Raw genomic sequence first — 144,179 nt, forward strand, 5'->3', positions numbered from 1 at the left:
TCACCAGGTGACATAAGAGTGCCATACTCTTTACCATTTTTTTCTTGCTGAAATGGAAAGTAGTCTAACTCATTCTGAAAGTTGAAAACATTAGGCACATCTATATTACTAGTTTTCTCAAATGATGAACACTCCTCCACAATGACAGCTTGCAAACTAGAGAGGAAAACTTCCTCATAACATGACTGCACTTCCACTTGCTGATCACAAAAACTATCAGCATTTTGCACACATGAAAGTACATGATTTTTACTTGCCAATGGTTCATTTCCTCCTTGCAAATCTGAGAAAAACACCCCAGATTTGTCATGTCTTCTAAAAGGTAGATCCTCATAATGCATATCAAAGCCAGAATTCATATCAACATATGAACCTTCATTATCATACCTATCAACCATATATGCATTGTCATTTTGTCTATCAAACATAGGAAGAGAATCAACATCATATGTATCATTTTTTACACCCTCAAAAACATCATCAGAATCAAAACATATACTGAGTGGGTATGAAAGATTGGGCACATTTTTGAATCCACATCTCTGAAAATCAGCAGCTAAGAGTTCTGAAATTTGCTCACTACATAGTGAACCTTCTTCTTCATTTTCCTTGGCTTCATCCTCTGAGCTGTAAACATTGTCCCAATATGATAAAGGTATTGGATCTGTAGTGTTCATGTCCCTATGTGCATTTATTTCATCGTCACAACAACTTGCATCTGCATCATATCCTTTATCATGCTGCTCATAATGTGTTGCTACATGTTGCAACATAGTTTCATAACTGGGGTTGCAAACATCTTGTGGATTGAAATCAACAACAAGGTGATCTACATCATTAGCATCTAAAACCTCAATGGGTTCATGATTAGTTGAACAATCACTGTTCTCACAAATTTCTTCTCGCTCTGAATACACATCTGAACTTTCATGCTGAGAATAATCACATTCAGCATCATAGGAGGTACATCCACTCAGGGGCTCATCTCCTTCATTATTTTTAATCTTATGTATATTTTCAAATTGGTTACTTTCAATCATATCTATCCATTCTTTAATAGATTCAACACATTCTTCTCTGAAGGCAGTAGACCAATTAACTGAGTTAGGCTCATAAAGCTCGAGGAATATCTCAATTAAAACTGACTCAGGGGGTCTATTATCAATTGAAAGATCATTCAATGCAGCTAAAACTCTTTCATAGAAGAGGTATGATGATTCTCCTTTACTTCTTAGCCCTACTTTCCCTTTTAACAACCAGATAAATCTCTCTTGGATCATTTGAAGACATTTTTCAATTTCTATATTGATCTCTTTCAAATTTGACAAAGGATTCACGGATCTAGGAACTACATCTGGATCCATCACGTTTTATAATAGTTACTGAACCATTATCATGACCATGCACCTTACTGTTTTTTAAAAAATCTTTTCAAAAACCTTGCAGTCACTAATTTTCCAAATTTGCATACTACTGAAGATCATAAACACTGGATATTGCAGCAGCATAGATATGCAAATTAATCTTGAAATTCTTCTTTCCCTCTAGACTAGTGCTGTTCACTAAATGGGAAAACGACATTACACATTCTAATTTTCAGAACAAATATCTTTGCATTTGAAACCTCTGAAAATACTGGAGATTTGCAGCTATAAACTCTTGTAGATCTGGAGATTTACTTCACCTTTAGCATGGTCTTTTACATCAGAGTCGCCACCTCTTGCACAGAGGATATTTTGAACAGCAAAACCATTCAATCACAAATTTAATTCTCTTTACTCCTTCGATCTCATTGCAACAAACACTCTTCCAGGTTGTTCAATACTGGTATGAACCACAGAGTCACCACCCAACTAAGGAATTGGGAAAAATTCACATACAGCTGAAAGAACTTCTCACAACTTTCAACCATGCATTCACTGTTACTCCTTCATAAAGTATGATATGAAACACATATCATTTTGCAGATCCAAAACAAGGAGCATTTTCTTCACCATGAAACCAATTTACACTCTGTGCATACACCATGGATAGACTGGCTGGATATGAAATTGACAGGACTAGGAACACATTCAACCTCTAACCATATCAATCAAGCATTTACATCCATTTATTCCCCAGCAGAGTCGCCATTTTTGTTGTGGTGACTCGGATGGGATAATCTCAACCTTATATGAATTAAATCTTTCTTAACCAGAGGCTCTTCACAGTTCATTTACTTCCCCAGCAGAGTCACCATTTTTGTTGTGGTGACTCGGATGGGATAATCTCAACCTTATATGAATTAAATCTTTCTTAACCAGAGGCTCTTCACAGTTCATTTACTTCTCCAACAGAGTCACCATTTTTGTTGTTCACCAAAAGTGATAACCCAAGACACCTGCAAATCTATCTATGAGATAGCCGATCTCAATCAATGAAACACCTCAGGGCTTGGACAACATAACATAGGATCCTAATGATCCTCCTGCACTTCAGGTTCTGCTAGACCTAGGGGGGGACACCCTTTTGATGCATTGAATACAACAATCACAAACATAAGACTGCATCAACAATGAGCAGAGAAATCATTTCACAAGCTCAACATATTAGGAAACATTATAGACTGGCTAGATCTATACAAACAATAGGATGAAACAGAGCTTGGAAAGAATGGAACACAAACACCCCTAAACATGAAGGGAAAATAGATTTATCTTTTAAAATGTTGTTCTGAAAGACATCCCCAAACTTGTAAGATCAGTGCCTTATCCATTGGGCAACAGAGTCACACACAAAACTACAAATATGAATCATAGATGCAAGTTTGTTTTCCTTAAACAAGATATTCATGCACCAATACCTTATATTAATGCACTATTTGATTCATTCACAAATTTATCAGATCTGGAAATACATTTCATCATTTATGACTGACTATAGAATTTAAAACCTTCCTTGAAGGATACCTACAAACAGTCACACAATTTCCTTAAAATTGACAAATCTTCATCCTCCTTGAGGATTCAATTTATGATAATGAAATGCATACACAGAGACAATATCATGGGAAGTTACTCATGCCTAACACAAGCAAGACCTGCAACTAAGATCACATTTACAACAATGCATTGCAATCCTCTGTACCCTGAAACAAACCAAAAGCATTTACAAATTTGGGTCCTGACATTCAGAAAGTGGAAGCCATCAAATCTGGAGCATTTTCCAAATTTCTGGAACCCTTACAACTGAGAAGAATTCGGAATAAAAAGAGGAGAGAAGAAAATCAACTCTACAACTGAATTGCCAAGTGTCTCCTCTCTAACTGAATTTTGTTCCCATGGAAACTGCTTCTAAAATATCCCACATTTGTCAAACTTAACCTCATAATCGGATTCCTCACTCCAAGAGCTTTCCGAAAACATATAACACTTTATACTTTGGCAAAAAATTGAGCCCTGGGCGAATTAATCCTCAACATGGACCCATCATTTAAATTTTTCGAATTTCTCTATAGTTTAAACTATATCATTTAATCATTTTAAATTTGATTTTTGCCTCCATTTGTGCTCTGACGCCTTGCCACGTGGTGACCTCTGATTGGTCGATGGGGTTGACCGGACGCCACCTGGGATGACACCTCATCTTTTGCCACTTGTCGGCCACGTCACCGCCACTGGGCTGCTTGCTTGTATGCCACGTCATCGCCACTGGGTGCCACCTCACCGGGACCTGCCTGCTGGACCGCTGACTGTACCCGCCACCTGTGTGCCACATGGACGGCTCTCGTTCACTTTCGCTATTTCACGGGGTTTAAACGACGTGCATCTTCCCTTCGCGAAATAGCGTGCACTGTTGATCTCTCTCGGACTTGCTCGCTCGTTAACCCGACCTTCGTCTGCAAAATTATGCCTGTCTGCCTCGGGAAGCATGCCTGCGTGGGGTCCACTTGGTCTTCATCCAGTCAACTCCTCCATCGCCTCGGGAAGCGTGCTCGCGCATGGGCCCGCCTTGGGCGCCCATGGGCACCTTGTGTCAAAAGCCTTTAAGGCTTAGACATTATACTACTGTGCGTTTTTGCATATAAATACAAAAAACTCCCAGTGCACAGCCAATGTGGGATAATGTGTTTGCCTGAAACTATGCATTTTTTGAAACTTTTAATGGTGCCTTGCCTGGGGCTTTCATTTGTGAATGGGATTTGTTGAAAGTTTAATAGCCACGTGAAGGAGAGTGTTGGCTTCACCTGGTAATTGTATTGGAAGTTTTATATGCCATTTTCATTGCTGCCAATACATTTGGTTAAAAGTTTGAAAGCCTCCAAAACACCATGTTGCCTGCAGGAGGACTTGGCTTTGGGCCATGGAATTTACTTATACCTGCACATTGCATTTCTTTGAAAGTCTCCTTTTACTCCCCTACTCTCCACGCAAAGGACTGGCAATTGCACTAACTGGTTTCTTTTAACTTTGCCCATCAACATGTCATGCAAGGAAAAGGATGCTGGCAATCGGTTGATTTGGGAGAGACAACCACCAATTGCATTGGCTATGAAGGGAGGATGCTTCTTATGGCATTTAATTTAGAAGATTTTAAATGATTCCCCTTGGCCATCCATGCTACCTACTGTAACTTGCTGTAGTTTTCTAATTTTCTGGATGCCCCTTGTACAGTATGGCTGGGAACATTGGGATTACACCTGCCAAGTGCTTTTGCTAAAATGCTTCCATTGCTGTTGCTAACTTTGTCAACCACAATGGTAGCAAGGGGAATTATGGTTTCATACCAGCCAATAGCCTTTATTTAAACACACATTTCAATGCCCTCCAGCAATCATGTCCAACAGGGAGGAACTATTTCATTTGCAATTGCTTGCCATTGGACCAACCTCATATTGCTGATGACTTTTTGCATTTGAAGACCAATGCTACTGCTGCAACCATGTTGCATTTGCTGAGTGCCCTTACTGCTGCCAAAGGCTTCACATGGGGGAGGAGAGGCATAAAAAAACTGCCAACATTGCAATTGGTCTTAAGTTTTCCTGTGGCTGCTCCAAATGCCATACATGGGGGGAGGGATTGTCTAGGCTTTATACCAACCAATGCAATTTGGAATATTACAACAGATTGCATTTGTATTAAAAGTTTTTCTATTTGCATCTCCTCCAACGTTTTCCTCTTGTTTGCCAGGTAAAAGACAATTACGTTTAATTGGAAGTGTTTCATTGGCCTTCATTTTCTCTAAAACTTCATTTATTTGCTACTGAATTTGGTTTAAACACTCACCAATTGCATTTGGTTTTGGAGTTTCTCCTCTCTCTCACTGTTCGACTGGCGAATTTCAATCGAGCCAATATGGATACACATATATTGTCAGGAAAAAAGAACATTTCACCATTAAAATTAAAGCACAGGCATGAGCCAGGTCAGGCCCCAAAGTGGGTCCGACTAAAAAATTTTCGTTTTCATGCAACTGACCCCTGGAATACTTCACGGACCTTAGACATACCTCTAGAGACGATCGGCACCATTTTCGGATCATAAAATTGCATTTTGCAACTTTTAGGCAATTACGCCACAATTTTCGCAATTAATCGCGAAGACGTAATTTTCAAACCTGTCAAAACACCTTTCTGGAGCTCGCCATCTGATAGGCGTGTACTTTGATATACAAGGATGATATCTACCAAACGGTTTCTCAAGACGAGTCCTGAGCGAAGAGATATTAATTTCCGAAAACGGCCAACTGGCTTTGTCGACACTGCGGACCTGATGAAGTCAATGTTCTGGCAACACATGATGCTTTTCTCAAAAATATCAAACGACCTCCGTAGGCTCTCAAATTCGGAACATAGGTACCTTTAAGTACATATTAAATCTTTGAATTCTCAGTTCGATCACCCGACTGACAGGATGTAAACGGCGCGCTCACCAAAATGGTTACATTAACTGATCTAACACTAGAAGTGCGGATAACTGAATTTGATGGCAAAATGAGTCCTTTTGAAAACCGATCAAACGGATTGATAAAGGCTTGAAATTTGAAATGTAGCTCACCATTTATACCAACATTAGCCCGGAACAAACATTCTGACATGACGCTCACCAGGACATTTTTACACTTGTGCAAACATCACAAACTACAATCGGATTGAGCTTTGAAAACTGAGCAAACGGATTCATAAGGACTTGAAATTTGAAACGTAGCTCACCATTTATACTGACATCAACCTGGAAGAAACACTTTGGCATGATTCTTACTGAGGCAAGTTTTACAATTGTGCAAAACAGGGCTCCGACTAGTTGTCGAAACAGGGACTTTCCAAAACACACAAACTGCAAACGGATTCAATTTTGAAAACTGAGCAAATGGATTCGTCAAGACCTGAAATTTTGTAGGGTGACTCACATTAATGCATACAATTGAATCCATTTTGAATTTTTTCATGATGATCAACAGGGCAAAAGATGTAATCGCTCAAAGAAGGCTACTCCATAAAATCTGCATTTGTGCCTAAAATGCACTTCCAGCTCACCCCTCAAAATGGGTACCTTGTAAACTTATCCAAATTGAATTCTGAAAGTTGCACATAACTTAATAGGCCAAATGAAAGGTGTGGGACATGAATCCCAAGCCTTACCCTCTGAAAATCAACCAGCTCCATTTTACCCCTTTGCTAACTAGGCCATTCAAACTGACTTATTTGGGTGCCTTTCTGACATACACAGCAAAAATTTGTAATAGGCCTACAAACTTTGACTCAATTTTAAATCAGTCCCAACACCTTCTATCCAAGGGGGAGACGATAGGGGTGATGGTTACCATATTGATATATGAACCACCATCCAAGGTCAGATCAGATGTAGAAATCACATTTGTTGAGTGCGGAGGAAACTGGTTGGTATAGATCTACAAGTCACTATTGGCTTTATCCACAGACTTGTTTGAGTTGTGTTTCCTTGTGTCAACTTTGATATCCCCACTGTTGATGTGGTATTGTACAATGTGTCTAAGATGATAACATCTCTTAGTGTTGTTACCAAGCACATGATTGTAATGACAATATTTCAACCCATCAAGCCAGCGAGGGTAGGATCGGCTATCTAACAGAGGTTTAGGCTCAGGTAGGGTGCTCAGGTTGTCTCGCAACAACTATTGCATGATACTCAAATAAGAGTCATTCAATTTTGTGATGATTGAGAGGTAGTAATTGGAGGATTAGCCGTTATGTTATCCATGAATTTATTATTTTGAGACCTATCTGAGGATGTGCCAGAAAAGGACCCACCATAAGGGTTCGAAGAAGAGTCTCAAAATTGCATCACGGTGTGCTGATAATCAGTCAAGGAAGAGCACATGCTGGGAATTTTTTGATAATGATTCAAGGACAACTTCTCTCTCAATGCCGACTGCAAGTTGCCTATGAACATATGCTGCAAGTTGTTATCCGATAGGGCAAAGGGGTTCTCACTTGAGATCGCCTAATATTGTAAGATAAAATCTGTCATCTTCTCATTTGGTTTCTTCTTACAATGAACAAGGTCAAATATAGTGACCTTGCTACCTATGTTAGCTTGAAATCTCTTGAGAAAGAGATCCATCAGCTGGTTAAAGGTGTGGATGGAGTGGTCAGGTAGAGAATTGTACCTCCAACGCAGTCCCTTTGAGAGAACAAGCAAACAACTTAAGGAGAACAAAGTCCAAATTGTGATAGTCACTGCACATGATCATAAATGAATCAATGTGAGTGTTTGGGTCACCATCGCCACTGAACCTATCAAACTTCAATGACTCAATGGCTATTGGAAGGATGGCATTCAGGATAGTGATGTCTAAAGGGATCTTCCTATAGTATGTGGGTGCAGATGGTTGGTTGGAAGCAGAAGCTAGATAAGTGAGTTGCAACTAAAGCTAGTTCATGTTCTGCAATATAGTGTTTAGAACTGGATTCGTAGGCGGAGGAGGAGGAGGTGGAGCACCACCACCTCCCCTGTTAGACGACATACTGGCTGACGTGGTACTGACAAAGAGAACTGCAATAGTTGAATCACTAGCCATGTCTATGTAACCTAAAGGAACAAAGGAGACACTGATACTCGGGGTGGTGGAATCCACCATGCGGGCTCCCATCCCTGGGATGCTAACATCAACTTGGGACCCGAATGGATCAAAATGGGTGTCTAGAGGGGGTACCCCAGCTAGGGGCACATGATTTTTAACAATCATGGATAGGGCCCTCAGCATCTCCAAGCCTCTCCTATTTGATATCAACATGTCTCTCAATGTGTTGAAGATATTCCTGGCCTAGGGGAGGATGTTCTCTTTGTTCAGGAATCCCTCAAAATCTCTCAGATTTTTTTCTAAAGAGTTGATCTACTCAAAATCAATAGAGAAAATAGAACCATGATCGATAGAAAGAGGGGAAGATGAGGTAAAAATCCTAGGAGAGTTAGGTTGCGAGTTAGAAGGAGAAGGCCTCCATGTCAAAATATTTCAGACTGAGAGAGGTCAAGAACTCATTGGGATCGGATGACTGCTCACCCTGCATGGCACCAGGTAGAGGAGGGCTGTAGCAATTAGCATGGAAGCTCCTCTTGGATGACCTCCTGATGTTGTAAAGCTCATAAGTTGATCGACAACCAGATCATGGAATAGGAACACCTATGCAAGTCCTTGGAAAAAGATGTAGGATTGTCTTGTTTTGATGTATTTAAGATAAAAACGTGAAAGGGAAAAATATGTGTGCGATAAAAAGTAAAACAACTATGCTAAGTTTGGAAAAGGCAAAGAAATAAAGCAACTAACCTATACTAGAAAAAGAAAACACACATGAATCCCCCTTCATGTCGGGTTCACCATAATGTAATGGAGGGAATTTGTCACCTCAAGGATGATGAATCCTCAAGGAAAAATTATCCTTTTGATTACCTCTTTGAATAGGTGCAACACTAAGCTAGGGGATGACAGAATCATGCAGGGAATGTCAAATGCCCGAAAGACATCTCTAGACGGCTCTGTAGAGCCTCTGTCCATAGGACGAGCATGCGGATCAGGGACGCTAGCATGGTGCACTATCATTCTATACAAACGAAGTGCAAAGTCCAAGCAGAAAGCTTAGGACACATTGACAGAAATTGCAGATTAGCTAAACAATACTAAAATGTACTAAAAACACATATTACGAAGTGGAATGAGGAGAGTGCTAAAAGAATGAAGGAATCTCACAATTGGTCCATGCTATGAAGCCTCCCGCAAGATGGTCTCCTCTCCATGAAGCTATGCCTACACACATGCAAGAGAGAAAATGTTGGGGGTTGGTTTTTGGAGCCTGCCTAAGTCAGACCCCCATTTTGGTGTTTCCACCTCTACGAACAACCCTAGATAGCCATGAGAAAGGAAGAGGATAAAGAAGATGATAAAGAAGAATATAAAAGTAATTACAAAGATAATGTCATGCTATTTGGTAGTTGGAAAATAAGAAAGATATTGGAAATATGAGATAGACTTAGATTACTCCCTTAGTGCATGGCAAGTGTTGGCATGCTTCACAAACTTGGTAGCTCGATGGTGTTACAACAATGGTGGTAGTGTCTCCAAGAGCGTCAATCTCCAAGAGTAATTCTTCAATCTGCCAAAAGATCCCTTGGAAATGTCCCGAGATGAAAGATATAGGCCAAGAGACGAATCTAGATGTCGATGGTCGCACGGGGAGGCATTACGATTCCTTCCTGGTGCAGGTCGTAATGTCCCAACGACCACCTACTGGCTAGCAGGTTGGCGGGATGGTAGCATGCTACACAAACGTCTCTGCGCCGCGTCTGCATCCACAAACTTGTTAGGTTGGTAGAATTGATAATGCCTTAGGGTAAGTTGACATGGACTTCTTTGCTAGACAAAAGGACAAATTGGCAAACCTATCCTCCAAGCAGTGTGGGGGAGGTGCCACATGTCACAATCGCCACTAAAGGTGATGAGGGTGATATTTTTGACTCTATAGAGAGAAGCTTTAGGGTATAAGGTTATGACAGAAGATGCTTGTGATATTCAAGAGAGTCTAATTATTGGTAAGTTTTGGTAAATAGCCAGTTGCCACCAAATATTGGTTGTGAAGTCATCTAATTGATTGTCATTAATCATAGTGATTTAGTATATTCATATAGTCATGAAACATTTTTGCATTTAGGTATCCTTACCCTACCATGTTAAACTTTCAACATATTTTGGAAGAATTTTACCTTTCCAAATATTATAGTAGTTTTCTTGGCTTCTAAAGGTTTGAATCTTGGAAAGAATATCATTCATACCAACTATCACAAGTAAAGGTGTGAATATTCCAAAATAACTTACGATTCCAACAATTTCCAACTATCAAAGAGATTGATGCAACCCACATACCACTCAAATTTCTATGATTGATTCGTTTAGATGTATTTTGAGTCATTGATTTTTTTGTAGCTAACTTATTGGATCCTTGTGTTTATGAAATGGATAAGCTCATTCATTGTATAAAAGAGGAGAATTGGTTGATTTCTATCAAGCTTTTAAGTTAGGGAATTCCTAATTTCTACTTTCTTCATGGTTTCTCTCTACTCTCAATATTAGCACTCGTATGCTTTTGTAAAGCTTTGAAAAGTTGATTCTGATTGAAGGTCATTCTAGGTTGTAAATCAAACAAGATTGTAACTCATCATATTTAATGAAATATCAAACTATTACACCAAGATTTCAACGTGTTTGGACCTTTTCTTAATGTGAATCTCGGTATTCCTTTGAAGATTTACATTATTTTGTATGAATATGTGAATAATTCAAGTGAAATATAAATCATTTAGCTCTCAAATTGTATTTCAATTACTAAAAATTTATACATGTGTTACATGTGTAATTACTACAAATTTACTTTCATTAACACTTTATCTTCTCTTTCCTTAAATCTTTTTCTATCTTTTTACATATCATTTTAATGAGTCAACATCCAGTGAGTGAATTTGAAAATCTCTAGAAGAAACACGAAAATATTTAAGGTTTCTCTACAATTCATTAATATAGAAGACCTTTAAGATTTTAATGAGAACCTCAATGATTTTAGAGAATTTAAGCAAAGATAGGTTAAATCTTTGCAAATATTTGCATCTTTGTTCATATATTATATAAATTTACAAATTATTAAAATAAAAAGATAGTTTTAAAAGAGCTACTCAAATTTATTTTTTGTTCAAACAAATTTTCCAAAATAGCTATTGATCCAAATGTATAAGGACCAAATCTCATAAACTCAGTCTAATATCTCATAGATCTTGTCGATAAAGCTACACTAAGTAAAGATTACATCCATAAGTCCCTTTGTGAAATAGTAACCACGATAAACCTTGAGTGAACCTTAATGTGTCGAGATCTAATTATTGAAACCTTGAGATACTAACTCTATCATAAAATAGAGTTTTTTTTTTAAAATGATTTTTTTATAAACCAAGTGAACTCTATCGAAGCTATACTACAAAATCATTGACCTATCATTCCAAACACATTCTTCTTGCTCCTCCTATGAAATTATATAACATCAATTTTCTTATTTATTTTGTCATATACCATTATTTATCAAAGAAACCAAAGAAATGTGTATTAACTCCATCAAAATGCAGAAGTTCATCTATTTATTTTTAAAGATACATGCCTTAGTGTGAGAATACAACACAGAGATGTTGTGTCATCTTTTCCCTTACACCCTTAAAGAATAGGCATATTTATGTTCATAGAATCTCATCAATAGTGGGGATTGGATTGATGCTACATTTCTATAATGATTTCAAATTTTGATTGATGTTGCTACCATATACCATCAATTTGGTGAGATCAAGAGGGGTGAAGAGAAATTTAGTACAATATTCACTGATCAATTTCAAAAGGCATCTTCTAGATTGAGATATCCATATAATGTCAGAGAAGCCACATCTTTGCTACTGTATGATGCCACCCTCGATCCTCTCACTTCCATGTTCATAAAGAGGCGAGTACGGTATGAACTTTAAGAACGTGACGTTCTTCCAACCATCCCTTTTCTAATATGTATATTTTCTAAATAATAATATAGACATTTATTAAAAAAAAATTATAACTCAACAAAACATGAGATTTTCACAAGTTAAAAACAGGTCAGTCTTACATCACACATATCAAGCAACATATCAAGTCTAAAGAATGTTAGTCAATTCTGAATGTTTAAGGCTTTTAAGTTTAAAAGTGTATTTTTAGTGTGACCACACACTTTAAGTAACATATTAAGTCTAAAAAATATCAGTCAATTCTGATTGTTTAACACTTTTAAATTTAAAAATGTAAGCTTAGTGTATATAATTTAAGCCGTTCCCAAAAACACAAAAATTTACACATTCGATTTATGACAACAACAGTAATCCTCAGCTGCTACAACTTGTCTGAAAGATCAAGAGACTCTAATTTCAAAAGATCTGAAAGTGAGACACTGAATACATCATCTGATACGCGCCCTAAGATATGATCCTCAGACAGATCTAATTCAAATAAATCAGCGCTGCAATCACTGAATGCCTCTGTAGAAATTCCTTCTCTACTAATTGAAATTGGAGAACCAAACGCTGCACCCTCCTCCACCACTGATGACCTATACAGACTACACTCACCTGATAAATTAAATAATCAGAAAAATTGTTGATCTCTTCTGCAAACCCTGAAAAAATTAGTGTATAATTATCCTATTTCTATTCATAAACTTTTGATTGTTCTCCTATTTAAAATAAAAAACAAAAGAATTTGCTACAACATAGATAAAAGCTAATCCTATGCAAATTCACCTTGCAGTTGGCTCACAGATTCTTTCTGCCTCTCACTCTTCCCATTGCATTCATTAACAGATTTTATGTCACTGAAACTGTCTTTGGCGTTACATTTTAGCCTTGATCTAGACTTAAACATGTTCAGAAATCTTTGACTATCATTTCCTCCTTGAAATTCGTTCAAACCAATTTGTGGGTTCTTGTCTCTTTTTCTGGACAAGCACATACCCATACCTACCACCAGAACAGTGGAGAATACCTTCAATATCAGACTGTATTGCAAAGATGGATAAAAAGCATTCACACAATCAAATTCAGAAACAGCAATAGACAGCAATATGAAAGACTAGAACATGTTACCTCTATATAAAGTAATATGTTATATAGAATTTTATTCTTTTTGAGATTAATTATTTTAATAGATTTGACATTCAATTTAAGGAAATAACTTTTGGTTGTGGAAATGATGTTTGATTACAAATTTGAATATATTACCTTAAGATAGTGCATACATGAAAGAGAAACTCTACTAATGTTTATATCAATGAAAAAATATTGTAGTGATGTTCATGCGCATAGGTTGTACCTTGCTATGGAAGAATCTTCATCGTGGACAAGATTTGTATTGTTTTAACAATGTTAGGAAGAGTTAGACATATCAACATATGATGGTTAATCATGTCAATGTGGCCTTGATGGTGATAGGTGATTTATGATTGAAATATTATGCTATGTCAAATTGGATGTAAAAGATATTAACTAGAATATGCTATGGGTTGATGCAAGAACTAAAGTGGAAAGGTAAATAATGTCTAACAATTAACCCTTTGTGATAGATAAATAAATGGGATTGTCATTATGATGTTTATATCCTAGATATATTACAATTTTATGGATGCATTACTTTAATGGGCCACCTTCAAATAATATTAATATTAATATTTAAAAATGTTATGCTATTTGTAAGGAAAAGGCAACCACAAGTTCTTTTAGTAGATAAATTTATATCAAAACTTAACTACTAAACATATAGAATTTTCCACATTAGTCAACATATAGGATTTTCCACATTTAGCCTTCAAGGAGAATATTATAGAATTCTATTTGCATAATTTTTTATAATATTTAACATGTAATTTACAATTAGAAAGAAATGAGAGAGATGGTATAGAAACAACCATAAGAAGAAGAGTTGTTTAGATATACCCTAGGAAAATAATTTCCAGAAAACTAACCTCTAAAGAACTAAACAACTCAATATATTACCAAATGAACATGCTTACAATATATCCACAAGTGTCTTAATCTTATGACTTGAGACATATAGTGATAAGTATCATATGTGTACCCTAAGTAAACTTAAGAAACTAATATGAATAGGACCTCGGTGATTAAGTAGCTAGGTAAAACACCTCATTCACACCAACAAACTAAACCAAACTTACCAAAGAGTTTTTTAACATTCTATTAGACTTGTCAATCTCCTTACATTCTATATTTCTTTAGATATTGGGTTTAAATTTCTTTTCTCCTATCTCCTTTCATTAATTCCCTTTTTGTTGTACACTAAGGTTATTGTTATCCTTTCCTCATATTCTATCATTTATAACATTTGTGGGAACCTAGACTCAATGAAGCTAACATCCAAACACTATACCTAACAAATCTAATAATAAAACCAATTGTGAGCTAAATCACCATCCTAGCACAACCTAGGATCTCATGCCAACACATCTTTTCTAAGGAAAATGATCTCTTAGAGTCATAAGAACACATTTTTCTTGCATCCATTTACAAAAAAACATTGGACAAGTGTATTATAGTGTTCCCAACATTTTCTATTGCTACACTACATGAATTTAGGTTGATCTATACCCTCATTTTTTTCAGTTTTTCATCTCTAGATCTAATCTTCAATTGTTTGTTCTTTTTTTTTTTCCTTTCCAAGTCTACACTTCACACACTCTAAGCTTCTAAATGGTAAATCAGATTTTCACATTTTGTTTTGTTGTCTTTGTATGCAACTTAATTGCTCATAACTATCGTTTTGACTTCTTGATAGTTACAACAAATGCCATGGGATTCATTATGCACACAAGGGTAAAAAAGTGATCATTTTGAGTTGACTTCCCATACATATTCCCTATTGCCCCATTAATCGTTCACTTTGACCACCACAAAAATTGGACAATTGATCCAATACTGATTCACAAATGTACCAATATTCGTGCACTATTGGTATCAATAAAGTTGCACCATTGATCTAATTACTAGCCTTTTGTCCATCTATGACTACACCAATAGAAAGATATTGACCTGCTAGATAATTTTTTAGGACTTTAATTAACAAAATCTAATTAACTATAATTGAAATATAGACAATATTCAAGAACCCTCCCCTCATTATAATAAATCCAAAATAAAAAAGATAGTCACAATATAGTCAGTGCCATATTCGACTCAATCAAAGTCATGGAATACTAACAAAATATCCTTACATTGAACCAAAATTATAGGACAAGTTGTGATGTGTTGGGAGTTTCCACTCCACAAGCTCCATGGATGATGTTGCCCTCCATAACTTTTAGTGCTCGTTGGTATATGGAAAGTAATATGCCCCAAATCAACGGTGCCATTATTTACTAGCTTCAATGCTCACGACAAAAATGGTCCCCCCAAAAAATGATTTCTAGTCTCTCACGTCAACGTAACGTCCCCTCTTTATCTCATAATCCCACACCGAAGGTGGCAACCTTTCAAAAACATCCTTTCAATTGCAAAGGTGCCCCCCAAAGTAGACATGAATAATCGTTTGATGATGATGGATTGATCTGAAACGTTCAAAAATCACTTAGTGAAATTCGGAAATAAAAAACCAAGTTCATCATGAACTGTGTAATTAATGGTTGTTAAGAATAATGGTGTAAAATGATTCGTTGCAAAATTGTGGAGCACAGCGAAGAGTGCTATTATTATTGTAATGGGGACCCAATTATTTAGAACCTCGTGATCCACCGACAAAATTATATTCCCCAATACCTTACAAAAATAATAACATTGTTTCTTATGATACTTGTGAATGATCTGTGCTGTGGTGTGATAATGAAGTGCATTCTTTCGCTCAGAAAATGGAGGGCCAATGGAGATGGGCGTTGAAGAGTTGGAGGAAAGAAAGCATGAAATTGCAAGGCAACTGATAGAGAAGAAATTGAAGAAAAAGAATGGATTTGCCTGTGAGGAGGATTCATATAAAAGTAGGACAGATTTTTCTTAGCCGTTTTATGAGAAGGATGAGTGGTTTCATGGCTGGTCTCTTATGTTTTGCCCCCAAGGTAAAATTGTGTGGGAAGTAGTGTTGTGGTTTTATGCTCTGCAAGTATATTATATCCTACCAGGAGGATATGGTTGCTGCTGCTAACTTCTTGCTTCTTCTTTCCAATTAAGAAATTCTCTCTTTCTCGATGTTTTTGGCATGTCATATAGTTGTAATCATTCCTCAGAAATTATCAATGATTGCAGATGTGTGCTTTCTTCCTACAACATTTGACAGATATTATTTGTGTAGATCTCTTTCTCTTTAATGTATTAAGCTTATGTGAGTTTGTGGTGCATCAAGGATTGTCATGTTTCTTTTTTATTGCCAGGGGAAAGAAAATTTAACATTTTCTTTTTTGAAAATTGAGTATTTTATTTAAGAATTTGATTTTTTTTAAGTAAATAAAATAGTCTTAAATTGGTTGTATACATAATTTATTAAAAAAAAATCACATATATTTTTTTAAAAAGTATCAAAGGAATTTTAAATTTATAAAGTAAATAAAAATATTTTTTGTTAATTGGAAAAAGAAATTGTGAGAGAAAAGTTGAGTAGAAAATGGGTGAATCCAAGTCTGAGCTTTAGAGAAGGGATGTCAAGAAAAATAATCTAGAGATCATAGACCCATTAAATGTGGAAAACTCTTGCAGAAGCATAAAAGAGAAACCATAAAGATGGATTTGGGTTAGAGCACAAAGGATGAAAAACAAGCATAAAAATGTCGCAAACTATGTCATCAAGTAGGATGACAAGAAGGGAAGATTTTGACATTCTCCACTTAAGGATATGAAAGATCATGAAAGACACACCAATCCCTTACATATTCCCCTAAGTTGTGATTCGCCACATAATAGAAATTATTGTAACTTAATGCAAGGTAGGAATAACAAGAAAAAATAGGTATGGAGACTAGTGACCATGGGGATGATCCCAATCCAAAACCTTAGGGTGTTCCTACTTCAGTGGACTTTAACTATCATAAGAAATGAATTAGAATAAATAGGGTAGAATTTACAAAACTTGGCCTGTTGGAATCCAAGAACACTAAGAGGGGGGATGAATCAGTGTTCTCCCGGTATGATTAATTTAAACCTTATTAGCACAACAACTTAGTAACTGGTATGCATAAAAGAAAGTACCAACAAGTAATAATGCAACCACAAAGATCAACACCATAACTTAGAGATTTATACGTGCAAAACCTCAAAGATGAAAAACCACGATGGGATTGGTGACTGACAATATCTATACACTGATTAGATGAATAAATATTACATATAAGGGGCCTGCACATGCAAGAAGGCACACTGCCTAGAGTGCACTACTCATCACAAAAGGAGCCTCACTGACTACAAGAAATATTCAGACTACAATCTAGAAATAAGATTGAACTGCAAGAATAGCATCTCTTATGCTTGAGTACAGTTTCGGTTAAGCTCAATACCGGAGGTCTTTGGTGCAGGAGCGCCTAACACAAAGGTACAAAAGGAGTCTATAAGAGGATAAAAATCAATTCATAAGTATATTCAATTACATTTTCATTTGTAATGTCATTTTGAGTCAATATGAATCAATATGTAAGGCTAAAAGAGCCCATTGTAATGAGTTGTCCAAATTGTCCCAATAAGGTCTTGAATTAGTCATTTAGTAATATTTGTATAAAATAACCTTGGAGGGATAAAATTATGACAAAAATACATTATTATTCCATCCTAATATGTTTTGAAGGTTTAAAGTCATTTGAGTCAAAAGTTGTAAAATGCAACTTTTCAAAAGTTGTAAAAGGATCAAAATGGGAAGTTGTATGGTTATAAGAGGAAGTTGGGTAGTTGTAACTTCCATGTGAAGATGAAAAGGCTATAAAACATATTTAATGGTCATTCATAAGGGTAGGTAAAAGTTGGAGAAGGAATTGGAAAGCATTGGAAACATTTCGGTATCATACTTTCATTGTTTCAATCTCTTGTTTTGTGGTCTTGAAAGTTTTTCCTCTTGTTTCCAGGCCTTGTGCGGCCATGTACAACCTAGAAACAAGTGTATTTATATCATGATAGTGTAGTATAATGAATAATATTTCCATTTCTTTTGGTTTGAGTTGATTTCATGCATTTTTGAGAAAGTTATGATAGTTTTGGTGAAAACCATTTGGAACTACCCAAAACCCTGATTCACTGCGACCAGTTTTGGAAAAACCATCATAACTTTGGATTTAACAGTTGGATCTTTCTATAATTTGGAGAAAAGTTTTATAACTAGCATTTCTAGAAACGGACCAGAGCAATGGTCTAGTTGATTAACATTTTAAGAGTTATTAATGAATGTTCATGACTGCAATTTCATGACCAGAATAGAGTAAATTTCATAGTTTGGACAAATTCTTGGTTTTCATTTGCAAGAAATGAATAGATGAAGGGTTTAAATGATTTATCTTTAATGCATGATATATGGATCTAAAATCATCATGGATTGATATATATGGAGAAGATTTGATAATGGTTATTTGTTTGATGATTTTGTTGGGAAATATATGACAATGCCTCTAACATGTTGGAAGATTTGTGTTGATGATTGAACTTCACGAATGATTTGAGGTTCTTGGTTGGATTTTCATGATGCTCTGCATCAGTCTTAAACCTCTCACACAAACCCAATTTGATCACCTATGATCGACCAATCCTCTACATATGATTACAACTTTATTCACACACAAAAAATCCCATAACCATCCATGACCATCCTATGATCTACAAAGAGATCTTACATCATATTTATAGAAACCCATGACCTAAAAAATTAGGTCGGCCATCTAAAATATAACACAATAATTTCATTACATAAACTCGTAAACCAATGATAACCCAAGTCGGCCTAAGACCAACACAACATTATCCAAACAATAAATCCAACCAGTAATGCATCGGGAGCATCCACCAACACATTACATAAACTCCATAACCTAGGAGAATAACACAGAATAGCATCAGACCTAAAATAGGTCGCCATAAGCCAAATGCAACACCACCGATCAACTAGAACATGAACATGATAACCATCAACATCCCGAGAACCTTCTAGAAGTTGCACCAACACCACTTATTGAATCCATCAAAAGATCTTCAACAAAGTTATGTCAGTAAAACCCTTACTGGTAACCAGAAGGCTTACTAGAACATATGATAGCTTCCAGATCACCAAATCCTGAATCAACTGAATGTGACACACACATGAATGACTGAACCAAACCATTTCCACCAATCTGAACATACTGAAGAATACTAGAGATAGTCTCCTGATCATCATCACAATCCAACCACTCTAGCAAAACCCGGTCGACAACCAAACAAGCTAGTGTTTACATCAATGACAAACATCAATGCAACACATAATCAATTCCTCCAAATTGCCAACATGGCCTTCTTCATTGAATGGGAAAATATTTAGCCTATAATAAAATTACTAGATAGTCCTAGGTAGAGAAGCATTAGGGACCTAATCTTTGGATTAGACAATTATCAAAAGGCTTATTTATAATCTAGTATGAATCAAATGAAGAATAGAAATTTATTGCCTTAGAACCTTAAATAATGGATAGTATACGATTTAACATAAAATACTAGATTGTAAACAAAAATAGTTAAAAAAGCTATATCCCACGCACTAATGTGGATCTATACCTTGAGGGATTGTGTAGCATAGGGTATCTAGACTCATGAAGGTAAGTCTTTGTCCTTCTACTTCGCTCTATAAACTAAGTTTCAATCACTTGCATGAAAAAAATTACATCTTTGGCATGCTAGTGTCCAAGTTTCACACTTGTGTCTAGATTGGGTGCCAATGTCCAATCTAGGTGCTAGGTTCTAGGACTAACACTAATGTCCTAAAAAAGCTCTAGCATCTAGGGGATTTTGTATGAAATTCTATAGGGAGATACTTGATTTCCTATTTCTTATAGGAAAACTAATGAAACTTGTGTATTATGATTTTAGGTCCCTCCCATGATGTGCAAGCATAATAGTTGGTATGTGTGCACATTACTATATGGTTACATCAATATGTTAACAAGTGTAGAGATGGGATTCCTCAAGGATATGAATGACATGAGTATTCATGGTGTCCACAATTAGACTCGATGACAAGATACTAATGGTGTTGACAGAGTGGTGGGACTTAAATAAATCTACATTCCATCTTCTAATGGAGGAGATGACAATCACACTTGAGGATATGTACCAAATCTTATGACTTCCTATGCAAAGTAAAGTCGTAAAGATTGAGGAGCATCAAGACACAAAGTCCATTTGAGTGAACTAATTGTACTAAATCACTTGAGCTGTATTAGATGATACCATAGGATGTATATGCCAATGATTGTTGTTATAGGATGTTGATGACATATCATTGTTGTTGTAATGAAGGAAAATAGATGTTTATAAGTTTAGGCATGCAAAATGGACCTATTTCCAAAAAAATGCATTAGAGAGGGACCTCAATAGATTCAACCTCCTTTGTATGAAAAGGGTTGAATACTAGTTGGATTTCGCTCCTTATTTTGTGGGTGTTGAATTGGATACTAGAAATATAAAAATGAATGCTACATCTAGGGCTTAAGATGAAAAATTGAAATAATTTATCATAAACAGACAGTTGCAGATTTTATATGAAGATGTAACTACATGTCTAAGACAACGAAGATGGATGGAACCTATGACTGGAAACTAGGCCTATAAAATTGAGACAAAGTATCTTTGAGAAAATCTATCCCTCTAATGTTGGATGTGGACACAATTAATTGATCTAAAACTATAATGTTGCTCAAAGTCTACCCTAGATGATTCACAATAAATTCATCACACAATGTAGTGTGGAGTGAATATGTTCTTTGCATTTTGCACCTACAAAATCTAGATCTGATCATATTTGTCTACTCTGCCTAATTTCAAATTTACAACTCCTAAACCTATCACTTGCACACAAAAAAGAAGAGAAAAGATGTTGAGAATAGGGGTTTTTCTAATTTAAACCCCAAGTCTAGAATTAACCATTTAATTGAAATTGAAATTGATATGTAATGGAAATATAAAGCATTCCTTTTGAAGATAGAGGCTAGACCTGAATTGAAATGTTGGAATTGGATTATAATACCATGATAAGTTTTCATTTGAAGTCTTCATGCAAGGTTGATGTTTTCATGTAGGATGTATGATGTCTTCATAGAATTTAATCATGAGTGTCATCTTGAATGCTTGAATCATGAATAATTGACCTCACCTTCAATGCCTTGAGTATGATAGATTATTTTCTCACTTGAATTGAATGTTTTTCTTGAGAAATTGAATTGTAAACTTAGGGAGATATTTGTTTGAATGAGGAGGTGAGGCTTTCTTTTATACCCCACTACATCAAACATGTTTTAAATTTTGAGACCAGATGACATGGGAAGGGAATTCCCACTCACTTTTTATGACCATTATCGGGGCCAAAACTGGGCTCCTTTTGTTGAGAATATGGCATCCAAGCACCACTATCCTAGGACAATGGCACCTAGAGAACCTTTTTCTATCCAATCATGGCTTAAAACAAAGGTCCATAGACCAAAAGGTAGGCAAATTTTGAGAATTGAAGTTTGTGTGAGCATAATTGAACATAGTAAAAGCACGAAAGGCTAGAATACCAAAGTGGGGATGAAAATTGTATTGGGATACAATTAGCAAGGCTGCAGTTGTATTCTAATATGATCACTACCATTGTACTCATAGTAGCAATGGATGGATGAGATGTGCAACTTCAAAAGGACCTTATTCATACTATCTAAGAGATGGAAGACCACAAGACTGTGTTTTCATGGGAGTGGAGCATGATAGGACACCTATATCATGATCTAGATAGGTAAATGCATTGTGAGGTCTATAGCTTGATGACTTGCACACTTTTTCAAGTGCATGAGCCTTTGAGCATAACAAATTTACACAATCTATGAGATATCCCATAGATTTGATAGGGACATGCCTTTAGGAACTTACTACACATTGAAAATAACATGGTAGTTCAGGGATCTCTTGTACTAGTAAGTCAAGTTTGGTAGAATAAGGTCAAGAAACATCAAGTGGAGACAGTAAAAAGTATTGGCCAAGCTAGACTTGGTAGATGAGATGTATGTAGTGGGATTGACTCTTTGTCAGTCATGTAGAGAATATTATTGAGCCAATTTATCAGTGCAAGCAAAAACAACAACACAAATCTGATCACCACTTTAATCAATTTGAAACTTAACAACCATGCAAGAAAAATAACCACATAAACTAACACTTAATAAAGTATGCACAACATAACACAATGTTTTTCATGTGGAAACCCAAATGGGAAAAAACATGGTGGAATTAGTACCCACATGATCCACTAACTGCAGTATAAGGATCAGACCGGTTAAGGTCATACAACAATGATGCCCGATTAAGAGCGGACCCTATTAGGAGTCACCCGATCAAGGGATTTACAATATGAGCTCTGTTAGAAACTTTTCCCTATTAGGAGCAACCTCGCTAGAGGATTTAAACCCAAATTAATGAGCTACCCGGTTAAGGGATTTAGACTGTTGTAACTGTTAGGAAACAACAGGTAGTTGATTTGCATATAGCACCTTTGTACCTGATAAGATCTGCTTATGTTCTACAACTAACATTAATTAAACATCAATACAGAGCTTCACCTTCCACCGCACAATCAAATCTTCAATCTAGATCCTTCATCTGATACATCATCACACAATATTCATCCTTTTATAAATAGCTCTGCTAAGTCAACAAACAACCTTGGAACAATTTCCTAGGTTCAATATATCTGTTCGATCTTGCTTAAGACGCTTTACTTATGTCGGCCACAAATATAAATAAAGCATTATATCTACTAGTTTTACTGATTTAAGTGATTCCGCTCTACCAGTTAACTGTTCTTCCTGATTGACTATACAATACATTATAACTCGCTCCAAACTTAGAATCTACCAATGTGGTTCTAGAAATAAACTCCTACCATTGTCATAAACATTCACTCTAAACTGCAATACTTGACTCTTCACTGATTTCCCATACCGGTCGCTTGATATTAACATTGTACTTCTTTACCAGTTCACTGTTTAACTGCTTCTACTACCGGTTCATCTTTACCAGTTCGACTAAGTGACTTAGATGACTGACAAAACATGGTTGCCACCAATGACAACACAAAACAAGTCATCAATCAACCTATTACAAAATTGTCTAAGTGTCACATTACAAAAATTATGCCTCAAAACTCCCCCTTAGCAATTACATGTCGTATACTACTACCCTTTACAAAATTTTCATACTACTGGTCCCCCTTTGATAGCAATGACAAAGGTAAGAAAATGCATGTGAAAAATAAATACAACAGACCAAAATTTGTATTTACCGATGCAAAATGTATAAGAGTTCAATAGTTTACATATTACATTTTGAGAAAATGTCATCAAAATTACTCTTCAAAGCCTGTAAGTCATTATCCCATGTTTCCAAAAGTGTGGATGTGATCCCAATGTGTGTACAAATCTATTGTGCAAGATCTTCCATGGCATCTAGAGTGCTCATCTCCGGTGTCAACAAAATTTCCTTTGTTTTCTTATATCCTCTCTGCAAAATTTGTAACTTGGGAACAATATGTGTCTATAACTCTTGTAGAGTTGCAGTCCTCTTGACCTTTTTTGCCTCATATGTCTTTAACTTATGTTGTACACTTACCATAGAACGACCAAAAACTGTAGCTGAATCATTTAGGGAATCAAATGATTACCTCATAACCTTTATTTCCTGTTGCTTTGCCTTGATTTGCTTCTCTATGTCATCAAGAAATAATGAAAAATTACAAATTGTAGACAGTACTTTACCTCTGGTCTTTAGTGCATCTTTTATCTATTCCATATTATCACTAAGACCTACCCTATCTCTATCAATTTCTTTGATCAAAATTGCAATCCTTCTCTTCTCATATTCATTCCTAGTGTTCTTGATTGCATCTTCTTCCAAGCTCGTCATCTACTCACCTTCTATTGTGACAAGTTTCTCTAGTTTGTCAATCAGCGTAGGAAGATTGGCTATATCAATCTTTGGTAATATACTGGAAAGTATATCTATTGCACTTTGAATAGTTTGTGCTTCTTTTCTTTGTGCTTTCATAATCTTTTTCTATGCCTTAGATTGCATGGAAGATGCAATCTCCATTAGCTCAGTTGGACTTAGCATATCCATGTTGATCGATCCTTGTATGCTAATAGTGTCATCCTCCTCATCTTCATCAACAATTTTCTTAGATGAGAGTGACTGGGGTGTCACTTTTTTCTCATGTACCTCTGATTTTACCTTTTCTTCTTCCTTCTTCTTTTCTTCTTTCTCTTCAGTCTTCTCCTTTTCCTTTTCATTATCCTTTACCGATGGTGCATAGGTCTGCACATCATCTATTTGTGTGTTCACCGGTGACTGGTGTTTCAGTCTTGTCTGGTTGCTCAGTAGGTTGTACATTTTTTATTTGCTCATTCACTAGTTGATCTGTTATTTCTTCATCTTTCTTTTCTTCTTCATTACTCTCTTCACATGTAGCTGTTGTTTTACCTCTCGGTAATACATTCTCTTCATCAGGAATAATGATTGGATCTTCCTTATTGCTTGTATCAAATATAATCTCATCCGATATAATATCATAAATCTTCACATTGTTAGGGAGATCTTATCCTTTTAATCTCTCTAGTTCCTCTTCTTCTTCTTCAAGAATCTATCCCAAAACTTTCTTCAAAATATCCACAATCTCATCTTGTACCGACTGGGATTCTCCAACAAGCAGTCTTGTAAGCCTTTTCTTTGATCTGAAACATGATTTTGAATCCAAAAGAATATTTTACAACTCCTCCTTTGAGGCTTCTGGTTGTAAACTTACAAGAACAAATTCAATTATTTCCTTGTCTTATTTTATTGTTTCTTGTCATCTTTCTTCTAATTTATTATACAAAGAGTTTGGAATTATCTCTTGCAACTCAATTAGGGCTTTACTGAATTTATTCATTGACAAAACAACTACATCTTCAATTTGTCTTTGTTCATCTTCACCAAAATTATCATAAAGTTTCTTTACATCAACCATAATACCATACTTCTTAATGTGGTACAATACATTTTCAAAGAGATTAAGTTTAGTTACTGGTTTCTTAACTGATTTCATAGTAGAAGCTCCAACAACCGTAGACTTATTTCCACTGGCTCTAAGTTCTTTCTTCTCACCTTCAAATTTTGTTTCCTCCTCATCTGTAGTTCTCTTTGCTTGCTCCTTCTTCCTCTTATCGGTGGCTTCCAGTGCTTTAGGTGTAGGGGGCTTGACTTCTTTCCCTTTTCTTTTGAATTGAATACTAGAAGGTTTCTCCTTTGCAATTGCGCTTCTTGTCTGTCTATCAGTACTGGTACTGGTTGGGGCACTAGAGGATTCAATGACCTTCTTCTCTTCAAACATTTCTCTAGCCTCTACAATCGCCTCTTTAGTGAATCCTTGTGAAATAGCAAATTGTTCCACTTCTTTTCTTACCTTCTTAGCAATGACCGGTTTGGCAAACTCAGAATGAACTTCTAGTGATTTCTCCTTATAACTCCCAAACCTTGTAGCACTGGAATCTATTGTGCTAACAAATGATTAGCATAGGAGATCAGAAGATCTTCTTCAACTTCATAATCCATCGGCATCACCCATGATGTCCTAGGGTCAACTGCCTCCATTTGACAAGTGTCAGTATCTACCATGAAACAGATAGTATCCTCATACCTTTTAACAACCCGTTCTGGTATCCTCTCTCTTTTATGCATTTTCTTCTAAAAAATCTTTAAAGTATCTCCACAGGACCTTATAAAATTCATTACCAATCATCTTGATACTGTTCTTGATTTGTAACATTGTCAGTGTACCTTCTATCCATTATATATCACTGATATCGGGAAAGGAGTTCTAAAAGTAGAAGAATAAACCTATGATCAGTTGCCCAAATTTAAATTTTTCCCTTTTATCCTTCTTAATGGATTCCAGATTAAATATCAATTGGGTTCTCAGTGAAGAGGGAAAAAATGAGCAAGGCAAGATTCAATGATAATATGCAAAAAAAACACATAAAACACAAAAGGACTATTTATACCTTGCCAATCTTTACCTTCTCCTTCGGATTGAGCCTTTGATGAAGCCAACAATGTGCCCCTCCTTGAATTGATTGGATTGGCTCCCTTGTTGAATATTGATGGCTCTCCAAGATTGTGCACAAGATTATGAGATGAAATGGATGAAATATTTGGCTAAGTGATGGATAAATGGAAATTTGAGTAGAGTTTAGGTGCTATGGGTGATTTCTTAGACTCAATTGGACAACATAAACTTAGCTAATTTGGAGATGTGAAATAAGGGGATGGTGTCCTCAATTTATAGGAGAAGAGGAGAAGAAATGGAGGGCTAGGATTGATCCAAGATGAAGGGTCGGGATTGCATGTGAGCCCACACATGGCCCAAGAGGAGATGACAAGACAAGTGTGGAGGCCAAGAGATATGCCATTAAGGTCTTTCTTGTCTCCATACTCCTCAAGGTTCATTGCGAAGAATTCCCAATGTACCTAGGGAAGAGAAAGGAATAAAATATTCCTTGAGAGATGGGGATGTGGAATTAAAAATTCCTCAAAAAAGATAATCATAGGGTTTGGAGGAATAAAGAGGAATTAAAAATTCCTTGGAGGAAGAGATGTCTAGAGGAATGTGATATTTTTTAAAATCTCACATTCACCTAGGAAAGGAGAATTTAAGGAAGGTGGTTGGATGGAAGAGACAAGGAGTTGACTTTGTGGCTAATCATGAGGATTAGCCACTAGCAACTCATTAGGAGAGGGAATAGAAGAATGATTACGTGGGATTAGGGAAAATGGGATTTGTAGGAGGATTTGACTAGGAGAGAAAATGAGTGGAGGGAATTAAAAATTAGAAGAATAATGATAAGTGAGATTAGGGATGCTTCTAGAAGAATTCATTAGGTTAATGATGGATTAGGAAAAGGTGATTTGTAGGAATCACCTTGATCAATTAATTAATTAAGATTAATTAATTAAAGGGTGGATTTGGAGAGAATTAATTTTAGGGATTTTTGGAAGAATAAAGGTAGATTGATTTATTAAATAAATCAATCACTAGACTATAGTGAAAATATTAATTATATTTAATTAATATTGAGAAACTATAGGGATTGGCATAATTAATAAATTAATTATGCGAGGAAATTAAATGAATAATTAATTTAAGTGTCTACATTTTTCCCCTGTTTTACGCAGCAACAAATCTGGCGATGGGTAAAAGATAGAAGCAAAAAGATGCCCCAGCATAAAACATGGGTGGTGTATGCCCCCTCGAGAATTTTTTAGAAAATTGATGGAAAATTCTCGAAAAGAAGAAGAAAGAAGAAGGGATGACAAATGAACAAAAAAGAAAGATAGAGGGGATAGAGAAAATAGAAGAGGAGATACAAGGAGGGAGAATACGAAGGTAATGGGCCCACAAGGGGGTCCATATAAGCCACACAGGGCCCAATGAAGGGTCGTTGTTACACATAAGCACTGGAGCAACCTAGAGCCTAGAAGAAGGGAAGAAGAGATGGATCGCACTCCCACATGTGAGAACCACATTGAGAGAATCTGACAGTAAGAGAGACCCAAGGGATATGGACCACTGGTATGTACGACTATCCTCCTCTGTGGTTTTGTAGATTTAGGCTATACTTAAGGCTTAGATTAGGGTAAAAAGTCTAGCAAGATGGACGTGTTGATCGTCATTTCAGCACTCGTGCCTCTAGGGTAGCATGAGCACTCACGAGATGAAGGGAATAACTTGGGACTCTCAGGCAAGCACTCACATTTGGCACTGGCACTCGCGTTGGGGATAGTTAGGGTTAGGTTTAGGGTTGGAAAAGGATAGCGCGGCGCTCGCGCTCGCGCTAAGGAAAGTTAGGGTTAGGTGGGGGAGGGAGAAGGGGTATCACAGTATGGGTGGTCGTGCTAGGGTAGATTAGAATTAGTTCAGGGAGGGAGAAGAGTTTAGCGCGACACGTGCACTCGCGCTAGTTCAGTTAAGGGGTGTGATAGGGAGATGGAATGAGAAGTTGCTCAATAGGTCTAAATTGGTTTAATCTATCAAGTGGACCCAAAGGATATTATTTTTCTTTTGTTTTAAATTATTTTTTGCAACAACAACCTTCAACACCCACACCTCTTCTCAAAAAAGCACCCCATTGTGTGTTATGCTCCCTTGCTCAAGCTTATATTCCTCATTGTTGCTCAAATCCTCCATCATAGGTCCACACCCCAAAATTATGTCTTAACTATAAAATTTGATTTAAATTGGTCCATTGTGTGTCTTTCAACTATTTTTCTCTAGTTTGGAAGGTTCATACACCCTTGGGGCAATCGGGTTCAACTTTTAGTGAAAACAAGGCTAAAAGGGCTACTAGCCCGTGGAGGCCTAATTGGGTGAATTTTGCTTGCATAGGGAAACGATGTCCATCACCATAATGAACCTGAATTGGATGGTTTCAACAAGGTCGAATCTCAAGTATTTTTATGGTTTTGGCTCTTAAGAAGGTGGTATAATGATTGTCCACATTTTTAGGCAAGAAAAGAGGGTTTTAAGAGGGTTTTGCACATGAAACAAAGGAAGTCTCTTCTAAACCCCACATCAAGCTTATAGAATCTTGTATAAACTATACCACATCCTTTATTACACTTCTTCAACACTACCTTGCATGACATTTCATTAAACACTTGCCATACAAACAATAAAGTGACTGTTTTATGCACTGTCACTGCAATTTCACTGTTTTTACTGCACTTTGAAGGGTTAGCTCTTCTTAGAAACCTTCACCAAGGTATGAAATAACCTAAAAACACTTTATCACACTTTCCACAAGATTCCAAGGCATGAACATGTTCCTAAAGCAAGTTTGGATCCAAAAAGTCATTAAAATCCCAAAACTGGGTACTTGCAGCCAACTATAACTGAACACTTTTGCAAGGTGAAATAAAGATTGTTTGGAGCTCAAAATAAATCTAAAACTCCAAAAAAACTAGTGCAGACCTATGCCTTAAGTTTTTTCACTCAATTGAGCTTTGAGCACAAACTTGTTTGAGTCTTTGTTCACATTGCTAGCCAAATCCATCTCCAACTTGCCTAGCATGAACTCAAAAGAGCTTATTTTGCACAACCCTAGCCAAAAAATGAATTATACATGAGAAATAAAACTTGTCTAAGTCCATTCATGGGAGCCCAAACTTGGAATTAGGTAAGTTGATGCATTTTGGACGCCAAAACCCTTGATAGGGTAGTCAAAGAGCAAAAAATGAAACAATTTTACAAAACCAACTTCCAAATGCACAACCTGCAAAGAAATTACATAAAGTGCATTGAATATACACCAACATCACTATCCAAAATGTACAGTATGGAAATGATAATCCCAATACGGACTACTGTACAAAAATGAAGCTCAAAACATGAGAAAAAGTCAAAAAATTGCTGCCCTTTTGATTAATTATGATAGAAAGTACAAAAGCCAAACCTATACCAAGAAGAGGGAGGCATATAAATAGAATTTTTAGGTGGTTATCAATTCTTATACGGACATAAGGTATTTTTGTCTTCTTTTTTCAAAAAAGTGTCCAAAATGACAACTTTTGTTGCTCCAAGTGGCAATTTGAGAAACCTAACACAACCAACCTTCCAAAACCAACTAGGAATGATTAAAAACCTTTTCTAAGCATGTTTCAATGCTTTCCAAAGCATGGCTAAGCCTATAAGGCAATTTTCCACTTTTTAGCCTTATTTGGCCTAGGAGCACAAAACTGACAACCTAAACTTTAAGAAGTAAAACTTGATCTCTCAAGCACAAAATGAAATCAAACACTTACAAAATGACTAAAAACAACCTATGACAACATTCAAAACCTATTACAAGACTTACAAACACTAAAGCATGAAAATACTAAAAATGGAGAGTATAAGCAAAACTAGGTGCTCCTGCACCATACTCCCCCAAAGACAAAGAAGTCATGTGACTCTATGAGGCAGAAAAGAAAAAGGAATTCTAGACTTAGAAAACTTAGACTCATGTACCCAAGTGGTTTCTGAAAGTGGTTTATCTTTCCACTTGATGAGATGCTCCATGTACCCTTGATGGCGAGTCCTGTTGTAAACTCTTGAGTCCAACACCTTTTCAACTTGAGGAATGGATGGAGGAGGCAAAGGTAGGTTTGAAAGTGACTTGTGAACATATGAAACTCTATCATCCTCCTTAGGAAGCTAACCTTTGAATGCCACCAAATCTGAAACATTGAAATAGGAGACAAAGAAAGATCAGTACGCAAATCAATTTTATATGCATTAGGACCATACTTAGCCAATATCTTGCAAGGACCTATCCACCTCATTTGGAGCTTGCTGGGAACTCCCTTTTGCAACCTATACTTGTTCAAATGTACCATCACAAAGTTCCCAACTAAAAATTGAACATCCCTCTTTGATGCATCCACTCTAGCTTTCACTTTTTGTGAGGTTTCTTGAAGAGTCTTTCTCACTTGCTCATGAACTTCCTTCATTGATTGAGCCATGTCATCTTTTGTACCACTCTTTTTCTGCATTCTTCCAAGATCCCTTAACTCCATGAAACCCCTTGGGTGCATACCATAAACAATCTCAAAGGGACTCTTACCAGTTGACCTGTTAACACTATCATTGTATGCAAATTCTGCTTGATGGATGAGATGATCCCAACTTTGGCCATATTCCTTTGTCAAACACCTTAAGAGGTTTCCAAGAGTCCTATTGACCACCTCATTTTGGCCATTAGTCTATGGGTGATAAGCTGAACCAAAAGAAAGATTAGTACCCAATCTTTTCCACAATGTCTTCCAAAAATGGCCAAGAAACTTAACATCTCTATCAGAAACAATGCTAGAAGGTAAACCATTGATTCTAATCACTTCCTTGAAAAACAAATAGGCTATATGACTAGCATCATGTGTAGTCTTGCAAGGAATGAAGTGTGCCATTTTACTAAATCTATCCACAATCACAAAAATGCTATCAAAACTAGCTTGAGTCTTAGGTAAGCCTACTACAAAATCCATGCTAACACATTCCCAAGGCCTTGTAGGAATTGGAAGAGGATGATAAAGGCCAGCATTAGAAGTATTACCTTTTTCTTTCTAACAAACCATACATTGCTCCATATACCTTCTGAAATCTCGCTGCATTTTAGGCCAATAATAGAAATGTTGCACCAACTCCAATGTCTTGTTGAGACCAAAATGTCCACTCAAACACCCATTGTGCTTTTCTTGAATCAGATTCTCCCTCATTGAGCTTTTTGGAACACATAGCTGACCACCTTTAAACAAAAAACCACTTTGCAAAGTATAATCAGCATATTCACTATGAAAAGAATTATCAAATTCTTGGCAAACCTTATAGATGGTTGCAAAATCTTCATCATTAGGATACATTCCTTTGAAGCATTCTATGCCAATACTTTGAACCTATACTTCCTGCACTATTAGAAGCCTTCTACTCAAAGCATCTGCTACTTTATTGCATTTCCCTTTCTTGTGCTTAAGAGTAAAAGTGTATGATTGTAAGTACTCAACCCATTTAACATGCCTATGATTTAACTTGTGAATTCAAGAAACTGAAAGCCTGATTATCTGTATAAACAAAAAACTCCTTTTGAAGCAAATAATGTCTCCACTTTTTAAGTGATTGAACTAAAGAATAGAGTTCCAAATCATAGGAAGAGTACTTCTTTTTAGCATCATTCAACTTTTCTCTAAAGAAAGCTATAGGTCTATTATCCTGACTCAACATTGCACCTAATGCAATATTACTAGCATCACATTCAATAGTAAATAACTTGTCAAAACTAGGAAGTATAAGCATTGGTTGAGAAGAAACCTTGGTTTTCAAAAGTTCAAACCCCTTTATTTGCTGCATCTATCCATTGAAACTTTACCTTAGCTCCACCTTTTATAGTATCAGGCATTGGTGCACAAATTTCACTAAACCCTCTGATGAACTTCCTATAGAACTGTGCTAAACCATGAAAACTTTGAACATCACTTGTTGATTTGGGTGTAGGCCAATTAGTGATGGCTTCCACCTTGGTTTTATCCATTTTCAAATCTCCACTTGAGATCACAAAGCCAAGATAAACCAATTCATGTTTCATAAAATCACACTTTTCCAAAATGATTGTCAGTTGTTCATCATATAATCTATTCAAAATAATTTCAAGATGCTTCAAATGCTCTTCTTTAGCTTTACTGAATAATAGTATGTCATCTAAGTACACCACTACAAATTTACCAATGAAATCATGCAACACTTCATTCATGAGTCTCATGAATGTACTTGGGGCATTAGAAAGACCAAATGGCATAACTAGCCACTCATGAAAACCCTCATTTGTTTTGAAAGTTGTTTTCCATTCATCACCTTCTTTTATCCGAATCTAGTGATAACCACTCTTGAGGTCAATTTTTGTGAAATACTTGGCACCTCCCAAACAATCCATCAAATCCTCAATCCTTGGAATAGGAAATCTATACCTGATAGTGATTCTATTAATTGCTCTTGAATCTGTGCATAATCTCCACGTGCCTCCTTTCTTAGGTGCTAAGACTGCAGGTACTGCATAAGGACTTATACTTTTTCTTATCAAATTTTAATCTAGGAGTTCTTGCACTTGTCTTGCCACTTATTTGATTTGCTCAGGTGTCATCTTATAGGTTACTTTGTTTAGTAAAGAGACTCCTGGTATGAAGTCTATCTGATGGCTAATGGCTCTAGGAGGTGGTAAGGTTGCAAGTGCTCCATCCCTTATAATTTCTTTAAAGTTATAAAGTATTTGTTGCACTTCTTGTGGTATTTCAACCTTCTTCTCCTTCTTTTCTTCCTTAGGTGTCACTATGAGTGCAAATAACACTCCTTTACCCTCTTCAAGTGTGTTACTAAATTCTTTCTCATTCACTATTAAAGCATTCTGATTCTTTGAACTGTTGCCCTCTTTCTCTTCATTTATAGACTGAATTTTGTATGTAATACCATCCTTATGAAATGAGTAGGAGTTCTTTTCACCATTTTGTATGGCTTTCTTGTCAAATTGCCAAGGTCTACCAATAATTAGATGGAAAGCATCCATTGGAAGAATATCACATAAGTTCTTATCTTGATACCCCCCTATAGTGCACTCTTCCCATGTTTGTTCATTGACAAGAACATGTTGCTCCTTATTCAACCATGTGACTCTATAGGGATGTGTGTGAGGGATTCTTTCTAATTTGAGCTTCCTCACTGCTTTTTCTCAAACTATGTTATCTATGGATCCTGAATCAATGACCACCTTGCATACCTTTCCCATGATCTTGCACTTAATTCTAAACAATGACCTTCTTTGAATAGGTTCCTCCTTGATTGGCTCCTTTATCAAGACTCTTCTCATCATCAAACTCTCACCATCTTCTGATGTTAAGCTCACTTCATGAGCTTTGCTACTTGCTGCATTTTCTTCCACATAATTCACTTTTCTTTCACCTCCTTGTGATGAAGTGGGTTTCTCTGGACATCTGTAGGAAGGGTGCCCCAACTTCTAACAGTTTTAGTATTTCATGCTGGAGAAGTAGGACCCTCTTCTTGGTCTACTAGATCTACCTCTACCTGGGTTGCTAGATCCCCTTCCTCTATAGTTTCTCTTGCTATATGAATCCCCACTTTGCTCAATAAGTTTGGATTCTCCTTGGGACCTTTGATCTCCTCTTCCACCAAAACTTTCTCTATGGCCTCTACCATCTCTTCCCCTACCTCTGCCTTTGTTGCTTTGTTCTTTCTTTTTCTTATTCTTCTCTTCCACTCTGAGTGCTAATTGATAACACTTGTGAACTATTTATGGACATAACAAACTCATCTCTTCTTGTATGTTCCACTTTAATCCATTCAAATACCTTGCTACTTTTATATTCTCATCCTCTACTACCTTGGATCTCATGCATAGTTTTTGAAATTCTTCAGTGTAGCTACTGACATCTAAGTCTTTTTGGCTCAAGTTTTTTCTTTTTCTATGTAGTTGGATTTCATAGTCTTCAAGAAGATAGGTTTCTCTAATTTTGGCTACCATTGCCTTCTAGGTGGCTATTGGTTGTTTACCTTCTTTCACCCTTTCCTCTTGGATGAACTTCCACCAAGTTAAGGCTGCCCCTCTCAACCTTGATTTTTCTACTTTAACCTGTTGTGCTTTAGTTATTCCATCACATTCAAAATGGTTTTCTATGCCTTCAATCCATTCTATAAGAGCATTTGGTTCCATCTTTCGACTGAAAAGAGCCACTCCCTATAAGGTTTTAACACTCATGGCTCTAAAAGCCTTCAAGAATGGTTCTTGCTCAAGAATAGGGTCAGGTATGGGAACCTCATCTTCTATTTCCACCATTTTGCCCTTATCTCCAACCTAATCATGGACTTCTTCAGTCTTAACTTCAACTTCAACTAGTTTTGTTGCTAGCTAATCCAACCTCTCTCTGAGTGCTCTATTTTCTTTTTCTTAGTCTTTGACCATCTAGGCCAACTCAGCATTAGTCACCACGTTTTCATCTAAGGATTTTATTGATCCTAAGTCAATTTGTTTTCTCTTTTCATTTGAATCTTACTCAGGCTCTGATACCACTATGATAGGGAGATTGAATGAGAAGTTGCTCAATAGGTCTAAATTGGTTTAATCTATCAAGTGGAACCAAAGGATATTCTTTTTATTTTGTTTTCAATTAGTGTTTACAAGAACAATCTTCAACACCCACACCTCTTCTCAAACAAGCACCCCATTGTGTGTCATGCTCCCTTGCTCAAGCTTATATTCCTCACTGTTGCTCAAATCCTCCATCATAGGTCCACACCCCAAAATTATGTCTTAACTATCAAATTTGATTTAAATTGGTCCATTGTGTGTCTTTCAACTATTTTTCACTAGTTTGGAAGGTTCATACACCCTTGGGGCAATCGGGTTCAACTTTTAGTGAAAACAGGGGTAAAAGGGCTACTAGCCTGTGGAGGCCTAATTGGGTGAATTTTGCTTTCATAGGGAAACGATGTCCATCACCATCATGAAACCTAACTTGGATGGTGTCAACAAGGTCCAAGCTCAAGGATTTTTATGGTTTTGGCTCCTAAGAAGGTGGTTTAATGACTGTGCAAATTTTTAGGCAAGAAAAGAGGGTTTTAAGAGGGTTTTGCACATGAAACAAAGGAAGTCTCTTCTAAACCCCACACCAAGCTTCTAAACTCTTGTAGAACCTCCGCCACAACTTTTAGAACACTTCTTCAACACTACCCTACATGACATTTCATCAAACACTTGCCATACAAACAATAAAGTGACTGTTTTATGCACTATTTTTCCTGCACTTTGAAGGGTTAGAACTGTTAGGATTCCCACAGATACTGAGAGGGGGGGGGGGGGCGAATTAGTATCTAACCAGTGATTTGAATTTCTTAACTTAAAACATGTAGAACATATTATAATATTATATCGGTATGCAAGAAATAGTGCAATAAACAGAATTAAAAGCATCCACATGAAAAGCACACCATGACACAAGGATTTAACAAGGAAACCCGGTGTGGGAAAAACCTCTGTGGGATTTGTGACCCACAATATCCACTTACTGGCCAATAAGAGAATATTACTTACAAGAGGGGCCTGCACATGTAGGAAGGCCAACTATCTAGAGCTCACTGCTCAATGGGAAGTCTCACTGACTTACAATGTGGATTATACAAATCCAATATCTTGTACTGCTTTACAATAGCAACTATAATGCCAGATCCAGTACCGGTTTCTTCTTTATTCTTTACATAAAACCTTTACCCTATATTTCGCATAATAGGTCTGCCTAATATCTTCTTCTTTTTTGCTTCCTTTCTTACAAAATGTCTACAATGATCTCTCTTATATATAAGAGTCATTTTACAACTTGCCAAGTCGGCTTACAAAGTTTTTACAATAATAAACAAATATAATATATCAAAAATCTTGTCGGCCTTTGTGCCGGTATGCTTCCTTTCTGAGTGTTGGTGTAGAGTGCGATTTGTTGATGCCGGTGAACTAACTTGCCTATGTAATGCCTTGCCGGTGCCATAGGATTGTAAGGTTGCCATCAATGACAAAACCTTCAATCACCTACAATATCTCATTGGAGTGTGCATATGCCAACAATCTCCCCCTTTGGCATTGATGGCAACACTCATGAGAAAATTTAAAAGTGTTTCCAAAACTTTAATCCAAAATTTTTTCCAAAAATATGTTACCAAAAAATATAAGAACTCCCCTTGAGTAAATAAGTCTTTTGCAGGTTATTTTCTCATACTACTACTCCCCCTTTGGCATCAATGACAAAGGTTGTGAAGGTGTCATCTCAACCTTGTAACTGGGTAGTTACAATTTGAAATAGATCTGCCAAAATCAAGTTTATACTCTCTATAAACTTCTTACCACCTCTTATTGTTGTCTCTATTCTTTTAACTATACCGGTGAGGTGCTGCATATGCTCTACCGGTGTTTTCTGTCCCTATATCAGTGCCTCAGATATTTCCTTCCACAATGATGCTAGATAGTCCAATCTAGACTCAGTTTTAGTCTTAGATGCTTTGCCTTATTCACTATTCTCTCCTTTTCTCTTTTTAATTTAAGTAACTCTTCCTCAAAATTTGTTATCCTTTGCTCAAAAACTGATAATGTATCAGGTGAGTTAACAAAATTATTAGCAAGTTTATTGATTTCATCTTGTACCTTGCTTACTTTCTTATCTATGTCTACTATCAAAAATTTTGTCTTACAGGTGTCTTTATATAGAGTTTTGTATTCCTTTAACAAGTTACATAGTTCTGGTAGAAGTGTGTCAAAATCCCTAGTACACTTATTTATCTGATCTTCAAAGAATTTCTGTTTTTCAGTTTCTACCTTGTCCTTCAAAGTCTCTTCCTTTATTTTCTCAATAGTCACTGTGTTCTCAGTGATGTATTTACACAAAGTATCAAGTTGTTCTAAAGAATCTTTATTGTCTATGTTACAGTTAGGAGCAATTACCTTCAAAATTGGGATTGTGTCATCTATAGCTTTATAAGCATGTGAGCTACAATTTGTTATCCTTTTGATTGAATCCAAAAGTACTTCAGTTACATTTGTTGATTTGTGGCCTGCTGAGGAGGAACCAACATTCTGAATTCCGCCGGTGGAGGAAGTAACCAAGCTTGTTGTGACCTCTGGTAGGTCTGTTTGTGTTTGCATTTCCTTAAGAAATGGTTTGTGTACTTCTCCTATTGTCTGTTGTACTGTTTCCTCATGACTTTGTTCGTGTACCTGTTCCGGAGCTTGTTCTTGTTGTTGTTGCTTTCTTGTTTCTCTGTTTGTTGCACTGTCTCAGTCTGAGTTTCTACCTATTGCTCTTTGTCATTTGCTGGTTTCTCTTGTGTGTTATCAGTTTGCTCAGCTACCGGTGGCTCACTAGCCATGTCTATCTTACCAGTTGTATCTTTATCTACCACAATGTTGATCTTTTGTGTATCAACATCTACTGTGTATAAGACTTCATGATTAGGATTGACATCCTCTACATCCATACTTTCAACTGCCAGTTGATCTTCTGTAGTAATTGTTGTTACCGGTGATGTAAAAGGAGGTGGGGGTAAGTGGTCTTTTACTTTGATACTCGAAGGTCCACCAACATTTCCTTTTCCTTTGTCTCTCTCCTTCTGATATACCTTTATTGGTTTGGGGTTCCTGTATTCTTCATGTTTTTCTTTCTCAACAAGAAATATGTCCCATGCATTTTTTGTTTCTTCAGTTATCTCATTAACTCTTCCAACCATTAAAGCAATATGCTGGTGTGCAGTAGAGAATACTGACCGGTTTGCTTCAGCAATTAAGTCATCTATCTCCTTAGGTGAGTTTACTAGATAAACAACTAGTAACTTTTCAATTTTGATTTTCTTATCAAGCTCTATAACAACTTGTCTTCTTGCTTCCAGTATTTTGAACAGTTCATCTAGTACTTCATCTACAACTTCCATAAAAAATTTCTTATAAATGTCCATATGCAATATAACACTGTTTTCTACTTGTTCTTTTTCATCTGCAGTCAGAGTGTCATACAATTTCTCTATATTCTTCAGTTTCCCTTCCTCTGTAATTTCATTCAATAGTATGTCAAGAGGGGCCAAATTTTGTTTTGTTCTCTTCTTCTTCTTGGGTGTCAGTTTCTTCTTTGGTGTAGTCTTTTTAACCGGAGATCTCACTACTTGTTGTTTCTATCTTGTCCTCCTAGGTGAGGGTGTGGTTGCCCATGAGGGATCTCTTTTCCTTACAACTCTTTTGAAAGTTGTAGGCATGTCACTCTCCGAAGAAGTACCTACCGATGATAGGTGAGTCTCGGGCTATAGAGTTCCTAACTCATCCTCAGTGATACCGGTTTTCTTTAATACATCTTCTTTAATAGCCTTTGCCTGTTTAGAATCTCTTCTCACAACCGCCTCAACCTTTTTCACTCTCTTCTTAGATTGTATTTGTTTTTCTATACTCTCAACACTACCAAATACTTCTTCCTTTGGTTCATTTGGAGCTTCCAGAAGTGCTTTATCATAAGTCTCAATTATATGATCATCTGTCTCATAGCCCATCTCCATTACCCAAATTGTTCTTGGGATGATTGCTTCCATTTAGATTTCATCCTTTTTTATTACAAAACATATATCATCTTTGTACTTGTCAACAATCTTCTGTGATAATCTGATTCTCTTCTTCATTTTGGCCTTAAGTGTTTGAAAGTATTCATGGATATTCTTTTCCTTGTCTTCACCCATGTTGTTGAATAGTTCAGTCAACTGTTTTCCTACCGGTATATCAAATCCAAGTACTTTATAGCCTATACTGGGAACCTATTTGGTTATGTGTAGCATTAAGCATACAAGTAGATTGCCAAATCTAAAAGTTCCTTTCTTATCTTTCTTTATCTTGCCTAAGTTGTCAATTAACTCATCTTTTAGCCATTCACATATATCAATTTTCACATTGTCTGTAATCATGTCATAAGCACTCTTAATGCATAAACTTGAAACTGAGTTGAGTCTATTTGCATGAGTAGCTTTATACCCTAAAATCATGCTAACAAATCTCACATTTATATCTATTACATCATTTACCCTCAAGGACCTTCTATCGGATGTTGCACCAGTTAGTTTAGTTACTAGGTCATTTGAGACCTTCTTAGTCTTGTCTAGTCTTTTATCGGTGGATGGTAACCCTATGAAAACTTTCATACCTTCCTTGGTGATTTTGTGAATTGCATCTAACCAGAAAAATTCACCATGTACCCTACTTAAGACTATCGTAATCACATCCTTTGGAAATTCAGGAATACAAAGGATTTCAGTAAATCCTAGGGTTTCAATGATTTTATGTTCCGGTTTCACATTTCTGGAATTATCACATATGACAGATTTATACATAGTTTTGATCTCTTCATCTCCCAATTCCTCTATGTTATAGTGAATGTAAATTCTAGGGTCTTCAGCAAAAACAACTCCTTTTGGTATTTGAGAGAAAGCACCTATATTGTCATCTTTCTTTGGTACTTTGGGAACTAGCTGAAATATGGGCCTAGGATGTTTTATAACCTCAACTACAGTAGGGTTTTCTATATATTCAAGTGCAGAGGTGGATGCCATGATGATAAATACCTTTTTCTATCTTGGATGGATTGATTGCTTGAAGTGCTTCGCTTCTTTGCTTGAAATTCCTTAGCTCTGCAAATTTTGCGCTCTACAAATGTTTGAAATCATGGTGTAATGAAATGGAGCCAAAACCACAAATTTATAGTGTTTATTTGCCATCTACCACATTTAATGCATGTCAATTAAGTATTCACTTAACATTGTGTGCCGATAATGAAGTAATTTCCAACTTCTCATCTCTAACCGAGGGAATAATAGCACATGTGTCATTAGATTGCCAAACCCTGAAGGAAACTTTCTTCAATTTAATGAAGAACTTCCTGTCAGTGGAGCACTACTTTGTCCTACCAGTGAAGCATCACTCTGTCCTGCCGGTGAAGCATTAATTGGTTCTATCAGTGGAGGAGTATTCCCAACATTTAGATCATCTTTTCTAATCCATTGTTTTGAGAATTCTTTCTTAACCTCTTCAACTTTTTCTTTACCTTTCAAGATAGAACTTTTGTTGTCTGTCGGTGATCCTTTACTTCTATAGAATTTTGCAATATGCCCAATCTTGTTACATGCATAATAAGTCACATTATTCTTCTGAGTAGCTTTCCCATAACCTATGTCGATTTGTGTCCTGCATTGATTAGATAAATGTCCAGATCTTCCACAAACATAACATCTCACATTCATTCTGCAATTTTCAGAGTTGTGACCAACTTTGTTGCATTTTGAACATTGACCGGTGGGTGTGTTGATATTCTGATAATTTATAGATCTACATTCATTTTCTCTATGACCATACTTCTTACAATTAAAGCATTTTCCATTGAATTTATAAGCATTAGGTTGCCTTACCGGTTTGCTGTGATCCTGTGTGTTTACAGTACCAGAGCTTTCACCAACTTCAAAGCCAATTCCAGAAGTGTCACCTTTAGGTTTTTGATTCTTCAGCAAGTTACCAAGTTCCTCTGAGCTTTTCTTGAATTTTTCTTTATGTTGATATGCAGTTTCTAGTTCTCTTTCTAAGACTTCTTTCTGCCTCATCAGTTCATTGGAGTCATTCTGAGTGTGCATCAGATCTGTCTTCAATAAATTATTTTCATAGCTAAGTCTTGTGTTCTCATTTGCTGCATCACTTAGTCTTCTGGTCAATTCTTCTTCATTCTTCTTCCTATCTTCAATTTCTTTACAAAATCTCAGAGTCATATCCTGCATCTCATTCTTTGTTGTCATGTTTTCTAGTTTCAGCTTGTTTATCATATCATTAAGTGATTCCTTTTCATCATTCTCATTTTGCATCTTTTCACAAAGTTCTCTTCTCTTATTTCTTGCAATAGTAAGATTCTCTTGAAGTGCTTGAATGATATCCTGAGCTGCTTTTAGATCATCTTCTAGTTTGATATTTTTCAATTTTTTTGTATCATAGTCTGAGAGAGCTGCTTCAAGTTGCTTCATCAGATTTTCCATCTTTATCGGTGTCAAGATCTTTCTCAAGCTATTAGGCTTTTGAAAATAGAGGACCACACTCTGATACCAATTGTTAGGATTCCCACAAATACTGAGAGGGGGGGTGAATCACTATCTAACCGGTGATTTGAATTTCTTAACTTAAAACATGTAGAACATATAATAACAGTATACCAGTATGCAAGAAATAATGCAATAAATAGAATTAAAAGCATCCACATGAAAAGCACACCATGACACAAGGATTTAACAAGGAAACCTGGTGTGGGAAAAACCTCGGTGGGATTTGTGACCCACAATATCCACTTACTGGCCAATAAGAGAATACTACTTACAAGAGGGGCCTGCACATGCAGGAAGGCCAACTGCCTAGAGCTCACTGCTCAATGGGAAGTCTCACTGACTTACAATGTGGATTATAAAAATCCAATATCTTGTACTGCTTTATAATAGCATCTATAATGCCAAATCCATTACCACTTTCTACTCTGTTCTTTACATAAAACCTTTACCCTATATTTCACATAATAGGTCTGCCTAATATATTCTTCTTTTTCGCTTCCTTGCTTACAAAATGTCTACAATGATCTCTCTTATATATAAGAGTCATTTTACAACTTGCCAAGTCGGCTTACAAAGTTTGTACAATAATAAACAAAATATAATATATCAAAAATCATGTCGGCCTCTGTGTTGGTATGCTTCCTTTCTCTGTGTCGGTGCCAGTGGTCTGAGTGCCAATGTAGAGTGTGATCTGTTGATGCCGGTGAACCAACTTTCTGGTGTAATGCCTTGCTGGTGTAATGCCTTGCCAGTGCCATAGGATTGTAAGGTTGCCATCAATGACAAAACCTTCAATCACCTACAATGTCTCATTGGAGTGTGCATATGCCAACAAGAACTTCTTATAAACCTTCACAAAGGTATATAATAACCTAAAAACACTTTATCAACACCTTCCACAAGGTTCCATGGAATGAACATGTTCATAAAGTAAGTTTGGATCCAAAAAGTCATTAAAATCCCAAAACTGGGTACTTGTTGCCAGCTATAACTCAACACTTTTGCAAGGTGAAATAAAGATTGTTTGGAGCTCCAAATACATATAAAAATCCAAGGAAACTATTGCAAACCTTTGCCTTAAGTTTTTTCACTCAATTGACCTTTGAGCACAAACTTGTTTGAGTCTTTGTTCACATTGCTAGCCAAATCCATCTCCAACTTGCTTAGCATGAACTCAAAAGCACTTCTTTTACACAACCCTGGCCAAAACATGAATTATTTACATTGTAAATGAGAAAACAACTTGTCTAAGTCCATCCATGGGAGCCCAAACTTGGAATTAGACAAGTTGATGCATTTTGGAGGCCAAAACCCTTGACAGGGCAGTCAAAGAGCAAAAAATGAAACAATTTTACAAAACCAACTTCCAAATGCACAACCTACAAAGAAATTACATAAATTGCATTGAATATACACCAAGATCACTATCCAAATGGTATAGTATGGAAATTATAAGTCCAATACGGACTGTTGTACAAAATGAAGCTCAAAACATGAGAAAAAAGTTAGAAAATTGCTGCCCTTTTTATTAATTATGATAGAAAGTACAAAAGCCAACCCTATACCAAGAAGAGGGGGGCATATAAATAGAATTTTTAGGTGGTTATCAAGAAGTGTATGGACATAAGGCATTTTTGTCTTCTTTTTACAAAAAAGTGTCCAAAATGACAACTTTTTCAAGCAAAATGACAACTTTTGTTGCTCCAAGTGGCAATTTGAGCAACCTAACACAACCAACCTTCAAAAACCACCTAGGAATGATTAAAAACCCTTTCTAAACATGTTTCAATGCTTTCCAAAGCTTTGATAAACCTATAAAGCAATTTTCCACTTTTTAGGCTTATTTGGCCTAGGAACACAAAACCAAGAACTCAAACTTTAAGTAGCAAAACTTGATCTCTCAAGCACAAAATGAGATGAAAAACTTATGAAATAACTAAAAATAACCTATGAAAATATTCAAAACCTATTACAAGACTTACAAACACTAAAGCATGAAAATACTAAAAATGGAGAGTATAAGCAAAACTAGGTGCTCCTGCTCCAGGGTGCCATGTGGAGGTCTGTTGGTGCATGTGCCTATAGAATTGTGCGAGTGCCATGGGTTTGGCACAAGCATTGAGTAAATAAGCACGTGTGCTAGGGAAGATAGGGATGGGAAAATAGGTTTAGAATTTTTTCTTGGGGTAAGGTATAGGTGCATCAGAGGATAGTATAGGGCTTAAGGATATGAGATGATGAATTGGATTGTTGCATGCAGGCAGATTTGAGACCATTTGTGTTGAGGGAGCACTGGTCAGAGACTATTGCACTATATCAATGGTTTCTCTTAGATGAGTTGGAGATCCTAGCCATTGTGGGGTTGTATTTTGTCAGTAGGTGGCTGAGGATTTGAGCCCACATTGTGATGATGACCGCCTTAGTGGAGAGATGGGATAGTAGGTATAAGACCTTCCACCTACCTACCGACGAGGCAATGGTGACTATACTAGATGTATGGAGGATCTTGAAGATCCCCATTCATGGCATCATCCTAGAGTACCGATTAGATGCGATATATTTTTACCTTCTAGAGGTTTGTGAGTATGAGGCACTGCCGATGTTGGATGGAAGAAGGATGCATTTAGGCATGGCGATGGGTATCCAATACATTCCTCATCTGGTACTTGTGATTTATGGATTTATGAGTGGATGGATTATACCTGATTTTGGAGGACATGGGTTTCTTGTTGGATGGAGCAAATGCGTTTATTACATGATTCATGATTGTGCATAGTATGCTTGGGGAGCCGTGATGTTGGCTTAGTTGTACCATGATATGCATCTTGTGGTGTATAGGGAGTATGCCAACTTATCTACAAGAGTTACACTTCTTCATGTCTGGGATTGGGAGCATATTGTAGTTACATGGCCACTCAGTGTATAGGATAGGCGGCCTCAATGGCCATATATAGACAGGCACATGGGCCAGTTACATTACACATGGATAGGATCGATATGGTTTTGGAACCACATTTTTTATGAGCTTTTGCAATTCACAAGGCGACCATTTTTGGACAATGAGATATGGAGGGCGGACTAGCAGCTGCATTAGGCTGAAGTGGAGATGTGGCTATTTGGTAGGTCCGTATATATTATGGAGTATTATTCCCCTTATAGAGTAGTGAGATAGTTCAGCCTGGTTTAGGACGGAGTGGGAGAAATACCATTGTATCCTCTGACGACACAAGAGGAGAGGTTTTGGGGCTCGACACTGAGTCCATTGGAGGGCAGGACCAGTTTCCAGATGATACCATATTTGGTTTCGGATGAGCGGCTCAGGGCGAGAGAGGATCCAGAGAGCATTGGAGGATACAAGAGCTGGTAGGAGGGACATTTTCTAGTGTGGCTTACCATCCCTGGAGTTTTGGAGTATGATAAGCTGCAGTTGGTAGTAGATGAGGTAGTCGGCGGAGAGGATGATGCACTTGGTGACAGGGTTGTGGTGGGATCAGGGAGGGGTGCTGGCAGATAGTAGGGGAGGGTTAGGGTGGTATGGAGGAGAGAGTCTGAGGTAGGATAGGGACAAGCAGGATCACCACCAATAGGGGAGGCAACTAAGAGAGAGGATGGTGGGGTAGAGGAGTTCGTACCTATGGACATTCCAGAGGCATAGGTACAAGGTGCAGGGTCAGAGGCTAGGGGAGGAGTGTCACAAGCTGATTTTGATAGACTCCAAGAGGAGAGAGAGGCCACTCGGGCAAGACTACACTCGCTTTAGGATGAGATATAGATAAAGAGAACTGGGAGGCAGAGCCTGGAGGCAGAGGTGGAGGGGTTGCGGTAGGAGATATCAAACTTGACAAAGAGCCTCCATACATCGAGGATGGAGGTAGATGATCTGAGGAGGGATAGGGAGGAGTCTGAGTGGATGTTAGAGGAGGCACGGTTAGAGACCGCTATTGGCACCTTATAGGACGTTCTCCGCTGACAGGTTGATGAGCTAGAGGAGCTATAGGGTCAAGTACAGAGGGTAGAGGCAGATGCTACATGCCTTCAGGGGGAGAGGGATGTGGCATGTCAGATGTTGATCCCCACAGGGCTTGGGCAAATATATTCTAATATGATGCAGTAGAGAGAGAGGGAGGAGAGGGAAGGTCGGGAGGCGGCCTACTATAGGGGCTTATACCTCAAAGTGGTACCCGCAGAGCAGCGAGCAGCCTCATACACTGAGAGTGTGCAATCTCACAGGACACATAGCTAGCGGCCCACACAGAGCCTGCAGATGGGTGGATCGATGGGTTTTAGGCCACCTAGAGCAGGGGGAGGAGGTGATGAGGAGGGGTCTAGGGAGACAGGTGGAGAGAGCTAGCTCCATTTTGGCTTATGTATTATATTTTGACCCTTCAGAGTGATTATTGTATTATGATAGACATATTCATTTTTTTGAGCTTATATATATATGATTTTTGGCAGTGGTGATACATGTATCTTATTATGATGGACTCTATTTATTATTTTATGATGTGATGCATGGATGATGATTATGGATGTATTGTGCTGACCTATTTGTGATGCTAGATGGATTCTTATATATCTATGCTTATAATTCATTACTGACATGTTCATGGATGTAGGATGCATGCATGTGCATGTGTGTATGATATGCTGTGGATGCATGAAGAGTGATTATGTGAGTGCACATGTTTTTGAGATGTTTTGATGTTTATACATGTTGTATATGAGGATGTTTAATGTATAATTGATATGATGATGTGAGAAAATGAATATGCAATGTAATAATAGATGTGAATGAAAATGATTAATGATGAATTAGTCTAAGTGAGTAATGAATGCAATCTAAATGAGGAATGAATGAGAAATGTAATGCCACCTAAATGCAATCTAAGTGGTTAATGCTTGTGAAAATTATAATGTAAGTGAATAGTGTAATGAAAATGAATGGATAATGTAGCCTAAATGAATAGATAATGCAATCTAGATGAATAATAAAATGAATGATGCCACCTAAGTGGATAATGAAATGAAAGGATAATGCAATGAGTGATGCATTGTAAATGCAGAATATTTTTGTGAATATGCTGACAATAGTAAAATGATCTTAGATAGAAATAGAAGAATAGGCGAGGGGGGGAAAATTGAAGACTCCACGGGGTTATTAAATGGATAAACTTAGGAATTTATGGAATGATGGGGAGAGTTGTGCACAAAAGATGTGGAGAGCCAACCTAATTTAATATTGCCCTAGGTAACCCACACCACTGATTATAGGAACTAGGATGCTATGAGAAACCCATGCATGGATTGACTCACAATCAAGCGAGAATTCCTTACACACAGCTATGTAAGTGTTGAAGAACACTAGTACAATGTTGTGGGTATGTGCAAGGAAACCCTCAAACACACTAATACCTCTTGTACATGAGAAGGTAAGTGTTGATAAACACCAGTACCAAGTCACTAGTTCATACAAGAGAGATCCAAAACATGCCATGCCATGAAAATATGCCCCAGTATGCATTTATTATGAACATACCCAGATATGGAAGATCTGGGCAGTCATAGATAGATGCGGTCATAGGACAAAAGATGCAAGTCAAAATAAAAATCTAAGAAATCAAACAAGTCACCCATGCATGACCAACTAATGTCTCTTGCCAAGAGTAGGATTAGGATGAAGGATTAAACTACCAGGCGAGGGAAGGATTCATCCCTAGGGCAAAGGATAGGGTGGGTGGATTTGGACTAGGCAATTGACTAGATGACCCTGAAGAGTAACTTATGGACTCAAAACTAACCTCAAGACTTGATGAAGCTCACATAGAGGCACAAGCTCAGGAAATGAGAGACAAAATCTCAGTTTGATGGGACAATCTTTATTCATGATTTAGGCGAAGACTCATCATCACTCATCGTGGTGGGCGAATTGGATAGTGAGGATGATGGATATGAGGTGATGGAGTAGTGACCTGATAGATGATGGATCTAGATTATTTACCTCAATGCTTGCATGTAGGTTTTCACCATGGTACTTGCCCATAGCGCCACAAAGTGGTTTTCACTAATGGACAAATTGATTTTTCTTTACTTCTCTCTTCTTCTTTTTTTTGAGTTTTTGATTTTTTGATTTTTGTGTTACAAGGTGCCTATTTACCAGGCTTTCACTAGAGTAACTATCTTTTTTCAGGATCTTTTTGTCATTTTTTTGTATTTTTCATGATTTTTTTTTATTTTTTGACAATTGATGACCTTCTCAGGACTAGGCATATAATCTCTTTAGGTGCATGATGTTCATTGGATCATCCAAAGGATCTCCTTCAGGATTAGCCAACTGATATGCCCCTGATCCATACTTTGATGTGATCACATATGGTCCAAGCCAGTTAGGCTCAAACTTGCCTTTCCTCTCTCTTTCTTGAAGGTTTTTTTGATTTTCCATGAGGACAAGATCACCAATTTCAAATTCTTGGGTTCTGACCTTCTTGTGGTAACTCAAGTGTAGGAGATTATGATATACCCAGAGATGGTTTAAGGCCTTGAGGCACCTTTCATCCAACAGTTCTAGCTCTTGTAGTCTGGCAACCCTGTATTCCTCATCTGGGAGGATATCCTACAACGACACCCTTAAGGAAGGGATATTGATCTCAAGAGGGAGGATGGCTTCAGAGCCAAAGATAAGGGAGTATGGGGTGGCACCTATGGGTGTGCGGATGGACGTGTGGTAAGCCCACAGAGCAGGGTGGAGTTGGAGGTGCCAATCATGACTAGCTTCATTGAATGTCTTTTTGAGGATTTTTATTAAGATTTTGTTAGAAGCCTCAACTTGACCATTACCTTGTGGGTAATAAGGGGTGGAGAAGCGGTGTTGGATATCAAATTTCTAGCAGAGCTCTTTAATATCCTGATTTTTTAATGGTTTGTCATTATCTGTAATGATACCTTTGCGGATTTCATATCGACAGATCAAGTAGTTCAGAATGAATTTGGAGATCTACTTACTAGTGATGAAGGTAAGAGGGATAGCCTCCACCCACTTGGTGAAATATTCGGTGGTGGTGATAATGAATTTATGACCGTTGGAGGATGTAGGGTGGATTTTACCAATGAGATCGAGCCCCCATTGTGAGAAGAGCCAGGGTGTAATGAATGGCTGCAATTCTTGTGATGGTGCATGGATCTTGTTGCCATGTTTCTAGAAAGGGATACATTTCTTCACATAATTATATGCATCTACTTCCATTGTAGGCCAGTAGTATCTTGTTCTCAAGAGATTTTTAGCCAAAGTGAGCCCACTTGAGTGTGCCCCACAGATGCCTTTGTGCACTTCACATAGTGCCCATTCAGCCTCTTGTTTGTCTAAACACCTTATGAGGGAACCATCTAAATGCCTTCTGAACAAGGTGTCTCCAAGGATAGTGTAACGAGCACATCGATGGATGAAGGTTTGTTGTCATGTTTTGGTGAGGTGTGGGGGAATGGTGTTGTCTCTTAGGAAAGAAAAGGTATCTTGATACCAGTGCGATTCGGGACCAATGAGTACACACACCATTTCAGATTCTAGTAAATCGTATGCCAATATGAATAATTGCTTGACCAAGAACTCACACTTCTGACTATGTGTCGACATCTGAAGGAGGGAGCCAATGGTGGCCATTGATGAGTTGAGACATTGTCATATTTTTATCCTTAGAACTCTTGAGTTTTTGTCGTATTTTGATTTACATAGTAGTAATGATGTTTCAGAAGTTTACTATATGTATTTCAGATGTTAGTCTGAACCTATTAAAAACATGTTTTACCTTTACCAGTTTATTCCTGCAGCCATGCCAGTTTATTCCTGTAGCCGTGTCATTTATTCTTGTTGCCATGCAGATTATTTAGGGCAATATCATATATGAAATTAATAGATGTCCTGATTAAATAAAATATGTATGTATGTATTGGTAAACAGATTTGTCCTTCTTAAATACCTTTTAAAAATAAATCCCAAATGTCCAAATTGAAAGACAAAACAAGAACCAATAGTTGAGTCACTTGCAATGGTGAGTGCAAGTGCTCTCTGAATTTTGATATGAAGGTACAAATCCCTTCGTTGGATAAATATATATATTTTCTGAATATGCTTTTAACCAGAAAGCAATAAAGGAAGACTAACATCTACCCATAACCATGAAAGTAGATGCGAATAACAGATTTATAATGCAGTGAATGAAGATAAGTAAAACATAGTTTAATTATCCACACCCATGAATATGGCCTTTCCAACAGATCAAAATTCTCTGGATGTTGATCGAGTCTCTCTCATGCCTCAAAGGACAAGGGGGATCAAAATACCCAGACAAAGAGTTAACAGTAGATTTCTTTCCAAATACAAATTATTTCTGAAATCCAAGTTTCAGAATTAAATGCATACACAACTTTTAGTGCAACAGAAAAGGCAATGAAAGGTAATCACAAGAGAAACAAAGTTCATTGTAATCAAAAGAAAATATTGACAAATCCACAGATCAACAAAATCTTCTTTATTGTATCAATGCCAAAAATGTGAGCTCACAGACTCAATTTTTTCTGAAAAATAAAACTGTGCAGTCCAAAAAACAATGTTGCCTCTTCCTTTTTTTACAGTAGAAAGATAAAGAAAAGAAAATAAGAACCTTCTCTCCTTTCTTTCATTACATATATATAACTGAGAATTTCAGTTATCAATAACTGATTCTTGAAAAGATTATTAATTAATCTTTTCTTTTATCTTCTATCTTTTTCTGACAACTCTTTTTAATTTTGCTTCAAATCTTTTATCCTCCATTCATTTCTGAAAAATATTTGAAGAGAATTTAATTTAAACACATCTAATTATGTGTTTACAGGTGGTCATTTCTTTATATCTCCATTTCAAAGCCATGTCTCCACCGTGAGCTTCTCATAATAATAGTTTTCTCAGAAATTTGTATATACTCATACTCAGAGATCAATAACTTTCGAACACAATAATATTTGTCCAATCGCTTTGGTGAGGATTTATAAAACTAGGTTCAATTAAAAGTTATGCCCTCTGCACTAAGACTGATTTTTCTATCTCAAAAAATCTGTGGTTACAAGTTGCATTGAAAACTATAAACAATTACATGCCAAAACTTGCACATGGATCATGACTTTGAGCTACCATTTGAAGGAATGAGCTATATTTTATGACAAAGCTCTCTTTATAATAGAGGAGGATTGTAACTCTTTAAATTTTTTGTAATACTGTGAGCTGTTGAAACAATTATTTGAAATTATTATCAACTGGTATCAACATATAAATTAATAATTAAATTCATATTTCAAAAAGCCGAATCTTCCTTTGTAACATGAAAGTTGGAATTTGTATGTGTTAGTGTGGCTATCTCAAAAGTCATCTAAACACTTTTACTCTCAGCTCAATGATCATTTTTTTAAAAACATTCACATTCTGAACTTGTGAACTTTGAACTTTAAACCTTGAACCTTGAACCTTGAACCTGCGAGGTTCAACCAAATGGTTCAAAAACACAAACTGCACCCATAGTATAATACATTGATTTTTATTTTTTCCCATTTTCCTATGCGTTGAACCTTGAACCTGAACCAAAAAGGTTCAATGGTTCAAGTTCAATGACCAAAAATTACAAAGCCCAAAATTTGAACTGTGAACTTTTTGAACTTGTGCGCTTGAACCTGCAGGCTTGAACCAAAAAGGTTCAAGGTTCAAGTTCAATGACAATTGTTCTTTTTGGCTGCCTTAGAAAAACCTACATAACTTTTTACTCAAAGCTCTGTTTCTCATGGAATTTTAACTGTAGAATAATTAAGCTGAGTAGAGCATAACCCAGAAATCATTTTTGCATAAGAGACAAAAGACTTGAGATTTAATTGTTTGGGTATATGGGTAAGCCAAAAATAAAACAATTAAAATCTCTCAGCTGACATGGAGTTTGCCCATAAAAACTTCAGCATTAAAATATTAGCAATATCCAATTTTTAGTTGATTATGAGACTTTAGGCACGAGCAAAAATATAGGGGTAATAATATGTTTTTGTATGTTATTTCTTTTTGAAATGCAGGGAATAAATGATGCTGCGGTGGAAGCTATCATATCACCCCGGTTGCAGGAAGAGATACTCAAAGAAGATGACTAAAAGATCGAACAGCAGAAACACTGAGTAGCATAAGGAACAGTATAAGAGGAGCAATAAAGCAATACTGCTAATGTCTAACTTAGGTGGATATTGAAGTTGTAAATGCTGCCACAGTATGTTATGACTTTGGTTCGGTTTAGATCCACATTTCCTATAGCATAACTCTAGCTATCTCCTTTCTCGATCAGTTATCTGCCTCTTCTTTTCGACATGATTTGTGTTGTCTGCAGTAGATGATTTGTTTTTAATAATAATATCTTTATCTTCTCAAAGCTTAGATAGAAAGAGGAGAGAAAAAAAAGCAGAGCAGAAGATTTTTCATAAGTGTTTTTTAGTTTCTTTTCATACTAAATCATGTAATGACTTCCAAAGAACGATGAATAAAAATATGTTATTTTGAGTATTTAGAGTTGTTTTTGGGAAGCCTGGAATCACTCACCCAAGGGGGCCCACTTGGTGAGTGTTCTTGTGCAATTGTTAAGATTAGTTTTCTTTTCCTAGCTGTAGTAAACATTCTTGCATTGACTATTCCTGCAGCCACTGGAAACAAATCCACTATTTGTTCCTGCAGCTAAAACAAAATAGAGTAATTCCTATTTATCAGCATTGAACTTAGCCAGTATTGTTTTATGAATTTATGCAGAAGTTTTTCCTTTAGCTTTTTGTTAGTTTCAATTCTTTCTCATATTTTCCGCATAATGTTAGTTGTTGCAGTAATGCAGAATAGCTGTTTCAGGAACTTAGTGCATATATAGTGTAGACCCATTTCAAGTATTACATCCCTGGGTTGACAATCAAATGAACACTGGCTATGGAAATAGTGACTTTACCAAGTGAATGTCCAAACTTCGGATTGAGACTTCAACTAGAGTTATAATTCTTATTGTTGGGTTGAACATTTTTGGCATCGTTGTCGGGGATGGTGTCAAACTAAGAACCTGTGATGGTTATTGTTTTTTAAGTTTTCAGTTAATTATTTTTTTGGCATTCCTTATTGTTCAAAAATTTCATGAATTTGCATGCATAGGCGAAGAAAAGATGTTCTAGATAGATTTCTGCCCAGTCATCCCAATCATGCAGGAAGTAATTCTTCAGGTATAAATCCTTTTGCTGAACTTTATCAAACCCTAGAAAATTTGAACCACCCTGAATGTGAATTCCCAGAAGGTAGTCTTCACTTCCTCTTTGGACCCCCAGATGAATAATTTCATATAATCACTCCCCCCACAAGTCCAATGCAAAGAAACCTACCTCTTGGTGGAAATAATCCACCACCACCTTTGGACCCAACATTTGAGTTCCTCATATCTGATTAGCATGATAATGCTAATCTCAAGAAAATTCCAGCTTCTTCCCTTCGTAAATTCTATGGATTGATGATAGAGGATCCAAACACATTTCTGTTTGAATTTGATGTTCTTTGTAGGAGTTTTGATTATACTATAGATGCCCATAGGCTCAAAATATTTCCTACCACTTTGAAGGAATCATCTCTAAGATGGTTAATGAGCTTGGGTAGTAGCACAATCAATACATGGGATGAGATGAATCGATTGTTTCTTAAAAAATATAAAGAGTATTGTAGAGGAACTTATCTATTAGGATTCCCAAAGATACTGATAGGGGGGGTGAATCAGTATCTAACCAATATATAAATTTACTTGAATTAAAACATGAAAAGCATATTAATACTGTGTACTAGTAAACTAGAAATAATGCTGTAACTAAGAACAATAACAAAAACATGAGAAGCACACCATAACACAGTGTTTTAACAAGGAAACCCAGTGTGGAAAAAACCTCGGTGGGATTTGTGACCCACAATATTCACTTACTGGACAATAAGGGAATATTACTCTTACAATAGGGGCCTGCACATGCAGGAAGCCCAAGTGCCTAGAGCTCACTGCTCAATTGCAAAAGAAGACACACTGACTTACAAAAATGGATTATACTAATCCAATGTCTTGTACTGCTTCAGATCAGCATCTACTATACCAAATTTAGTATTGATTTAAGCTTTGCTACAACATAAACCCTTAACTAATATTTTGCATATTAGGTGTTCTTATTTCACATCCTATTTCACACCTTTCCTATTACAAAATGATCTCATACATATATGAGTCATATTACAACTCATCATGTCGGCTTACAATGATTTTATAATTAATTACAAAATACATTTTAAACAAAATTGAAGTTGGCCAAGGTGTCGGTATCCTTCCTTTCACTGTCGGTGTCAGTGTCAATATCTTTCTCTTGCCGGGGTCATATGATTGCAAGGTTTCCATCAATGAAAAAACCTTCAATAACCTACAATTTCTCATTGGAGTGTGCATTTTCCAACAATCTCCTCCTCTGGTATTGATGACAACACTCATGAGAAAAATCAAAAATGTCCAAAATGATATCCAAAAATAGTCTGCCAAAATTGTCTTACCAAAACTCTGTGCCAAAAAAAGTATGCTCCCCCTAAGCAGATGATGTCCTTTCTTCTGACCATTTTTCTCATCCCACTACTCCCCCTTTGACATCAATGACAAAGGTTGTCATTCGGTGTCAGTGGAGTCCTACCTGGATTCTTGTAACCGGTGGGTTACAATTTGAAAAATATCTATCAAAATTAAATTTATATCGTTACTAAATTTATATCTGTCTTCTATTGCCTCTTGTGTTCTCAACACTATACCAGTGAGTATGTGCATTTTCTCTTCCGGTGTCTTTAGTCCGGGAACCAGAGCCTCATATATTTCTTTTCTAAAAGAAATAAGGTATTCTAGTCTTGGACTAAGTCTGCATTTCAAGTCCTTTTCTTTATCCTTTATTCCCTGTTTGTCATTTTCTACCTTCTTGATTTTCTCTTATTTCTCTGCAATCTTCTTCTCTAACTCCAAAAATGAATCTGATGCACCTATCAGATTGTCAACAATATTGTTTATCTTATCTTGTGCTTTGCTGATCTCCTTGTCAAGATCCTCTGTCAAAATATTTGTTTTACAGGTGTCCCTGTAAAGTTTCTTGGAGTCAAGAATTATTTCTCCAAGTTCCGGTAATAGAGTATCCATTTTCTCCTTGTTCTTATTTACAATATCCTCAAAGAATTTCTCTTTTTCCTTTATCATCCTTTCCTTAAATGTATCCTCATTTATTTGATCAATAGTCAATAAGTTACCGGTGATGAACTTAGACAATGCGTCTAGTTGTCCTAAAGAATCCTTATTATCAACTGTGCACTTTGGTGCAATCAATTTAAGAATTGGAATTGTATCATCAATAGCCTTATAGGCTTGTGCATTGCATTCTGTGATCTTCTTTATTGAATCTAACAAGACCTCTGTTACATTTGTAGGTTTGAATTCTTCCATAGATGTGCTAGATGTTTGTCCAACAGTCTTTATAATAGCCATGCTACCGGTTGTGGTAATTACTTTACTTGATTCGACCTCTGGTAGGTCAGTCTGTGTTTGCATTTCTGCAAACAAAGGTTTTTGCTTTTCAGTTTGGGCCGGTGGCACTGTGTCTATCTGAACCCATGCTTCAACCCGTACCTATTTTTGTTTCTCTATCTATGTCTCAGAGGGTTTCTTTGAACTTTTAGCTGCCGATTTCTCAGATGTAATCTCAGTTTGTACCTCTGAACTCTCTTTTGTCGGTTCTTCAGATGGTTTTTCTGCTGTGTCTACTGGTTTCTATGTGGTATCCTCTGTTGGTTGCTCTGTCTATGTAGGTTTTTCTATGTTCATCTCAACCTCTGCAGTCGGTGACTCAGTAGTCACATTTTTCACCTTATCCTCAGTGGTTTCTCTGTCAACCACAACATTAACTTCCTGTGTGTCTACATTTACCATATACAAAATTTCAGAATTAGGATTTGAATCCTCTATCAGAGTTTCCATACTCTCTATGTCCGGTTGTCTATTAGTATTGTCTACCGGTGGAGTATCTGAAATAGGTGGGGGCACATTGTTAGTTATTTTCAGGCTTGGTGGTCCACCTAGCATACCTTTCCCCTTATCTCTATCCTCTTGATATACTTTGATAGTTTTTGGCCTACGTAATTCTTCCTTTTTTTCTTTTTCCACAAAGAATATATCCCATGCATCTTCTGTTTCCTCAGATACTTCATTTACTCTACCAACCATTAGCGCTACATGCCAGTGAGCAATGGAGAATACTATCCGGTTTGCTTCACTGATTAATTTGTCTATTTCATCAGGTGAGTTAACTAGATGCACTACAAGTAATTTTTCAATCTTAATTTTCTTATCCACCTCAACAATGGCTAATCTTCTAGCTTCAAGTCTCCTATATAGATCATTTGGAATTTCATCAACAATTTGCATAAAAAATTTCTTGTATATATCTAAGTGTAGAATTACACTGTTCTCTATGCTTTCCTTATCATCAACTGATAGTGTATTGTATATTTTGTTTATGTTCTTTAGCTTACCATCCTCCGTAATTTCGCTAAGAAGTTTGTGTAAAGGAGCAATAGTCTGTTTCACCTTCTTCTTCTTAGGAGTCATTTTCTTTGCTAGAGGCCTTACTGCCTGTTGTTTTTGCCTGGTCCTTTTTGGTGTAGGAGAGGGTATCGGTGAGGGTTTTCTTTTCCTTTCAACCCTTTTAAATGCTGTCGGTATATCACTCTCAGAAGAAGTTCCAACCGATGAAAGATGAGTTTCAGGTTGAGGTGCTTCCAAGTCACTTTCACTTATACCAGTTTGTCTCAAAACATCTTCCTTGATTGCCTTAGCCTATCGGGTTCCTTTTCTTACAGTTGCTTTGACTTTCTTAACCCTTTTCCTAGATTGAATAGTACTTTCTATTGTTTCAGCACTACCAAACACTTTCTCTTATGGTTCCCTTGGAGCTTCAAGGAGGGATTTTGCATAAGTTTCTATGATGTTGTCATCTATTTCATAGCCCATTTTAGTTACCCAAATAGTTCTAGGGATAACTGCCTCCACCCAGATTTCATCTTTCTTGATCACAAAACAGATTTCTTTCTGATACTTATCCACAATAGCTTGTGACAATCTTACTCTAGTTTTCATTCGAGCCTTCAATGCTTGAAAATAATCATTTAGGTTTTTCTCCCCGTTCTCTCCCATATTTCATAGTAAATCTAACAATTGTTTTCCTACTGAGATGTCAAAGCCAAACTCTCTAGCACTAATACCGAGTACTTGTTTGGTTATGTACAACATCAAACAAACATGTAAGTTTCCAAATCTGAATTTTCCTTTCTTATCTCCTTTAATCTTTCCCAAATTGTTTATCAGCTCATCTTTAAGCCATTCACATATATCTATTCTTGCATTATCACTGACCATATCATAGGCACTTTTGATACATAGGCTAGAAACTAAATTTAACCTATTTGCATGTGTAGCCTTATAACCTAAGATCATACTGATAAATCTGACATTAATGTCTTTTACATCGTTTACCCTTAAAGACCTTTTATCAAATTTTGCACCAGTTAGGTTTGTCACCATGTCATTTGAGACCTTCTTTGTTTTGTCAGGTCCATTACTAGTGGAAGGTAACCCTGTTACTGCTTTTATAGCTTCTTTTGTGATTTTATGAATTGAGTCCAACCAGAAAAATTCACCATGTACTCTACTTAACACAATCCTTATGATATCCTTGGGAAAATCCGGGATACTAAGAATTTAAGTAAAACCTAGGGTTTCCACTATTTTGTGTTCTAGCTTGACATTTCCAGATTTATCACAAATCACAGACTTATACATATTCTTAATCTCATCATCACCTAATTCCTCAATATGATAATGTATATACATCCTGGGGTCTTCAGCATATACTACTCCCTTAGGAATTTTAGAAAATGCACCTATGTTATCATCTTTCTTTGCAATTTCGGGAACCAGTTTGAAAACAGATCTAGGGCACTTAATAACCTCAACAACAGTAGGGTTTGCAATAAATTCAGGAGTGGATGAAGATGCCATAGCTATAAATACCTCAATCTGCCTTAGGGGTGAATGATTTGATGGATTGCTTCACTTCTTCGCTTAGAATGCCTTTGCTTAGGAATTTTCGCACTCTTGAAGATTTGAATGCTCGGTGAATGAAAAAGGAGCCAAAACATTTGCTTTATAATGTTATTTTCTCCAACTACCATATTTAATGCTCACCGATTAAGTCACAACTTAACTCATTTGCCGGTATAGAAGTAATTTCAACTTCTTAACATCAACTGAGGGAATAAAGAAAGTTTTCATTTTGTTGCTAAACCCCCAAAGGATTTTTCTTCAATTGGATGAAGAGTCTCCTGCTGGTGGAGTCTTACTTTGTTCTACTGGTGGTGGAGTATTCCCATCAACATTCAGATCTGACTTTTTGATCCATTATTTTGAGAATTCTTGCTTTACCTCTTCAACCTATTCTTTACCTTTCAAACTAGGACCTTTATTTGCTGGTGATGCCTTACTTCTACAAAATTTTGCAATATGTCCAATTTTTTTACAGGCATAACAAGTCACATTGTTCTTCTGAATAACTTTCCCATATCCTATGCCGGTATGTGTTCTGCATTGATTAGATAAGTGTCCAAATCTTCCACAAATATAACATCTTACATTTATTCTGCAATTCTCTGAATTATGACCAACTTTGTTGCATTTAGAATATTGACCGCTAGGTGTATTAGTATTTTGATAATTTCTAGATCTACATTGATTTTCTCTATGACCATACTTGTTACAGTTAAAGCATTTGTCATTAAATTTGTAAGCAGTAGGTTGTCTTAATAGTTTTCTATGATCATGATTGTTTGTAGTACTGGAGCTTTCACCAACTTCAAAGCCAAGGCCATTTGTATCACCATTAGGTTTCTGATTCTTTAGCATGTCACCAAGTTCTTCTGAGCTTTTCTTGAATTTCTCCTTGTGCTGATTTGCAGTAGTCAGTTCATTCTCCAAGATTCCTTTCTGTCTCATGAGTTCATATTTGTCATTTTGTGTGTGCATAAGATTTGTCTTCAACATATCATTTTCATGACTGAGTCTTGTGTTTTCATTTCCAGCATCATTTAGTCTTCTAACCAAGTCTTCTTCATTCTTCTTTCTATCTTCAATTTCTTTACAAAATCTCATAGTCATATCCTACATCTCATTCTTTGTTGTATTGATTTCTTGTCTTAGCTTGTTTACCAAATCATTAAGAGTTTCCTTTTCATTTTCCTTATTCTGCATCTTTTCACAAAGTTCTCTCCTCTTGTTTCTTGCAATAGTAAAATTCTCTTGAAGTGCTTGAATAATATCCTGAGCAGCTTTCAGATCATCCTCAAGTTTGATATTCTTCACTTTTTCTGCATTATAGTCTGTAAGAGTTGTTTCCAATTGCTTTCTCAAGTTTTCCATCTCTACCAGTGACAAGATCTTCCTCAAGTTGTTAGGCTTCTGAAAATAGAGGACCAAGCTTTGATACCAATTGTTAGGATTCCCAAAGATACTAAGAGGGGGGGCCTGAATTAGTATGTAACCAGTATATAAATTTACTTGACTTAAAACTTGAAAAGCATATTAAAATCATGTATCAGTAAACTAGAAATAATGCAGTAACTAAGAACAATAAAAAAAGCATGAGAAGCACACCATAACACAATGTTTTAATTAGGAAACCCGATGTGGGAAAAACCTTGGTGGGATTTGTGACCCACAATATTCGTTTACTGGCCAATAAGGGAATATAACTCTTACAATAGGGGCCTGCACATGCAGGAAGGCCAAGTGCCTAGAGCTCATTGCTCAATTACAAAAGAAGTCACACTGACTTACAAATTTGGATTATACTAATCCAATGTCTTGTACTGCTTTAGATCAGCATTTGCTATACCATATTCAGTACCAGTTTAAGCTCTGCTACAACATAAACCCTTAACCAATATTTCTCATATTAGTTCTACTTATTTTGCATCCTATTTCACACCTTTCCTATTACAAAATGTTCTCATACATATATGAGTCATATTACAACTTGCCATGTCAGCTTAAAATGATTTTACAATTAATTATAAAATACATTTTAAACAAAATTGAAGCTGGCCAAGGTGTCGATATCCTTCCTTTCACTGTCGGTATTTTGTATGCCGGTGTAGAGTCTATCAGTGTCGATATCTTTGTCTTGTCAGGGTCATATGATTGCAAGGTTGCCATCAATGGAAAAACCTTCAATCACCTACAATTTCTCATTGGAGTGTGCATTTTCCAACATGATCTTCATGGGGATGATATCTTTAGAATGACACAGAAAGAAGATGAAATCCTTGAAGATTATTTGGAGAGGTTTTTGTTTAGTGTCAAGAAGTTCAAGCACAATACTCTAAATGAAGATTCCCTCAAGTTGATATTTTTGAGGGGAATCAGTGATGAATGCACTGATTCTTTAGATCTTATGGGAGGAGGTGACATTACACAATTCACTTGGATTGAAATAGGACAAATTTGTAAGTATTCCAGATCCTCTTCAAAAAGAATAGGCGTTTCAAGCCAGGAGCACCTTCATCAGCAGCTGGTATTGAAGTTTCTCGAATGGAACTTAGTAATTTGTTAAAATAGTTTAAGGAGGATATTATAAACAATATGGCTACTCAATTGGATACACTCTCAGCTAAGAAGAAACATGAAGAAGTTGATGCATTTCTTGCAGAATTTTGTCCTCATTATAGACAGTGAAAAAAGGACTACAGATGTAAAATGGTTGCAAATGTTGAGGTTCCTAACTTTAAGCCAATACAGGGTGAGGATGAGAAAGTTTTCTATGTCACTCAAAGAAGGCCAAATTTCCAAAGACAAGGTATGCCTCCAGATCCAATTTCTTTTTCTAGTTATAGTGGAAATTTTTATGTACCAAATAATCAATCGCAATCACCATATGCTCAAAATTTTGGTAATTATCAAAACTAGTATGGTTCTCAAGGCCAAGGACAACATTTTTCTAATCAAATGTCACAGTGGCAATAGCCACAAGGAAATTGGTATCCACCTCAGGGCCAAGGGAGTCAGTTTCAAGGGAATTGGAAACCTACTCCTCAGTGGAGGGGGAGTCATCCATTGACTACTCAGTCTACTGGTTATCAACAGTCTATCCAGTAGCCACATCAACCTGCAATAATGCCTCCCCTTGCAGCCACTATTGTCCTACCTAAACCAATGCAGTTGCCCACTCAGCCAATGCCAAATCCTAATATTAAATCTCAGCAACAACAACAAGCTTATTCAGCTAATCTTAATCAATACCCAACCTATTCTTTATCTATAAGTGATATTCACCTTCGATCTGGGACAACTCTACCTAATCCAACTCCTCCAGTTATTACTGATGTACAAGAAGAGAAAGAAATTTCTAATCCATCAAACACAATGCCTCAGAAGAAAATATTACCACCATTTCCCCAGAGATTGCAAGAAAAGGAAGTTCTCATAGAGCAAGAGCAAGGTTTTGATATTATAGATCAATTGAAACATGTCTCTGTTTAAATTCCATTGTTGCAAGCAATAAAAGATGTTCCCATATACAGTAAGAAACTTAGAGAAGCATGTCTTAAAAACCTTGGCAGGAAGAAGAAGGATCCACAAACAGTGCATGTTATGGGTCAACTGGTAGATATTATGTTAGACAAAGTTTCAATTCCAAAATATTCTGATCCAGGTAGTCCTGTTGTAAGTATAGTCATTAATGGTAGCTAGATAAGGAATGTGGTAATTGATTTAGGGGCAGCCATTAATGTGATGACAAGAGAAGTAATGAAACAACTTGAAATCAATAGTCTAAGGCTTACACCCATGGTTCTACAGCTTGTTGATAACTCTACAGTGAGACCAAATGGTATGATTGAAGATGTGGTGGTTATTTTGGATTCTTGGGAATACCCTGTAGACTTTATGATTTTGTTTCCAAAGGCAACACTAGGAGGATATCCAGTGATTTTGGGAAGACCTTGGCTTGCCACGACTGATGCATATATTGGATGTAGATCAGGAGATGTGACTATTTCATATGGAAACTCCACAAAAACATTAGCTTTGTATTCTCCTGCACAGGCCCAGTTTGATCAACAAGTAGTCATTTGGCTTGCTTTGGGAGAAGAATTTGAGGGAGTTGACTCTATTATTCACCTTATGATGATTAACCAAGGTCCATTCATGCAATTACATGATGAAGATTCAATTCTTTATAAAATTATGATAAATCAGTTGATCCAAGAACAACAATTTTAGGAGTTGGTACCAAATGTTGTAAATTCAAACTTTCCTGTAGCCACTGATATTTTGCATACTCTGTTGCCACAGGAAGTCTGTACTTCTCATTTTTTTGATGTATCCTAGATTGATCTTACTATTAAAATAGAAGTTGATTTGAATAAATGTTTGAATATCAATAGTGATCTTTCATATACTCAAAATGAGGCACTTATGGACTTTCTTAAATATCATAAAAATGCCTTTACATGGGATTACAAGGATATACATGGAATAGATCCAGCATTTTGCATCCACCGAATCTACATAAAAGAGGAAAGTTACCCACTCAGACAACCACAAAGAAGAATTAATCTTGCCTTAAAAGAGATAGTAAAAGAAGAATTGCAAAAGTTGTTAAAGGCTGGATTTATTTATCCTATATTTGATAGCCAATGGGTATCACCTTTGGTGATAGTCCATAAGAAAGGAGGAAAATGGAGGGTATGTGTTGGTTATAGAGCTTTGAATTTAGCAACAAGAAAAGATCATTTTCTATTACCATTTGTGGATCAAGTATTGGACTCTTTGGGTGTGAAAAGATTTTTTTCATTTCTTGATGGATTCAATGGTTACAATCAGATTCAGATAGCCCCAGAGGACCAAGAAAAGACAACATTTACTTATCCTTGGGACACATATGCATATTATGTTCTTCCTTTTGGATTGTGTAATACACCAACCACTTTTCAAAGAGCGGTAATCAGCATCTTTTCAGACATTTCTCAGGATATTATGGAAATCTATATGGATGACTTTACAACTTATGGCTATGAATTTGAACAAGCATTAGGGAACCTAAAAAATGTTTTACAATGATGTGAGGACTATATTTTGTCATTAAACAGTGAGAAATGCTTCATCATGATGCAAGGGGGAATAGTCCTTGGTCATCATATTTCTATAGAAGGAATACAAGTTGACCCATCAAAGATTGAAGTCATTCAGCATATCAATGTACCGGTGAAGCAAAAAGATGTGAGAATTTTCCTTGGTCATGCTGGATACTATAGAATATTTATTAAAGATTTCAATAAAATTGCAAGTCTCTTATATTCACTACTTACCAAGGATATGGAATTTAAATGGACCTCTTCATGCAATGAAGCTTTCTTGAAGCTTAAGCATGCTTTGACCCAAGCACCAGTTCTTAAAGGTTGGAATTTGTCTTTACCATTTCAAATTCATACAGATGCATCTGATTATACCATAGGAGTAGCATTGGGACAAAAGATTGATATCTTGGAAAGTGCAATATATTATATAAGCAAGAACTTACAGGGGCCTGAGTTGAATTACACAATCACTGAAAAGGAAATGTTAGTTGTTATATATGAACTCAACAAATTCAAGCACTATATCATAGGATATACCATATTTGTGCATACTAATCATACTCCAATCAGATATCTCATGAATAAGCCTTCAATTACCAGTAGACTAGCTCGCTGGTTAGTGTTGATGCAGGAATTTGATATTACAGTTGTAGATAAACTAGGGAAGTCCAATGTGGTTGCAGATTATCTTTCAAGACTTGAGTTATGGGAAGATTCTATAGCAATAGATGATTCTTTTATGAATGAACATCTATTCCTTATACAAGCCCACACTCCTTGGTATGCTAATATTGCCAACTACTTAGCTCTTGCTAAAATGCCACTTCATTTCTCTCCTAAAGAAAGAAGGTTGTTGGTAGAAAAAAGATTTAACTTCTCATGGATTGTTGACTATTTGTTTTATATTGGGCCTGACCAAGTCATGAGAAGATTTGTAAGAGAAGATGAAACATATGATATCCTACATGCCTATCATGATGAGCCATGTGAAGGACATTATGTTTCTAAAAGAACAACACTCAAAATTATAAATATAGGATATTATTGGCCCACATTATATAAGGATGCAACACAGTATACAAGAAAATGTGACAGATGTCAGTGCATGGGGAGACCTACTAAATTTGATGAGATGCAATTATATCCACAAATATTAGTTGCATCATTTGATAAGCGAGGATTAGATTTTGTTGGCCCAATTGATCCTCCTTCTAATGGAAAATCCTACATTTTGGTATGTACAAATTATGTAACAAAATGGGTGGAAGCTTATGCCATGTCTCATGCAAGAGATAATAAGGTAGTTGAGTTTCTTTATGAGGAGATATTTACAAGATATGGAGTACCAAGGGAAATTGTATCAGACCAAGGCCCACAATTTACTTCAACATTAATTGTAGCCTTGGTCAATGAATACAATATAAGACACATAAAATATACTCCATATCATCCACAAGCTAATGGACAGGTAGAGGTTACAAATAGAGAGCTTGAGGCTATTCTTACCAAAACAATATTTGTTCATAAAAAAGACTGGTCTCATAGGCTTTCAGAAGCAATTTGGGCATACAGAACAACTTGGAAAACACCAATTGGCTTTACACCTTTTGAGATGGTTTATGGCAAAGAAGAAATGATGCCTATTGAATTTGACAATAGTGTTAGGATTCCCAAATATACTGAGAGGGTGGGGGGGGTGAATCATTATCTAACCTGTAAATGGATTTTTTGAGCTTATTACGTAAATTGTATTCCAAAACATTGTACCGGTAAACCAAAATTAATGCAGTAAATAAGAACAATAAGCACAACATAGAAAGCACACCATAACACAATATTTTTAGCAAGGAAACCTGGTGTGGGAAAAACCTCAGTGGGATTTGTGACCCAAAATATTCACTCACTGGCCAATGAATGAATATTACCTACAATAGGGGCCTGCACATGCAGGAAGGCCAACTGCCTAAAGCTCACTACTTAATTAAAAAAGGGAAGTCTCACTGAATTACAAAATGGATTATGCAAATCCAATATAATGTATTGCTTCGATTCAGCATCTGCTATGCCAGGTTCAGTATGGGTTTAAGCTCACAAAATAACCATAAACCTTACTCCAAAATCTGCCTTAATATTCACATGTTCGCATCTACCCATTCTTACTTACTTACACATATGATCTATAAGATCTCATACTTATATATGAGTCCTATTACAATTCACCTTGTCAGCTTACAAAAAGATATTACAATTAAATACATTATGCAATAAACAAAATCCTGTCAGCCAGGGTGCCGATAATTATCTTTGCCGCTGCCAATAAACTTTCTGTTGATGTAGAGTCTGTCGGTGCCATAAGATTGCAAGGTTTCCATCAATGACAATACCTTCAATCACCTACAATTTCTCATTGGAGCATGCACTTGCCAACAATCTCCCCCTTTGGCATTGATGGCAACACTCATGAGAAAAAGTGAACATTGTATCCAAAATGTGTTGTCCAAAAATCTTACCAAAAATGTCTTACCAAAACTGTGTGTTCCAAAACTGTGTGCTCCCCCTGAGCAGATGATCCCTTCTATTATCATTTTTCTCATCTCCACTACTCCCCCTTTGACATCAATGACAAAGGCTGTCAAGAATGTCAACTAAGTGTAGTTCTTAGTTGGATCCTTGTAACCGATGGGTTACAATCTAATATAAATCTGCTAGTGCAAAATTTAGGCCTCTATTACTGTCCAACTGCCTTAATAATCTGCAATCTGTCAGTGTGAGTAACCTCTTTTCTTATGTTGACCTCTGGTAGGTTAGTTTGAGTCTGCATCTCGACTAGCAAAGGCTTGGGTTTCTCAGCTATTGCCAGTGGCACTATCTCTATTTGAACCTTTTTCTCTTCATGTTTCTTCGAATGTACCTCTATCGGTTTCCCTGAGCTTTCCACTGCCAGTTTCTCTAATTGTGTCTCAGTGTTATCTACTAGTTTCTCTGTATGTACCTTTGAATTGTCTACTGTCGATATCTCAATAGATTTTGCTGTGTTATCAGTAGCCGGTTGCTCTAACTCAGTAGGCTTTTCTATGTGTACATCAGTGGTATCTGTCTTTCCAGTATCTAGGGGATCAGTTGATTGTTCAGTTTGTGTTTTAATCCCAATCTCAACATTTCCAACTGTATCCTCACCATGTGTCTCTATAGCAATATCCTCAGCCGATGGCTAAGTTGCCACATCTTTCTTCTCAGTGGTTTCCTTATCAACCATAATGTTTACTTCTTGTGTGTCAATATTCATAGTATATAACACCTTTGAATTAGGATTGGTGTCTTCATGTGTTGTCTCCATACTCTCAACATTATCTACTACCGATGGTGTATCAACAGTCTCAACTAGTGGAGTATCAGAAGGAGGTGGGGGCAAGTTATCTATTACTTTTATGCTCGGAGGACCACCTACCTTGCCTTTACCTTTATCCTTATCCTTTTGATAGACTCTTAAATTCTTTGTTCGTTTAAGTTCTTCTTGCTTTTCCTTTTCCATAAAGAAGATATCCCATTTGTCCGCTCTCTCTTCAGTGATCTCATTCACTCTGCCAGCCATTAAAGCTACATGTCGATGACCAGTGGAAAATACAGTACTGTTTGCCTCACTTATTAGTTCATCAATTTCTTCTACTGACTTCACTGAGTGAACTACAAGTAGTTTTTCTACCTTAATCTTTTTATCCAGTTCCACAATTGCTAATCTTGTTTCATCTAATCTTCTGTACAAGTCACTTGGTAGATCATCAACAACTTCTATCAAGAATTTCTTGTAAATGTCTAAGTGTAAAATAACACTATTTTCTATACTTTCCTTTTCTTTATTTGTGAAAGTGTTATACAATTTGCTAACTTTTGACAAGTTTCCATCTTCAGCTATTTCATTCAAAAGATTGTCTAAGGGAGGAATAACTTGTTTTTCCTTCTTCTTCCTTGGTGTTATTTTCTTTGTCAGGGGCCTTACTACCTATTGTTTTTGTCTTGTTCTCTTGGGTGTAGGAGTGGGTACCGGTGAAGGTTTCCTTTTTCTTTCTACTCTCTGAAACTCTATCGGTATTTCACTGTCAGAGGAGGTACTAACCGGTGAAAGATGTACTTCTGGTTGTAACCCTTCCAAGTCACTTTCCTTGATACCAATATTTTTCAACAAGACTTCCTTAATTTCTTTTACCTATTTAGTTACTTTTCTAATTGTTTGTTCTCTTCTCTTCCTTTGTTTCATGGTTTGTACTTTGCTTTCAACAGTTTCAGCATTTCCAAATACTTCTTCTTCTGGTTCTCTAGGGGCTTCAAGGAGGGCTTTAGCATATGTTTCTATTATGTTTTCATCTGCCTCATAACCCATTTCAGTTACCCAAATTATTCTTGGAACCACTCCCTCCATCCAGATTTTATCCTTCTTTATAACAAAACATATCTCCTTATGGTATTTGTCAACTATGGTTTGAGATAGTCTTGCCCTAGTCTTCATTCTAGCCTTTAATGCCTGAAAGTGTTCAATTATGTTCTTTCCCCTATCATCTCCCATGTTGTTAAAGATATCCAGAAGTTGTTTGCCTACCGGTATGTCAAAGCCAACTTCTTTTCTACCTATACCAGGAACTTCCTTAGTGATGTATAGAAATAGACATACAAGTAAGTTACCAAATCTAAATGTGCCTTTCTTGTCACCCTTAATTTTCTTCAAATTGTTAATTAGTTCATCCTTTAGCCATTCACATATGTCAATCTTTGTGTTACTATTTACCATGTCATAAGCACTTTTGATACATAAACTAGAAACAAAGTTTAATCTGTTAGCATATGTAGTCTTATATCCTAGAATCATGCTAATGAATCTTACATTAATATCTTTCACATCATTTACTCTCAAGGATCTGCAATCATGTGTTGCACTGGTTAGGGTCATCACTGTGTTGTTAAAGACCTTCTTTCCTTTTTTTGGTCTGTTACCAGTGGAAGGTAAGCCAGCCACTACCCTAACTGCTTCTTTTGTAATCTTATGGATGGAATCTAGCCAAAATAACTCCCCATGAACTCTACTCAATATAATCCTATAAATTCCTTGGGAAAATCAGGAATGCTAAGTATCTCCACAAAACCTAGGGTTTCAATTATCTTGTGTTCCAGTTTCACATTACCATTTTCATCACAAATTACAGTCCTATACATGTCTGTTATCTCATCAGCACCAAGTTCTTCAATATGACAATGTATGTAAATCCTAGGGTCTTCAGCATAAGCAACTCCTTTGGGTATTTTAGAAAATGCTCCTAGGGTATCATCCTGCTTCGCAACTTCAGGTATTATCTTAAATATGGGCCTAGGGAATTTAACCACTTCAATTACAATAGGGTTTGCAATGAATTCGGGTGCAAAGGAGGAAGCCATTGTATAAATACCTTAATCTGCCTTTAGGTTTGAATGCTTGAATGATTTGCTTCACTTCGTTGTGGATGCCTTCACTCAGGTTTTTCGTGCTCTTAAGAAATTTGAATGCTCAGTGAGTGGAAAAGAGTGAAAAACACTTGCTTTATAATGTCATTTCCTTCAACTACCACAATAAATGCTTGCCAATTAAGTGAAAACTTAACTCATCTACCAGTAAATAAGCATTTCATCTTCTTACCATCAATCGAGGGTAAACTAGCATGATTTTCAATTTGTTTCTATACCCCCAAGGGATTTATTTTCAGTTAGATTAAGAATCTCCTGTCGGTGGAGTGATACTTTGTTCTACTAGTGAAGGAATAGCTTCATTAACATTTTGATCTAACTTTCTAATCCATTATTTTGAAAATTCTTTCTTTACCTCATCAACCTTCTCTTTACCTTTCAAACTAGGTCCTTTGTTATTTGTCGGTGATGCCTTACTTCTACAAAATTTTGCAATATGTCCAATCTTGTTACAAGCATAACAAGTCACATTATTTTTATGAATAGCTTTTCCATATCCTATGCCGGTATGTGTTCTGCATTGATTAGATAAGTGTCCAAATCTTCCACAAACATAACATCTTACATTCATTATGCAGTTTTCTGAATTATGACCAATTTTGTTGCATTTAGAACATTGATTGGTGGGTGCATTGGTGTTCTGATAGTTTCTAGATCTACACTAATTTTCTCTATGACCATACTTGTTACAGTTAAAGCATTTCCCATTAAATTTGTAGGCATTAGGTTGTCTTACCAGTTTACTGTGATCATGATCAGTTGTAGTACCAGAGCTTTCACCAACTTCAAAGCCAAGTCCATTAGTATCTCCATTAGGTTTCTGATTTTTCAACATGCCATCAAGTTTTTCTAAACTTTTCTTGAATTTATTCTTATGTTGATTTGCAGTAGCCAGCTCATTTTCCAAGAAATCTTTCTGTCTCATGAGTTCAATTTTATCATGTTCCAAGTGAATCAAATCTGTCTTCAACATATCATTTGCATGACCGAGTCTTAGATTTTCATTTCCAACATCATTGATTCTCCTAGCCAAGTCATCTTCATTCTTCTTTCTGTCTTCAATGTTTTTTACAAAACCTCATAGTCATATCTTTCATCTCATTCCTCAAGATCATGTTTCCTTGCTTCATCTTGCTTACAAGATCATTAAGAGTTTCTTTTTCATCATCATCATCATCATTCTATATCTTCTCATGAAGTTCACTTCTTTTGTTTCTATGAATAGTGAGATTTTCTTGAAGTCCTTGAATGATTTCTTATGCACCCTTCAGATCATCTTCAAGTTTCATATTCTTCAACTTTTCTACATCATAATCTTAAAGAGTTGTTTCCAATTGCTTTCTCAAGTTTTCCATCTGTACCGGTGTCAAAATCTTCCTCAAGCTATTAGGCTTTTGAAAGTAGAGGACCAGGATCTGATACCAATTGTTAGAATTCCCAAAGATACTGAGAGGGGGGTGAATCCGTCTCTAACTGGTAAATGGATTTATGAACTTATTAAGTAAATTGCATTCCAAAACAGTGTATCGGTAAACCAAAATTAATGCAGTAAATAAGAACAATAAGCACAACATAGAAAGCACACCATAACACAATATTTTTGGTGAGGAAACTCGGTGTGGGAAAAACCTCAGTGGGATTTGTGACCCACAATATTCACTCACTTGCCAATAAATGAATATTACTTACAATAGGGGCCTACACATGCAGGAAGGCCGACTGCCTAAAGCTCACTGCTTAATTACAAAAAGGGAAGTCTCACTGACTTACAAAATGGATTATGCAAATCTAATATAATGTATTGCTTCGATTTGGCTTCTTCTATGCCAGCTTCAGTACCTGTTTAAGCTCACAAAATGACCATAAACCTTACTCCAAAATATGCCTTAATATTCACTTGTTCGCATCTGCCTATTCTCACTTACTTACACAAATGATCTATAAGATCTCATACTTATATATGAGTCCTATTACAATTCATCTTGTCAGCTTACAAAAAGATATTACAATTAAATACATTATACAATAAACAAAATCCTATCGACCAGGGTGCCAATAATTATCTGCCGCTGTCGGTAAACTATCTACCGGTGTATAGTCTGTCGGTGCCGGTGCCTGCTAGTTCCATAGGATTGTAAGGTTGCCATCAATGACAATAACTTCAATCACCTACAATTTCTCATTGGAGTGTGCATTTTCCAACACATAAAACTCTGAGGACAACTTTGCAATTAAATATGACACTTTCTGAAGCACAAAAAGAATGCATTCAACAATTGAATGCTTTGGATGAAATGAGAAAATGGTTGTCCAGAAGACAGAACTAATACAAAATCAAAGAGAAAAGTGGCACGATAAATATATCAAAGAGAAGAAGTTCAAAGCTGGTGACTTGGCACTATTGTATGACTCCAGATATAAAGATAGAATGGGAAAGATACAAACCAAATGGTTAGGTCCATATGAGATTGAGGAAGTTTTTAGTAATGGAGTTGTTCATTTGACCACAATTGACCTAGTTCGGTTTAAGCTTTTGGTGAATGGTCACCGATTGTGTCTTTATCATAAGTCGACCAGTAAAGAAGAGTTCCTACAACAATTTGCTAAGAAGGATCAAACACAGGTTCCTGCAGCAACTGATCAAGTTCCTGCACCCACTGATCCAATTCCTTCAACAATTGATCAAAGTAACAGAGGTAAGGTTCCTGCAGCCTTTGCAGTGAACATGCTTGCTGCTTCATAATTCTTCTCACGTCATTTCGTAAAAATATTTCCATGTCTTATGGAAATATTCTTCTTCATAAATAAAATTTCCATCCACGTCATCCCATCTCGTTTTCTTATCTGTCATTTCATTTCATTTCACCTTCTTTTCATACGACTGTAGGTATGTACATATTGTATTTTATTTTAATTATGCATTTATGATTTCATTATGATTATTGCCTAAATCTACGTACACTCCCCTAAATCTTGTAAGCTTGTGTGGACACGTGCTAAGTTAAGTGGGGGGAGGGGGGTGTTTTATTGTTCGGTTTCCAAAATTGGTAATTATTCATCCTTTTCGGTAACTTGAATTTATTGTTTGCCATCATTGTTTTTAACAGGATATTATTTCACACAAGGCAGTAATAAACTCTGCCGCCAAATTTGGAGATATGTATGGAATTTTCAATTTTCAGTCTATTGGATATTTTGGTTCTCCGTTTCTCAGCTGCAGAGTGTGCTATACTAACAGAGTAAGGAATGGGTGGAAATCCAATCCACCATGAACCAACAGTCCATGATGCATTGCTCCAGGATGCTCTTTGTGAGCATCATTTTAGGAAGCATGGATGGATTGTTTACGTTCTGAAAATCAGGGATTATAATGAAGAAATTTCCGTAGAGTTTATGCATTCATTCAACGAAGGAGAGGTTGTTGTTAAAGGATTAAGGGTCATTTCTATGGAGCAGTGGATAGCTGAAGTTACAAGGTTGCCACAAGAAGGAGAGTTGTTTCTAGAATCAAAAGACACTAGAAGCATGAGAGCAAAGTTTACACTTCCCATAGATGGACCTCTAATGGTGGACAAGTAAGGAACCAAGAGGGTTTCACTACCAGCAGAGTGGCCCTAGGTGGCTTTATATTTAATGAAATACATTACTTACAAAGAGAGGTATTCAAATCTACATTCACCATATTTTAAATTACTTAGTCATCTATGACATGGACAGAGAGTGAATGTCCCTAATTTTCTATACCACCTGATTTCCATAAGTGCCAAAGAAATGTGAAAAAATGGAAATCGTTCTATCAGCCATCATGGTTTGATTAAATTGCTTGTAGAATGTTCTCTTAGAGATGTTCAATAGATGGAATGGGGGGTATTTGAAGACATATTGTAGTTTAGGGTTGAAAATGCTCCTGTTGTAGATAATCCAACAGTTGAAGAAGAAATTATGGAAGAACCCTCTTCTCCTGTAGTGTTTGCAAAGAACGAATTGCTCGTCACTGAAGGAGTTGTGCTTATTAGTAAAGAAGAGATGGTTGAGGAAAATGTGGAGAAATCCTCCACTTCTGTTTAAAAAGAATCACCATCTTCTAAAAGAAAAGGGAAGGAAAAGGAAATAATTGATGCAGATGAAGAACCTATGGTTCAGCTACTTGCAACTCAAGTTTCTCCTTCAGCCAAGAGGTGTAGGTCAAAAAGAAAAACTCCTGCAGCAAAGCCACTGGTAGAAACCATTCCTGCAACCACTCCAAATGTTTATGTGAGAATAACTCGGAGTAGGACCCAGAAGACTCGTCCAGCTGGTGTTCCGGTAGAGGTTACTTTAGTGGAAACATCAAAAGAAGGGGGACCTACAAATGTTGAAATCCAGAAGGAAGATGATATAGATAGACTATCAAATCTTGCATATGTGGGAGAGAAACTTGAGGAGCCTGTTGAAGAAATTCCACAGCCTAAGGTAACACCTATTAGATCTCCATCATCCCTAAGAAGTTTATCCATTGTGTTAACATTTTATAGACAATGGGAAATAGAGAGGGCTAGGTTGCAAGGGGTTATTGGCAAACAACAAAAAGAAATTCAAAAGAGGGATAACAAAATTGAATAATTAGAGGCTAAAATTGATACAATCACTAGTTATGGTCCCCAAATTGATGCAATATAGAGCACCACCAAGGGTTTATGCTATGCATTTAAGGGAGTGGTATTTGAATTTCAAATTGAACCGCATTATGAGGGACCTTAGTCCCTCTTTAGAAACCCCTTAGGAATTTTATGATGCTTACCTGACTTCTCCAACAGCTATGAAAAACTTATTATGTGAATTTTATTTACATAACTATGTTGTAGCTTCAGATAGTGAGTGGAATCCTTTGCTATATATTGGTGATATCCATATAAAAGCTTTAATATCATGGATTCAAAATGAGATCAGCATGGGGGCACAAGCCAGAGCTTACAAGGATTTTGAATTTGATAGTCCACTACCATTGAGGAAGGAAGCAAAAGAGCCAAGAGTTCTTTATTATGAATGGCAGAAATTACTGGTAAGAAATGATGTTAGGAATCTAGTGCTTCCTATGAGGGAAGAAATATACCAGGCATATGAGCATTTAGTTCAGACTGATAGTGCAGCTACAATGGATTGTTTAACTCAGAGCTGGAGTAACTTGCTAGAAGAATTGAAGTAGGGAGAGCCTCATTCACTGCCAAATTTCCAGGAAGCTATGCAAAGAGCCCCCAAATATATACAATGGGGCAGAGAGAAGGCCAATAACTAGTTACCATTGATCTTTCAACCTCCTATTCTTATGTGGCCACTATTGGGATGTAAGACTACAAATAAGACCTATGAAGCAGTTGCAAAAGAAGCCAGATGGTCCAGGTTGGAAAAGATGAAAGGATTTTAGTGGAATTTAGCTTCAGGAGGAACAGGTCAAGGAACCATTGGTGACCTAAGAGTTAGTGCACAAATCATAAATTTTCCTCTTGCTGGAGGATCAGCCAAATCTTAAAGTTGGGGAGCATGATGAGTTGAGACATTGTCATATTTTTATCCTTAGAACTCTTGAGTTTTTGTCGTATTTTGATTTACATAGTAGTAATGATGTTTCAAAAGTTTACTATATGTATTTCAGATGTTAGTCTAAACCTATTAAAAGCATGTTTTAACTTTACCAGTTTATTCCTGCAGCCATGCCAGTTTATTCCTACAACCATGTCATTTATTCTTCTTGCCATGAAGATTGTTTAGGGAAATATCATATGTGAAATTAATAGATGTACTGATTAAATAAAATACGTATGTATGTTCTTGTATGTTATTTCTTTTTGAAATGCAAGGAATAAATGATGTAGTAGTGGAAGCTATCCTATCACGCCAGTTGCATGAAGAGATACTCAAAGAAGATGATTGAAAGATCAAATAGTATAAACACTATGTAGCATAAGGAATGACATAAGAGGAGCAGTCAAGCAATACTACCAATATCTAACTTAGGTGGACATCTAAGTTGTAAATACTGCCACATTATGTTATGACTGTGGTTTAGTTTAGATATGCATTTCCTGTAGCATAACTCCAACTATCTCCTTTCTCGATCAATTATCTGCCTCTTCTTTTCGACATTATTTGTGTTGTCTGTAGTAGATGATTTGTTCTTAATAATAATCTCTTTATCTTCTCAGAAGTTAGATAGAAAGAGAAGAGAAAAATAAGCAGAGCAGAAGATTTTTTATAAGTGTTTTTGAGTTTCTTTTCATACTGAATCATGTAATGACTTCCAAAGAACAATGAATAAAAATATGTTATTCTGAGTATTTAGAGTTGTTTTTGGGAAGCCTGGAATCACTCACCCAAGGGGGCCCACTTGGTGAGTGTTCCTGTGCAGTTGTTAAGATTAGTTTTCTTTTCCTAGCTATAGTAAATATTCTTGCATTGACTATTCCTTCAGCCACTAGAAATAGATCCACTATATGTTCCTACAGCCAAAACAAAACAGAGTAATTCATGTTTATCAGCATTCAAGTTAGCGAGTATTATTTTATGAATTTATGTAGAAGTTTTTCCTGTAGCCTTTTGTTAGTTTCAATTCTTGCTTATCTTTTCTACATAATGTTAGTTACTGCAGTAATGCAGAATAGCTATTGCAGGAACTTAGTGCATATATAGTGCAGACCCATTTCAAGTATTACATCCCTGGGTTGACAATCAAATGAACACTAGCTATGGAAATAGTGACTTTACCAAGTGAATGTCCAAACTTCGGGTTGAGACTTCAACTAGAGTTATTATTCTTATTGTTGGGTTGAACAACCATTGCATCTACAACTCTATTGTTTGTTCATGGAATTTGATCAAACTTGATTGTTGTGAAATGCTGCTTAATATCTTCAACCATACTACGATAGGGAAGAAGCTTGTCATCTTTTGTTTGATATTTGTCATTGACTTGTCTAATGACAAGTTGGGAACACCATAAACATGTAATTCCAATATTTTCCATTGGATAGCCAAGCGTAGTCTAGTAATTAGTGCCTCATATTCTGCGATGTTGTTGGTACATGCAAAGGCTATCTTGTATGATTTTGGGATGAAATCTCCTTGAGGTGTGATCAATAGTATTCTTGCCCCTGATCCATTTTGGGTGAAAGAACCATCAAAGTACAACTGCCATGTGGATGATGTGGTGACAATCATTATGAATTCATCTGGCAATTCTGTAAGGATTGGATGGTCACCTAGAAGTGGAGCGTCAACTAGTTGGTATGCGATTAGCTGTCCTTTGATTGATTTTTTGTCCACATATTCAATGTCAAACTTTCTTAACAACATGACCCATTTAGTAGTTCTGCTAGTGAGGGCAGCTTTTGAAAAGAGATATTTGAGAGGGTCAATCTTAGCAATTAGTTTTGTTTTGTTGTTGATCATGTAGTGTCAGAGTTTTTATGTACTAAAGACTAGTGCTAAGCATGCTCTTTCAATGGGGGTATAATTAAGCTCATACCCTACAAGTGTTTGACTAGTGTAGTATATAGCATGCTCCTTTCCCATATCATCTATCTATGCCAATAATTCCCCCAATGCCACTATAGTAGCAGATATGTACAAAAGAAGAGGCTTTCCAGGAGTAAGAGGCATAAGAACTGGAGGTGATGCTAGATATTCTTTGAGTTTTTCAAAATCATTTTGACATAGGCATTCCCATTTGAATTTTGTGTCCTTGCGGAATAGGTGTGCAAATGGATGGCATTTATTTGCAAGCTGCGAGATGAAGTGCCTGACAGATTGGAGTTTCCCTTGGAGGCTACGCAACTATCTAAGGGTCTTTGGGGGAGGCATTTCCATGATAGCTTTCACCTTTACAGGATCAACCTCGATGACTCTACAGGAAACTATGAAACTTAGCAGTTTTCCCAATGTGACACCAAAGACACCCTTCTTAGGATTGAGGCGTAGTTTGTATTTTTCCAATCTTTCAAAGATTTGCCTTAAGATAGGGATGTGCTCATGCCTTGTCTTTGATTTTCCTAGAAGATTGTCCACATAGTCCTCCATGATTCTGTGCAAGAGGTCATGAAAAATTGTTGTCATTGCACACTAATATGTAGCTCCAACATTTTTGAGACCAAAAGGCATGACCCAGTAACAAAAAGTCCCCCATGGTATTGTGAATGCAGTTTTGTGTTGATCTTCCTCTGCAATCCTGATCTGATTGTATCCATAAAAAATTTTCATAAGTGATAGCATCTCATGTCCCACTATGAGGTCTACAATCATGTGTATGTTGAGGAGTGGGAAATCATCCTTAGGGAAAGCCTTGTTTAGATCTTGAAAATCAGTACAGATGCGGATGCCCCCGGCGGGTTTGCCGATAGGTACAATGTTGGATACTCATTCAGAATAGTCTATTCGTTTGATGAATTCTGCATCCAACATCTTTTGAAGTTCTTCTTTAACCAAGAGTACAATATGTGGATGCATCTTGCATAACTTCTTCTTTACTGGTTTTGCATCTAGTCGGACATCAAGATTGTGAAGTACCCAGTCAGGATCTAGGCCTGGCATGTCAGCATATGACTAGGAGAAATTGACCTTTTCTTCTGTGAGGAAATTGATGAAGTCCTATCTCTCTTTATACATTAGGGACTTGGCGATGAGCATATTCTTTGGAGTGTCTTCAGTTCCCATATTGATAGTATTTGTCTCCTCTATCAATAAAGTTGACCTGTCTTGTTGAGGAGGAACAATGGTAGGGAGGTCAAGTCCTACATCCTTAAGTACTTTCCATCAAGGTTTTCACTTTTGGACATGCCCTGTATTTTTACTTTTTCCTCATCCAAAGGTGCCTTAGAGAGGTTTTCACCTACGAAATCATGGTTTTTATTTTTATTATCTTTTTTGCAACTAACGGCACTAACCTAACTACCAAACTATCCTTTTTCATGCAGTTGAATCCAATGCACTCTCTTGCAGTCTTCCAAATTGTGCATAATTAGGAGAGTCATGAGAGCATTGTCATCGGCACAAACGTCTAAAATGGGTTTGTCTTGTTGGCCCCGATCTATAAGTTTGGGATGGACAAAATGTAGCTCATGTAGAATGGGAGGGGTTATGGGAGTGATGGTGTTGATGTGGGTGTCAAAGAAGATGTCATCTTCATATTCTAAAGGCATTTCATGGAACTCCTCTTCATCAGATTCTTCAACATCCAAAGAAGGACTTGAAGGGGCACTAGTGATAGTGATCTTAGGCACTGGAGTATACCCCAAGCCCCTGTTATACTTGTATGAGATAGGATTTATTGGTTCTTTTATTCCTTTCACTTTTGGTCCCAGGCCGTGTCCTTTGTAACCTATCTTTTCTACTAAAGCTGATGTTTTTGGATACATTTTCTTAGGTTTTTTTGCTGGGTCTTCATCTTCTTCCTGATACAACCATGAAGAGACATTTGTGTCAAGGCTCTCTTCATCAAGTGGACCCTATTGCTGAAAGGTGGTATCTTTGCATTGTATAATAGGTTTTTGATCTTTTTTTATTTCTTTTGGTTTTCTGAATGACTTGGGAGACACAGGGAGATTGCATATTAAAAAAACATCCTCGATTTTGTATTCTCCACAACCATTATCTTGGATCTTGATTTTGGGCTCTTCTTGGGATGAGGCAGAGGCAACATTTGATGTGTCAGATGGAGGAGTTGGAGAGGGTCTATTTAATGGGAAATGATATGGATGCTTCCCCTCCAAGATCTTTCAATATTGAAAGAGTTGTGGATCACCTTTGATAGTGATCTATCTTCTATTGAAGGGGAATTTGATGCATTGATGATAAGTGGAAGGGACAACCTAAAGGGAATGAACCCACGATCATCCAAGGAGGATGTAATAAGGGAGATCAAGATCCAGGACTTGACAAGGGGTCTCAATTGTAATAGGGCCCACTTGAAGAGGCAAGGTGATCATGCCTTTAGAAACTCTTTCTACATCATCATATGCTTTTATTGTGATTCTTCCTGATGTATCTACCAGGTCCTCAGAAAGCCCCAATTGTTTTATTAACTTATATGTACACAAATTGAGTTTGGATCCACCATCTATCAAGATACATTTAACCTTGTGCTTCTGGATAAGGGCTTCTACGTGCAAAGGTTTATTATGGTCTTCATCTACAGGAGCATCATTGGAAGTTAATACAAGGTGTTGTTGGGCGGTGAGGTTTCCAATGAGAGCTTGCAATTGGGCTGCATTGATATTATTGAGAATGTGAGACTCAAGGAGGGCTTGTTCCAAAATATCCTTGTGGAAAGGGAAAGTCTTGAGAAGTTCTAGGATGGAGATCTATGTGGGGGTCTTTCCAAGATGGTCAAGGAGGTCATATTAGCGGGTGGAAGACATGGGGGGAGGGTTTGGTGGGAGAGGGTCTCCTTAGACAGATACTCTCCCACGACGAGTAGTTACATTATAGTCATTCCAAGAAAAGGGAGGTGTGGCACCTTGAATGACTATCTTGGAGGGATTTGGTCAACTTTCTGGCTGGGATGGAGCAGGACCACCTTGGATAGTGATTCTGGGTCTATTTTGGGTCTACTAAGGAGTTAGAACCTTTTATGTGGTTGGTATAATCATAGTTCACAATGTTAGATGATGAGTCTTTACCTTTATCATGTTTTGGGAAGGGTTTCTAGTACATTTTGAGTTTGTCATTGTTGTTACCAGGTTTTGAAGTTGCTATCTCAATATTACCTCTATCAATGAGATCTTGTATGCATATTTTAAGCTTCACTTTCATGTATCATGCCCATTGATACGATGATACTCACAATATTAATTCTTATTATACCACCTAGGTTTGGGTTGATTGGAGTTGAACGAGCGAGATATCGGGAAAACCACTACATCTTCTTGGACAAGATTTTGAAACACAACTTCAATGGGCTCAGCAAGAGGAGTAAAGTCTCTTGGAGTCTTATTATTGGATTGGGGTGGTCGCCCCTAGAATAAGACATTGTTAGCAGGTTTTTGAGATTTATTTTGATTATTTTGATTGTTGAATTGGCGATTGGTGGTGGTGGGCTTTGGAGGAGCGGTCACAGTCTCGACCCGTTTGGAATCAGTCACACCATCATTGACTACTTTATTTTTTTTGGACCAACATTTTGGTTTATCATTGTTGTAAGAGGAAGAATTTTGACTTGATTGTTGGTAATTTTTTAAGGTTCCTTCCTCTAACAAGACACATTCAAGAGCTAGGCCCTTCTCAGTCAATTTTTGGAAAGATTTGATACATTGAGATGTCAGGGTTCTTGATAGTTTGGGCACCAGATTCTTTTGAAATAGTTTGATTTGATGTTGTTCTGGCATGTCCCACTGGAATTTCTTGATAAGATGTTGCCATCTTTGCAAGAAGTTAGTGAAAGTCTCTCCAAGCCTTTGTTTTGTGTTACAAAGGTCCATCATGGAAACATCATTAACAATGTTGTAGGCATAATGGGCCACAAAATTTTCTGCTAAGTCTGGGAAGGAAGTGATATAACCTCAAGGTAAGGACAAGAACCATTCAAGAGCATCTCCTATGAGACTCTTATGGAAGAGCCTTCAAAGGTATAAGTCACTATAAGAGACTTCTTGACATAAGATTTAAAACTCATGAACATGGTCTCGGGGGTCCCCGTTGCCCTCATACTTCATGAACTTAGGCATCTCAAACCCTAGTGGGTATGGTGCAATTGATATAGATGGGTCATAAGGACAAGGACAAAATTCCTCAAATGAGTAAGGTTTTTTTTTGTTAGTCCATTCATGTTTTTAATAATGTTTTTCATGTCCTAGATTTCTTTAATGAGGTCTTGTTATGGATTTTGGACATGATGAATTGTGTTTGCCCCTAGAATTGGATGAGTCATGGAAGGTGTACCACCACCAGTAATGTATTGATATGATGAGGAAGCGGGGATGTGAGATGTGATTACCAATATCATGGGGACTTGAGTGACGGTTGGTTGTGACCTGCAGATTATTGTGATAGGAGGAAGGGAAGCTTGAATGAACTTAGCAACATTTTTTAGAGGAATGGAGGATTGTGGAATAGAAACATATGGTCGGGTAGAAGAAGATGGCATAGAAGCATGTTGGAGAATAGATGAGGTCGGATTTTATATTTTCATATATGCTAGAAAGGAAGAAAGCAGAATGGAGACCACGAGGATAGATTTTGCAAGAGCTATTGATTGGGGTTGAATGATGGGTGGGGCCACAATTGATTGAGGTTGAAGAATGGGTGTGATGATATGTGTAGGAGCAAGGTCTCCTTGTGGTTGTTTATCAAGAATGGATCTATCAAAATCGAGGGGAAGGTGAACTCCATTTTCAAGAAGAGTCTTTAGAAGAGCACTAGGATTATGTTGGATAAATTTCTCCAACATTTCTTGATTATAAGAGTATTCTAAAAATGTTCGTAGTTCCGAAGAGAGTTCATCTTGATCAACCATATTAGGGTCCTCTTGTGGTTGAGTTTGGATGCTGGGTTGCACACTTTGTGTAAGATCTTGTGTAGAGTCTTGATATAGGACACTAATGTCTAGCATGCCATATTGTTGTTCAGCCATCTTTTTCTTTTGAGATCGAGTTGTGACCATACAAGAATAGCCTTAGAAAGATTGATTAGAGGAAGCAGAAATTTGATGAAAAGACTTGGCAAGGATCTTGGATTTTGGGATTTAATTTGGATTTGATTAAATTGGATTTGATTGATTGGTAAAGTCCTTGGATTAGGACATGGATTTGATTAAGATTGCACCTTAGTCCTTGAATGAGGATTTTAGGTTGGGGATGTTGATGAAACCACAAGCAAGGTAATGACCAAGTTGGGTAAAATTTAGAGCTTAGGATAATGACCAAAGTCTTTGTTCTACTAAGGATTGACTAATGATCCTAAGCAAAGTAAAGACGTGAGATAAGAATCTTGATCAACTCAAAGGATGGGGAAAACATACTTGGAGAGGATTATTCTTCAAGCACAAAGCCAAATGATTGATTGATTAGAGATGAGGTCTAAATAAAACTTCACAAGGCATAAAACCTTAACGTGAGGTTAATTGGATTAAAGGATTATTTGATTGAGGACGTTGGATTTGAGGATTAATTTGATGATTGAGGATTGATTCGAATAAAGATGATTGATTTGTGATCGATTGATGTACTAAGTCCTTAGGAAAGATTGAGGATGATTGATCAAAGAGAGGTGATAGTGATGATTAGAAGAAATTTTGATGACTAGGCTATTCTTGGCATGAACATGACTCAATAGATGATTAGTTTAGATGGCAAGCTGATGCAGAGCCCTGGTACCGGTATAGGATAGGTTCCCCTAATCCAAGAGCACACCAAGGACCCTAGAAATCACAAACACTACAAGGGGTTAATAAATATCAGTTTGACAAGTCCCACACCTCTTCCTTCCAAACAAAACTTCCTCACAAGGTTTTTTTCATTCAGCATCTCATGAGGTCTTCTAGAGGCTCCTAAGGACCCTATGGTCAACAATGGTTTGGTCTCTCCTCAAATGCAACAATGGCTATTTAAGGTTTTATTTGAATTTCCCTAGGTTAGGGAGACCTCCTTCATTCATTAAACTCAGGTTCCCTCTACCGCTTTGGGTAACTGCATCAAACCCTCGCCTAAAACTAGTCCTAACCTACAAAAGGCCTTCAAAATCCTAAAATACATTGGCCATACTTTCATCCCCTCCAAATTCATGAACCATCAATGAAGGATCAGCAAGGTAAGGCCATTTCTTTGCAAAGCCCTTGGCAAAACTATCAAATCTAGAACACTTCCAGAGATTTGTTGGTTTCTCCCTTGTCTTGGAAAATTAGGACCTCATAATTGATGCATCTGAAAGGTGATTGGCCTCTCTAACACATCCTAGTGGTTTCCTAATCCAAAAAATGTCCGTACAGTACCATACACCGTGTAGAGCAACAAAATTGTAGGAAATTCTCAGAATTATATTGCTTCAATGATGCCAAATGTTTACAAAATCATCCTCACCCCTCACTAATGACTGGGAATGACATTTTATACCTTCCTCAATGGTTATCAACCACCTTTTTAACTGAGATGACCATTGGAAATAAGTTGCTATTTGCAACCAAAAGTTGTCATTAAAAATTGTCAACAAAGTTGTCAAGTTTAAGCAACTTTTGACACATGTTAAATCCGCCTACCTAGAGATGTTTCAACATGTCATAAACCTTCCTAAGACATCTCTGACACATAAACACCTAGAAAATACTCAATCAAATACCCCTAGGCCCATATGCTCATGGTGGCTTATCAATTTGCAAAATCTATGTCATTTGGTGACAAGGTGGGGTTTATTACAAAAATCAAACAAACAAGACTACACTATTACATAGATGGAAAGGTCACATTCCCATGTGTGACCTTTAGCCTTTATTTCTCTTATCATCTTAGTCATGAGGTGCTCTTGCACCATAGTCCCAGGGTGAATGAATCTCAAGTCCACTTGAGATGAGGTCATGTAATGTAGTGCCATGCTTCTTGATCTAATCTTCATCGAACCAAATGGCTTTAGAGTTTGGTTTTCCTTTTCATTTGACCAAGTACTATTTGTACTCATTGTTCCTAGTCTTATTTACAATCTTGGTGTCTAACACTTTTTCAATCTTAGGTGGCTCATGTTTGGGAATGTCTATATTTGCTACATCATCTAGGACCTGCTATGAGTTACTTGCATTAGAGTCACCTTTAAAAGGAGTTAGATCACAAACATTAAAAATAGGAGAAATGCCAAGGCTAGATGGTAATTGAATTTCATAAGCATTGGTTCCAAACTTCTTCAATATTTGACATGGTCCTACTTTCCTCTGCATGAGCTTAGTGTGTTTGCCCTTGGGTAACCTTTCCTTCTTCAAATTTGCCCAAACCAAATCTCCAACTTGAAACTATTAGGATTCGCAAAGATACTGAGAGGGGGGGGGGCGTGAATCAGTATCTGACCAGTATAATTATTTTCTTAACTTATAACATGAAAAGCATATCAAAATTGTGTACCGATAAACCAAAAATAATGTAGTAAATAAGAATAGCAACCACAAAATAAGAGACACACCATAACACAATATTTTAACGAGGAAACCCGATGTGGGAAAAACCTCGGTGGGATTTGTGACCCACAATATTCGCTTACTGGCCAATAAGAGAATATTACTATTTACAATAGGGGCCTGCACATGCAGGAAGGCCAAGTGCCTAGAGCTCACTACTCAAATATAAAAAGAAGTCACACTGACTTACAAAATGGATTATACTAATCCAATGTCTTGTACTACTTCAGATTAGCATCTACTATGCTAGATTCAGTACCGGTTTAAGCTCTGCTACATACATAAACCCTTATCCAATATCTGCCTTACAATTCGCATATTAGGTCTACATTAATACTTCCATCTCTCTATTACCTAAATGATCTACAATGATCTCATACATATATGAGTCATATTACAATCCACCAAGTTAGCTTACAAAATATTTTACAATTAAATACAAAATACATTTAAACAAAATTCCTGTCGACCATGGTGTCGATGATCAATCCTTTTGGTGTTGGTGATCTATATGTCGGTGTTGAGTCTGTCGGTGCTAGTGCCTATGTCTACCTTCTAGTATCACATGATTTTAAGGTTGCCATCAATGACAATACCTTCAATCACCTACAATTTCTCATTGGAGTGTGCATTTGCCAACAATCTCCCCCTTTGGCATTGATGGCAACACTGGTGAGAAAAATAAAAAAGTGTCCAAAAATGATGTCCAAAAAGAATTTCTTACCAAAACTGTGTTATCAAAAATCCATGCTCCCCTTGAGCTAATGATATCCTATTCTGATCATTTTTCTCATCTCACTACTCCCCCTTTGACATCAATGGAAAAGGTTGTCATTCGCTGTCAGTGGACTGTGTTTCCTACCTGGATCCTTGTATCCTGTGGGTTACAATCTAAAAGAGTTCTGCTAATACCAAATTTAGACTCTTAGTGAAATTTTCACTATCTTTCAGTGTAGCCTCTGTCCTTTGAATAGTACCGATGAGGTGATGCATTTTTTCCTCCGGTGTCTTTAGTCCTTGAACAAGTGCCTCAGATATCTCTTTACTGAAAGAGATGAGGTAGTCCAATTTGGGGTTGAGTTTGCATTTAAGGTCTTTTGCCTTCCCTTTTATTTTGTCTTTCTCATTTTCAAATTTCTAAAGTTTTTCTTCAAGACTATGTATCTTCTGCTCTATAACTGATAATGGTTCAGATGAACCGATGAGGTTATCAGCTATATTGTTAATCTCCTTTTGTACCTTACTTATTTCCTTGTCTATATCTGTTGTCAGAACATTTGTCTTGCATGTATCTCTATAGAGTTCCTTAAACTTCATTATTGTTTTGTTTAGTTCCTGTAAAAGGGTGTCAATGTGTCCCATGCACTTCTTTATCATTTCCTCAAAGAATTTCTCTTTCTCTTTATTCATTTTCTCCTTAAATGTGTACTCATTTATTTGATCAACTATCAAAATGTTGTCGGTGATGTATTTAGACAATGTGTCTAGTTGACCTAAAGAATCTTTATTATCCACAATGCACTTGGGTGCTATCAATTTAAGAATGGGGATTGTATCATCAATAGCCTTATAGGCTTGTGCATTACACTCTGTGATTTTCTTTATTGAGTCCAATAAGACCTCTGTTACATTTGTAGGCCAGAATTCTGCTATAGAAGTACCAGATGTCTATCCAACTATTTTTATAATTTCCATGCTACCAGTTGTAGTAATAACCTTGCTTTCCTCTTTCTTAGGAGGATCTGTTTGGGTATGCATTTTTATTAGCAAAGGTTTTGGTTTTTCAGTTTTTGCCGGTGGCATTGTCTCAGTTTGAACTTGTACATCAACTTGTTTCTGTTTCAGTACCTCAGATGGTTTCTCTAAGCTCTCAACTATCGGTTTCTCAGATGTAGTCTCTGAATGTACTTCTAGTTTTTGTGTATTTTCCTCTGCACGAATCATTCTCTATTTCTCTGATTGTTTCTCAGTAGAGTCCTTTGTCGGTTTCTCTGTCTTTGTGCTAACATTAATTTCCACATCTGTAGTCGGTGCCTCAGTAGCCACATCTTTCTTCTTATCCTCGGTGGTTTCTTTATCTACCACAATATTCATCTCTTGTGTATCTGTAGTACCCCTACTAGTTTGAACTCATTAGACTCATATTTTATTATTGGTTGTTTTTCAGTGGATACATTACCATGATATGCCATTCAGATTTTTATGACATTATGCTTTATCTGGAGATGAGATGTATATTTTATTTTCAATATTTTAGTACTTGTGATTTATGGCATTTTATGGATTATTGCTATGTACTGACATTTTACTTTATCTATGCAATGTGAAATTATATGTTCTGTGTTTGTGAGTGTATTGGATGCAAGGAGATGATTTCCCTTCACTCATTTCAGCGAGACAGGGAACATCGCGATTCTCCTTCATCGGTGTGTATGCCGTGTTTTCTATATTTTATATATATGCATGTGTGGTTCGGTGATGCAGGATATTGCAGGTACAAGTATCGGGTAGGTACGGGGTATCATCTCCACTTGGCTTCACAGGTCTGAGCATGCCTTATATTTTCCGATGGAAGTGGAGGAGATAGTAGTTGACCTTATTTTACTCAGTTACACTCATATGAGTGTCGTCAGTTGGTCGTCTTGTCAGTTAGTTCGGTCTTCGTATTTTGTCATTTTATCTTTTATGGGTAATTGCTTGAGATTTGTTTAATTTGAGTTGCAAGCTACATGGTATTTGAAATATATTTTTATTTAAATAAATTAGATTAATTATATTTATTGTTTCCTTGAATTTTAAATAAATAAATGATTAAATAAATAAAAGAATAAATAAATGAATAAAAGGATTAATTAGAATTAAAATATTGTTTTAATTCTTTATTTAGAAAATTAATTAATGTGCATGAGAAAAGAAAAGAAAGAATAATGTTTTTTAATTATTGCATGTGATAAATTTATAAAATAAAATAAAAATTACTATTATTTTAAATTTAGGTTTTTTTGTGAAAAAGCTATTGAACCTAGAATTTTAGTTTAAATAGGGGTTAGGTTTTTATTATAGTTACACAGGAACAGGTCAAGAATTTTAGGTGAAGAAATTTATTGGAAGTTTATTGAAAGGATTAGGGCTCTTCTACAAAATTCTTCCAGGAAAGCTATACCAGGTTGGATGATTTCTTAGTTGTGTATTTTATTAAAAATATTTCTATTTTTCTCTGCTTGATGTGTGTGAAAAATAATTGTCAAATCCAAAACCCTCTTCTGGTGAATTCAAGTTTTGTTTTGAAATCCATGCCTGATGTGTATTTCTAATTTATGGGAAGTATGTAATTTTTGAGAAAATTAAGAGAAATTATTATAGAAATTTTTTCAAATTTTAGGATGCATGAAAATTTGCAAGATTTGTGAGAAAGGGTATTTACCTGAGAAATGGTTTTAATTACCTTAAAAAAAAGAAATTTAATTACACATTAAATTTATTTGGGTTAATTAAATTTTAAAAAATATATATATGTATGAAGAATAAAAAATAAATAAATAAATAAAAAATATATATAAATAAAAAATAAAAAATAAAAAAATAATGATAAAGGGTAGGGCATACTACCTATGGTAGCATCCGCTTAGGCTACCTTGATAAGGGCCTTTACAAATTTTAAAAGTGATTTTAATTTGTTTTAAATTAATTTCTAAACCCTGTGCATACTGTGGTATGACTGTCTCGGGTTTCATACCCAAGGGTTGGATAAATTAAATTTATTATGTGTTATATTATATATGTATATAAATAAATATATGTATATTCATATATGTGTTTATATATATATATATATATATATATATATATATATACATATATATATATATATATATATATATATATATATATACATATATATATATATATATATGTTTTCTTTTGGTAGTTATTATAATACTTTAAATATTATTTAATTACAGTTTGGAATGTTAATTTCTATGAATATGTTGAAAATACATTAGGAGAATTATTTTTATTTTAAATCTTTTTGGACAAATGACAAGGTGGATGTTTTTGGTATTAAATAGTTGTAAATTCTTGTTATCTGGAAATTCGTAAATTGCATGTTATTTATGTTTTGGTTGTTTTTAAGGAAAGATTGCCTGTAATAGGATCTTGCGTATATTGTGTTCTTAGTCAAGCTTTATTTCATTGCAATTTTGGTTAGATTGTCATTGTGTCCTATGTTATTATTTCTCCTAGACTAGGTGTTGTTGTATAACCTATTTGATATGAGCCATTGTGTGTTTTTGTCCAAATGGTCAATCTTGGGTTGGTATTTGTGTATCCTTCACCTGTGCTTGTTAGGATTGTTTATGGTTGTCTATTTTGCCATAGAGTTCTCGTAGAGAGAAATATTTCCTGTTAGTGTCCTAGGAGAGAGAGTGGATGACAAGATAACCCATAGGAAGTTAGTTAAAAATTGATAACTTAATAATTGATTAGGGGGTGGGTAGATTAAATATTAATTAAGATAAATGTACCTCGTGCATAGGTGAGTGCTTATACAGGGCTCATAATGTTACAAGAAGGCTTGGAATGGCAAACTTACCACCTTGTCTTCACAAAAGGATTGGTAGGGTCCGCATGAGACTTAGTTGGAACCGGAGGCTTGGGAGAGGTTACCAGGAGAAACCCAAGGATGGGGGCTGGGACCTATGGAGGTTGTACCATGGTAACCATCAAGATATGTAATGACACTCTCTTCTTAGAGTCACTAGTGTTTTGTGAGTTAAGTCAAATGGATGTTTGTGGAGTCTTGTAGTCCTTTCGTACTTGTCTTACTTTGCTTGCTTGAGGGTTTTCTACTATCTCCTAGCATGATGGGGTGGGTCCATTTCGGGATCACATGGTCGGGTGGTAGTGCCACTTCCCATTAGATGTTCTGGATTGTATCTTTAGGTGAGGAAAGGCTTCGCTGGTGTTTCTTGGTTCGTGGTTTATGTACCAGCTCTTGTTTGAGATCATTGTTCAATTGAGACCTTGTGGTCATTGTATCAGACTCTTATGTAATCTTGATATGGTATCTTTGTAATTAGTGGTATTATTGGAAGCCATGTATTTATGGATATTGTAATATTATTATGTTAGTGAAATGAATGTTATTGTTTTGATCTTATGTTTAAATGGTTTATGGAAATTGGATGCATTGGAATACTTTTATTTCTTTATTATGAAATTTGGATGTAAGTGTAGTTTTAAACTTAAGTATTCAATTTATCTAATTAAATGGATTAAGTATGGTGTTAATATAATCTACAAAATTAATCTTCATTGGTTATTCTTAGGAAAACATATGAAAGACTTCCATTGTGTTGTTAAACATGCAATGGTTTTAGTTAGTGCACTTAGTCTTTAACAAAAAAAAAATTATTTCACCCTTTAGTTGCCTAGTTGTGTTGGTTTCCTTTAGGGTTCCTGGTGGGGAATTAAAGTATCTATATTCATGGTATACAAAACTTCAGACTCTAGATTTGTATCCTCTAGAGGAGTCTCCATACTCTTTGTATCCGGTTGTGCGTCAACTGTTTCTACCAGTGGAGTATCAGAAAGAGGTGGGGGTGAGTTTCAGTTATTTTTAGGTTTGGAGGTCCACCTTCCTTGCCTTTCCCCTTATCCCTGTCCTTTTGATATACTCTGATAGTCTTGGGTCTTTTGAGTTCTTCATGTTTCTCCTTTTCAACAAAGAATATGTCCCATTGGTCCATAGTCTCTTCTGAAATTTCATTCATTCTTCCTGCCATCAGTGCTACATGTCGATGACCAGTTGAAAATACTGTCCGGTTGGCCTCACTGATTAATTGATCAATCTCTTCAGGTGAGTTCACTGGGTGAATTGCAAGTAATTTTTAAATTTTTATTTTCTTATCCAGTTCAACAATAGATACCCTTCTAGCTTGAAGTCTTCTGTAAAGATCAGTGGGTATTTCATCAACAATTTCCATAAAAAATTCTTATAAATATCCAAGTGTAAAATTACACTATTTTCTATGGTCTCTCTGTCAGCAATGGAAAGTGTATTGTATAGTTTGCTAATGTTCTTCAACTTTCCATCCTCTGTTATTTCACTAGGGAGCTTATCTAGTGGAGCAATGTCTTGTTTTACCTTTTTCTTCTTTTTCTTTACCTTTCAAACTAGGACCTTTGTTATTTGCCGGTGAAGTCTTGCTTCTACAAAATTTTGCAATATGTCCAATTTTGTTACAAGCATAATAAGTCACATTGTTTTTCCTTAATATCTTTCCCATATCCTATGCCAGTTTGTGTTTTGCATTGATTAGATAGATGTCCAAATCTTCCACAAACATAACATCTTACATTCATTCTGTGATTTTCTGAATTATGACCAACTTTGTTGCATTTAGAACATTGACCGATGGGTGTATTAGTGTTCTGATAATTTCTTGATCTACACTAATTTTCTCTATGACCATACTTATTACAGCTAAAGCATTTTCCATTGAATGTGTAAGCATTAGGTTGTCTTACCGGTTTACTATGATCATGATTGTTTGTAGTACCGGAGATTTCACCAACTTCAAATCCAAGGCCATTTGCATCACCATTTGGTTTCTGATTCTTTAGCATGTCATCAAGTTCTTCTGAAATTTTCTTGAATTTTTCCTTGTGTTGATTTGCAGCAGCCAGTACACTCTCCAAGATTCTTTTTTGTCTCATGAGTTCAGTTCTGTCATTTTGTGTATGCATCAAATCTGTCTTTAACATATCATTTTCATGACCGAGTCTTGTGTTTTCATTTCCAACATCATTTAGTCTTCTATCCAAATCATCTTAATTCTTCTTTCTATCTTCAATTTCTTTACAAAATCTCATAGTCATATCTTGCATCTCATTCTTCATTGTATTGTTCTCTTGTCTCAGTTTGTTTACCAGATCACTAAGAATTTCTTTTTCATCTTCATCATTCTGCATCTTTTCACAAATTTTTCTTCTTTTATTCCTTGCTATTGTGAAATTTTCTTGAAGTCCTCGAATGATATCCTGTGTCGTCTTTAGATCATCCTCAAGTTTGATATTCTTTACTTTTTCTGCATCATAGTCTGAAAGAGCTTTCCAATTGCTTTCTCAAATTTTCCATCTCTACTGGTGTCAAGATCTTCCTCAAGTTGTTAGGCTTTTGAAAATAGAGGACCAAGCTCTGATACCAATTGTTAGGATTCCCAAAGATACTGAGAGTGGGGGTGAATCAATATCTGACCGATATAATAATTTTCTCAACTTATAACATGAAAAGCATATCAAAATTGTGTATTGGTAAACCAAAAATAATGTAGTAAATAAGAATAGAAACCACAACATAAGAGATACACCATAACACAATATTTTAATGAGGAAACCCGATGCGGGAAAAACCTCGATGGGATTTGTGACCCACAATATTCTCTTACTGGCCAATAAGAGAATATTACTATTTACAATAGGGGCCTGCACATGTAGGAAGGCCAAGTGCCTAGAGCTCACTGCTCAAATACAGAAAGAAGTCACACTGACTTACAAAATGGATTATACTAATCCAATGTCTTGTATTGCTTTAGATCAACATCTACTATGCTAGATTCAGTACCGGTTTAAGCTCTGCTACATATATAAACCCTTATCCAATATCTTCCTTACAATTCGCATATTAGGTCTGCATTAATCCTTCCATCTCTCTATTACCTAAATGATCTGCAATGATCTAATACATATATGAGTCATATTACAATCCTCCAAGTCGGCTTACAAAATATTTTACAATTAAATCCAAAATATATTTAAACAAAATTCCTGTCAGCCATGGTGCCCGTGATCAATCTTTTTGGTGTCGATGATCTGTATGTCGATGCCAGTGCCTATGTCTGTCTACCAGTATCACATGATTGTAAGGTTGCCAACAATGACAATACCTTCAATAACCTACAATTTCTCATTGGAGTGTGCATTTGCCAACAGAAACTATACCTCTCTCCTTTTCTGTTCTGCATGTTCTTTGTATTTTTCTGAAGATTTTTTAAGTTGTATTTTGACCTTCTCATGTACTTCCTTTATAGCTTCAACAAACCTCTCACCATCCATACTTATGGGATCCATATGGGGTAGTTTTCTCAACTCCAATACCCCTCTTGGATGTAACCCATACACAATTTGAAATGGTGACTTCTCTATGCTTCTATTTACAATGTCATTGTAGGAAAACTCAGCCTAAGGTAATATTGAATCCCACTTTTCGCCATGATGCCTTGTAAGACATCTCAAAAAATCCCCTAATGACCGGTTTACTACTTATGTCTACCCATCCATTTGTGGATGATAGGCTAATGAGAAGGACATATTGGTGCCAAGTTTCCTCCATAGAGTTCTGCAAAAATGGCCAACAAATTTGACATCCCTGTTAGACACTATATTGAATGGAAGTCCATGAATCCTTGCTACTTCTCTTACAAACAAATCTACTATATAAGATGCATCACTAGTGGACTTACATGGAAAGAAATGTGCCATTTTGCTAAACCTATCCACTATCATAAATACATTGTCAAACCTCTTTTGGGTCCTAGGTAAACCCATTACAAATTCCATTGATACACTTTCCCAAGGTCTTGAGGGAATGGGTAAGGGTTGATAGAGACCAGCATTGGTGCTTCTTCCTTTTTCCTTTTGGCAAATGGTGCATGCATCTACAAATTTTCTTACATCGACCTGCAATTTGGGCCAAAAGTAGTGCCTTATTACCAATTCAAGTGTCTTGTCCAAACCAAAATGACCTGCCATAGCTCCACTATGCTTTTCCTTTATGATATTAGTTCTCATTGAGCACTTTGGTATGCACAATTTCCCACCTTTGAAAAGAAGTCCATCTTGGATCAGAAAATTAGAAAACTCCACATGATACCTTTCACCAAATTTAGTACATGCCTTGTAAATCTCCTTAAAGTCCTCATCTGTAGCATACATATCTTTCATTGCATCAATCCCAATGATTTCTAATTGGATTTCAGATATGGTTAGTACTCTCCTACTTAGTGCATCAACCACTTTGTTGGCTACTCCTTTCTTGTGTTTTATGGAAAAGGTATAGGCTTGTAGGGATTCTACCCACTTCATATGCCTATGGTTTAGCTTTTCTTGGCTATCAATGAAACTCAACGCTTGGTTGTCAATATAGACCATAAATTCCTTTGGTAGCAAATAGTGCCTCTATTTTTTCAAAACTTGAACTAGTGCATACATTTCTAGGTCATAAGAAGAATATTTTCTCTTTGCCTCATTGAGCTTTTCACTAAAGAATGCTATAGGTCTGTCTTCTTGGCTTATGACTACTCCTATGGCCACATGACTAGCATCACATTCAATCTGAAACACTTTATTAAAATCAAGTAAAGCAAGTACCGGTTGTTAAGATACCTTTTTCTTGAGAGTTTCAAATGCCCAATCTTCCTCCTTTGTCCAAGAGAACCTGCACTTTTGACCACCTTTTATGGTTTCCAACATTGGAGCACATATCTCACTGAAACCTCTTATGAACTTTCTATAAAATGTCGCTAATCCATGGAAACTTCTAACTTCACCAATAGTCTTAGAAGTAGGCCAAGACAGATTTGCATTTACCTTATCCTGATCCATCTTCAAGTGACCTTCGGAGATCATAAATCCAAGGCAGATAAGTTATTCCTATGTGAAAAAACATTTCTCCATATTGATCATCAATTCCTCTTCACTCAAATTTTTCAAAACTATGTCTATTTACCTCAAGTGTTCTTCCTTTGTCTTGCTAAATACTAGGATGTCATCCAAATACACTATTACAAACTTCCCTGTAAATTCTTTCAAAACTTCATTCATGAGTCTCATGAATGTACTTGGGGCATTAGACAAACCAAATGGCATAACATTCCACTCATACAACCCTTCATTTGTTTTGAAGGTTGTTTTCCACTCATCACCACGCCTAATTCTAATTTGGTGGTATCCACTCTTTAAATCAATTTTAGAAAAATATTTGGCACCCCTCAAACAATCAAGAAAATCCTCTATCATAGGTATTGGAAATCTATACCTTATGGTGATCTTGTTGAGAGCTCTTGAGTCAATACAAAGCTTCCATGTTCCATCCTTTTTGGGTGCCAAAACTACAGGGACTAGACATGGGCTAAGACTCTTTCCAATTAGGTCAGAATCTAGCAACTCTTGAATCTACCTTTCCATCTCATTTTGTTGTGGTGTGAGTTTGTATGCAGCCTTGTTAGCCAATGTAACACCTAGGATCAAGTCAATACAGTGACTAATCTCTCTCATTGGTGGCAAACTCCTTGGCACTCCATCTACGATTATTCCTTGGTATTTGCCAATGACCTCCTTCATTTTTGGACTAAGAGCCTTGTCCTTTCCTTCTGCTCTGTCATCTATAGTAGACTTCTCCTTTGAGGTTGGTATTGGAGGAAATGCAAAGCATATTCCTTCTTCCATATTTATCTCCTTGAGGAATGGTTTTCCCTCCATCATCATTATTTTGGGCTCAATTTCTTTTTGCTCTTCATTGTTTTCAATCAGGGGTAGTAGCTCTATGACCTTGCCATTCTTTGTGATGGAGTAGGTATTCCTAAATCCACCATGGTGTGCTTTGAGGTCATACTGTCATGGTCTTCCAAAAAAAAGGTGGCAAGCATCCATGTTAACAACATCAAACAAAATCTTATCTTTATATGCACCTATCTAGAATTCTACCCATGACTGCTCCTCTACAAGTGGTTTTTGTCCCTCTATGAGCCCATACACCTTATAGGGGTATGGATGGGGTATCCTCCTCAATTTCAATTTCTCTACCATTTCTATTGACACAAAATTCTCAGTAGACCTTGAGTCAACCAGAATTTTACATACCAGTCCTCCTGATTGACAAGTGGTGCGGAAGATAGACTTCCTCTAAGGTGACTCCATAGGTGTTGGTACCTTCAACAGGGTTCTCCTCAATATTAGGGCCTCTCCTATCTCTGGAAAACCATATGAATCTGGTTTACTCCCACCTTGGAAATCTGATTCTTGGGTTAGATTGGCTCTCCTTTCTCCTTGGGAACTAGACCCCACCTTCTTCAAGAATCTGTTGGTAATGTGTCCCTCCTAGTTGCAGTTAAAATTTTTTATTGGTCCTGCTCCTCTTCCTGATGATCTACCTCTGAAACTAGGCCTCCTACATCTGAAGTTGCCTTTTTGTTGCTGTCATTCCTTGAGTATTCTTGACTTCTCTCTCCTTGAAACTCAAAATTTGCTCCTCTTCCTCTAAAGTTTCTCATTCCTCTTACTTTCTTACCCCTTCCTCTACTGCTCTGCTCTTGTCTTCTTTTGATCTTCTCTTCTACCTTTAATGCTAATTGATAGCATCTATGAACAGTGTCAGGGTACAAGGGGTTCAACTCTTCTTTTATGTTTCACCTTGGGTCATTTAGATACCTTGCTGCTCTTTCACTTTCACCTTCAACCTTCTTAGACTTTATACTCAATTTCTGAAATTCTTCAGTATAGGCACACACATCCATCTCTTTCTCTCTGAGATTATGCCTTCTCTTGTGTAATTGGACTTCATAGTCCTCAGCTACATACACTCCCTTGATCTCTACAATCATCTTCTTCCAAGAGGTGATCATTCTTGTTTCCTCTTTCACTCTTTCTCCTTGCATAAAATTCCACCATGTTAGGGCTGCTCCCTGCATTTTTCACTTCGCAATCTTCATCTTTTGGTTGTCAGCAATGTCTTCACATTCAAAGAAGTTGTTTAAGGACTCTATCCAGTCCATCACTCCATCAACATCCATCTTTCCACTAAAAATAGGAAGGTTTAATTTCTGGTCCATGGTTCTCCTCTCCACAGACTTCAAGGCATTGACAAGGAACCTATTCTCTGCAGGAACTTCCTCTTCTTCCTACCCTTGTGGGTTCTCCTCTTCTTCTCCCACTTCCTCCAAGCCATCAGGTCCTCCTCTCTCTAGTCTTCCTTCCAAGTTCTCAATCAACCTTCTAAGCCGATCATTCTCTTCTCTGTTCTCTTGCACCATCTTGGCAAGTTCCACATTTGTCACCTTTGGAGGCATTCTTCTAGCCTCACCCTCTGATTCTTCTGCTGACATGTACTATTCTTCTTCACAAAAGGATTCCTCCTATGCTCTGATACCAATCTAATGCAGAGCCCTAGTACTGATATAGGATAGGTTACCCTAATCCAAGAGTACACCAAGGACCCTATAAATCAAAAACACTACGAGGGGTTAAGAAATATTAGTTTGACAAGTCCCACACCTCTTCCTTCCAAACAAAACTTCCTCACAAGGTTTTTTCATTGAGCATCTCATGAGGTTTTCTAGAGGATCCTAAGGACCCTATGGTCAACAATGGTTTGGTCCCTCCTCAAATGCAAAAATGGCTATTTAAGGTTTTATTTGAAGTTCCCTAGGTTAGGGGGACCTCCTTCATTCATTAAACGTAGGTTCTCTCTATCGGTTTGGGTAACTGTTGCAACAAGGCCTGCTAATCCTAGTAGCTCTGCCATACTGGTTTTCTACACTTAACTCCTTATTTCTCCAAAATACCCAGAAAAAAATGCCAAATTTGGATACCCTTTTGAAAGTTACAAAACATATCCCAAGGGTTCTTACCAGTTGGGAACACAAGAATCCAAACCCTATCTTGGTTAGGAGGCCAAATAGCCCAAATAGGTCTATTTTACAAAGGAGTGAGTAGATACAAACCTTAACTCACCAAACCAACTCATGGATCACTCTTAGGGCATGGAAAATATACCAATTCCTATCTTAGGCCATGATCATACCTCTAACCCTTGATGTGAGACCTATTTGCTTACACTTGCACGGTGGCCACATGGAGTTACCCACCTTAATGCATCAAACCCTCACCTCCAACTGGTCCTAACCTAAAAAAGGCCTTAAAAATCCTAAAATACATTGGCCATACTTGCATCCCCTCCAAATCCCTGAACCACCAATGAAGGATCAACAAGGTAAGGCCATTTCTTTGCAAAACCCTAGGCAAAACTATCAAATCTAGAACACTTCCAGAAAGTTATCAGTTTCTCCCTTGTCTTGGTGAATTAGGACCTTATACTTGATGCATCTGAAAGGTGATTTTCCACTCTAACACAACCTAGTGGTTTCCTAATCCCAAATTGTCTTTACAGTACCATACACCGTGTAGAGAAACAAAATTGCAGGAAATTCTCAGAATTATATTACTTCAATGATGCCAAATGTTTACAAAATCATCCTCTCCCCTCAATGATAATTGGGAATGAAATTTTATACCTTCCTCAATAGTTATCAACCACCTTTTGAACTAAGGTAACTGTTGGAAAGAAGTTTCTATTTGCAACCAAAAGTTGTCATTAAAAATTGTCAACAAAGTTGTCAAGTTTAAGCAACTTTTGACACATGTTAAATCCGCCTACCTAGAGATGTTTCAACATGTCTTAAACCTTCCTAAGAGATCTCCAACACATAAACACCTAGAAAATACTCAACCAAATACCCCTAGGCCCATATGCCCATGGTGGCTTATCAATTTGCCAAATCCATGTCAATTGGGTGACAAGGTGGGGTTTATTACAAAAATCAAACAAACAAGGCTACCCTATTAGATAGATGCAAAGGTCACATTCCCATGTGTGACCTTTAGCCTTTATTTCTCTTATCATCTTAGTCATGAGGTTCTCCTAGACCACAACTTGTATGAATGGATGCAACCACCATGATTCTGATGATAGTTGGTATTAAAAGACAAACCCGAACCTTGATGGAGGGTACAGACTCTTAATTCATCACTAGCATCAAACTCATTGCTATCCCCATGGATGTAATTGTAGTAATGGTGTAAAAAGGTCCTCTTCTTAAAAAAGAGTTTGCGATTGGTGTACCAAAACTTTTGACGTTTAATGAGTTGTGCTTGCATGAGCTTTTTCTTCTTGATTGGTTGGTGGATTGACTTCTTGGGATGCTTATACAACTTGGGCTTGTGAAACATGAGGGGGACAAAGTTCTGACATATTTTAAAGACTTGAGTTTATTATGACTTCGACTTGATTGATGTTGGTTCAAAAAAATTTTGTGACTAGGACATGACCTTGAATATGATATGGACTAGACTTGAATTTCATGATAATGACTAGGATGTTGATTAATTCTATGCTTGGCAAGAAGACAAAGAAAACACATTGGAAATTAATTCAAATAAGCACATCAAGCATATGAAGCTATCCTAGGAAATTGGCTGAGGAGGAAAACCTTTGCTTGTTGACTTAGGTACACACCCAATAGCTAATCAGAATACGACCGCTGGGTCTCATGCAATGGATTCGAATGTCTTATTAGCCGACTCCAAATGCTAATGGGGGCACGATATCACAAGTCTCTTGGGGGAGTTAATATCTCCCTTGCACAAAGATTATCCACCTTTCATAGCTGAACCATGTGGTCTCTAATCCTAGAGTTCTTAATAAGGATTTTTGTTCGAAGAATACTCCTTGTAGTTGCCCAAGTGCCATTGAGGCCTATAGCCCTACAAAGTACCAAAAAAGATGTAGCCACGCAAGCATGATTGAGACCTAAAGGCCCTACAAAATGCCCAATATGAGAATGAACTCTCAAATATCTCCGTCCTCTAAAAATTTTGTCTCAAGAGGCCTATTTATTATAGTGAGTCAGAATGCCCTAGTTCGGCCATACTCACTTGGGTCATTCCCCTCTCACCAATGCCTAAGAAAATTAGGAGGGTAGGCCCGCTAAAAGAAAGAACACAATCAAACTAGAAAAGTTAGAGGGTCTAGATTTTTAATTGTCTAGATAGACAAGAGCATACTCTTGTTGGTATTATGAATGTGTTGCATTAGTTTTGTCATTGATGTCAAAACTTATCCTTCTGGAGATCTATGGTTATGTTGAACCGACACATTGTGTTCACCGGCATGTTCAGTGACTTATGCATAGTCACCAATATATTATTCACCGACACTGATGATGACTTGTTATCATCTGGAGATCACTTGATTATGTCGGAGACATGGTTTGGATACTTGGTTTTGGTGTTATGGTTATTGGTCTAATCGGGTTGACATATTTTTTGTTACCAGCAAATTGGTCTAGGTTATGGACCGGTATGCATTATCTATTCCAGATCAGCATGACACATTATGGGGATGATTTATTGATTGGATATTGTTGTAAATGTATTGAGCCGACATGATGCATCACATCTTGATTCATTTATAATTGATTTAATTGTAATATTATTAGTAAGATGACCTACACATTTGGTCTTAGGTTTTGTGTATATGAAAGGTCTCATTTGTAAGATGAGATATGGTATGAGCAAACAAGAAAAAGGTTATAGTATTGTAACATGGTATGTGTGAATATTGAAGATCATATGAGCAGAACATAGAGAAGGTTCAAGGAAGGTATGAAGGTGTTTGTCAAAGCTTAACCGGTACTGAATCTAGCATTGAAGATGCTATTTTAAGTAGTACATTATCATTGGATTTAACCATCCAATTGTAGTCAGTGTGACACCTATTTTGTGATTGAGAAGTGAGCTCTAGGTGGTTGGCCTTTCTGCATGTGCAGACCCCATTTGTATACACATACTATCTGCAGTAGTATCATCTGATTGTGGGTAAGGTTTCCCAACGTAGTTTTTTCCTTTACCGGGTTTCCATGTACAAATCTCTATGTTATGTGTTGTGGATGTTTCTCTTTTTGTTTCATACATTAAGTTTCATCGATATTGATATTAACTGTTAATCTATTAACCAACATTAAGTTTGGCTTACCGGTATTAAGTATCAAGTTTGATTAAGTTATAATTGGGTTGAAATTCATTGACAACTGATTCACCCCCCCCCCCCCCCTCAGTTGTCTTCCAGGTCCTCTTTTTGCAAAAGCCTAACAGCTTGAGGAGATCCTATGGCATCTAACATTTTGAGGAAGGACAGTCCGAAACTTGATGGAACTAATTATGATATATGGAAGATCAGAATGGAGACACATCTGAATTGCATTGGAAGAGACATATGGGAAGTTACAAAGAATGGCTATGTTGGTCCTACTTAGAATCAACCTAATCCACCAACCTTGGGTAAAGATCAAGAGAATGATTGTAAAGAAAGGGAAGCACTTTTCAGTGCATTATCATACCAATCTACTACTAAAGCTATTTGGGATAAATTGGAAACACTGAATGAAGGACATACCATTGTCAAAATTGCAAAACTGGAATGCTTATGAGTCGGGTATAAAAATCTAAAAATGGAAGAAGATGAAAGAATTTATGCTATTATGGAAAGAGTTAATGAAATTTTTCTAGGTATACAATGTTGTGGAGGATCCTTAAGTGAAGATGAGATTGTTTCTAAAGTTTTAAGAGATTTGCCACCGGCATACAAAATGAAAGTAATTGCTATTAATGAGTTAAGAACAATGCCTAATACATCAGTATCTAGAGACACTTTGGTTGGAAAATTTTTAGCATTTGAGCTTGAGGAATTTGGTCATGTTGCTAAAATTAAGACATATTTAGATTTCAGAGCATCATCATCTGCAGCATCTTCATCATCATCTGAGAAATCTGATTGGAAAGCACTTTATGCAAAAGAACTTGAAGATATCAGGAAGGAAAATGAAGAACTTGAAGCACTATTTTCAAGGAAAATTCCTAAAGGTCCAGTTGGAAGTAAGTATGAAGGTAAACTATCATTTAAATTTTTTAATTGCAATAAATTTTGTCATATGGCATCTAGATGTCCTGATAGACATGCAAGATTGAGAGAGGAAGCTAGAAGAACATATAAGCCTAACCCTAAATATCAGAGATACAGATTTAAGAAGAACAAAGATAAATCATGTTACTATGCTGATGACGGAGTTATTGATGATTCTAATGAAGAACCAGAAGATAATGGATGGGCTTTTGTAGTAATAAAATAAGATCAACTGACACCTACTATTCCACCAGTAGAGAAGGCCCTAACAACTAACATTGAGGAAAAAGATGAATGGATCATTGATTCTAGATGTTCACATCATATGACTGGTGATAAAAGTAAATTCTTATCTTTTTTAGGAATATAATGGAGGTCTAGTAAGATTCGGCGATGATAAAGCTTGTTTGATCAAAGGAAAAGGCATTATATCTTTGGATGGTAAGAAAAACACTGACAATGTTTATTATGTTGAAGGTTTCAAGCATAATCTTTTGAGTGTTGGTCAATTAGTTGAAAAGGGATTTTAGTTACAATTCAAGAATGGTAAATGCAAAATCATGAACAAAATTGGCTTGGAGATTGCAACCGGTAATTAGACTAGAGGTAATATATTTCATTTGAATAACAATGATAAGACATGCTTGGTTGCACATATTGATGAAAGTTGGTTATGGCATAAGAGACTCTATCATGTGAATTTTGATTACATTGTAAAGATCAGTTCAACTAAGGCAGTAAGGGATTTACCTAAGATTGTGAAACCTCATAATCTGGTATGTAAGGAATGTCAAATGGGAAAGCAAGTTAGAACAACTTTTAAGAGTATTTCTAAGAAATCCAATAATGTTCTTGATTTAATTCATACTGACTTGTGTGGTCCGGCAAGAATAAGAAGTCTATAGGGAGATAGATATTTTATGCTAATTATTGATGATTATTCTAGAATGTGTTGGGTTACTTTTCTCAGGGAGAAATCAGAAGCTTTTGGAAAATTCAAGTTATAGAAGGCAATGGTAGAGAATGAAACCAGTAAGAAAATCAAATGTTTGACATCTGATCAAGGAGGAGAATTTACATCTAAGGAATTTAATACATTCTGTGAAGTAAATGGAATCAAAAGACAACTATTAGCACCTTAGACACCTCAATAGAATGGAGTTGTGGAAAGGAAGAACAAAACTATTCTAGAAGTAGCTAGAAGCATGAAAAGGAAGCAAATCTACTTCATGTGTATTGGAGAGAAGCAGTGAATACAGTGGTTTACTCTTTCAACAAAGTTCACATCAAAGGTTAAACTGGTAAGACCCCTCATGAACTATGGTTTGGTAATACTCCTACTCTTAAATACTTTAGAATATTTGGAAGCAAATGTTATATTAGGAGAGATGAGTATGTTGGTAAATTTGATCCTCGAAGGAATATTCTTGGTTATTCATCTAAGAGCAAGGCATATAGATGTTTTAATAAAAGATTGCATAAGATCATTGAAAGTGCAAATGTGAAGATAGATGAACAATTTAGAGGAAATTCAAGGTCTGTAGATTTTGAACAGATAGTTGAGATGATCATAAATGAACCAATACAAAGTGCATCGTTACAGAATGTGGATCCAGTCACACCGGCATCATCAAAGAATTCCACAGTGACTGAAGTGTTAGGATTCCCAAAGATACTGATTGGGGGGGGGGGGGTGAATGAGTATCTTGTCGGTTAACAAATTTTTTGACCTTATTAAATAAATTGCATTCCAAAACAGTGTACCAGTAAACAAGAAATAATGCAGTAAATATGAACAATAAGAACAACATAGAAAGCACACCATAACACAAGATTTTTAACAAGGAAACCCGATGTGGGAAAAACATCGATGGGATTTGTGACCCACAATATTCACTCATTGGCCAATGAATGGATAATACTTACAATAGGGGTTTGCACATGCAAGAAGGCCAACTGCCTAAATCTCAATGCTTAGTTACAAAAGGAAGTCTCACTGATTTACAAAATGGATTATGCAAATCCAATATAATGTACTGCTTTAGTTCAACATCTACTATGCCAAGTTCAATACCGATTTAAGCTCATACTGTTAGGTCCTGGAGACAACTGAGGGGGGGGGGTGAATCAGTTGTCAAATAAATTGAAACCAAAAACTTATTAACCAGCTTAATACTTAATACTGGTAAACCAGTTAAGTATGTCGGTAGACAATGTTAACAGTTAATTGCTATACTGGTAAGGATTAATGCATGAAACATAAACATAAAGTCATCCACAACACATGACACCAATATTTGTAAGTGGAAACCCTGTAAGGGGAAAACCACAGTGGGAAACCTTACCCACAATCAGATGATACTACTACAGATAGTAAGTGTACATAAATGGGGTTTGCACATGGAGAAAGGCCAACAGCCTAGAGCTCACTACTCAATCACAAAATGGGAGTCACACTGACTACAGTTGGATGGTTAAATCCAATAAGAATGTACTGCACAAAATAGCATCTTCATATGCTTGATTCAGTACTAGTGTAATGCTGATATGCTTCTACAAAAACCTAACCTCACCTTCAAATGATGTCTTCGTGTATATCCCTGCTTGATCTCACATATACCTTCACTTAATTCTTTTTCGCATTCCACACTTGATCTTACAAATAAGATCTTACATTTATACCATACCCTAAGACCAATTTTAGTAGGTCGGCTCTACAAGATATTAGAATAAAAAACATTTTACATACAATACAATATCTGATGCAATAATCGATTGAACATGTCATCTTAATGCATTTACAACAATAATAATTCATCTCCATAGTGTGCCATGCTGATTAGAAAAGATAAACCTACCGGTGTAACCCTAGATAACCTGGACTTATTCGTCGGTAAAAGAAAATATGCAAATATGAATATACCAATGATTATTTCTTCAAAATAAAGTGTCGACATGATGTCTTCGACATTACCTAGTGTCTTCCATATCATTCTAGGTACTGGTGAACAATATATCCTGCCAGTGAACCATATACCAGTAACTATTGCATAGTTTACTGCTTGCCGGTGAATGTTGTTGGATCTCCAAAGTAGGTGTATTAGTAGGTGTTGACATCAATGACAAAACCATACCAAAATACCAACAATCTCCCCCTTTGGTATTGATGGCAACACAAGATGGAAAAACCATCAAAGTGCCAAAACAGAAATGCCAAATATAAAAACCAACAATCTCCATTTCTCCCCCTGGGAGTGACAATACCAATCTCTCATACCAATTTCTCCTTTAATGTGGTTTTCAAAATCTCTCCCCCTTTGACATCAAATGCCAAAGTCACAAAAAGTCAAAATCATATAAAATACCAACTAGTTCAATATACCAACTACTCCCCCTGAGAAGTAGCTTCCTCATCAAATACCGGAATAAAAGATTTGTTCATTTAATTCTGTCAGTTGATGACAATCATCAACTGTCTAAGTCTCTACCGGTGGTGGTATGACTCCAAGCTGATCTCTAAGATACTCAAAAGTCTCCTTAGGCAAAGGTTTTGTGAAAATATCTGCAAGCTGTTCTTTAGTATTCACATAAACTAGTTTTATCTCCTTTTCTTCAACTTTTTCCCTTAGAAAATTCAGTTTGATAGAAACATGTTTTGTTTTAGAATGTAATACCAGATTCTTAGATATATCAATTGCTACAGTGTTATCACAATATATAGTAATAGGTTCTTTGCATTTTACCTTTATGTCTTTCAACATTTTCTTAAGCCATAATACCTGTGTACAATTTGTTGTTGCTGCGACATATTCTGATTCTGCTGTTGATAAAGATATACAACTCTATTTCTTACCCAACCAAGAAACTAATCTCTTTCCAGGAAAGAATGCTCCTCCAGTGGTACTTTTTCTATCATCTACATCTCCTGCCCAATTTGCATCTGTGTATGCACATAGATCAAATTTTTCTTCTTTAGGATACCATAATCCAAGATTTGATGTGCCTTGTAAGTACCAGAAAATCCTTTTTACTGCTGATTCATGATTTTCCCTAGGATTACTTTGAAATCTAGAAACAATACATAATACATTCATAATATTAGGCCTGGTTTGTGTCAAATATAGTAAACCTCCTATCATAGATTTGTATCTAGTTGGATTAACAGGTGTAGATTCATCTCTTTGAGATAATTTGTCATGTGTAGTCATAGGTGTGCTTACTGGTTTAGAGTTCTTTATCCCAAATTTCTTTAGTAATTCTTTCAAGTACTTGGATTGACTCAAAAATATACCTTTATCAGTCTGAGAAATCTACAAACCTAAAAATAATATTTTTTCTCCAATCATAGACATTTCAAATTCTTGTTGCATTTCAATAGAAAATTCCTTACATAATCCATCTTCTCCTCCAAAGATTATATCATCAAAAATACTTCAATAATCAAGATGTCATCATTAGTTATTTTGTAATATAAATTGCTATCTGCATTTCCTTTAGTAAAACCAATCTTCAAAAGATACTTATCCAACCTTGCATACCAAGCTCTTGGGGCTTGTTTCAATCCATACAGAGCTTTTATTAACTTGCAAACCATATCATTGTCATCTGTCAAAGAAAACCCATCAGGTTGTTCAAATTATACTTCTTCTTCAAGATCTCCATTCAAAAATGCACATTTAATATCCATTTGATAAACTTTGTAGTCCTTGTGAGCTGCAAAAGCCAAAAATAACCTAACTGCCTCAATTCTGGCTACCGGTGCAAAGGTTTCATTGTAATCAACTCCTTCTTTCTGAGAATATCCCTTACACACTAGTCTTGCTTTATTCCTGACAACCTTACCATCTTCATTAAGTTTGTTTCTAAATACCCATTTAGTTCCAATTACATTTTTATCTTTAGGCCGAGGAACTAATGTCCAAGTATTATTCTTCTCAATTTGTCCTAATTCTTCTTCCATAGCTTTAATCCAAAATTTATCTTCACATGCCTCATTAATAGATGATGGTTCAATTTGAGAAATAAGACATACCTCTTCATTTGCCAATTTTCCTCTTGTCATAACTCCTTTAAATTTGTTTCCAATTATCTGATCTTCAGAATGATTCAGTCTTACATACCGATGTGTCTTAGTTTGCTATTGTTCTTCAATTACTGTAGAATCTTTTGATGATACTGGGGTAACTGGATCTTCATTCTATATCAGTGGATTTAGTATAGGTTCATTTGTTACAATTTCTGTTGCCAGTTCAGAGTCTATATACCTTGAAGTTCCTCTGAATTGTTCATAAATCTTTACATTTGTACTCTCAACAATTTTCTGCAATCTCTTGTTAGAACATCTATAGGCCTTGCTCTTAGATGAATAACCAAGAAATATTCCTTCATCACTTCTAGGATCAAATTTGCCAATATACTCATCTCTTCTAATATAACATTTACTTCCAAAAATTCTAAAATACTTAAGAGTAGGAGTATTACCGAACCATAGTTCATGAGGGGTCTTATCAGTTTCACCTTTGATGTGAACTTTGTTGAATGTATAGATAGCAGTGCTAACTGCTTCTCTTCAATACACATGTGGTAGATTTGCTTCTAATAACATACTTCTAGCTGCATCCAAGATAGTTCTATTTTTCCTTTCAACAACTCCATTCTGTTGTGGTGTCTGAGGTGTTGATAACTGTCTTTTGATTCCATTCACTTCACAGAATGTATTAAAGTCCTTAGATGTGAATTCTCCTGCTTGATCTAATCTTAAACATTTGTTTTTCTTACCGGTTTCATTTTCAGCCATTGCTTTGAATAGTTTGAACTTACCAAGTGCTTCTGATTTTTCTCTAAGAAAAGTAACATAACACATTCTAGAATAATCATCAATAATTAGCATGAAACATCTATCACCTTGTAAGCTTCTAGTTCTAGCTGGACCACATAAATCAGTTTGAATTAAGTCAAGAGCATTATTGGATTTTTCTAGAATACTTTTGAAACTGGCTCTAACTTGTTTTCCAAATTGACATTCCTTACATATTGTATTGTGAGGTTTCACAATTTTAGGTAAATCTCTAACTGCCTTAGAAGTATTGATTTTTACCATGCAATCAAAATTTACATGACATAGTCTCTTATGCCATAACCAACTTTCATCTATATGTGCAATTAAGCATGCCTTTTCACTATTATTTAAATGAAAGATATTGCCTCTAGTCTGATTACCAGTTGCAATTTCCAAACCAGTTTTATTCATGATTTTGCATTTTCCATTTTTAAATTGTAGCTGAAATCCCTTCTCAACTAATTGACCAACACTTAAAAGATTATGTTTTAATCCTTCAACATAGTAGACATTGTCAGTGTTATGTTTACCATCAAGAGATATTGAACCCTTACCTTTGATTGAATAAGCTTTGTCATCTCCAAATCTTACTAAACCTCCATTGTATTCTTGAAAGTTCAAGAATTTACCTTTGTCTCTAGTCATATGATGTGAGCATCCTGAGTCAATAATCCATTCATCCTTTGTTTCAAGTTTAGCTGCTAGGGCTTGTTCTACCGGTTGAGTAGTAGGTGTCAATTGATCTTCTGTTATAGCAACAAAAACCCATCCATTGTTTGTTGGATCCTCATCAAAATCATCAGTCACACCTTCATCAACAATGTAACAAGATTTATCTTTGTTCTTTTTAAATCTGTATCTCTGATATTCAGGATTAGGCTTGTATTTTCTTCTAGCTTCTTCTCTTAGTCTAGCATGTCTATCAGGGCATCTTGAAGCCATATGACCAATCTTATTGTAGTTAAAACATTTAAAGGGTGCTTTACCTTCATACTTACTTCCAATTGGACCTTTTGACATTTTTCTTGCAAATAGTGCTTCAAGCTCTTCAAGCTCTTCATTCTCCCTTCTGGATTCTTCAAGTTCTCTTGCATAAAAGGCTCTCCAGTCTAATTTGTCAAATGATGGAGTAGATGATGTTGATGCTTTAAAGGCCAAATCAGTCTTTATAGTAACAGGACCAAATTCCTCAATTTCATAGGCTGAAAGTTTTCCAATCAATGTATCCCTAGTTACTGATGTATTAGGCATTGTTCTCAACTCATTTATAGCAGTAACCTTCATTTTATATGTCGGTGGCAAACCTCTTAATATTTTTGAAACAATTTCATCCTCACTCAGAGTTCCTCCACAACATTTAATACCCAAAACAATTTCATTTACTCTTTCCATAAAAGCAGAAATCCTTTCATCTTCTTCCATTTTTAGATGTTCATACCTGACTTGGAAGCTTTCAAGCTTTACAATTTTGACTATGGAATCTCCTTCATTTAGTGTTTCCAAATGATCCCAAATAGCTTTGGCAATAGACCTGTCTAATAATATCATGATTTGTTGATCTGATAATGCACTCAACAGTGCTTCTCTTGCTTTACAATCATTCTCTTCATCTTTCGCTAAAGTAGTTGGAGAAATCTGACCAGCTACAACATCAGTATAACCATTCTTTGTAACTTCCTAGATTTCTTTACTAATGCAATTTAGATGTGTCTCCATTCTGATCTTCCATATCCCATAGTTGGTTCCATCAAGTTTAGGATTATCCTTCCTGAAGTAATTAGTAGACATTGGATCTCCTCAAGTTTTTAAACTTCTGCAAAAGAGGACTAAGCTCTGATACCAATTGTTAGGTCCCAGAGACAACTGAGGGGGGGGGGGGGGGGGGTGAATCAGTTGTCAAATAAATTCAAACCAAAAACTTATTAACCAACTTAATGCTTAATACCGATAAACCAATTAAGTATGCCGGTAGACAGTGTTAATAGTAAATTGCTATACTGGTAAGGATTAATGCATGAAACATAAACATAAAGTCATCCACAACACATGACACCAATATTTGTATGTGGAAACCCTGTAAGGAGAAAAACCATGGTGGGAAACCTTACCCACAATCAGATGATACTACTATAGATAGTAAGTGTATATAAATGGGGTCTACACATGCAGAAAGGCCAATAGCCTAGAGCTCACTGCTCAATCACAAAATGGGAGTCACACTGACTACAGTTGGATGGTTAAATCCAATAAGAATATACTACACAAAATAGCATCTTCATATGCTTGATTCAGTACCGGTGTAATGCTGATATGCTTCTACAAAAACCTAACTTCACCTTCAAATGATGTCTTCGTGTATATCCCTGCTTGATCTCACATATACCTTCACTTAATTCTTTTTCGCATTCCACACTTGATCTTACAAATAAGATCTTACATTTATACCATACCCTAAGACCAATTTTAGTAGGTCGGCTCTACAAGATATTACAATAAAAAACATTTTACATACAATACAATATCCAATGCAATAACCGATTGAACATGTCGACTTAATGCATTTACAACAATAATAAATAATCTCCATAGCATGCCATGCTGATCTGGAAAAGATAAACCTACCAGTGTAACCCTAGATAACCTGGACCTATTTGCCGGTAAAAGAAAATATGCAAATATGAATATACCAATGATTATTTCTTCAAAATAAAGTGTCGACATGATGTCTTCGACATTACCAAGTGTCTTCCATATCATTCCAGGTATCGGTGAACAATATATCTTGCCGGTGAACCATATACCAGTAACTGTTGCACAATTTACTGCTTGCCGGTGAGTGTTGCTGGATCTCCAAAGTAGGTGTATTAGTAGGTGTTGACATCAATGACAAAACCATACCAAAATACCAATACATACAATAACCATAAACCTTACTCCAAATTCCACCTTAATATTCGCATATTACTTCTGCAATAATATTCCCATGTCTGCATCTTAAATGATCTACAAGATCTCATACTTATATATGAGTCTTATCACAATATGCCTTGTCGGCTTACAAAAAGATATTACAATTAAATACAAAATATAATAATCCAAATCCTGTCGGTCAGGGTGTCGGTAATCATCTTTGCCGCTACCAGTAAACTATCTACTGGTGTAGAGTTTGTCAGTGTTGGAGCCATAGGATTGCAAGGTTGCCATCAATGACAATACCTTCAATCACCTACAATTTCTCATTGGAGTGTCCAATGCCAACATGAAGAACAACAACAAGTGAATAAACCCAGGCATGTAAGACTGAATCACTCAAAAAATTAGATAATTGGAAATAAGTATCAAGGTGTTATGACAAGAGGAATACTAGCAAATGAAGAGGTATGTTTAATTTCTCAAATTGAACCAGCATCTGTTATTGAAACATGTGAAGGTAAATTTTGGATAAAAGCTATGGAAGATGAATTGGAACAAATTGAAAAGAACAATACATGGACATTGGTTCCCCGACCTAAAGACAAAAATGTAATTGGAACTAAATGGGTATTTAGAAATAAACTTAATGAAGATGGTAAAGTAATCAAGAATAAAGCAAGATTAGTGTGTAAATGATATTCATAGAAAGAGGGAATTGATTATAATGAAACCTTTGCACTGGTAACTAGAATCGAGGCAGTCAAATTATTTCTTGCATTTGTTATTTGTGCATTGTTGCTTGGAAGCAGATTGATTTCATGGTTGAGCAAGAAGTAGAGTTGTACATCATTATCAATAGCAGAATCAGAATATGTTGCATCAACAACTAATTGTATGCAGGTATTATGGATTAATTAAATGTTGAAGGGCATAAAGGTAAAATGCAAAGAACCTATAATCATTTATTGTGATAATTCAACAACACTTGATATATCAAAGAATCCGGTATTTCACTCTAAGACTAAACATGTTTCAATCAAATACAAAGTTCTAAAAGAGAATGTTGAACCAAAAGAAGTAAGATTGGTTTATGTGAATACTAAAGAGAAGATTGTAGATACCTTTACAAAGCCTTTGCCTAAGGAAACCTTTGAATATCTCAAAGAGCAACTTTGGGTAATACCCTCACCATCAGAGACTTAGATGATTGAATATTGGCATCAAACTGGCAGAACCTAACAGAGAAATTCTTTTTTCGGCTTTGATGGAGGAGAGATACTTCTCAGGGGGAGTAGTTGGTATCATTTGGTTGTATGTTTTGGTATTTTTATTGCTTTGGCATTTGATGTCAAAGGGGGAGAGATATCTATGGAAAAAAATTATTCCTAGGGAGAGAGTTCTATGAAAAACTTTGTATTTGGAAAGATATTATTCATTGGGGGAGAGATATTTACTCTCTGTAATTTTGGTTTTAATTTTTGGTAATTGATCTCTTCTGGAGATTGTTGGTTTTTGGTTTTTAGCATTTTTGCTTTGGCACTTAGATATTTTTCCATCTAGTGTTGCCATCAATGCCAAAGGGGGAGACTATTGGTATTATGGATGTGTTGAATTAGTTTTGTCATTGATGTCAACACGTATCCTTCTAGAGATCTATGGTTATGTTGAACTAGCACATTGTGTTCACCGGCATGTTCAGTGACTTATGCACAGTCACTGGTATATTGTTCACCAATAGGTTATATTTTTCACCAGCACTGATGATGACTTGTTATCATCTAGAGATCACTTGATTATGTCAAAGACATGGTTTGGATACTTGGTTTTGGTGTTATAGTTATTGGTCTAATTGGGTTGACATATTTGATGTTACTGGTAAATTGGTCTAGGTTATGAACTGATATGTGTTATCTATTCCAGATCAACACGACACATTATGGAGATGATTTATTGATTGGATATTGTTGTAAATGCATTGAGATGACATGATGCATTGCATCTTGATTCATTCGTAATTGATTTACTTGTAATATTCTTAGTGAGCCGACCTACACATTTGGTCTTAGGTTTTGTATATAAGTAAGGTCTCATTTGTGAGATGAGATATGGTATGAGAAGACAAGAAAAAGGTTATGGTATTGTAATATGGTATGTGTGAATATTGAGGATCCTATGAGCAGACCATAGAGAAGGTTCAAGGAAGGTATGAAGGTATTTGTTAGAGCTCAACAGGTACTGAATCCTGCATTGAAGATGTTATTTTGAGCAGTACATTATCATTGGATTTAACCATCCAATTATAGTCAGTGTGACTCCTATTTTGTGATTGAGCAGTGAGCTCTAGGCAGTTGGCCTTTCTGCATGTGCATACGCCATTTGTATACACATACTATCTGCAGTAGTATCATCTAATTGTGGGTAAGGTTTCCCACCGTGGTTTTTCCCTTTACCGGGTTTTCACATACAAATCTTTGTGTTATGTGTTGTGGATGTTGTTTCTCTTTTTGTTCCATGCATTAAGTTTCACCGGTATTGATATTAACTGTTAATCTGTTAACCGACATTAAGTTTGGTTTACCAGTATTAAGTATCAAGTTTGATTAAGTTATAATTGGGTTGAAATTCATTGACAATTGATTCACTGCCCCCCCGAGTTGTCTTCCGGGTCTGAACAATTCTCCTACCTCTATGCTTTTCTCAAACAAGATCAAACACTTTTTAATCCTTTTTACCCCCTAATTAAAACTAAGTGCCTAGAAAATTAAACAAGCACAAAGTTTGGTTGGATTTCCTTAGGCAACCTATAGAAAATATGATTAGTAGTTTTTTTTTAAGCCTTGGACAATCGAGTAAATCTACAAAACTCACAAAATTATGATTAGTGAAGGCAAATTTACAGAAACAACGCTCGCACTATTCTGCAGACACCCGCATTAAAGCACCTGTGCAGGCGTTGAAACACCTCCATACGCACTAAAGGGGGCATAAAATTAAAAACAATAGGAACCATACGAAAAAATTAAAAATAAAATAATATACATGCGATTGCGCTGATGTAAAGTTGGAGGCGCTAAAATGTGAGCATGCTCGTTGAAATAGGTTAGCAAAAAAAAACAAAAGACAAAAACCCAGAAATTTGAAATTTTGAAAATGAGTGCCAAACCACTAAAGTGCCCATGCTATTCGCTAGGCGCTCACACTAAACTGGAAATTTAAAATAAAAAGATTGTAAAATTACACTAACTAAATTTTTTTTTTTCTTAATTTTTTTCCTTTTTTTAGTGTTTTTTGCTACTAATTAAGTAATAAAATGGAAAATACTCCAAAAACATTAAACTGAAAGCAAGTATGAAAATTTTGTTGTCGGACGCGCTGTTTCAATGGCGGTCGCGTTGTTCTGGGATCCTGCACAAAAGGCAAGTTAAAATTTTAAATTTTGAACACTTGTGCTAAAACTCATGTCGCTCACGCTGAACCCATAGCGCTCGTGTTGATTTGCAGCCGCTCACGCTGTTCCAAAAGCTGTGATCAAAGAGCTCACAAAAACTCCAAAAAATGTTAAATTTTAGGGACGTGGGTCCCACCAGGCATGCCAGAATGAAGATGATAAAAATGAGCAAGGCAAGATTCAATCATAATATGCAAATAAAACACATTAAAACACATAAAACACAAAAGGACTATTTATACCTTGCCAATCTTTATCTTCTTCTTTGGATTGAGACTTTGATGAAGCCAAGGATTCACCCCTCCTTGACTTGATTGGATTGGCTCCCTTGTTGAAAGTGGATGGCTCTCCAAGATTGTGCACAAGATGATGAGATGGAATGGATAAGAGATTTGGCTAAGTGATGGATAAATGGAAATTTGAGTAGAGTTTGGGTGTTATGGGTGTTTTCTTAGATTCAATTAGACAACATAAAATTAACTAACTTGGAGATGTGAAATAAGGGGATGGAGTCATCAATTTATAGGAGAAGAGGAGAAGAAATGGAGGGCTAGGATTGATCCAAGATGAAGGGTTAAGATTGCATTTGAGCCTACACATGGCCCAAGAGGAGATGACAAGACAAGTGTGGAGACCAAGAGATACACCATAAAGGCCTTTCTTGTCTCCATACTCCTCAAACTTCATTGGGAATACTTCCCAATGTACCAAGGGAAGAGAAAGGAATAAAATATTCCTTGAGAGATGGGGATGTGGAATTAAAAATTCCTCAAAAAGGATAATCATAGGGATTGGAGGAATAAAGAGGAATTAGAAATTCCTTGGAGGAAGAGATGTTTAGAAGAATGTGAGATTTTTGAAAAATTCACATTCACCTAGGAAAGGAGCATTTAAGGAAGGTGGTTGGATGGAAGAGACAAGGAGTTGACTTTGTGGCTAATCATGAGGATTAGTCACTAGAAACTAATTAGGAGAAGGATTAGAAGAATGATTAGGTGGGATTAGGGCAAATAGGATGTGTAGGAGGATTTGACTAGGAGAGAGAATGAGCGGAGGGAATTAAAAATTAGAAGAATAATGATAAGTGAGATTAGGGATGCTTCTAGAAAAATTTATTAGGCTAATGATGTATTAGGAAAAGGTGATTTGTAGGAATCACTTGGATCAATTAATTAATTGAGATTAATTAATTAAAGGGTGGATTTGGAGAGAATTAATTTTAGGGATTTTTGGAAGAATAAAGGTAGATTGATTTATTAAATAAATCAATCACTAGACTATAGTGACAATATTAATTATATTTAATTAATATTGAGAAACCATAGGGATTGGCATAATTAGTAAATTAATTATGCGAAGAAATTAAATGAATAATTAGTTTAAGTGTCTACACTCAGGGCTTCAGAAAGATCATGGTCTGCATTATCTTTTATCATCTGGTAAGCTATGTGAATTACAACTGCGGGAATGCTATTTGTTCTACTGGAATGATAAACCATGTATCTGATCACCATAGATGCATATTTAACTTCAGGGTCCTCAATTTCATTTATTGTCATTGCTTGGCCATCCCATTTAGACTTTGTCACTTTAGTTACATCATCCTTCGGGATTAGCCTAAGCACAAGAACTTCACCAATGGCAGACAATCTAGTGACGACATGAATTTCTTCCTTTGATATCTTATGCGGTCAATCAAGCCATATAAACTAGTCATGTATCCCGCTCAAGACATACCGAATATGATCTTCTTTGAATTCATCAAGAAAGTTCAGCACATGGTGAAATCCCTTGTCAACAACCCTCTAGTATTGATCTTTTAATACACCTTGTTTATCACATAATGTTTAGAATTCATTATAGATTGAAATGGTACCTAAATCTTCCAACTTACAGTGAATGTAGGACCGAACATCTTGCACATGCAACACTCCATATGACACGCTAGATAGGGCTCCGACAGGATTGGTTTCAATCAACTTATGTGGATGCCTCTTGAATTATGGGCATGGCCTTTCAGTAACTTCTACAAAATGTGGTGTATCCATTGTAAGATATCAAACACATATTCAAATTCTAGATAAATACCTTTCATCACCTCCGCAGCTAGGGTTTATGTGCTTTCTGGTCTGAATGCACTTCACCAATTCACTTCTCCACAAATCTCTTCAATTCACTATCAATCTTTGCCAATGCAGTAAACACAAGCTCTTTCTCTATTTTTATCGCTCTCCAATATGTAAGGTAACAAATAAGACTGAAAAACTTCCTTTTATTTACCTTTTACAAGCTGCATTAAATGATATACTTGGTTGATCTTACCCTAATCACCATTCAACCCTAATACTCACTACCAGTTCTCATATCACATCAAACCTACTAGTTTGATCATAAAATCACTTCTCAACATCACAATGCATCAAAGTATGCAGATTTAACTTACCGGACATCATATAGGGGGTTCAAAAATGGATTTGACAGTAAGTTCCCCCTAAGGTTTATAACAATTAGTTTACCGGTGAAGGATTCTCCACATGAGGTGAAGAATGAGTCTCTTCCGATGACTTCTCATCACTCTTCTTTCTCTAGATTTTATTCATTTCATTCCTGGTCTCCTCAACATCAACTTTCTTCTTACCTTTCAGATCAACAAATTGAATTACCGGTTGATTCATCCTTGCTCTGTAAAACCTAGCAATGTGTCCTGGTTGATGACAATGATAACATGCCATACTAGATGTTCTCTAAGGTCCATCATTGCCTCTACTAGTCCTTCTTTTGTAGTTCTTATCCACATGACCATAGTTAAGATAGATTGTGCAAATCGTATTCATCCTTCTCTCCGTCTCATAGGGACTAGACCGACTAGCATGAGGTCTCTGCAAAGTAGGGTTTCTTCGGTCATTATAGGATCTTTTCCGGTTACCTCCAGATCTCTAATTCATGTAACATCTCTAAATATTTTCTCCAAACCTACACTCAATAGCTCTATTCCCGTACTTGTTGCAAGTGTAACAATAACCATTAAAAGTTCTAGGCTTGTAAGCCTTATAAGCATTAGGTCTAAAACCATCAAAAGAACTAGATCTTCTTCTACAAACATTAGCACTATGTCCTAACTTATGACAATTAAAACATATAGGTTTGTAGACTTTCTTACCAGTGTTCACCTTTGTCTTAGGTGCAAATTTTTCTTCATGCAGAATGTTCTTTGTATCGGAAGAATCACCTTTCTGAAAGGTTGTGTATCCTAAGCCTTGTGTCTCTCCTTTCTGCCTCTGAGACTGGATCTTCTCATCTAGTATAGTAGATCTCTTGTTAAATTTGAACAGTAACTCATTAGCATCAACCAGCTCTTTTGTAAGATCTTGATTCTTCTTCATCAGCCTTTCTCTAAGGGACATTGCCATGTCTAGATCAGCCTTTACTTCTTTTTTCTCTTGAAGATATGCAGTCAGGGTTCCAACCTCTTGATTTAGCTTAAAGATCTCATTCTCTTTTTCTCTAATCTTGTCTTCAACAGTTCTTCTAGCTTCCAACTCTTGACTCATCCTAATAGTTAGGGCTTCAATTTCTCTCCTTAGATTTGACTTATCATCATTTAACTTTTCTGCCTCATTAACCAATGCATCCATGTTTGCTTCCTCAGATGAACTACTTTCACTAAGTTCATACAATTGTTTAGCTAGCTTTCTCCTCTTTGCCAGAGATGCTTTGTACTTAACCCTCGATTCACCTAGGGCTTCTTTAGATTCTACAAGCCAGTTAGAAAACTCTCTATAACTAATTCCTTCCCCCATGATAGCCTTAGGGATCCTTCCCAAGAAGTTAAGCCTTAGGGGAATTAGGCTCCGATACCAATTGATAAACTTATAAGTGATAACTCAATGATGAACGAATAGTACCAAACTGGTACTGAGAGGGGGGGGTGAATCAGTATAGACAAAAACACATTCCTAAAACCGGTTTGTCAGCAGACACTGCGCTTTGGCAAACAAACAGTAACACCGGTCTTAAACTAAGTACAACCGGCAAAACCTAGAATAACTAAGACAAGCATAAACCAGTTGACACTTATCTTTTCATACAATCTAATACTTCATTTCCATTTCTCCCTAGTGCATGAGTAGGTAATCTATCATCAAAATATATAAACAGCTAGATCAACATGATTTACCTTCAGCCACAAATCACTTAAACCATCACATGAATAACACCACACATGACACACAGATTTTTCACGTGGAAACCCAACTCAGAAAAACCACGGTGGGGATGAATACCCACAAGCTATTTTTGAACTCTTTAGAAGTCTTCTCTGTTAGGAGCCTTGTCCATTAAAGACTGATACAATAGGTTCTGTTAGGAACTGATCCTGTTAGGGATCACCTGGTTAAGGGATGGCTAGAATACCCGGTTAAGGGTTAAACCCTGTTAAAGGTTACCTTGTTAGAGGATTTCAAGAACTCAATGGTTTTGAGTCACCCTACCAAAGGATTTACAGTAAGTCAGTTAAAGCTACCCTATTAAGGGATTTCCCAACTGTTGAAGTGGTTAGAGATCAACAGGTATTACAATGATCTGGTAACAACACTCAATGCCAATGCAGATCCGCTTTAGCTCCTCTTCACCTTCTGTACTTACACTCTATAGGTATCACTTCTCTCCTCTGGTCTGGCAAGAATCACGTATCTCTTCACTTGGATACACACACACAACTTTTTCCAACAACCTCAGAAAGAAACAAAACATCGACCTAATAGGAAATAGATAGGTCGGTAGCATAAACCCTAAACCCTAAACCTGTTAGGTTAATAAATTCAAACGGTTCAATCCTGACCGTTGAGAACATTGCATTAAATGAAAGTCTTGAACCGATCTCAAGACGTTCTCCATCATTCGTTTTCCACCACTTTCATGGTGGCTGATAAACCATCACGCATTTTCACCATTTACAGACTTCGCACATTCTTGAGGTAGATAGGAACAATCTCCTTCATGCAAGATCCTTCACGCGCACAAGGCTAATGTGGCAACATGATTTGTTCTTCGTTACAATGCTAACTCATCACACAAAGTCACCGATTAAGTCACACAGGCTTGAAGCACTTCAACTGAAAACCCTGAAGTTGAGACTACAAACTGGTAGTCATACAAAGCTTCCATGTACCAGTTCCCATATTAGCATGCCAGTTCACCTTGAACAAACACACCACTTCACTTTGGCATATATACCGGTTCACAATGTTATACCGGTTCTCACATATATCGGTTCTTGGTAACATATTGGTTCTCTCTTCTTCAACATATTGACATCAATGACAACATACAATGTCATCATGTCCTCATACCGGTTCACATAATGCCAACAATAAGGCACTAAGAGGGGGGTGAAGCAGTGCAAGCAAAAACAACAACACAAATCTGATCACCACTTTAATCAATTTGAAACTTAACAAGCATGTAAAAAAATAACCACATAAGATAACACCCAATAAAGTATGTACCACATAACACAATGTTTTTCACGTGGAAACCCAAATGGGAAAAACCAAGGTGGGAATTAGTACTGCAGTCTAAGGATCAAACCGATTAAGGTCATACAACAATGATACCCGGTTAAGAGCAAGCCCTATTAGGAGTCACTCGATCAAGGGATTTACAATATGAGCTCTTTTAGGAGCTTTTCCCTATTAGGAGAAACCTCGCTAGAGGATTTAAACCTAAATTAATGAGCTACCCGGTTAAGGGATTCACACATTCAGGCCTGTTAGGACCTACCCCATAAAGGGATTTAGACTACTACAACTGTTAGGAAACAACAGGTAGTTGATCTGCATATAGCACCTCTATGCCTAATAAGATCCGCTTCTATTCTACTACTAACACTAACAAAACATCAATACAAAGCTTCACCTTCCACCGCACAATCGAAACTTCAATCTAGATCCTTCATCTAATACTTCATCACACAATATTCATCCTTTTATAAACAGCTCTGCTAAGTCAGCAAACAACCTTGGAACAATTTCCTAGGTTCAATGTATTTGTTCAATCTTTCTTAACACACTTTACTTATATCGTCCACAAACAAAAATAAAGCATTATATCTATTGGTTTACCGATTTAAGTGACTATGCTCTACCGGTTAACTGTTCTTCCTGATTGACTATATAATACATCATAAATTGCTTCAAAATTTGAATCTATTGATGCGGTTTTAGACATAGACCCCTACCATTGTCATAAACATTCACGCTAAACTGTAACACTTGACTCTTCATTGGTTTTCCATACCGATCGCTTGATCATAACATTGTACTTCTTTACTGGTTCATTGTTTAACTACTTCTACTACCGGTTAAGCTTTACAAGTTGGACTAAGTGACTTAGATGATTGACAAAACATGGTTGCCATCAATGACAACATAAAACAAGTCATCAATCAACCTATTACATCAAAAATGTCATCATCAAGCCAACATGCTTATCCTATGAACATTGCATCACCTATTGAAGGTATAGTCGAATACATTCAAGTGTTTCAATTTTAGTTTTAGCCTTGCCCTCAAAAGGAAAGCTTTTCCAATTCAATTCAAGTTAAATTTATGTTTCAATTAGCATTAATTCCAAACCCGAGGTTTGACCTAAGGAAACCTTTCTTTCCTCTTGTGTCCAACTACAGGTACCTGACAAAGTTGAAAGACCTCGTATAACATCAAGAGCCTAGTATAGACCTAAACCCATAATTTGGACTTGGTTTTCAAATACCAAGGCATTGGATGACCCCTATCCGAGGACCAAGGCATTGGGGTGCCCTGGTCCTCTACATTTTCTAGAAGTTCTCAAGAGTGGATTTTAGACAGCTTCAAGTTGTACATCCTCTAATAGCAGCTCAACCTCAGAAGACCAAGGCGTTATGGCACCTTGGTCCTACCAAATCAACATCAAATTTTAGTCATAGGTGCATAGTCAAATTTTCTACTCAGTTATGTGTCTATTACAACATTTCTCATTATATGTCAATCATTTACAACAACTTAAGTGTTTACTTTCTTCATACCTGTTGTCACCAAGATTGCATAGTCTATGATGCTTAAGCTTAAAGCTCAACATTCTTGTGAAATATGGGATGATTTTCAGGCCTATGGGGTGCCTATGATGGAAATCAACCTCCAGAGTGAGCTGGTTCTCTTTGATGAATCTCTTGCAAACTAACCTCTGATGGGAAAAAGGGATACAAAGAATGCTTTTAATTGGACCCTATCCTAAGAGGTGTGTAATACCCAAAATCATTCCTTATCCAATTCAACGCAACAAGTGGCACCTTCCTTCATGTTATCGGAGGTCAGTTATTACCACTTTTGTTCTCTTGTCCACTTGAATCACCTTGTCAGCTTCAAACAAGCAATTCACCAACTCCACCAACCTATCACATTTAGGGACTAGAGCGCAGCGTGGAGACCTCCATGCAACGCACTAACATCCTATGAATCTAACTGTTCATAGGTGGTTGTTTGAGTGTTATGACTACATTTGGAAGGAGTCGTAATGCCTCTGCATGCACCCACAAACATCTGGTTTCTTTCCAGAGCCTTTATCTATCACATTTCAAGTCATTTTGGGTGATTCTTTTAGAAAATTCATTATCTTTTGTAGGTTGAAGCTCTTGGCAATCTCTGGGATAGCATTCACAAATTCTTTTACCAATATCAACACTATTGCAGCTTCCCGAATAGCTCATGCCATCATCTCAGTGAGCATTGTGAAAAGGGAGTTTTACTTACTTGCCTTCTCTTTCATTTACAAATCTTTATCCATTATCTTGCATTATTTCCAATTTCTCTTTATCAAAACGAGGGTCTGACTTAGGCAGACTCCAAAACTGAAGTAGTCACCTATTAGGAGGGACCTCAAAGAAATCAATTCAGACGTGTCAACAAGAGTAAACACAATAGAAAAAAAAGATATGATGGAGGCAATTTAGAAAAAATTATTTTATTTCATGAAAATTGATTACATCCAACTGGTAACAACTGGGTTACAACATAACCAACTCACAAGCCTGCTAGAACATGCTCAAAGTACATAATAGGTCACAATCAAGACCTTTAATCTTAAGATCTATCTTCTATGCTCAGTCTAGCTACTTGATTCTTTGATTGTTACATTCTAATTCCCAATTACAATTATATATATGATCCAAGGGGATCCAATTGGCCCAAAAAGGGATCAAAACCCAAAGAACAAGACCTAACATGTAAAATCTACAAGGTCAGCCTCCGCCAAGAGATTCCTCTAGAAAATCCAAAGGATGAAGTGTAGATCATAGGAAAAGGTTGGCCACATGCCAAGGAACATCAGAATCAATGCCCAAGGCTCCAAAATCTTCAGAAGGGGTTCTGGTAGATCACCAAAATAGGTCCAGGCAACTGGTAAGAAGAAACTATCAACCGGTAACAGGAAACTATCAAGGAAACCGATAGTGATAACTTGTCAGAAAATAATCCAAATGCGATGTGGTCTGAAAATAAGAAAGATGATCAAGTCTTCAAGTAGAATCCAACTCCACAAGATCCGGTGAGCCAAAACTAGGACACACAAAAAAAAAAAGTTGAAACTAAAAATAGAAAGAAAAACAGATTGAAAAATGTTTTTAGTTGATGCAAGATTGCTATGAACCGGGGATGCTCTTGCATCAGACATCCAGGGTTATTGAAAAAGTGAGCCACTCACTTTGTTTGGGTCAGAGGAAAACCCAGGCGGTCTACCTCTTCCTAATAAATCCAAGATGAATCTTCAATTGGTTTGTCCTTCCACTTCACAAGATACTCCTTATACTGACTGCTCTAGGTACTATGCCCAATCCTACTATCCAAAATTTCTTCAATCTAACCTGGTTCCTTCTAGGGCAATTGTTTCTCCAAGTATGTAATACAGTCCTCATTGAATTCTAGTTCATGATATTCATGAAGATCTACAATGTTAAACATAGGTGAAATACTCAGACTTTCTGGTAACTCCACTTCATATGCATTTCCAAAACTGAACATCCTCAAAATCTTGCAAGGTCCAAACTTTTTCATCTACAATTTGTTATAAGTTCCAACTGGGAATCTCTCTGTTCTCAGATATACCATCACTTCATCACCAACTTCAAATTCCTTATGTATCCTCTTTTCATCTTCCTTCTCCTTATACTTGGTCTTCATGTCTTTGAAATGCTACTTAACCTGAATATGCAAGGTTGTCATGTGATCTACAAAATATTTTGCTTCTAAACTTCTCCGGTCTTCACTACTAATATCCCTTAATTCTAATATATCTCTAGGATGCACTTTGGTAACAATCTCAAAAGGTGTTCTTCTGGTACTCTTGTTTACTGAATTGTTGTAGGCAAACTCTCCTTGTGCAAGGATCAAATCTCAACTTCTAGTCTTATCTCCAACTAAACATCTCAACAAATTTCCCAAGCTTCAGTTAACTACTTTGGTCTGTCCATTAATCTATGGGTGAAAAGTAGAACGAAACTTCAAATCTGTCTTCATCTTTTTCCGAAGTGTTCTCCAAAAATAGCCAACAAACTTAGTATCTCTATCTGAAACTATGCTCTTAGGTAATCCATGCAATCTCATTACTTCCTTGAAAAATAGGTCTGCTACATGTAATGCATCTGATGTTTTCTTACAAGGTATGAAATGAGCCATCTTCGAGAATATGTCCACTATCACAAATATAGAATCATTCCCTCTCAGTGTTTTAGGAAATCCAAGTACAAAATCCATTCTTATATCCTCCCAAGGTCTTACCGGTATTGTCAAAGGTTTATACAATCCCACATTATGATTACTACCCTTTGCAACTTGACAAAATCTACAACTTTACACACATTTCTTAACATCATTATAAATCTAGGGCCAAAAGTACTTCTCACTCATCGATGCTACTATTTTGTCAATACCAAAATGTCCATCTAATCCTCCATTGTGTTTCTCCTTTATCAGATTCTCCCTCATAGAACTCTTAGGTATGCACAACTAAACTCCTCTGAATAACATCCCATTCTGAATGAATTAATCCAACCACTTGCTTCTATCTACCATATCTGGTTCTCTACATGCTTTCCAAGGTTCTGCAAAATTTGGGTTATCATCATACAAGGTTTTCAATTCTTCAAATCCTAATACTGTCATTCTCATCTCTATCAACAAAGTCCTTCTCATAGTCAATGCATCAATAACTTTGTTAGATTTTCCACTTCTATGCTTCAACACAAAGGTATAACTCTGCAAAAACTCTACCCATCTCATATGTTTCTGATTCAACTTACTCTGATTGTTCAAATACTACAAAGCTTGATGATCTGTATACAACACAAACTCCTTAAGAAACAGGTAATGTCTCCACTTCTTCAAGGCATGAACTATGGCATAAAACTCTAGATCATACATTGAATATCTCCTCTGGGAATCATTCAATTTCTCACTGAAATAAGCTATTTCTCTCCCTTCCTGACTCAAGACTCCTCCTATTAATCTTCCACTTGCATAACAATCCACTTGAAATACTTTATTGAAATCTGGTAAAGCTAACATAGGCTGCTCAATCACTTTCTACTTCAACAATTCAAAAAATATTTTTGCTCTGGTGGTCCACTTGAATTCCTTCCAATCTCCCCTCATGGTCTCAATCATAGGGTTACAAACAGAACTGAAATTTCTGATGAACTTCTATTAAAAACTATCCAATCCATGAAATGATCTTACCTCTCCAATGCTTTCTGGTATAGGCCACTCAACAATTGCTTTTACTTTCTTAGGGTCCATCTTCAAACCATCCTTGGATATCAGAAATCCCAAATAGACTAGCTCATCCTTCATGAAAGTACACTTTTTAATATTGATCAACAACTTTTGTTCTCTCAACCTCTGCAAAACTTGTCTCAAATGCAACAAATGCTCCTCTTTTGTCTTACTGAAAATCAAAATGTCATCTAAATATACAATAACAAACTTACCCAAGAATTTATTCAATACCTCATTCATCAACCTCATGAAAGTACTTGGTGCATTAGTTAACCCAAAAGGCATCACCAACCATTCATACAGTCCTTCATTTGTCTCAATGTTGTCTTCCACTCATCTCCTTCTCTAATCCTAATCTAATGATATCCACTCTTCAAATCTATCTTTGTAAAGTGTTTTTCTCCACTCATACAGTCCATTATGTCATCCATCCTAGGCAAGGGAAATTGGTATTTTACTATGATCTTGTTTATTGCTCTGGAATCAGTACACATTCTCCACTCTCCATTCTTCTTAGGTGCTACTACTGTTGGTACTGCACAAGGGCTCAGACTTTCCCTAATCAAACCTTTCTTCAACAAATCCTGCACTTGTCTATTGAGTTCTTCATTCTTTGTCAGTGTCATCTGGTGTGCAGCTTTTTTAGGCAAACTAGCTTCGAAAAACAAGTCCATGCAATGACTAGTACTTCTCATAGGTGGCAATCCATTAGGTACATTATCTGAAATAATGTCTTCATACTCTGTCAGCAAATCTTTTATCTCTTCTGGTTCTTCCTCTGCATGCTCTGGATTCTCAGTCTTCTTAGGAATTAAGGAAAAACACACATTCTCATGTCTCAATCCATCCAGGAATTTCCTTCCATCTACCAAAAAAATTATAGAATTCATATGGACTTAATTCTTCAAATGTTCCTCCAAGGCCAACAAGGTTTTCTTCATCCCATTGGCCAAATAGTGTATGCATTCTTCCTCCCATAATGTACTTCTTGTCTATGAAACTACCAAGGTCTACCTAGCAAAAGCTAACACATATCCATAGGCATAATATCACACAAGTCTTCATTATGATAATTCCAATTTTCAATTTCACCAAACATTGCTCACTTACTAACAACTTATGTTCATCCTGAATCCATGCTATTTGATAAGATTTAGGGTGTTTCAATCTCTCCAAATTCAACTTATTCACCATCTCTTTTGAAACAACTTTACAACTATATGAACTACCACTATCAATAACAACTTTACAACACTTACCAGATACCTTACATTTGGTCTTTCTCTTTTTGTATGAGACAAAGCTCTCCTCATCATCAATAGTTCTCCATCTTCTGGTTTATTGTCTAATCCAGTGGGGTTTTCTTCCACCACTGCTTCTTTTTTAGTATTATCTATCTTATTACACTCAAAAGCATGATGTCCTTCTCCTCCACACTTATGGAAAGTTCCTCTAAATGTTCTCTTGTCTTGTTTTCCAAAATTCTCATTCCAGTAGCCATCTGGTTCTCTCCTCCGATAGAAATTTCTAACATCCTTCTGGTATGAATTACCTTCTTTTTTCATTTCCTTGTCATTGTTCTAATCTATACAGGTTCCTCTACCTCCAGTAAACCTTCCACCTCTGCCTCTTTGCCTCTACTCATGTCTTTTGTTTAACTTCTCTTTTACTTTTAGGGCATATTGGTAAGCCTCTTCAACACTCTCTAATTTGATCAAACTAAGTTCATATTGTATTGACATCTACAATCTATTCAAATATCTTGTAACTTGTTCAAGTTCATCATCAACATGTCTAAATCTGATATTCAACTTGTAAAATGCTTCAGTGTATTCCTTCACACTATATTCCTTCTATCTCAAATTTTGAAACTTCTAGAACAGATTCACTTGATAATTAGCTGGCATAAATTTTGATTTCAACTTAGCAATCATCCGATCCTATGTCTTGATCTTCTCTTTACCTCTTCTCTATCTATCAACTTGCAAATTCTCCCACCAAAGAGATGCATGACCTTTCAACTAAGTACAGACATATTTCAACTTCCTTTCTTCTACAGTGTTTTCAAAATCAAAGTATTTCTCCATCTTCGAGATCCAATCCATCAATTCATCTAAATCCAACTTCCCATCATATTTTGATGGGGTAAAATAAGGTTTAGTATTCAACCTACTCAAAACCCTCAAAAACCTTTCCTCTCCAGATCAATCATCGATGGGTTTACTTGCTCTCCTGGGGCTTCTTCTCCTTCATCTTCACTTACATCAACAATATGTCGGCCTCTTCTTTGGGCTATCTCCACGACATGATTTGTCACTTTTTTTCTTGTACTTATACTTGTTTTGATATCCACGGTTAGGCTTAAAAGATCTTCTAACTCTTTCTTCAAATCTTGAATTCCTTTCAGGACATGTAGATACAAAATGACCAATCTTATTACATGCAAAACATTTAAAAGGTGCTTTTCCTTCATACTTACTTCCTATCGGTCCTTTAGGTACTCTTGTAGAAAATAGTGCTTCAATTTGCTCAAAATCATCATCTTCTCTTTTCATATCTTCCAATTCTTTTGCATATAAAGCATTCCAATCTTTCTTACGAGTTGTAGATGTAGATGCATAAAAAAAAGGTTCAATGTTCACAACTCTAGAAGGTCCAAATTCTTCAAGCTCAAAAGAAGATAGTTTCTCAGCCAAAGTATCTATGTTGATAGATGTATTAGCCATTTGGTGGAATTGATTATGTGTTGCATTGATGTTTTGTCATTGATGCCAACACTAGTTGTTTGGATACTTTACCGAAACCCTTCTGGTCCTAGTAGGTTGAGTGGTTTTTGGTTGATTTGGATCCAAAATGATCCAGTAGGCTCTGGTATAGTTTGGTTATGGAATTGGCTTAATCATGAGACTCATGCTCATATTCAGTAAGTTGGTTTTGGTCTGGTGATCGGATGCTATCCTTTTTTCTTAGAAGCTTGGCTTCTGGTTCTGACGAGGGTTTCACCGGCATTGCTTTTGATGGAGATCTTTGATGAATTGCATAAGTGGTGTTGGTACAACTTCTAGTGGAGTTTAAGGATGTCGTTGGTTATCATGTTAGAGACTTGGCAGATGGAGATCATTGTTGTAGCATGTGGACCTATAATAGGTCCCGGTTGATCTAGGTTATGGATCATATTTAATTAAACGTGTGGATTGGACCTCTCGATACGTTTCCGGGATGTCTTATGTGTTGGACATTATTTGTTTGGTCTAAGGCTGATATGGTTTGTAATTATGTAATTGGTTTATTGTCTGGTGACCGACCTGATTGTTTATGGTCGAAGGTTTGTATATATAGATGTAAGATCTTATTATAGATCATCATGGTTATGAAAAAGGAATGTAATGTGCGAATAATGTAATATCATTCAAGCGGAGGATTTGGTTGATCATTGAAGATTGAATTGGGTTTATGTAAGAGGATTTAGTCCTCTGGTATTGAGCTTAACCGGAACTGTATTTGGGCATAGGAGATGCTATCTTTTACAGTTCAACACTTCTTCAAATTGTAGTCTAGATTTCTATGTAGTTAGTCAGGCTCCTTTTGTGATGAGCAGTGCACACTAGGATGTTGGCCTTCCTGTAAGTGCAGGCCCCTCAATTGTAATTCACATACTTAGTCTAGAAGTATTATGTGACTATGGGTAGGCTTCCCACTATGGTTTTTCCCTTTACCGGGTTTTCCATGTATAAATCTTGGTGTCATGTGGATGGTATTTATTCTATGATTATTGTTTATGCTTAATTGGTTTAACTACTATTCTGCTATTAATGTTTTGGGTTCCAGTATTAAAGTTTTAATTGCTAATGGTTCTGGTAATCTATGACAACTAATTCACCCCCCCTCTTAGTTGTCTTTCGATTATTTGAACTGTCTAACATATATAATGGTAATTGTGAATTAGAATGTAACAATCGAAGAATCAAGTAGCTAGACTGAGAATAGAAGATAGATATTAAGATTAAAGGTCTCGGTTGTGACCTATTATATACTTTGAGCATGTTCTAGAATGCCCATGAGTCCGTTATGTTGTAACCTGATTATTACTGGTCGAATGTAATCAATTTTCATGAAATAAAACAATCTAATTTGTATTGCCTCCATCATATCTTTGTGTTTCCATTATGTTTACTCTTTCTGACCAGTCTAGATAGATCTATTTGAGGTCCCTCCTAATTAGTGACTGCTTCAAGTGGTATCAAAGTGAGTTTCATTCCAAAGGTTGTGTGTCCTGAGATTTTTGTTATAGGGTGGTGGATTGTGGATCCGACCTGCAGCTACAGAGGACCAATGTGAATGATGGTGCGAAGAGGAGCTAGGAATGGTAGAGCGTGTGGGAATGCAGACCCTACTATGATGAAGATGTTGCTAGGTATAGAAGGGATGAGGAAGGCATTATGGATTCTGATGATGAACCGGTGGAAGACTCTGCTAGTGGTTCTGACAATGGGGAGGAATGGGTGTTCCTGGCTATCAAGGAAGATGTTCTAGCACTGGAAGAGAATGTACCAGAAGAGAAGGCACTTTCTACTAAAATTGAAGACAAGGATGAATGGGCAATTGATAGTGGTTGTTCACATCATATGACTGGAAATAAAGGGAATTTTCTATCTTTGCAAGAATTTGATGGTCGTCTAGTTAGATTTGGAGATGACAAAGCATGCATGATCAAAAGAAAAGGAACTATATCATTGGATGGTAAGAACAATACTGACAATGTTTATTATGTTGAAGTTTTAAGGCATAATCTTTTGAGTGTAGGACAATTAGTGGATAAGGTATTTCAATTACACTTCAAGGATGGAAAATGCAAAATCATTAACAAATCTAGTTTGGAGATTGCAACCGGTGCATAGACAAAAGGTAATTTATTTCATTTGAACTCCGGTGAGAAGACATGTTTGATTACATAGATTGATGAGAGTTGGCTATGGTATAAAAGGCTATGTCATGTGAATTTTTATTGCATTGTAAAGATCAGTTCAACTAAGGCAGTTAAAGATATACCTAAGATTATGAAGCCCTATAATCTGATATGTAAAAAATGACAAATGGGTAAATAGGTTAGAACCTCTTTTAGGAGTATACAAGATAAATCTAATGATGTTCTTGATCTTATTCATACTGATTTGTGTGGCCCTGCTAGAGTTAAAAGTTTTCAAGGTGATAGATATTTCATGTTAATCATTGATGATTATTCTAGAATGACGTGGCTTACTTTTCTTAAATAAAAATCTGAGGCATTTGAAAAGTTAAAAATCTTTAAGGTTAAAGTGGAAACTAAGATAGGATTGAAGATTAAATGTTTGAGGTCAGATCATGGTGGAGAATTCACATCCGATGAGTTTAATAACTTTTGTGAGAAGCATGGTATAAGAAGACAATTTTCTACTTCCCAGACACCTCAATAGAATGGAGTTGTGGAAAGGAAGAACAAAACTATCTTGGATGTTGCTAGAACAATGATGATGGAAGTTAGTATACCTCATATCTACTGGAGAGAAATAGTGAGCACAGTGGTTTACACATTCAACAGAGTGTATATCAAAGGAGAAACCGGTAAGACATCTTATGAATTATGGTTTGGCAATACACCTATAGATAAGTATTTCAGAATATTTGGTAGTAAATGTTATATCAAGAGAGATGATATCACTGGAAAATTTGATCCTAGATGTGATGAAGGCATATTTCTTGGTTATTCTAATGAAAGCAAAGCATATAGATGTTATAACAAGAGATTGCAGAGAATTATGGAGAGTGCTAATGTCAAAGTAGATGATCTAAACAGAAGTCAAGTCAGAGTTTATGAGAAGGAACTGGCAGTGGAAATGATTATATCTGAAATGGTAGCACCTTTACTAGAATAGAGTGTTGAACCAGTTACTCCGATAGTATCAAAAAATTCTATAGTGACTGAAGATCAAGGAAGAGGAACAAAGAGTCAGAGGACTCCTAGGTATGTGAGATTGAATCATTCAGAAGATCAGATCCTTGGAGATAAGAATAATGGAGTAATGAGAAGAAGAAAACTGGAAACTAATGAGGTATGTTTAATTTCACAAGTTGAACCGGTATCAGTAGTTGAGGCATGTAAAGATGAATATTGGTTGAAAGCTATGGAAGAAGAATTAGATCAAACTGAGAAAAATAACACATGGACTTTGGTTCCCCGACCTAAAAATAAAAAATTTATTGGAACTAAATGGGTTTTAAGAAATAAATTGAATTAGGATGGTCAATTTATAAGGAATAAGGCTAGATTGATTTGTAAACGACATTCTCAAAAGAAAGGAATTGATTATGGAGAGACTTTTGCACCTGTAGCTAGGATTGAAGGTGTAAGATTATATCTTGCCTATGCTGCTTATAAAAACTACAAGGTTTATCAGATGGATGTTAAATGTGCATTTTTGAATGGGGATCTTGATGAGGAAGTTTATATTGAGCAACCTGATGGTTTTTCACTATCAGATGATACAAATATGGTTTGCAGGTTAAGGAAAGTTTTATATGGATTAAAATAGGCACCTAGAGCTTGGTATGCAAGGTTGGATAAATATCTTTTGAAGCTTGGTTTTACTAAGGGTAGTGCTGACAGTAATTTATATTATAAGATCACTAATGGTATTATACTGATTATTGAAGTATTTGTTGATGACATTATTTTTGGAGGTGAAGATATGTTATGCATGGAATTTTCTAAGAATATGGAGAAAGAATTTGAGATGTCTATGATTGGAAAGATGAAATTTTTCTTAGGTTTGCAAATTACTCAGACTGACAAGGGTATTTTTATTTGTCAAACTAAGTATGCCAAGGAATTGTTGAAGAAATTTGTTATGGGAGATTCTAAACCGGTAAGTACTCCTATGGTTACAAGTGACAAATTGATAAGAAAAGATATTTCTACACCGATAAATCCTACACGATACAAATATATGATTGGAGGTCTTCTTTATTTGACTCAGACTAGGCCTAACATAATGAATGGTGTTTGTATTGTTTAAAGATTTTAGAGTGATCCTAGAGAAAATCATGAGAGTGCAGTGAAAAGGATTTTTAGATACTTGCAAGGTACATCAGAATATGGTTTGTGGTACCTTAAGGATGATAACTTTACTTTATGTATATATACAGATGTTGATTGGGATGGAGATGTTGATGACTGGAAAAGTACTTCCGATGGAGATTTATTTCTTGGAAAGAAGTTAGTTTCATGGATCAACAAGAAATAGTCATGTACTTCTTTATCTACTGCTGAAGCTAAGTATTTTGTTGCTGCTACTAACTATACACAAGTTTTATGGATGAAGCAAATGTTCAAGGATATAAAGGTGGATTGCAATGCACCGGTAGTTATTCACTGTGATAACTCTTCTGCTATTGATATATCAAAAAATCTAGTATTTCATTCTAAGACAAAGCACATTTCTATCAAGTACAAATTTTTGAAGGAAAAGGTGGAAGCAAATGAAGCTATATTGGTTTATGTGAACACTAAAGAGTAGATTGTAGGTATTTTCACTAAACCTTTGACCAAGGAATCGTTTGAGTACCTGAGAGATAGATTGGGAGTAGTGATAACTTTAAGAAACCCCCCTTCAAAAAATTGTATTAAATCTTGGTGAATCTTTCCTTTTTAGAAAAAAAATAAAAATTTATTGGCAAATTTGTTTATATCAATTTTTTTTGGTAAAAAAAAATGGCGAATCTTGGAAAATAATCATTGTATGCATTAATTACTATTACATTTCCTTTCATTTAAAAATAATCTTTTATAAAAAAGTAAAGGCATGAAGGTTGCAATCATTAATGAGTTTAAGGGTTAGACTATACTTTATTACCATTAACTTAAAATATTCTAATAGCCCTCTTTCTACTTTGTGAGATAAAATTTACAAACGATTTGTGATACTCATGGGGCCAAAAATTGCTTTTAGATCATTGGTTTTCAGTGAAGTCAACAATTCAAAAACAATTTCAAACCCCACAAGCATTACAACGTGTAGGTACATTTTACCTCATGGAATACAATGAAGGCCATTAGATTATATTTTAAATCAATGGTGGAAACAAAAGATTGTTGATATAACCCTAAAGTAACTAATAATTATGATATATTATTGGTGAATTAATTTGGATTTCTACAATAAATTTTAAAATGTTGGCGAATCTGATCCAATCATGTATCAAATATTGTGGTGAATCTTTAAGTTAAAAAAATTAATAAAATAAATTCTCTGGCGATTTAAATAACATTAAAATAAAAATTTGTAAAAATGTGGCGATTTGAGTCACCTTATAAGTTGAAATTATTAGCCAAATTTGATTCCCAAATTTTAAAAAATAGCCAATTGGCGAATATTATCCACTAAAGTTTTCATTGATTGGGAGTTTCTGCCCCTCCAGTAGAGACTTGATTGATGCAGTTTGGCATCAATCTGACATGCATTATCAGAGATACTATTTATTTTGGCACTGATGTGGGGATGCTACTGCTCAGGGGGAGTAGTCAAATTTGTGATTTAGTGGTTTATGTCTTTTCTTTGATATTTTTGTCAGATTTTTGGCATTGATGTCAAAGGGGGAGTGATATTGATGTGAAAAAGAAAAGGAAAGGGGGAGAGATATTGATAAGAAAAGGAGAGAGATATTGATAGGGGGAGAGATATATATAATCCATATATTTACAAAAATATTATTCATAGGGGGAGTTTGGTCTTTGTTTCAGAATTTCATTGTTATATTTTTGAGTGGGAGATTGTTGGTTGTCTTCCATTGGGGGAGACTTGTTTGGAATTTCTTGGTACTTATATGTTTTTCACATCTAGTGTTGTCATCAATGACAAAAAATCAATTCAACACATAATAATTCCACCAAATGGCCAACAATATATACGATCCAAGGGGATTCCGTTGGCCCTAAAAGGGATCAAAACCCGAAGAACAAGACCTAAAGTGTAAAATCAACAAGGTCAGCCTCTGCCAAGAGATTCCTTCAAAAAATCCAAAGGATGAAGTGTAGGTCATGGGAAAAGGTTGGCCACATGCCAAGGAACATCAAAATCAATTCTTAATGGTCTGCAAGCTTTAGAAGGGGTTACGGTAGATCACCAAAATAGGTCTAGGCAACTGGTAACAAAAAACTATCAACCAATAATAAGAAACTGTCAAGGAAACTGATAGCGATAAATTGCCAGAAAATGATCCAAATGCGATGTAGTCTAGAAATAAGAAAGATGATCAAGTCTTCAACTAGAGTTTGACTCCACAAGATCCGGTGAGCCAAAACCAGAACACATAGAAAGAAAAGTTGAAACTGCAAACAGAAAGAAAAATAGAAAGAAAAATGTTTTTGGTTGATGCAAGATTGCTATGACCTGGGGATGCTTCTCAATCAAAAACACAACCCCCAACATTTTCATTCTCACTTGTGTGTATATTTTTGTTTGTGGATAAAGTGATACTTCATAGGAGGCTTCAATCATGAGTCAATTGTGAGACTTTCTCATCTCATTCACTTTGCTTTGCTTTAGCTATTTTGTATTCTATGTCTGTTAATTTACTTTTGTTGCTTTCTTTACCTTTATTATATTTCAGTCACATTTGGAGATTTCTCTATGGTTTTTGTACTTCATTCGTACAAGATGGTAGCACACCGCGCTAGGGTCCCAGATCTGCACTCTCGTCTCGGGGACAGAGGCTCAATAGAGTCATACAAAATTCCTCCTTGCAATTTTTTAGTTTAGTTTGACCACTTTCATCCCATGGCTCATCTTAGCGCTAGTTAGACTGAGGTATTGGAGGGTGAATTTTCTCTCTAGGAATCATCATCCTTGAGGTAGCAAATTCCCTTCATTACAAGGTTATACACCAAAATTTCTATCTGAGACTTACAACCTTCTTATCTCACAAAACCTTCAACAAATAGTCTTGAAGCTATGACAACTCAACTAAACAATAAGATGCATAAGTATTTCCTAGAAAGGGCTAAATCCAAAGCTTTCTTAAAGGAAAACAATGTGTTTTCATAGCTACAAGCTACTAAAATTAGCTAGCACAACCTAAGACCTGCATCTATCATGTATCTTCCTACACCTACCATATTTGAATGAGACATATTTAAAGGATTAAGCATAAACCACAATATAACATTAAATCATTCATCCATGATATGAAAGATGAAGTATTGAGAAGGAAAATTGCTACTATTTTATTGAAAAATAAAGGAATGTTGCTATTATAAAACTCATAAATGAGCTACAATGCTTCATTCCCTGTTGAATGCAAAGGCTAGAGAGAAAGGAACTAACTCGGAAAGATAAACAAGAATGCCTTATTGAAAAAAGGGCCTTGAAATGAACTGAATGATGTGGTTGATCTTGAACTCCAAGTTTGATCCTTGAATTGAGATTCAAATGGCTACTTCCACCTCAGTTTATGCTCCATCTTGCATGAATTTAGCTCCTTTGGTCAAAATTGATGAAGAATGATGCAAAAAGGGGCTTCAAATGAGTGATATTTGAGAGTAAATTGTCTAAAAAGTATCCCCAACTGGTAAAGTACCCATGTGTGATCTTCAACCATGCTTAAACTACTTCTTGCACCTACAAAGTTTCCTTAATTTTAGGTATTGAACTAAAAGAACTGATAAGACTTATAATCAACTTGTTTGCATTGATTTTATAGGCTTTTGTTGAACATGAAGTCCAAGTCAACTTCATTAGATGTAAAGAAAGGTTAAGAAATTCGAACAACCTCTCATCCCTACTATTCTGCCAAGGGTTTATTTACTGTTGTATCTGCTACTGTATTCATCTTTTCTCAATATTGGCATTATAATAGTCTTCTCATTTTCTGTCACATATTGACTGTGGTGTCTATTGTGATATTGGTTGTGTCAGTGCATGTGTGGAACCTTTCATAGACTATAGGATCTTAATAATGAAACCTGTTATCACTATTTAAAATTGGATATTCTTGTTCCATAATTGGCTAGAAGTCTGCAAAAAATGTGTCTAGTATGGCCTTGTTACCTCTGAATTTCTTAGGTTAGAAGAGGGTTTAAGGTTTTTGAGTTTTAACCCTTCCTATGTTTGCAAAAAACCCTTATGTTCTATTTCTGAGTTAGTTTTACCACTTAAAGAAGGGTCGGTCTATCGTGAAAAGTGTCCCCCCATTAGTTATTTCCCTAGGCGGTCCCTTAAATATTTTAAATCTGTGTGCCCTTACCTTTATCCTATTTTAATGTTTGTCGGGGCCCTTAATTATTGTGCAACTCATTGTTAATCCCATGGTTGTCATTGTTTCGTTAAGCAGAGATGCCGACAAGTTAAGTTTCGTGAAGTAGCGAAAAGGCTTGGCGGGCCCAACCAAATGGATTGACCATCAGATAAAAGGACTGCATCTTGTTTTAAATCTAATGGCTCACATTGATTCGCTAGCCCAAGATTCATGTGAAATAAGCTCTGCAAAATAGCGAAAGACTTGGCAGGTCCCAGAGGTGAGCAGCTTCTTTGGTTAAAGGATGATCGGTTTAGAAGATAAATGGCTCGTGTTGATTCGTGGCCAAAAGATGCACGTGTTCTACCTTTCGCGAAGTAGTGAAAAGGTGGTGGGCCCAGGTGAGGTGGTCATAGAAAGGGTTATCGATGAGTAAGTTCATGAGATCCAACAGATATCGCTGCTTCACGAAGATAAGTAACCTGAGTTTTAGTGATCGCGAAATGGCGAAAGACAGGTGGCAGGTCCGATGGCACTTAGCTAGCAGTCCAGTGGTAGGTCCATGTGGCAATGATGGAGCAGTGACATGGTGCTTGAGGTGGTGGATTTCGATGAAAGTGCCTGTTCAATGAGACCTATAGACCACTCGTAAAAGAAGAAATTCCACCGAAAGATTGAGACCAGACTGTTGAGGTGGCGGACACGAAGGCGTGACATGGTAGGACAGATTGTTTGTTCTGTGGAGTGTAAGGGTGACCTATCAAGTGCGCGTGGCTCTGAAGGGTACAATGAGGGCCCGCCTTGGATCAACCAGCAGTTAAGTGGAGAATAGTGAAGTAAAACACGTGGTGGTTTCATAATGGAACCTGATGGAACTTCCTAAGTAAATGGCCGAGCACCATGTGGTGTTTGTTAACTGGTGATGAGATAAAGCAAGTGATCTCTGAGATAAAGGGCCCACTTGAAGGGTCTAAAGTATGTTAAAAGGTGTTCATCTCATGGTTCATCCAACAGTTGTCGTTGTTTCATGGCCCAAAGATGCCTGCAGCTTAGTCTCTATGAAATAGTGAAAACTACTAGCCGTCAAGGTAATGCGCAGTTAGTTAGTAAGATTGACGGTCATTGTTGGAGATAAAGGCCGGGTAGGTAGATCATGATCTAATGGCCGGCGTTTCTTCATGAAGGAAAATTGTACAAGGTTTAAGGCCCGCAAAATAGCGAAAAGTAGGTGGGTCCTGTCACTAACACAGAAAGACCCGATGGAGTAAAAGTAGCGCAAGTTCCCATGATCCAACGGTTGTCATTATTTCACGAAAGAAAGGTGTGGAGGGTTTAAGGCCCATGAAATAGCGAAACAATGAAACAGAGGAAATACTGAGAGAATTTATGATCTGTTGGAGCCCATTTTTGAATTCGATTTATGAATTCAATTCTGAGGTGATGGCCGAAGCATGCGGGATTAATTTCTAAAATTCAATGTCAACTTGTCGTATTAGAGTCTGCATCAACTTGAATGTTGGCATCATTTCAACGAGTCTGTTGTAGAGCAATTGGTGCAAAGCGATTTTCTTCAAGCGAATATCCAGTTTTTTGTGCTTTTTCTTGCTAATTCTGGTTTGAAATCAATGATTGTTGTGTGAATTGTTTCATTAAAGGTCTATGCAAATCTCAATTGATATATTTGCATTATCAAGATGGCACCAAGAAGAGAGTTGACAGGAAAAGTGAATTACCAGGTTTGGAACATTTGTGATGATTTTTTGGAATAGTTAACTATGTCAACCAATGCTGGGGCTAAGGAGAAAGAATTAGTATCAAAGAACCATCGTCTTAGAATTAGGGATGGCTTATATGATAAAGGTAATTGGTTAAGGGATCCAGAAATAGGGATGTAACTCTAGTGTAAAAGAGGGATCACAAGAATTTTGTAAAGAAACTCTGGCAAAATATACTTAGCCTTTTTCTGGTTTTAAGGAGATTTCTCTGAGTTATGTAATATTTTTCAGGAATGAATATGAATATACAGATCAAAGTTTTAGGCCTAAAATTCCTTTTTCTTCTGGTGTGCATTCTTTAGTTTGCTGGTTTCATTTGGATAATCTAGGGTTGTTTGAATGAACATGGATTGTAACGAAATCTTGTAAATGTTATTTCTGGCTTTTCTCTTCAGGAGAGGGATTAAATGTGCATGAAATACTTCTATCAGCAAGTCTATTATTTGTAGCTATGAATCTGATGAATTGTTTTAGTTGAATGGGAGAGGATCTATATATATGTTAGGCATGTAAGGGATTCATAAAAGCCAAAATGATGAGATGTATATGTGTGTTTCATTTTGAGAATTCTTGTCTGATTTAGGTGACTTTGTAGCCCAAATAAGGCATTGGTATCAGATTGTAGGATCTCTTTCTATCTGTTCTTGAAGATCAATACTGAAAATGAACGCAAGTTTTTTTTTTCTTTAGAGTTTCAGTTTTATTGAGGTGATGAAGTCCACAAGTTTTTTAGCACTGGTTTACTGTCGATCTCAGTTTTAAAGGTGAAGGTATTCACAGGAGGTATACCCACCTGAACTTTGGATAAGTTCAAAGTGTAGAAGGTTCTCAAAACCTTGTTATATGTTACTCTAAGGTTCCTTTTTCCTTGATCTCTTCGTATGCAGACAGAGTTATTCATTTTCTTACAGGGGATTAGAGGGAAATCAAAATTTGAGACTAACAAAACCCTAGGTCTCTTCTCTTCATTATGACTGTATTTAACTACCAAGATATGGCATCAAGATGTTAAGCTTGTGATTTGGCAGTCATGATGATACTATTGACTGCATGTCTACATCATGGACTCTTATTTTCATGTAAATATCTCCTTGGGATGCCATCATAATAGACTAAATCTCTTCTTAAAAATATACTTATGATCTTCAAAATCCCTTGGTATTCTTTACACTATTATGTTATTATCCTTAACTATCATACAAAGTATATTGCCCTACCTCTTTGCATTTGATGAAGGTTAATGAATGTTGCTATGGCTTTTACTGCTCTAAGCCCTTTCTCTGCACTACTCTTAAGTGCCTTTATGACCATATTCTAGGATCATTCAATGCACTTTGTCCTATCATGTGACTACTCTAATGTTTATTCACTATCTAATCATTGTCTTCTATGATGCCTTCATTGTCTTTGATCAATTATATGGCTATCTTTTCAATGTATGGTTGTGATCCTATGTTGAACTCTTGTATCTTGACTGTGTATATCCTTCTTTCATCATACTAGAACTGAAACCATTGTTGTCTTGACTACAATAGGTCAATAGGTTTGATTAGAAATCTCTAAGACATCATTGGTACTCCTTCATATAGCTGATCTCTATCATCTTTAATGGGATTGTGTTTTTTCTGAAACTTGTAGATCTACAACCCTGTGATCTATGGTTTTAAATCTTGAAAGTACAATTCATCCTTTTGCTATTTCAGTAAATCCAAGACTTGACACTATGATTGTATCATTGCCATTTTTATCATGATTTTTTACCTTGATATTTACACTAACTTGTTTCTAATGCTTGATGATGCTCATTGTGGCTTCACGGTTGCTTTTGATACATTGTCCTTTATACACAACCTTTTTGACTGTCCCTTTACCAGTGAATTTAAATCATTGTATTGTGTGCCAATAACTACCATTTCTTCTTGATCTCCTAACAACATTCTTTAGGGTTTATCTTGGTATCATTCTCGTATGATTGTGATGGTCCATGGATACAATTTTTGATATCATTGTATATTGTTAGCACTATTTTCTAAGTCTAGATACTGTATTATATATCTTTGTGTTCACTGTCATTTCTGAGCATGGTTGCTTTGAATCTTAGCTCAGATCTTAGAGGTCTCAAGTTTATGTTTTTTTTTGTCTTTTGCCTAAAACTGAGATAATGACCTTTCTTTATCATTGTGACTTTGATTGAGAAAATAATGTCCATGTGCTATGTCTTTCATTGTGTACTTTTGTCTCCTTCATGATGATGATTTCTTCTCTAAAAGATTTGATGGTTGTAGAATGCTTATGCTAGGTTCTCTGTCCATAACTCCATGAACTCTTAGTTCTAATTGATGAACATGTTGCAATGTTGGCTTACTATACTAGTCTCACATAAATTGAATTATATTTTTCCTTGGAATTTTCATGAAATCTTCACCGCTTCATATCTACCTTTAAGATATGATTATCTTTTATTGCATTCAGAGGTCCTATTGCAATTTCTTGTGATTAAAGCAAGTTGTATATGGCTTTATTTCTTAAAATAGTCACTATGTCTAAACCCAGATCTGCACTTTGATCATTGACTCTATCATTATCAACTAGTATTGCTTGACATTATTCTCAACTAAATCTAATTAAGACAATGATGCCTTAATAATCCTCTGTCTTGGCATCAAAACCCTAGAGGTATTGTTTAGAGGAAATCTCACAAATATACATTTTAATGACAAGAAACCCTTACACTATTCAGAAGTCTCAAAACTTGTGCTTAGACTATTCTTTGATGCCTTGACTATCATTTTCATGTTTTGGACAACCTGTATCACTATGGAAAGTTTTTTCTTTAATAATACAATCATGTCTATACCCTGCTATCCATTGGTGTGGAAAAAAAGTCTACGACTACTATTCAACTACTTTTGTGCTCATGCCTTTCCATACACCTATATTTACTTGTCTTTGTATCCCCTTTGTGACGTTTAGGCTACTATATTATGAATCTTTGTGCTATTTCCTTTTTCTCTATCTTTTGGCATTTTGCAATATGCTTGGCTAGGGTCATGGGCACAGATTTAGAAATGAGATTCAGCATGTGCATAATTTCAACAATCTTGTCTTGATGCACTAGATTATTCTTTGATTCGTTTACGTCCAAGACATCATACTTTTGACATTGAATCGAAAAAATATTTAACAACATTCAAGCAATGAGCATGCCAATACAAGACATTTTCTCTTTCTTTTACAGAGTAGAGTTCTAAAACCCTACCTCTTATCATGTTTCTTGACTAAAAGTTGTAACTTGTTATTTCATTCCAATTTGATGCTTTTAAACTTCTCTTCATGTGTAAGGATTTTTTTGCATGATTCATGTAGCATGTAGATTGATTGTTGATGAACCAAAAGGGATTTTCATGTGGCCTTACAATAGGTTACTCAATTTCCATGATGAACACATAAGCATAAAATCAGATTTCAAAGTGAAATTGCATAAGAAAGCCCTAAATCACATGGAGACGCTCAGACTTGAAACTTTCATTTCCCTGCATAGATAAGACTTGCTCTCTTTTGACTAAATATTACGTGGGAAGTGTTTTTCTATGTGTTTCTTTCCATTGAAGTACCTCTTTTAGAGTTATTAAATAAAGAATTTTTTTAATTAACATCTTTGGCAAATAGAAAAAAAGGAGTTTAAACTGAATTTTCTCCATGATTTGAAACATTAGCACCCCCCTTTTTTTAGGCTATTTAACCTATTTTAATTAGAAGGTGAAAAATAGGCAACAATACCTTATCCACAGTTTTGCATCACTTCAACACATCTTCATAGTTCATTCACTTTCCATAACATGGAAGGAATTGAAACCCTAGAAATGTCATTTGACTCTCTTTCACAAGAGTTAGTCAAGTACATGTTATACACACACACACATACATACATACATATATGTATATATATCTATACATATATACATACATACATACATACATACATATGATAACTCAATGATGAGCAAATAGTACCAAACTAGTACTGAGAGAGGGGGGGTGAATTAGTACAGACAAAAAATATAGTCCTAAACTGGTTTGACAGTAGACACTCCAAATGACTGGCAAACAATGATGCCGGTTTGAAATAGAATGCAACTGGTAAAGCTAAGAACATCTGAGACAAGCATTAACCGATTACTCACTTAGCTTTCTACTCAACTCAAGACTATACTACCATTTCACCCTTATGCATAAACAAGTAATCTATCATCAGATCATAATAATAGCTAGTTCAACATGTTTTATTGACAGGCATAAAACACAGAACCATCATATGCTTGACAGACAATAGCAAAGCGTCACAAGATAAAAGCATCACACATGACACACATATTTTTCATGTGGAAACCCAATTGGGAAAAACCATGATGGGGATGAATACCCACAAGTTGTTTTTGAACTCTTTAGAAGTCCACTCTGTTAGAAGCCTTGTCCTGTTAGAGACATTACAATAGGTTCTGCTAGGAACCAATCCTGTTAGACATCACCCGGTTAAGGGTTAAACCCTGTTAAAGGTTACCTTGTTAGAGGATTTCAAAAATTCAATAGCTAAAGGATTCCGAACTTAGTAGCTTTGAATTACCTTGTTAAAGGATTTTCAGCAAGCCGGTTAAGGCTACCCCGTTAAGGGATTTTCCAACTATTGAGGTGGTTAGAGATCAACATGTATTACAATGATCTGGTAATAGCACTCAATACCAATGTAGATCCACTTAAGCTCCTCTTCACCTTCTGCACTTACACTCTACAGGTATCACTTCTCTCCTTTTGGTCTGGCAAGAATCGCGCATCCCTTCTCTTGGATACACACACACAACTTTTGCCAACAACCTCAGAAAGAGACACAACATCAACCTTATAGGAAAACAGATAGGTCGGTAGCATAAACCCTAAACCTGTTCGATTAAGGAATTCAAACAGTTCAATCTTGACCATTGAGCACACTGCATTAAATGCAGAAGATCTTGATCCAAAATCAAGACATTCTCCATCATCCATTTCCATCAATTTTATGGTGGCTAATAACCCATCACACATTATCACTGTTTTACAGAGTTCGCATGTTCCCGAGGTAGATAGGAACAATCTAGCTCATGCAAGATCCTTCACGCACACAAGCTTACATGGCAACACGATCTGTTCTTCTTTACAATGCTAAGTCACCACACAATGTCACCAGTTGAGCCACATAGGCTTGAAGCACATCAACCAAAAACCCTAAAGTTGAGACTACCAACTGGTAGTCATACAATACTTCCATATGCCAGTTCCCATAACTATATGCAAGTTCATCATGAACAAGCACACTGCTTCACTTTGGCACAAATGTCGGTTCACAGTGTTATACTGGTTCTCACATATGTCATTTCAAACCTCTTCAACATATTGACATCAATGACAACATACAATTTCATTATGTCCACATACCGGTTCACATAATTCCAACAATCTCCCCCTTTGGCATTGATGGAAATATACAAAGATATCTCTCCACTTCACATCTTCTCCCCCAATGTTTGCAGATATCTTCTCCGCTTCACATCTTCTCCCCCTTTGACAACAATGCCAAAGTGGAGGCACAAGTTTCCCTATTCCATTATGCTGCTCCCCCTGAGGAGTAGCATCCTTCACACATCAATCTTGAAGAAAGATTTGACTGTGCAATACATGACTGATGTGGAGCATATACCTTTAGTTCACCTCTGGAAGGGGCAGTACCCCTAATTCACCTCTTAAGTATATGAATGTAGTTTTTGGGAGAGGCTTGGTGAATATGTCTGCTAACTGCTCCTTACTGGAAACATGCTCCAGTGCAATCTCTTTGCTCTGAACCTTTTCCCTCAAGAAATGATACTTAAGCTCAAAGTGCTTGGTTCTAGAATATAAAACTGGATTCTTGGAGATATTAATTGCACTAGTATTATCACAAAATATACTTAATAGTTCAGATATAGGAACTTTGAAGCCATTCAATACATGCTTCATCCAAATTGTCTGAGTACAGTTCATGAAACCTGCAACATACTCTACTTCCGTTGTAGACTAAGAGATACAACTCTTCTTTTTACTCATCCATGAGACCAGTCTACCACCAAGGAAGAATGCACCACCAGTTGTGCTCTTCCGGTCATCTACATTACCAGCCCAATCAACATCTATAAACACTTTCAGGTTAAAATCATTATTGTATGGATACCATAACCCATAGTCAATAGTTCCTTTTAGATACCTAAGAATCCACTTGATTGCAACCAAGTGGGATTCTCTTGGACTTTTTTGGAACCTTGCAGTAATGCCAACTGCATGTGCAATATCTAGTCTACTATGCACTACATAATGCAACTTACCAAACATTGATCGGTATTCCTTCTCATCAACCAATGCAGAGTCATCCTCTTTGGATAGTTTACAACCGGTCACCATCGGTGTACCAACTGGTTTGCTATCTTCCTTGCCAAAGGTCTTCAACACCTCTTTGACATACTTGGATTGAGTGATAAAGATTCTATCTTTCATCTGCTGGATCTGCAGTCCAATGAAGAACTTAATCTCCCCTATGAGTGACATCCCAAACTCTTTCTTCATCTCATCTGCAAATTCATGACTCATCTTGTCATCTCCACCAAAGATAATGTCATCAACAAATACCTCACAAATAAGGATTTGATCTCCTTCAGACTTCAAGTAGATATTGCTATCTTCACTTGTTCTCTCAAATCCAATCTTCACAAGATGGGAATGCAGGCACTCATACCATGCTCTAGGTGCCTGCTTTAGCCCATATAAGGCTTTATGTAGCCTACATACCATGTCACTATCTTTAGATAGGGCAAACCCATCTGGTTGCTCAATATACACCTCTTCTTCAAGTACACCATTTAGGAATGCAGATTTTACATCCATTTGATATACTTTGAAGCCTTTAAAAGCTGCATATGCAAGAAGCATGTGAACTCCTTCCAATCTGGCTACAGGAGCAAAGGTTTCTCCATTGTCTTCTTCTTCTTCTTGGGCATATCCTTTGCACACCAATCTGGCTTTGTTTCTAATCATTGTGCCATCCCCATTCAGCTTATTTCTGAAGACCCATTTGGTACCAATAACATTTTTTTGCTCTGGTCTGGGTACCACATGTACCATTTTTCTCTATCTGGTCAAGTTCCTCTTCCATTGCCTTGATCCAATCTTCATCCTTATGTGCCTTTTTGAATGTTTTAGGCTTGAATTCAGAGATCATACATGAGTTTTCTCTGACTTTTCTTCTTGTAAGGATTCCTGCATCCTTATCTCCTATGATCTGCTTAGGATCATGATTCAGCTTGACATACCAAGGAATGGTCTTGATAGATTCCTCTTGCTTTTCTTCTTCATCCTCATCTCCATCAGTATCAACATCTACATCTGCCGGTGTAGGAACACTGTTAATAGTACTTGATTGACTAACAACTGGTTCCCAGAAGGTTGCAACTAGTTCACTTACTGCTTGCTCACTACTGATTTCCTCAATTTTCTCAAAGGTTTCATCAACTCTTACATTGATGCTTTCCATAATTCTCTGAGTCCTATTGTTAAAACGCTTGAGATCTTTTCTCTTGGTGGAATATCCTAGGAATATTCCCTCATCACATTTTGCATCAACTTTTCTCTAGTATTTATTCCTCTTGATGTAACATGTGCTACCTAACACTCTAAAGTAGCTAACCATAGGTGTCTTACTGGTCCAATACTCATAAGGAGTTTTATCCTTACCTTTCTTGATGAGTACCCGGTTCATTGTGTAGACTGTAGTGCTCACCACTTCTCTCCAAAAGGTGTGAGCTACCTTTCCTTGAATCAACATGGTTCTAGCTGCTTCAACCACAGTCCAACTATTCCTCTCTGCTAGGCCATTCTGCTATGGAGTCTCGGGGGCAGACAATTGCCTCTTGATGCCATGTTGTTCATAGTACTTG

General features: G+C 36.3%; 2 protein-coding genes across 2 annotated transcripts; both read right to left on the reverse strand.

Annotated features, from left to right (window-relative positions):
* Window positions 1–12,273: 12,273 nt before the first annotated feature.
* On the reverse strand, window positions 12,274–13,110 carry LOC131052881 (uncharacterized). Its single transcript, XM_057987525.2, has 2 exons — window positions 12,810–13,110; window positions 12,274–12,638 (listed from the first exon to the last, which is right to left on the reverse strand). The coding sequence occupies exons 1-2, from the start codon at window positions 13,021–13,023 to the stop codon at window positions 12,403–12,405; spliced, it is 450 nt and encodes a 149-aa protein (XP_057843508.1). The 5' UTR covers window positions 13,024–13,110; the 3' UTR covers window positions 12,274–12,402.
* Window positions 13,111–25,095: 11,985 nt separating this feature from the next.
* LOC131876670 (uncharacterized) lies at window positions 25,096–116,137 on the reverse strand. Its single transcript, XM_059222113.1, has 2 exons — window positions 115,498–116,137; window positions 25,096–25,775 (listed from the first exon to the last, which is right to left on the reverse strand). Exons 1-2 carry the CDS (start codon window positions 116,135–116,137, stop codon window positions 25,096–25,098), a joined length of 1,320 nt encoding a protein of 439 aa, XP_059078096.1.
* Window positions 116,138–144,179: the final 28,042 nt, after the last annotated feature.

This window comes from Cryptomeria japonica, chromosome 6 (genome assembly GCF_030272615.1).
Source record: "Cryptomeria japonica chromosome 6, Sugi_1.0, whole genome shotgun sequence".
NCBI lineage: Eukaryota > Viridiplantae > Streptophyta > Pinopsida > Cupressales > Cupressaceae > Cryptomeria > Cryptomeria japonica.

What these genes read in the sequence shown, in the direction of transcription:
- LOC131052881 (XM_057987525.2), bottom strand. Translation starts at nt 13,023, where the DNA reads ATGGGTATGTGCTTGTCCAGAAAAAGAGACAAGAACCCACAAATTGGT. An exon ending in ATCTGTGAGCCAACTGCAAG is followed by an intron (nt 12,639 to 12,809) that starts GTGAATTTGCAT and finishes TTAATTTATCAG; the next exon opens with GTGAGTGTAGTCTGTATAGG.
- LOC131876670 (XM_059222113.1), bottom strand. Translation starts at nt 116,137, where the DNA reads ATGGGGGAAGGAATTAGTTATAGAGAGTTTTCTAACTGGCTTGTAGAA. An exon ending in TAAGACAAAGGTGAACACTG is followed by an intron (nt 25,776 to 115,497) that starts GTAAGAAAGTCT and finishes TTAGCACAATAG; the next exon opens with ATTCCAGTGCTACAAGGTTT.